The sequence below is a fragment of the Glycine max genome, chromosome 8 (genome assembly GCF_000004515.6).
Source record: "Glycine max cultivar Williams 82 chromosome 8, Glycine_max_v4.0, whole genome shotgun sequence".
In the NCBI taxonomy this organism is placed as follows: Eukaryota; Viridiplantae; Streptophyta; class Magnoliopsida; order Fabales; family Fabaceae; genus Glycine; species Glycine max.
In genome coordinates, this window is record NC_038244.2 from 45,279,316 (window position 1) to 45,387,500 (window position 108,185).

At 30.1% G+C, this 108,185-nt stretch overlaps 12 protein-coding genes across 21 annotated transcripts; 8 read left to right on the top strand and 4 right to left on the bottom strand.

Moving 5' to 3' along the window:
- Positions 1-4,963: 4,963 nt before the first annotated feature.
- LOC100804604 (probable sodium/metabolite cotransporter BASS3, chloroplastic) lies at positions 4,964-8,684 on the bottom strand. The gene is made up of 5 exons (XM_003532195.5): positions 7,931-8,684; positions 6,908-7,003; positions 6,501-6,807; positions 6,171-6,418; positions 4,964-5,542 (listed from the first exon to the last, which is right to left on the bottom strand). Exons 1-5 carry the CDS (start codon positions 8,293-8,295, stop codon positions 5,305-5,307), a joined length of 1,254 nt encoding a protein of 417 aa, XP_003532243.1. The 5' UTR covers positions 8,296-8,684; the 3' UTR covers positions 4,964-5,304.
- Positions 8,685-21,906: 13,222 nt separating this feature from the next.
- Positions 21,907-30,078, top strand: LOC100805133 (fimbrin-2). The gene is made up of 14 exons (XM_003532196.5): positions 21,907-22,304; positions 22,448-22,618; positions 23,274-23,515; positions 23,608-23,779; positions 24,288-24,326; positions 24,504-24,572; positions 24,645-24,761; positions 25,279-25,490; positions 26,438-26,593; positions 26,887-27,086; positions 27,275-27,432; positions 28,304-28,400; positions 28,892-28,983; positions 29,537-30,078. Exons 1-14 carry the CDS (start codon positions 22,218-22,220, stop codon positions 29,720-29,722), a joined length of 1,998 nt encoding a protein of 665 aa, XP_003532244.1. The 5' UTR covers positions 21,907-22,217; the 3' UTR covers positions 29,723-30,078.
- A 3,703-nt stretch (positions 30,079-33,781) lies between these two features.
- Positions 33,782-35,025, top strand: LOC100306467 (uncharacterized). Its single transcript, NM_001248544.2, has 2 exons — positions 33,782-34,148; positions 34,594-35,025. Exons 1-2 carry the CDS (start codon positions 33,871-33,873, stop codon positions 34,811-34,813), a joined length of 498 nt encoding a protein of 165 aa, NP_001235473.1. The 5' UTR covers positions 33,782-33,870; the 3' UTR covers positions 34,814-35,025.
- Positions 35,026-42,187: 7,162 nt separating this feature from the next.
- LOC100305511 (alpha-amylase inhibitor/lipid transfer/seed storage family protein) lies at positions 42,188-42,941 on the top strand. The gene has a single exon (NM_001249481.2). It carries the CDS (start codon positions 42,317-42,319, stop codon positions 42,626-42,628), a length of 312 nt encoding a protein of 103 aa, NP_001236410.1. The 5' UTR covers positions 42,188-42,316; the 3' UTR covers positions 42,629-42,941.
- A 3,590-nt stretch (positions 42,942-46,531) lies between these two features.
- Positions 46,532-49,132, top strand: LOC100805674 (uncharacterized). The gene is made up of 4 exons (XM_003532197.5): positions 46,532-46,944; positions 47,232-47,447; positions 48,440-48,610; positions 48,785-49,132. The coding sequence occupies exons 1-4, from the start codon at positions 46,939-46,941 to the stop codon at positions 48,836-48,838; spliced, it is 447 nt and encodes a 148-aa protein (XP_003532245.1). The 5' UTR covers positions 46,532-46,938; the 3' UTR covers positions 48,839-49,132.
- Positions 49,133-52,703: 3,571 nt separating this feature from the next.
- On the top strand, positions 52,704-57,599 carry LOC100812623 (transcription factor stalky). Its single transcript, XM_003530797.5, has 5 exons — positions 52,704-52,842; positions 54,060-54,131; positions 55,054-55,311; positions 55,864-56,130; positions 57,196-57,599. Coding segments are annotated over exons 1-5 (849 nt in total). The 5' UTR covers positions 52,704-52,841; the 3' UTR covers positions 57,447-57,599.
- A 3,409-nt stretch (positions 57,600-61,008) lies between these two features.
- LOC100806208 (uncharacterized) lies at positions 61,009-66,127 on the top strand. Of its 7 annotated transcripts, none has more exons than XR_415752.4 (5): positions 61,013-61,222; positions 62,031-62,432; positions 63,802-63,874; positions 64,861-65,109; positions 65,572-66,127. XR_415752.4 is itself a non-coding variant. In XM_041017695.1 (4 exons), exons 2-4 carry the CDS (start codon positions 62,041-62,043, stop codon positions 64,700-64,702), a joined length of 552 nt encoding a protein of 183 aa, XP_040873629.1. In that variant the 5' UTR covers positions 61,009-61,222; positions 62,005-62,040; the 3' UTR covers positions 64,703-64,874. The 7 variants fall into 7 exon arrangements, 5 of the variants coding, with proteins under 5 accessions (XP_040873629.1, XP_040873628.1, XP_040873627.1 ...); XR_005892445.1 differs by lacking the exon at positions 65,572-66,127 and adding an exon at positions 62,630-62,840 and having other exon boundaries at positions 64,861-65,287; XM_041017695.1 differs by lacking the exon at positions 65,572-66,127 and having other exon boundaries at positions 61,009-61,222; positions 62,005-62,432; positions 64,616-64,874.
- Positions 66,128-68,466: 2,339 nt separating this feature from the next.
- On the top strand, positions 68,467-78,807 carry LOC100806739 (abasic site processing protein YoqW). Of its 3 annotated transcripts, none has more exons than XM_003532199.5 (9): positions 68,467-68,604; positions 68,945-69,111; positions 69,570-69,726; positions 75,738-75,823; positions 76,500-76,612; positions 76,722-76,787; positions 77,211-77,317; positions 77,449-77,514; positions 78,136-78,807. In XM_003532199.5, the coding sequence occupies exons 2-9, from the start codon at positions 69,017-69,019 to the stop codon at positions 78,592-78,594; spliced, it is 1,149 nt and encodes a 382-aa protein (XP_003532247.1). In that variant the 5' UTR covers positions 68,467-68,604; positions 68,945-69,016; the 3' UTR covers positions 78,595-78,807. The 3 variants fall into 3 exon arrangements, with proteins under 3 accessions (XP_003532247.1, XP_040873615.1, XP_014634968.1); XM_041017681.1 differs by lacking the exon at positions 68,467-68,604 and adding an exon at positions 68,663-68,708; XM_014779482.3 differs by lacking the exon at positions 68,467-68,604 and having other exon boundaries at positions 68,865-69,111.
- On the top strand, positions 69,738-75,333 carry LOC102660218 (uncharacterized). The gene is made up of 2 exons (XM_006586148.3): positions 69,738-72,237; positions 72,474-75,333. Exons 1-2 carry the CDS (start codon positions 71,694-71,696, stop codon positions 72,509-72,511), a joined length of 582 nt encoding a protein of 193 aa, XP_006586211.1. The 5' UTR covers positions 69,738-71,693; the 3' UTR covers positions 72,512-75,333.
- Positions 78,808-79,659: 852 nt separating the features above from the next.
- Positions 79,660-80,411, bottom strand: LOC102660465 (uncharacterized). Its single transcript, XM_006586149.4, has one exon. The coding sequence runs from the start codon at positions 80,369-80,371 to the stop codon at positions 80,078-80,080; it is 294 nt and encodes a 97-aa protein (XP_006586212.1). The 5' UTR covers positions 80,372-80,411; the 3' UTR covers positions 79,660-80,077.
- A 5,723-nt stretch (positions 80,412-86,134) lies between these two features.
- LOC100500214 (uncharacterized) lies at positions 86,135-88,323 on the bottom strand. The gene is given in 2 exon segments (NM_001251668.2): positions 86,135-86,615; positions 88,123-88,323. Coding segments are annotated over 2 exon segments (447 nt in total). The 5' UTR covers positions 88,246-88,323; the 3' UTR covers positions 86,135-86,291.
- Positions 88,324-100,687: 12,364 nt separating this feature from the next.
- LOC100807266 (putative stomagen) lies at positions 100,688-101,960 on the bottom strand. 2 transcript variants are annotated; one of them, XM_014778365.2, is made up of 3 exons: positions 101,386-101,770; positions 101,179-101,240; positions 100,688-101,082 (listed from the first exon to the last, which is right to left on the bottom strand). In XM_014778365.2, exons 1-3 carry the CDS (start codon positions 101,447-101,449, stop codon positions 100,900-100,902), a joined length of 309 nt encoding a protein of 102 aa, XP_014633851.1. In that variant the 5' UTR covers positions 101,450-101,770; the 3' UTR covers positions 100,688-100,899. The 2 variants fall into 2 exon arrangements, with proteins under 2 accessions (XP_014633851.1, NP_001242272.2); NM_001255343.2 differs by having other exon boundaries at positions 100,719-101,082; positions 101,628-101,960.
- Positions 101,961-108,185: the final 6,225 nt, after the last annotated feature.

Sequence of the window (108,185 nt, forward strand, 5' to 3'; positions counted from 1 at the left end):
ATATTTTAAAGCTGTCTTGTTCTGTCACAGTATTCTAAATCATTATTTTCGTGACTGGTGACTTCTAAAAGACCAAAAGGGTAAAATTATAATTAAACGTTATGTTGTTGGTTTGGTTGATGTCTATTATGTTACTTCAGTGTTATTATTTTTCATATTAGTGAAAAACTGGTATTATAGGAATGTTAGTTTATATCTTTTATTCAAGTTACTTTGATTGATTAGTTCAACGGTAATTTGAAAGATAAAAATTTAATTTCCATTGTGGTTTTTATGTAATATAAAGAGGTTAATAGTTGTCATAAGAGAGTACTGTAGTTTTCTTTTATTAATAGCAGTTTTCTTCTATTTTCCTTTGTTCTAACCAAAAGATATGTCAACTTTAGCTATGTAATGTTCCATAACTTTTTGCACGTTCTTTCTTTTCTCATTTTCATGATTTACATTTTTAATAACAGGACATTTTATCCGACAATTTAGTTATTTGAGTTGAAATTAGATTTATGCAACACGTGATGCAAAAGTTCCCAAGGTCAAGCCAAATAGATTGGAGGTGGACTGCACCCCTCATTTTTTAAAATTCATTAAATTTGTAAATAAAATCTTATATTTTTATATTTTATTTATATTTATATTTATATAATTGAACTTATTAATTTTATTTTTTATAATTTACATTTATTGACTTAAGATCTTGAATTCGTCACTGAGAAGGAGGTTGACTAATTTACATAATAAAGATATGTTTGGGAATTATCTTTTTACTTCACTATGATGATTATGCTAATGCACTCATTCATGAGGATAGACATGTTGAAATCAGAGACAAGAAAACATTTTTTTTCCATTCAAATTGATTCAGCTTTACTTCTTTTTTTCTTTCAATGAAGGCCCCAATTAGTGAGTTAAGGTGTTATTCAACGCATTTCAGGATTTGGAGCACTTGACCGTTGAATTGCATGTTCCAGAAAGAAACACACATGAGAAGAAAATTATTTAAGTTTTAATTTTATGAAACCTACATGTTTTACCTTTTTCTAACAACATATGCAGTTTAACTCTTGCCAAAATATGTTGGATCAAGATCGAAAAGTTGTGAATTATCAAAATATCTATTGATCTATGCGATCGATATTTTTAAAGTGGGACAGGTGTTTTGAAAGCGATAGATTTTTTTTTATTATATATCAAAGTCGAAAAGTAATGCTACATTCGGATATATCTCATCGGCTCAACCACTCAAACCAGTTACACCAAGTGCCTTATAAAGTTTTTGTTTTTTGATAAATTAGAAAATTAAGATTGAGTTCAGTGAATGAGATTAATATCTCATAACGTGGTAAATTGGTAAATTAAGGTTTAAATTTTTGTTGAGAAATTTTTTGGTAAATTAGAAAACTAATTTAGAATAAATAAAATTAAGTCTAGTGAAAATGATTAATCTTTCATAACATGGTGAATTATGATTTAAATTTTCGTTAAGATACTCACATTTAGTATTTGGTTGTGTCTCCAATAAAATTACTTCCAAAAGAAAAAAATCAGGGGAAATAAAAACAAAAACAAAATAATTCAGAATTGTTCCAATTAAACTAGTTGTGTAATATTTTAAGGAATTATTCCCTCCATCTCTAAATAATATAAGACACTCTTTTTAAAATTTGTTTGTCTTTTTTATTAGACTGTTGTCTAATTCTATCTTTCAGGGATTATTAACGGATCAAAATACCCTTATTATTTTAGTACATATTATATATTGTCTCTTTTTGAGGATTGAAAAGTGAAGACATTATTTTTAAAATCAAAATCCCACTACTAATATTCTCTTTTCATACATTAATTATTTAGGTGAAAAATAATCAAATGAAAAAAAATAGTTAATCCCAATAACTTTAAGCATAATTTTTTTAAAAAAAATATTACAGTTTTTTAATGTTATTAACTAAATTAACAAAACTCTTAATAAATATAAATTAATTATAAGTTTCTTATATTTAGGAAGAAAGGGAGTCATTGTACAATCAAGTCTGATTAAACCACTATAGTTGTTGTAGCATCTTACTATTCTACATGAGTCTAACTAGTGTGAAATACAGAAATACAATTTTAAGTGAAATTTAAAATTGGACCTAGATGTTTTAGCAAATGACTAAAAGGTAAACCTAGACTTTGGAGCCATAAGAAAATAACTTAAACTTTAAATCAAGAAAGTAAGTAACCTTCAAGGAGCAAATGAATTAAGAAAAAATATAATGGATCTAATAACTGTCATGAAAATAATGGTCAATGCAATTAAATACCCCTTGTTTTGAAAAAGAACATATAACGCATTAAATTAATAATCTTCAACATTGAATTTAATTAGAGCATGTAGGTAATATAGGCTAGTCCATTATCATCGTGGAGTGAAATCCAATCCTAAAATTTGTTCTTGATATTGATTTCCTCCAATCTTGATAACTTTTACATTCTTGTTTTCCATTCAAATACTATCTCTTCGTTTAATTCTTAATAAATCACGATAAATTTGTAATTATAAAATACAATCAATGTGGAAGAGTGATTATTTTCATTCATAGGCACCAGTTATACACCTGCGATTTTTTCATGACACTATTTTCACACAAAAATCCCCATTGGCCTAGAAATGTAGTTTGCTCAACTAGCTTAGAAAGTTGTGAAACCTCGATCATGACAGAAGGATTAGTCACATTCTCAACTTGAGAGTTACTCATATCCTCAACCAAAATGTAAGTTAAGAATTTAGCATATATGCATATATTCGACAATTGTAGTACCCTTACTAAGACGACAGAACTTATATCTCCTAACACAATCTGGTTAGTCTATCTAGCACCCAAATATGGACCTTAGAACTATCATTCTCTCCAACGAATTATAAACTTTAACTTCAATTTAGACAACACCAAACTTAAAATTCTATCTAGGGTTCAAAAGACGTTTAAGGTCAAATTTACTAGAATTTTCATTAAGAGTGTTTACAAAATCAAAAATATTTATAAAAATTATATAAATATATTGTTTTTATGTTATTTTATATTTATCAACTAGTTCAACAATTAATAATATCAAATATTTCTAATTCAATGAATTAGTTTAACATTTTTTTAACTTTTAACTAATAATTTTAATTAACAATTAAATTTTCAACTTTGAACTGACTTTTTAAACTAACTTGTCTTCTATTTTTACTAAATATAACCTTTATTGTATCTTTTTCATTGTAATGCCGTGAGATAATTACCCCTTTCTTTAACGCTTCCTTTCATGCATGTAACGATATGTCCCACGATATTTGTCCCTCTGTGAACATTATTGCATATGATCTTCATTTTTTATTATAGACTAAGTGACGTCCCAACATTTAATGTCCATAAAAATTAAATAGGAAATAATTGTAGAATATGTAATAGAAATAATTCATTTTTATTTCTTTAAATATGTATCCAACTTCTTTCTTTCCCTTTCCCTTTATTTTTCATTTAAAAAGGAGAAGTGAAAGAAATAAATAAAAAATTATATTAGGTAGACATTCCTCCTATTTAAGATTATTTTTCGTCTTTAATTCGTGAAAAATCATAATTGTGAAATTAAACATTTGTTAAACCTTCTGCAAAATGACAAATTTAGGATTCAATCTCTTGGCACAGCAAATAGGAGTGAAAATAAGTTGGTCAAATAGGATTTAAGTTACAACAAATTACACTAACACATCTAATATTTCATGTAATTACACAAATATTTCATGTTTTGTTAATCATTACTTTTATCTTCTTTGTAGGGGATGTTAGTGTAAGGTTTAGGAGAGTGTTAGTATAATTCAAACTTAAAGGAAAATTAATTTAGAAAAAGGATAAAATTATGTATAATTTAATAAAAGATAAATGTTATTATAATATGCTCTTTTACTTAAATAGGTTTAATATGTTTAAAAAAATTAATGCCCAAATTTGATATTTTATTTGTCATAACCTTTTTTATACCTGTCCTTATTTTTTAAAGTCGAACTTGAGGACGTGTTAACCTATTTACAAGCTTATTCAATATTAAATCTTTTAGATAGACCAAACCTATCCCTAAATACACTAATAGGCTAATAGAATGACGAGGAAAAACTTCATATAAAACAAATTATAAATAATGAAAATTAAAATCACTGCTACTTAATAACTTAAGGCCTCAAAGACAAAGGAAGAAATAGGTAAGCTAAGTTTTATAAAGTAAAATCAAGTCTATTTGAGATTTAATACAACTTTCTTAATAGCTTACTTAAAAACATAATTTACAACAAAATCTCTAAATAAGTAATAAACTCATCCTTTAATAAACTTATAGGCTTGACTGTTTATATAAATCAATGTACTTAATATTTAAAAAGGTGCATAAATATATAATTTTAAAACATAACAAGAATTTTAATATAGTAATAATACCAATAAAAATATATTATTTAGATTTAATTAAATAGGATAGCCTATTAGGCTTAACAACCTTTTAGAATGATATAAACTTGATATTTTAATCAAATAGACTTTTATAAAAGCCTTACTCTAATTTATTTCCTAAAAAAGTTTAGCCAACCCTTTTTTATTTCTTAAAAAAGTATAGCATAAGTGTTATATAAACTAGACCATAAGTCCCTATTAGGTCAAGCCTATCCTGTTCCCACCCTGATTGCAAGTAAAATTCACTTATGATTACAATCCACTTCCAGATTGACCAACCACTGTTATACATCTTATTTATAAATTTGAGAAATATTCTCATAATAATGATTCAAAATATTCCCTCATTATTTTTAAATATCTGTAGTTCCTTGTAAACTGCAATATAGAAAAACTTTAAACATAAAAATGAGCATTCCCTGCAAAATGAAGAAGAGTTTGGCTACTACATTCGTTTGAAGATCACAGGTTCACACAATGGAAGAAACGCAGAGAGGGACAGAGAAAACTGTTAATTGGTAAATGATCTATGACATAGTTTGAGTCTATGTACAGAAGTGTACTGATTTGCAGCTAGGTAACAAATGATAGTATCTATGCATCTATACCCCCCGTTACTATGTAACTTTTTTCTCTGGATAATGTTACAATGTTACTAATGAAACCTGTTTCTTGCTGATTTGTATGTGACTAACCTATACACTTGAATTTTTCCTATTAATCTACCTTCCCTAGCCATTTCTAATTGTTACCATTAAAAGATCAAATTTATCAAGTTTCCACCCTCCAACTGATGCTAAAAAATAAGCCTCAATGACACGCATCAGAAACAAAAAAGTTAAGTTTTAACAGCAGAATTGGTTCTGAGAGGAGGTAATGGCAACAGGTTTCTAATTACAAAGCCACTTCCCCAAAAAGAGGCAAGACAGAGACCCATTATAGCCATAGCAATGACAGAACATGCAGGAGGAACTGCCTGACTACTATCCAAAAATTGCGTTGCAAGGAGTCCTGCAAGGGTGGAACTCTGCATTCCAGTGCATAGTGAAATCGTCCTGCTCACCTGTTCTTCCTGCCTGTGACAGAATTTATTGTATCAGTCAATTTGAAATATGGCACAAAGTAAAATATTATCTTGACAAGTGTTTTACTCAATCATCTTGAGAATAAAAGTTATTGCAAGAAAATTATGTTAGATGACACATTCCAATGATAGTTCAAAGCAATAAATCTCAGTCACAAAATATAAAAGTTTCCTTTAAGAAGAAAGATCTCTTTTTATGCATCATTAGCATTTCATTTCAGATATCTGATATAACTAAAGAGGATGCTAAAACACTCAACTTCAATATGGAACAGCTTAATGAAAACAAAACAATCCGTTCAATTTAAATACAGTTAATAGATATAATCATATAACCAAGTAGAATATGTTTTCTGAAGGAATTTAACTTTAAAGCTCTTCATTATGACATATATGTGTCAATTTCAAAATACCAATTTTAATGTATTTGCCAATTTCATTTTAAATCTTTATCAAGGCATAACTATTTGTCAATTAGAAGCTTGAATGGCCTAGTCAGTAAAAATAGCAGCTATTATCACTAACTAGTTACTAAAAGAGGCCACCAGATGAACAAATATTACTATGCATTATAATTTAGGTATTTTTCTTTGGTAATCTACTTCTAAAAGTGAACATACCTCAAGGATGGAATCTTTGAGAACCAATATCCTAAAGTGAAGGCAACAACATGAAATGTTAATACTGGAAAAACCAACCGGAGACCTTCGCCTGTCAAAATTTGACTCCTGTTTAAAGCAAGAGGGCTGCCAATGCACAGTGAAGTACAAATCATGGCAACAAAGGGCATCACAGGTTGAAGAACAGATACAACTGACTTTGCATATGTATTGAGAAGAAGACCAAGGGTCACCGGAACAAGTACAACCTGTCAAATATTTATAACTAAAGCCGTCATTAAATCAAATTCGAGTAGAATATCATAGAAGCACTCAGTAGTCACTACACACCTGCAGAATTGACTTTGACATGGCAACTGCATCAACTGGCACTACTGATCCAATCAGAAGACCAGTTAACAGAGGTGTAACAATAACTGATGCAATTGTGGTATAGCTTGTGAGAAGAATGCCCAAGGCTACATCCCCTTTGCTTAAGAAGTTTGCATAGCTGGATAGTTGAGCCCCCGAAACACAAGCTGTGAGGACAAAGCCCGCGTAAAACATCCTAGACAAACCAAAAGCCTTTGCAACCAAGATTCCAAGAACAGGCTTAAGCACGTATTGCGCAATTAACCCAATGGTAAGTGGCAAAGGTCTGCATCAAAATGAAGACAATGAACATTGGAAGAAGCTCCAAGACTTCACGTGTTCAAAAATTAAGCAGCAAATAGAGAAATTAGTAATGAAAGACGTACCTTTTAAATGCAAGAGCGAAGTCATCTACGGATAGTCTTATTCCAATAGACAACATAATCCCACCAAGTGCAGGAGCATATAACTCTTTTGATACCCTGCTCAAGTTGAAACCTCAGTCAGTTCTTGAATTTCTAAACTATTCCACTGTACATGCTCTAACTGAATAACAAAATTACAAATACTAACAGGGAAAGAGAGAAAACAAAGAACAACTACAACAAAAAATAAAATAACTTTGATTCGGTAACATATTCACAGAAAAAGGCCAGCCAGAGTACCATAACAAAGGTACCTACTGCCTAATACTATCCTACAAATCATTAATCAAATACATCATAACTTGTTCTCATGTTATTAATCAATAATCCTTAATAATCTCGATTAAATTAGTATTCAATAACTAAAACTTAGGGGCACTTTCCGATATATACAATAGATGCAGTTTCTTGGGTGGTGGTGTTGTTTCTCCAATAAGAACTAGAGTTTCACCTCATTAATTCACATAATAAAATATCAACATAGATTACTGAGGTGCAATTATAATTCTGATTTCAGAAGAGTACCAAAAACACTGTAGAATGGTATATTACTAATATGCAAGTTTTGTCCATAAACTATTAGTTCCAAAAAGACGCAAGTCAATATTTTTAGAAAATAACAACCTTTCAAGCACAATTAAAAAAACGGTCTCGCTAGATTAGACGTTAGTTAAGAAACCACTTTATTATAAAATAAAACTATCAATTTTCATTTCAATAAATAATTATTTTAATACAGACAGCGAAAAATAAGAAGAGCCACAAGCAAAAAAGAAACAAGCCGTTCAGCGCAACCTCTGACAAAGGTAATTAAGTACGATCGGCTACATGTATTACACCAATGATTAAAAACAAAACAAAAGTGACAAGGTTCATAACTAAAAAAAATAAGGTCCACTACATGAATTACACGACATCATTCTACACGATTAAAAAACAAAACAAAGTGACAAGAGTCATATAAGTCATGACTAAGAAGCCTACCAAGTAAAAGTGGAGGGTTTAGCGAGAGCGGCAACGGCGGTGGCAGCAACAACAACGGGAAGCAATGCGGAGAGAAGCTGAGACAAGTCTCTTTCTCTCGCTTCGCCGCCAACGGCGCTTCCGTCGTCGTCACCGCCGAAAGAGAGCAACGAGAACTTCCCCTGTCTCCGGTGGAACCGGAACCCGAATCCGCCGCGGAACTGAGAAGTGGAGCAGGCGAAACTCGACGCGGCACCACCACCACCCATCGAACCCCTCTGCTGAACCCTCCAGAAGGACGCGCTGCGGGAGCGCGCGTGGGATTGGAATAAGGGTGAGGCTTGGAGCCTGGGGTGTGTGGAACACGCGACTGGGATTGAGGCCATTAAGAAGGGAGGGGGGGTGTCGGCGGCGATGACCGTGAAGGCGCTGCCGGTGAGGTTAGGGAGAGAGGAATGGGAACGTGTTGTGAGAAGAGAAGATGAGGTTATGGAAAGAGTTTGGCATATTATATGAAGTGAAGGTATGCGAAAGTGAAAGTTGGAGAGAGACAGTGATGGCTGTGTTTGATTGTGTAGAATCAAATACTTATTATTTGAGTGATACACGGCTGTGAATGAGTGGCTGAGTTGGTTGGGGTTGGGGTTGGGGGATTATACATACAGGTATATTGCAAGGCCAAGGTAGGATCAATGTAAGTATATATTTTAGGGCATGTTTGGGTAAGTTTCTAGAAGTATTTCTAGAAGAAGAAAAAAATAAAATGAGTTTTTTTATTAATTAAAAGTAAGTTTTCTATTAGTTAATTTGTAGATGTTATCTCATTTTTTAGAGAAGTTATATTAATGAATTTCTAAAAATTAACTCATGAAAAATTTGTTTTTGTTTATGAAAAAGTTCATCTCATTTTTTTTTTAATTTTAGAAATACTTCTAAAAAAACTTACTCAAATAGGACTTAGTCTAGTATTTAAGGTTAAGGACTTAAGGATGCTTTTTTAGATTTGAGTAATATTAAGGTTTAATATAGATTGTAAGTTTTTTTTTTCAAAATAAAATACCTTGGATATCGTGGCCACTAACAGTGTCAAGTTCAATTTAACAAAAAAGGCATGATTAAAGCATTTTTAAAAAGCTAGAGAATCTAATCGGAGTGTTTGAAAATTTAAGGACCCAATTAAAATATTTTAAATAATTCAAAAATCAATATAAAAAAAGAAACTCAGGTGAAATCTGAAAAATATAAGTTGTGAACTTTTTTTCTTTTGGTATTAAGTTGTGAAAATTTAGATTTAAAAAAAGGTTTAGTGAATGTTAACTTAACATCTATGAATGTCAATCATTTAAGAAATGTGAAAAATTGTTAATTGTCATACTTGACCCTTAATGTTACACAAGTATGAAATCACCAGCTGCATTTACTATAAATATGACAAAACTATTATATTTAAAGTTCTTAAAAAAAACTTTAAAATACAATTACCAACAAGTTTTGTGTTGTTTTTGTTCATAATAATTGTGAAATAATGACAAAATATTTTTTTTGAATAGTAAATAATGATAAAATATGTAACGCTAACTTATAAATCTTTTATACTTAATATTGTTTGGAAAGAATTTTAATATCCCTTCTGCCTATTGGTTTTCCTTCAAAATTGATAATCAAAATTATTATCACGGTTAACAAATAGTCACACACTCTATTTTAAACTATTGAGTTCTTATTTGGAAACAAAAGTCAAGAAGGAAACAACAAGACAAGAAGAAAACTTAAATGAAGTAGGCATTTTCCGTGGGATTCACAGAACTAGAGGTTGCTTTCAAGCCTGAGAAAATCCGTGTAAGGAGGGTTTGTGTGAGTGACGAGACCTTTCAGTTTTCATAAGCATTTAAGGCCATACATGGCCTTAGCCCTTATCCTATCGCCGCATTCGCTTAATAATACACAGAGAGGGAAACTTTACGTTAGTCTGAAAAATGAGAAGAATGAAATTTAAATTACTACGTATTACTGATGAGCTTTTAATTTTAAAATGAAAAACATTTGTTTATCTATCTATCTACATATGAATTTAAGGAATTTTGGAAAACTAATTAAAGTTGCAGATTTTTTTTTAAAATTATTTGCCATTTGTTGAAATTATAGCAGTATAAAGAGTTCACTTGTTTAAACTTTTCAAACAAGTAATTTTAAAAATATATAAACGAAGTATATATATCTTTTGAAGAGAAATGGCCATTGAAATTTGTTGAATAGTTACGTGTCAAATGGCCATTGATATGGTAGTCTAAACTGGAAAAAAAATGTAAAATGACACATCATTATTTATGAAATATAATCGTAGGAAACATAATGTCAATACTTTGGCACATTCCTGTACCTTCTTGAATTGAAATGTCACACAAGCAAGAGCTATCTATAACTTCATACGCGATATGATATGCCTATAATTAACTAGTACCTCAGAGTAATAAAACTTGTGTTCACTTCTTTTGAAAACACTATACAATTTAAACAAGCGCCAACTCATGCCACTGTGGCATGTTTATTACAATAATTACAATATGAGACCTTTGGTTCTCCTGTTAAGTATGGAATTTGTCTTGACTTGATTAAAAACGTGTTAATTATGAAAATTGCATCTATTTTTCCAAAAGAAAATATTTTTAACATAGCAAAGGAATTTTTGTTAAATGATTCTATTACCAAATAAATATTTAAAGATGAGATATACAATTCATTTTTCGATTATAAGTTCTTTTTGATTAAACAAGCAAGTTCATAATTTTCAATTTATCATATAATTATCTAATATTTAATGCAAAATACGATTATGATTTGGATAAACATATTCATTTTTGTTACTATAGTATAATAGTTGATATGATTATTAATAAAGAAATTTTGATAAAAGTATTTTCGATTTAATGATTAGTTTTTAATTGATTTTGATAACAATAAGAAATAGGAATTGAAAAAGTAAAGTTTTGAAAAGAAATAGAATCGAAAAGAATAAAGGATTTAAAAATGCGCAGTAAAATAAACAAACATGAATTTATAAAAGATGAGAATTAAATACATACACCATCACATGTTGAACCTTTGGTCAATTTTTTATGATAGGTGTTGTTAGTATTTGAGAAATTAAGTGATTATGTTTCAATCCGTGAAAATTGATAATCAACCGTTTTATTTATATACTTTTAATGTTAAGGGTCGAATTATATGATTTCTACACATCTACAAACATATTCATAAATACATTACTAATAAATGTATTCGCATAACTTCTCTGTAACCATGCCAGCTACTTCGATTTGTCAAAAAATACTTAGCTCGAGCACTTTCCAATCATACATGTATGAATGAAATCATCGGAGTCAACATCTCAATCAAAATTATTCACTTCAATTACATATTCATGTTTCTCGAACTTTTATCCATATTTCAATCATTTTGAAGCAATTCTCTTACTCATCTGGAGCCAAGTATATCAAAATTTGATTTACATAACTTAATTAAATTTTACACAGCAGAGGTAACAATATGTAAAATATTTTGTAAAATAATTGCTTATGATAGGTTTCAACCATGTGTTTCGGCCCATCATAGGGTCAATGAAGGCTTCTCTTAAACAATTTTTCTGCTTCTTCAGTTCTTAGCTTGCTGTAGAGCCTTATAAAATTTATGTTAAGGTTTCCATTTTTTATCATGAATCGAACAGAAAAGCTCCTTACGACAGCTACCCTTTTTCCGTGCATGTTAAAAAAATGTATCTCTACTCTCTATTTTTATTTCTTGAATCAGCCTCTTAATTCTTAAATACTGAATTTCCACTATTATGATTTCTATTGTATTTAGGCAAAAGCTAATTACCGGAGATAATGCAGTCAGGTTATTGCTGGAGAAAATGACACAATGTGCAAACAATGTTTATCATAGCATGCTAGAAACATACCTTCTCCCTTTTCCCCCTTCAATATTAAGTCTAATTATGAATTTGTTATGTTAGTTATATCACTTTTGTCAGATGAGTTGGTTTCTATTTTCCCTTTTCTGGAGACCAATTTAATATGGCAACCAGCTTTCTTATTTGATTTGTAGTTATATCACTAAATCAATTAATATTGATATATGGAGCTGTATATAATAGCTTTTGCATCTCATTGTTAATAGTGAGAGGATTTGTCACTGCTTGTTGGATTCAGATCATGCTTATTGTGGCTATAGAGACACATCCAAGCTCCCAATTGCCTTGGCATGGGTCTAGGCATGCAGAGGCAAGGATCATGCTTCTATTATTATAAGAAAGAAACCTTTATACTATAATACTAGACTATTAATTAATCATAGAGCTAGCTAGGTCCTATATTGATATGTGAGGCCTCCAAATAAACCTGAAGAATTGTGTTTGCTCTCATTTTCCTTCAAAGCAACTCTCCACTTTCTTTTTGCTTGTACATTTGGCATTAACAATTTTGTCAGTCTTCTAAAATGATGTATTGTAATGCAGAATATTTAAACTTGCTTTGATGCAATATAGAAAAATTGATGCTTGTGAGTTGTGACCTTTAAAATTTGTCTTGTCCTGTTTCTGTTTCCTTCATCAAGTTTTGGTTAATTTTGAATAGTTTTTCATTTTTTTTTCAATTGGGAATTACACAATTAAATATGGATTTGTGTAGGAATGTAGATAATCATCATGGTGAATTTTTTTATCAGAGAACAAATCTCTTCTAAGGGTAAATTAAAAACTCTTCCACCACTTGTAAAAGTCAATGATTAATATCAGAACTTGTTTTCCGCACGGTCTAAATTTCAAATTCTCTGTAGGAGAGTCTCACCCAAGACTACAAATCTAGAAGGTTAAGTATTGTTGACAACTTTACAGCGTCAAAGATGAAATACCTAAATTTTCCTAGCAAATATTGCGGGTACAATCCTAACCATAGGAAAGTATCTGTATGTTGTAAGAGAATACTGGCACATTGTTCAGGTTTTTTTGTTCACAAAATAGATTTGACTTGTCTTAAAACCCTTTCATTGGAGGGTTCTTGAAACGCTTTTCAGGTTTTGCAAGTTGTTACTTCAAAATGTAATCAATTGCTTGTTACTTTGGATTCCTCCATCAGATAATTCAACATTAATTGAGCTTGAGTGTATGAAGGCTGCGTATAACTTTGCAAGTGGTCAACTCTTGAATCTCGTTAAGGAATAGGTGGGGTTGAGTTTAAACTGAGATGAATTCTCATCTTTTCTTACTAATGCTTCTGCAATTGTTATTGTAAGAGTCCAAGTTCTGATGTTGAATTATGTCTGCATGTTTAGTTTGATTTATTGGGAAAGTTATGATCAATATAGCACTTCTTCTTGATCAGGGGTATTATCTTACAATCTAACTTCTCTCCTAGAGACATTTTTCTTCTCTTGTTTCTACATTATTTTTTAGTGACTTAGAATATTTAGCTTTATTATAAGAAGGATCTCATGGTGAATAATATTTCTTAAGAATTTCGGTAATTTAATGATATTGTATGATCTATGCAGTGAATCTTATCTAGTAAGATAAGGTTATTGTTGTTATTTTGTATTTTTAAGTGGCATACAATATTTATACAGTTAGTCACAACATTGCAGACAGCTGTTATAATTGACAATATTAGATTCTGCTACAAGCTATTGTACTAACAGAAAGTATAGCTAAGTTAACTTTGCACATGTGCTGCAACACAATAATGTCTAGGAAAAAGATGCAAGAAGAGGTTATGAAACGGCAGATTATTACCTATGTTATATATGGATGGCGACTTGGACCCCTCCATCAAATCTTACCTCAAACACAAGTACCATGTGACAGTGTCTCCAACTGGGTCAACTAATATCTTCTACAGTAATCACTAATATCGTTGTCCCATAAGACTAGTCAATGTTCAATATGTGAAATAAATCTTTGGTGATTTCAATATTTTTTGTTTAAGAATCACTAATTTATGTATGTATAAATTAGTTTCCTGAATTTTTGTTTTGTCTAGAGGAGGCTTATATAGTCAGCCTCAAGAAAGGGAGAAGGGGTGTGAGGAAAAACGGACATAGGAATCAAACTTGCCTACTCCTATTTCCATATTTTGAAGAAAAAAAATTATAGTAATAAATTTATTTTAAAAATTTGAGCGATTTCATTCTTATTAAAAAGTAATTAAGAGAAACATAACATCCCATTTTTCGTAAAATAAATAGAAAGAGTTTTATTTAAAAATTAGTAGAGTTTTTAGAAATTAAATAAATGAGAGGAAAGGATTTTGTTGGTTAAAATCAGAGTTTCATAGTATTAGAAAATAATTAGAGTAAAATGATATTTTAAAAAATAAATAGAGTAAAATGATATTTTAGAAAATAAATAGATGTTTTAATTGGTTATTTATTTAATGAAAGAGTAAAATAGAATTTCTTTTTATAAAATAAAAAAATAGAGTGAATGATAGCCTTAGAATACCCTAGCTATAAATAAAGATATGTTATGTCAATTTTTATACTTATAATACATCTCTACTATCTTTCTTCCTTCAAAATTTGTTCTCCCTCCTCATTTCCCAAAACTCTCTCTTTTTTCGTATACATCCAAATTTGTCCTAGTAAAATTATGATCCCGAACTCGTAACTGTTTGATCATTTTGAAATTTGGACATCACCTTCAAAACTCATTTTCGCACATTTCTACCGTTTGGAATTTGCAAAATAATGCTTGTAAAGAGAGAAATGTTCCTCGCACAAAGACGGTAAAATTGAGGTTTCAATCACTTCTTATTCTCTCTAACGCTTGAAAACCCTAGCAGAGTAATCAGAGAAAAAGTTTGAGGAATCTTAGGGAACAACTAGAGACACCACTATCGTTGCCAAACTACGCACATGAGCTAGCGTAAAGGTAAAGGGTAAGTTTATCACAACTGAGATTAGAATGAACATGTTTATGAATCCTTAGAGAATCAAAATATTTTTTGGGTTGGACCTAAATCGGGAGGAAGAGACCCTAACAAGCTCTTCGGAATCTAGGCCTTGGGGGTAAATACACCTATTTTGAGTGCTCTTTTAAGTTTGTGTCGATCCCACGTGGTTAGAGCATTCTCACAAAACAACGTGATCTTGACTAGTATCCCTATGATTTTACCTAGTGAGAGTAACCTAACTTACCAGTGTGTGGTCTGTCTTATCATGCACTCTTAGGTGCTCGATGAGGTTTTTCACTTACATGGTATCACATTGCATATAGGATTGAGTCTTAATGTATTTGTTGCATAACGTATGTGTAATGATCATTGTGACTTGTTATGCGATGGTGGATAACGAATTTTATGAGTATGAGATATTAGGTTGTACTTGAGATGTGTTGTTTTGAACACATGATTAATGTGAAGGTGTGGAATGTGATTTTGTGATTAAATCCTTGGGACAGATGATGTTATGTAGTGAGTGGTAAAATGATTAGGGTATGAGTTTTTGTATTAATTGCATGAAGTTCTGGACATGTAGTTTTTATCATTTTTGTTTCACATATTGAGTCTTTAGTTCATTCTTTAGGGTTTTCGATGATCTTGTTTTGAGTCGAAAATGTTTTCATACCCTTAATTAATAAGTTTTTAATCTATTGATTAACATAAATGTGAATCTTTTATCCACGTGAACTTTATTATGTTTATTGAATAAAATCATTTTATGTAATTTTACATTTCCACGTATTTTATTATATAAATGTGTATATCGAGATAGAGGGTGTTACATTTTTTCATCACAAGATCGAGGGTTTATAATATAATGTTATATTTATATTTGTGTCTAACTAAAATTTATTTTTATTATACATAATTTACTGGAATAAAAAATAATTTAACTTTTCTTATCACTTTAAATGTTTTAATTCCCAAAGTTTAAAATGATGTAAATAATTAAAGAGTATATATAGTTGCTGAGATTTCTTTAAATTTATAGTCCAATAGTTCTATTTTTCAATATTTTTTTTGTTTTAATGATTGTAGTTTCTTTCTTTCTAATTTTTCTAAAGGTTTTTCTTTTTTTAATTTTTTTTCCTAAGTCATAGACATCTTTTAATGTATTGGATAATAGACTAATTTTGTTCATAGTGATTGTCATTGATTTAAGAAAATCTTGTAAATAATAAAAATCGAACATAATAAATTATTTTCACTTATATAAAAATAGGAAAACTCTACACCATTGCATTAACTCTCTAGGGTTTTCTTTCTTTTTAATTGAAATCGTTACCAAATTTAAAATGTTTTAGAGTAATTAATTAATCAAATTTGAAATAACTCATTCATACCTGACAATTGTGATGTGTTCGATGTCATATGGTTGGATTAGAGAACATCCAACGAAATTATATTTGATGATTGATACAAATGCCTATAAAAACTTACACAGACGGTATCACGCTTGCGTGTTTTTTTTTTCGAAGCAGTAAGCCCAAAGGTTAGTGTTTCCCTTTTGCTCAGCAGCTTCTATTCGATTTTTGCCAACCTACCAGTGTATTTAGTATTTATATTTACATAACAAACAGGTACTTTTATTGATGTCTAATTGAAGTACTAAGTACATAATAAACCAAAATCTCTTTTAAGACTGACCAAATGCACATTACAAAGATGGAAAATACAATGGACCACATAAAGAAACGAGAGAAAAAAAGAAGGAAAAAGTCTTGTCCGTCAGCTAATAACCAATAGTTGGCATGCACTGAGCAGGATACATGACAGCAAAAGCCTATTATGAGATAAAAATGAAACTTTAATTAAGTTAAGCATAAAACATGTATTTTATTCCCCCAAATAATTAAGTTTAAAATGTCAAATGTTTTTTAAAATAAGATTGGTTGAAAAAAAATCTAATTCAATTAGTTAAATAGAATAAGGAAATTATTATAAGTTTCCTATTATCTGTGATTCTTATGAGATTTTTGTTTTGTTTTGGATCATCCGTTTAAGATTAAAAACTATCAACAAGTGACACCAAAAGAAGAAATTAGCAATGAGTAGCTAAATAGTATTTATCTAAAGAATATTACTTGGAGTAAATTAAGCAAATAAACGATGATCATTATGTCGCTTAATATTTCAAATTCTTACGTTAGAGAGTAAGCAAAGCATCCAAATGTACAAGCACCGAAAAAGAAATCCACATGTACGACATATATAAAAGCTAAGAGTGAGGCAAGTTATCACAAGCCTTGAGTAAATTTTATAAGTGAATCTTTATAATTTGATATTAGGCCTTCATTTAGCCCAAATTTTTTCTGATTAAACCTTTTTTGAAATAAAATTGGGTCCACCACCAATTTTCAATTGTTTTTCTTATTTTAGATTGATTTGGTCAGCTTCTACTATTTCTTTGTTTAGCTAATTTTGAGGATTAAATAGACCAAACACTTTTTAAAAAAAAAAAGAAAATATACCAAACACTTATTCACTTCTTAAACTTTTTTTTCTTAAGTGATAGATTTCAAGTGTTCTCTAACCTATTAACTCAGAAACTAATCTCACCTACAGTATGTGATTATTATTAGTTCAAATCTTTTTTGCATACGAACAAAATTAAATACAATTTCTCTCATTAAATGAAATGTTCATCCACATGTAAATACACTAAAATCTTATACCATTGTATCAATCTTAGAGTTTATTAACTTTTTGTTTGTATTGGTCAAATATAATTTTTTTAAAAATAATGATAACTTTTGGTGGTGTTGAACTCATCTATGCAATAAAATAATCATAAAACATAGTCTGGTGTAATTTTTATTTTTTTTATAAAAAAATAGACTTCCCATCTTTTGCCAAAATGGGCCAGTTCAGTTTTTAGTGGGTATATTAAAAACCTATAGAAATTATACATTTCATTTATAATTGCCATAAATTTTGAGGTTTATATTCCAAGCAATTGCTTGCCCCCGCAAAGTTTTAGCCCATTATCTTCTGGAATATGGTCTATGGATCGGACTCTCCATTTTAGTCTTTCAGGCAAATTCCTAAACCACATTACACTTTACACCTTATGACTAAGAAGAATAGTAATGCAAAAGCCCTAACCTCATCTTTAACGATACACAGGAAACCCAATGGCCCTCAAAATCAGCATACAATGATGAAGCTTGCATTGTCCAGTTAGCAATACGGGAAAACCACGTGTGGGATGGCTCCATTCTGATACGTAGGGCAATGAAAACCTCTTTGCTACATTACATGCAATATTATCAGGGTATACTCAAGCAATGTGGACCTTAGTAATAATTCATTGTGCTGTGAGCAGTAGAAGAAAAAAAAGAAAAAAGACTTATACTATTCCTTCCATAATTTATCACTAAAATGGCTACCTTTTATTCCTCTCTCTTGTATTTATTGCCTTTTTAGGCAAAGCAAGAAAGATTTGTGAACTAACTAATGTTAATTATTTTTGAGCCATTGAGCCACACCTTCGGTGTGGTTAATAAAGTTGATTTTAATGAAATTATTTTTTAGTCGTTACTCATTAAATATGATGAAGATGTTATCTAAAATAATCTGAAAGATATATGTATATTAAAAAAATGCTTGAATTTTTTTTAAGAAAAAAAAAAACAAACAGGGAGTTAGTGTTGACTGTTGACTACTCCACATTTTGACATTGGGTTTGGCCCACCCAGTATTGGTGGTGGTGGCTCTCATGTGTTTTACAAATTTAGTTACCTCAAGGTAGTCCTTTAGAAGTTTTCTTCTATTGTGATGAGACCATCTTTGCCTTTTGCTTGTGGTGTGATTGCTACTCCAATTATAAAAAGTTGAGTAGCCCACGTGAGAAGTCTTTTCAATTTAGTGCTCCACAACTGTACCTTTGTGGTTAATGAGTTATTTTCAGTATATAAACAATTATTATGGGCACAGGTTCAATTGAAGATGACGATAAAACATGCAATCCCAAGATTTGAGAGGCAGAAAAGTTAATCTTGTTGAAAGAAGAGAACTAGAATGAATGGAAATAATGAGTAAAAATAGGATTATAAAATATAAATTAAAGGTGCTTGTTCGAAAAACAAAATAGAAAAAAAATGAGAAGAGAAATAGAAAGATAAAAATAAGTAAAACTATATAAGAAATAATAAAATAAATCTCATCTCTCTTCCTCCTTCCAATTTACCCTCCACCAAACAGAAGATTGCATGAGTATTAAGAGGGAGCCAGTGGGATTTATTTCAATCACAAAGATACCACTCACTCATTTATTCACCTTGATTATGGGAGCTAAAATCAATTATGCTTGATATAAAAAATGCACTTAGTAAAATTACAAATTCCTTCTTAAAAGCAAGTAGTGTACTGAAAACTGTTTTTTTTTTTTTTTAATGTATTACTGAAAAAACTGTTTGAATACAGGATCAGGACATATAATTTGCCAAAGAACATCAATGTAAAGTATCTATCAAATCTCTGCTTTAGAGGTAACAGGTCAATTTTTCAGGCCACATTGATATCAAATCACTGACAGCTAAAAAAGTTCATCATAATTAAATGCTAACTATGACAATAATCTAAACGTTAATCCCTCCAAAACAATTTGAAGTTACAAAGATATGTGAAAGTCATCTTTGTGGATAGCAGCTATTATTAGAAAATAACAATTTTATTTTTTGAATAGTTTTGTAAGCGGGCATAGACTATTTAATTATGGAGTGTAAATCCTCTGCAGTAGATTAGAATAATATTTGGAGTAATAAAACCTTTATTAATTAATCTTAACCTTAAATCATATATATAATCATATTAGTTTTATTTTTTATAATATCCATAAATGTACTGATGTAGTATTTTAATAATAAATTTTTATATAAAATGAATCTCATGCGATTAGGTGTTTGATTTAAGATTAAAATTGACTAATAAAGATTCTACTACTCTTAATTATGTTATAGCATAATTTTAATTTGTGTTTTGTTACATTCCCGATATTTTTCTCAAGTGTCGCTATGCTCGTGGGATACAATTATACAAAGGCTCCCTTTGCAATTATAGTTTGAGCTGGTTGGTTGGCACTCTTCTCTTCCAAGTTTAATGGACTTCATTGTTTTCATGAGGTACGATCACATGATGAGCTTAAAGTAATTAAGGTGGCATATATCAGTTGGGATAGCCCAATTACATGAATTATTACAAAAAAAATTTTATATCTATTCTTGATTTTTAAGTATAAAAAAAGGTAAGATGACAAATGTATATTCACTTGCACTTAACTTTTTTAATTTATCCTATTAATTTACTAATCTATTTAGTGATGTTACTATAAAAGGCCCCAGAAAACCAGCTAAGAAACCAAATGGAGAAAAAAAAAGTGTCTCGTATAATTGAAGCTGTATGAAATCGGTCCTAAATTCAATATCATCATGTTTCACACAGTCAAGTTTGTAGTCGTGATCTAATGGTTTTTTTTTCTATTCTCATATGTTATTAATTTTATACAAAATGATAAATAAAATTAAGGATTGAGACTTAATTTTCCTTCCCTCTCTAATTATAGAGAATCCTCACCCGAATCTTTCATTAAAAAATGTCATAACATTAATTTACCAAAAAATACTTTAAAAAAATGTTATACAAGACTGCGACTCTTCGTGAATTATAGAGTGAGGAGTACTTCATCTAAAATGTAACTTTTTTTATAGTTAGAGAAATGCAACTCGTATTTGAACTCAGAAATAAAAAAGAAAGGTCTATAACTACATAGCAACAAAATCATTAATGTATTTATGCAAGGAAAAAAATTCTCTTCTCAAAAGCAAACAGAGCATTACGGATTAACCAAGGAAAAAAAAAACAATTAGAGGATTGTAAGATTCAAATTGCACCGGAAGTAGTTAACTCCTGAGAATCTGTATTCATACAAAAAAGGAGACATTAAAAAAACATTGAAATGTCTTTCTTTATGCTTTTTTTTTTGTCAAAAAGTAACAAGGATGTTATTTTAATTTTCATCTAATGCTTAATGATATTGGGAAGAAGAAGTTTCATATTTCCTTTTGAGAAATACTTTCAGTGAGACAGTATGCATACATTAAAAATTATTATGTTAAACATTGCTTATTTTAATGAGCCTATTTATAAGGACAAAAGTTAGATTAAATTTCTTATATTATTATTATCAAGTTATTAATTAAATAATGCCATCTGAATACTTTTTAAAAAAAATAATTGTTCAGCATATTCTCAATCAAGACATTTTAATATATTTAAAAAAATAATGTTATTATTTAATCAAAAAAATTAATTATAAAAATATAAAAGTTGTATTTTATTTATAATTTTTTAAGGAATTTTATTTAAAATCTAAAACGTATTTATCCTCACTATAATTTAAGCTATAACAAAATTTAAACTCGTTAAATTTTAAAAAAAACTGCAGACATCTAAACTTTCTTTTCTTTTTTACTGCTGCAGACATCTAAAGTTAGTTACATTAAAATACCTTCACTTTTAAAACAGTTATTACCTTTACCAAGAATAGAATTTAAAACTAACACGTTCCCATCATGAAGTAAGTCCACTTTGTTTTGAAAGAAACTATTTTGAGAATCAAGATTATAATATCATAAATATTATGAAGATATAACTTGGAAGCATGTATTTAAATTGATGTTGCCGTTGCATTGTGATGAATTTTTTATTTTTTATTTTGCATTGCTGATAATTATAGAAAAATGTGACTGTAAGTATAGTCGTAATACAGTTATAAAGTGTCAAAAATTATTAACTTGCGATCACAAATGCAATTATAGATGGCTATTTAAAATCAAGCTTCTCGAAGGAAAACTTTATCTAAACTCAAATTAATTACATGTCTAATAAAATGATTCTATGGTACTAAATCCTAAAATAATATAAAGATGCTGATGAAAAGTTTTGAAAATTTTTCTTTTAACGGCAACATAGGGGCCCCATTCAAAGCTTTGAGGAACTATGGACTTCGACAATGACATTCATTTTTTTGTGTAATAATTTGAATTCTCTCTCTCTCTTTCTCTCCCACCAGAGCAACTTTGAACTGTGACAGCTCTTCCCTGTCCCAAAGTGTTGGCCTAAGGCCTTCTTCTAACTCCTTCTGTGACACTCTCCTACCCCTTTCTTTCTTTCCACTTTTTATAAACTCAAGAGAGAGAGTGTGTGAGAAAGCAACTTGTTAGAGAAAACCAGAAACACAAGCTTTGTTTCTCTCTCTTCTCACTTCTGCATTTGGTGCAAGAACCTGACTTGAACAATATTAATATCTTATAGATATGTCTGGTCACTGGGGCATTCTTGTGTCAGATCCATGGCTTCAGAACCAGTTCACTCAGGTGGAGCTTCGCAGCTTGAAATCCCAAGTAAGTTCATCATGGCTCATTTGGTCTGCAAGGATGGAACTTTTTGAATATTCAATGTTTTTTCCCTGAAAGATTGGAATTTGATGTTGTTATTGCAATTGGGGTGGTGGGTTGAGATTGCTTTTTTTTAATGGTTGGTGCAGTTTGTGAGCATGAGGAGGGAGAGTGGAAGGCTTACGGTTGGAGACTTGGCTTCCAAGATGGCAAGGTTGAAGGTTGTGGGAGAGAATCTGAGTGAAGAAGAGAGAGGCTCTTATATTCAGGATTTGTATCAGAACACAGGTGAAGAGGTCGATTTTGAATTGTTTCTCAAGGTGAGCTTTATAATCTGGTCCTTTCAAGCAATCACTTTTTTAGAATTCTGGATCCTTTTACTTGTTAGATATCACCTTTTTATTTTTCTAGTGATTTCTTTTCTTGATCTATTCTAATCTCCATATCTATTCAATTTCAATATCTATGAAATGGGAAGAAGAGAAATAGAATTAGTGTTAACTGGTGTTTTTCTTCTCTTTAGAACCAAAAGTCCAACATAGTATAATTTGAGCTGCTTGATGGAATTACACACATACACACACTCACACACACATATTAAAGTACAAGAGGAATCAAAGAAAGGAAAGTAAGGGGATGACTATATAGATTTTCCATTTTTCCTATCGTTTGAACCCTTGATCCGTATATATAATTTTTTTGGACAGAAGGAAAAAGAGGACTAATTAGAAAAGAACATTTAATCTGAATTTTGCAGAAACATGGAGAATTTATTTTCTTTCATTTTGCTGCTGCACATTTTGAACTGTAACCATTTTTCGGGAGCATTTCAGTTGCTTTAGTTACTAAACACCATAAGGGGAATTTAATTTGGAACTGATTCACCGTTTACAAGAGTGAAACAATTTCAGTAGTTGAGGCAAAGTCAAAGTTTAATTTGAGTGATAACAAATAGTGGTGCTATAATCATGACAGGTTTACTTGAAACTTCAAACTTTTGCAAGTTCTAGGACAGGGAGTAATGCAAAAAACTCCTCAGCATTCCTCAAGGCTGCCACTACCACATTGCTTCACACCATAAGTGAATCCGAGAAGGCAGCTTATGTTGCACATATAAATAACTATCTTGCAGGAGATGAATTCCTCAAGAAATGCCTTCCTATTGATCCTTCAACCAACGACTTATTTGAAATTGCAAAAGATGGTGTTCTTCTTTGGTACTATACATTTACTGTTTATCTTCTTATGTTGCTGTTTATGACCTTTTTTTTTCTTCTCATTTTTTAAATATGAATTACATTTGTTGCAGTAAGCTTATTAATGTGGCAGTTCCAAGGACCATTGATGAACGGGCGATCAATACAAAAAGATTACTTAATCCATGGGAAAGGAATGAAAACCACACACTTTGCCTCAACTCTGCTAAAGCAATTGGATGTACAGTAGTCAACATTGGAACTCAAGACTTCATTGAAGGAAGGGTATGTTTGAGTGCCTTACTAAATTTTGCACATAAAAGAGTCATTTTCAATGGCATTGGCATGTATTATATTTTCATAACATGCTATATGGTGTTTACATAAAGCCTTTCTATTCCTCAGTAAGTATGACACATGTAAACCTTTCTATTTACATTTGTTTTATTATGATAATTAAGATCAAGTCTCAAAGAAGACTGAGACCAACTGTAGATCCATGTTCTGCCTTTCTATGTCTTGCCTAGGTTCATATAAAAAACTTCTCAAAATCATGAGCACTAAGGTGGAATATAGTTTCTTTTAGAGTTAGGTCCTTTTCAATGATTTCTCTTAACATTGTTATCGGACTTGCTAGCCCATTTTTATCAGAATATCTTTCATTCCATCCACTTTTCTCATTTAGGCATACATTGATCATGTAGAAATAAACCCTCCATCTTTCTGTACTATTTAGATTTTTTTTTCTTCCATTTTATGGGTTGGTATCTCATTTGTTTTGTTTTAATTTCAGCGTCATCTGGTGCTTGGATTGATTTCACAGATTATTAAGGTAAATGATAATTGATTTGATGATGAGAATCGTTTGATTTGGATATGTAAATTTATTATCATAATGAATAAATCAGCAATTTTTTTTATCTAATTATGCATTTTTGTTTTGGTATCAATGGAATTAAATTTTACAAGGCAAAACTTTTGACATTCTTAATGGTGGTTGCTAAATTAGATACAATTATTGGCGGATCTGAACCTGAAGAAAACTCCACAGCTTTTGGAGTTGATCAATGATAGCGAGGTAAATACTTGCTTCCTTTATCTTTTCATACTTTTCATCTTTGTTGTATTTGTTACCTTTCCGAAATAACAGGGTATGGAAGAGTTGATGAGTCTGGCACCAGAAAAGATCTTGTTGAGGTGGATGAATTTCCATTTGAAGAAAACATGTTACAAGAAGATAGTCACGAACTTCTCCTCGGATGTTAGGGTAATTGAGTTTTTTAAAACATAAATGTACCTATGCTATCCTTTGCTTGGGATGATTGGAACAGTTCTTTTCCCCTTACAAGCACTGTTTGATGTTAAAGTGTGCTTTATTCATATGGCCAGCCTCTGGAATAATAGTTTGTTAATTAGATTGACAGTTGGAAGTTGGAACTTTTAGTGTTAGTATTAGTACTAATGAGCTGCATGGGGTTTGAAATCTTATTCATCTGATAGTAAATAGGAGTAAGTAACTTTAATGTTGAGGATTAATAAAGTGAATTATGTCATGTGGAATTTTTTTAGTAGGACACATTTCTTCATGATTTTGTGCAGTTTTTTACTTTTCTTTTATGCCTTATCAAGTTGGAAAATGTAGGCAACTTAAATGTTGGAAATACAGAAAATCATTAGTCAGTATTTTGAGCTATTAAATATTAATCATAATTGAAGCTTTTGCAAAACATTTCCTGTAAATAGCCTCTCTCTTTTTTTTAACATATATGGTCCTGACACTGCAGGATGCAGAGGCTTATGCTCACCTTCTAAATGTTCTTGCACCCGAATACACTAATCCATCCACATTGGCTGTCAAAAATCCTTACGAACGAGCAAAATTAGTTCTTGAGCATGCTGATAAGATGGGCTGCAAGCGATACATAACTGCAAGAGATATAGTGGAAGGTTCCCCAAATCTTAACCTTGCTTTTGTTGCACATATTTTCCAACACAGGTGATAATAATCCTTTCTATTGAGCACATGTTATTTTTTCAAAATGTTTCATTTTCGAGTTGGTGATAGATAAGCCATAAAATAGAACTTAATTTTAGGCTTTGATTAAGAGTTGATTTGTAGATCTAGTTTATTAATATCAGTGAGGTACTTTTTATTCTTGATTTTTGTTTGAGGCCCTTACTGTAGACTTCAGAAACAGTTTGTCAACCTTGAGTAAAACTAACAACCCTGTGAATATAATCTTCGTAGTTAAATATGTTCATTCTTTACCAACATGGTATGATATAACCATGCCCCTTAAGCATGTGGTCAGGGGTTGAATCCCCAGGCATGTATGTATGAAAGAGCATTTGTTAAGAGAGGTCAATTTCTTAAATAGATCTTAATACCTCAAAAGATTAGTCATTGACTTTAGACGAAGGGATACCTAGATTTACCCAAAAAATTATTTTCATTCTTTTCATCATTGAATATGTGTAGAAACCTCATCACTATTACTATATTTCTGGGGCCTACGGTATTAACCACCTTTGCATTCTTCTGATGGTTGCATTTTAATTTTATTAGATGCTCTTCCAGCTAGAAATTGCCTGATTGTTTATTCTCTAATGTATAACGGCTATTTAAGTATTCAGTTAATACTCTAAATATTAATGTGTTGATTTTAATTATTTGTGACACAATAGCCACACGTTGACATTTAATGTGTTTACTGAAGATTTTCCAATTCAAAAGTTTGTCAACTAGGTGTGCTTTTTTAAAGACCTTGTCACCACTATTCATATGGTTCTTTAGTTTCCTATATTGGTTTTAAATATGATTTTATTACCGCACGCGTGCTATTGTTTCTCCACCTTATAGGTTTATTAAAAATTTGAAATATGCTAATATATTTCTGGGGGTTTGAGAAATATATGCAAGCTAACTCAATTTCCCTCTTACAGGAATGGACTGTCAACCCAAGCAAAACAGAGTTCTCTCCTTGAAAACTTGCTAGATGACACCCAAGACTCTAGAGAAGAGAGAGCATTTCGCCTCTGGATTAATAGCCTTGGAAATTCAATATACATCAACAATGTCTTTGAGGATGTCAGAAATGGGTAGAGTATCATGCTTTCACTACATCTCTTATAGATTTTAAATATAAACTGGTCTTGTTACTGTCTATAATCTATATAATTAAAAACTATTTGATTGATTCAATTTTTTTTCTTTCAAATTTCTACCCACTTAAGAATGTTATTATTACTCAAAGAATATCAGTCTATGTTTAAACTCTAAATAATTCTGGTATTTAGGAATGGCGTGACATGATTTTTGATTTGAAGATAGTTTACTTTATTTTCCTTTTGAGATTTTTATCTTTTAAGTGGGGTGATTTACTTTTTTACAGGTGGGTACTTTTGGAGACTTTGGACAAGGTTTCACCAGGAATTGTTAATTGGAAGATTGCTAACAAGCCACCTATTAAGTTGCCATTTAAAAAAGTAGAGAATTGCAACCAAGTTGTGAAAATAGGGAAACAGCTTAAATTTTCCCTTGTAAATGTTGCTGGGAATGACATTGTGCAGGGTTATAAAAAATTAATCCTAGGTATGTTGACCTGCAAATTATGTACTGTAACTTGGTAGTGAATCAATTGATCTATTGAACATATGCCAATCAATTCATTGTTCTTGTATACCTTCTATGAAACCTTTCAGAATTTGTATTTCCTCAGATGCTAGAGGATGCTTACACCATCTAATCCTAATATGGTTGATTTTATCTTAACTCTTCAGCATATTTGTGGCAATTGATGCGATACAACATCCTTCAACTTCTAAAGAACCTGAGATTTCACTCTCATGGGAAGGAAATAATTGATGCTGATATTCTGCGATGGGCGAACAGCAAAGTCAGCAGTTTGGGAAGTCAAAGCCGAATGGATAGTTTCAAGGTATTTTGAATGTATATATAAAAAAAAAAAAATCATCTATCTGCTGCAGAGGATTGACTATCATGTTCTTTGGTTTACTTTGCCCTGATCTTGTTCATTATTAATTATTATTTATTAGAAATACTAACATTTTGTTTGTAATAATAGTAAGATTTTTATTAGTTTTATGCCTATTGCTTGCTGGATACAGAGCTACTGTACTTTTGTATGAAAAACAGTTAATTTTGTATTCTTTTCTTTTACAACAGTACAGTATACATTATACACCTGCTCTTGGTACTATGCTTGTTAACCAAGAAAACATCCCAATTTATTTTATTTTACTAGGACTATCACGTAAATTAGAAGTTAGAATGCATGTGCAATTATGCATGCTATTAAGGGGGATTATTGTAATTTGGAACATTCAAAAGTTGGTGTAAGACGAAAATTCTTATCCTGTTATGTTTTTTGGTACGAAAATCTACCCTAAATTTGTGGTTAAAAGCTCCTTTATAGCCATAAAAAAGATACCTTTTTTTCTTGTTCTTGTACAGAATGAGTTTTGGAGGGACAGTACTCTCAGGGTTCTGACCAAGAAATTTTGGTCAGGTATCCTATTCAAACTTGGGTCACAGTATCCTGTTCTTGTAACACAAATATTGAAGTTTTGGAATTTGTAGGACTGGCAAACTGTTATGTGATGCCTCACAATAATCTAGCAATGTGTTTAGAATAACTTTCCTTAACTAATTTATTTCTTTTCTCAATAATCTTTTAGGTATATATAGTTTGTGTTGCATTTTGCTCTTTGGACCGATAGTATTCAGAGATTAAACGATCCTACAGAATTAGTTAGGTTCACTAATTGTTTAATTATTTCAAAGTGCAGGATAAAAGTTTATCAGATGGAATTTTTTTCCTTGAACTTCTTAGTTCTGTGCAACCTAGAGCTGTAAATTGGGGTCTTGTAACAAAAGGGGTAACCGGTATGTTTTCTTTACTCTTTAAATGTTCCTTATACGGGTCACATGATTTGCAGACTGAAATAAAATTTTCCATCTAGAATTTTGGATTCTTTATGGGCATTAATCCCTTTTCTTGAAATCTGTAACATTACTTATATTGCATTGGAATTTTTTATTCTAATTAGATTATTAAATTAGTCATAGTTTTGCATTATTCCTGTCTTATTTTGGTTGTGGTTTGTAAGAAAACCATGTCTTGTGTCATTTATAATCAATAACCTCTGACAACTGGCAGATTCAATAAACCATCTGCTGCTTTGATTGCAGTTTGTATTTATTATGTCTTTATATATTTTATATGATCTTATTGTAAATTATCATGAAATTCTCTAAAGATGAAGTTCTCTCATTCTGCCACAAGAAGTGAGCAACAAAATTATGTTCTTCACATGCATAATGGTGTTGCTTGATATGAACACAAATGCTTCATGGTTGGTTTTTGAATTATGCAGATCAGGAGAAAATGATGAATGCCACCTACATTATCAGTATTGCAAGAAAGCTTGGATGTTCAATATTCTTGCTTCCCGAAGATATCACTGAGGTAGTTGGAATCAATACTGTATCATTTCTATCACCTATTCCCTTTTTAAGCTTCATATTGAGCTTTGTTATTGACTTAAAAAACATTTAATGAACATTCACTTTTTACTTACAATTGCTGAAACATTAGTCTTAGTGCATGTTTGGAAATACCTATTTTAAGGTAAATGATTAAGGTTTAAATAACAGTCACAATTTTACCGTGACCCTTGATATTGTAGAAAATTGTGGACAAATATAGTTAATGCGACTGCAATTGTAATCGCAATGGGTCAAAAGCCCTGAAAACTTTTATGTTGCAGTTGCAATTGTAGTTGTAATCTGTTTTTTAAAGATAATCATTTTTCTTTTTGTCAAACTATCATGTAACTGTCAAAAAAGTGTTTTTTGGCCCAAACTAAACTTTATGTTTTGCTTACTTCTTGGGGATTTCTTCTATATATATAAATAAATTATCGACTAGGTTGTAATTTTATGTGAACTTATCATTGCTTTTTTATATGTCTACTTGGTGGTTTTTATGTGAACTTATCAATGCTATTTTCATATTGCAGGTGAATCAAAAGATGATCCTTACACTAACAGCTAGTATAATGTATTGGTTCTTAAAGCACCCTCTGGAGGAAAGAACAGTAGCAAATTCAGACAGTGAGAGTGGGAGTCAATTGGAGACTACATCAAATTCAACACTGGATGACTCTGCTTCTGATTCATCAACAGAGGAGAATGGGAGCATGTAAATATGACTTGCGAACACGTTTTTGTTATGATCTATATAAATATAATAATTGAACTCACTCATTATAGATGATCAAAAGATCAATTTATGACACGAGGTAAATTAATGGTTCCAAAGCAAATTTTGGTCAAGAAACTCATGCAAATAGTCATTCTAAGGAAGCAAACATTTAAAAAGCTTTGTAAAGCAAATTCGCTGTCTGGAAATTGAACCCACGACCACATGGTTAAAAACCATGTGCTCTACCAGCTGAGCTAAGATAGCTACCTAATGCCTCAACTCTCAAGTATTCTATAAAACATTTTTAAAAAGACATAATATTCATGTAAAACATGGAATAAAATATTATTTTGATCATTTATATTTTTGTGTTTTTCTATTATTGTCGTATGTATTTCAAAAGACTAATTTTAATCTTTTATATTTTTTAAAAGTTTCACTTTTGTCTGTGCATTAGTTTTATGTTAATATTGTTAGTGTTTTAAATTTTGAAATAATCAATTTAAAATAATAACAACTAAAAATCGTTAATATGTGTAATAATATTTTAAAAATTATAAATCAACATTAAGAACAATCCCAATGGGAAAAAATAAGCTCAAGTTGGATCACAAAATGGGAAAATCAAAATCTAAATTACAATTCCAAATTTAAATCAAAATCTTAAACTAGATTTCAAATCAAAACCACAAATCAATCAAACCCCCTAAATCACAATCATAGATCAAAATCAAAATCACAAAGAAGATAGATAGATTAAAGGTTTGTGGACACATGTGACACACGTAGTGGAGGTGGAGGCTGCAAAAGTCATAGGGATGTTGAGTTGCAACTCTAGACTTGGATTTCATACTTGATTGTGTCAATGACACAAGAAAGGGAGTGCATGGTGAGGGGGCGTGATGCATAAAATGTGAACTCACAAAAGATAAGTATATCCTACACAATAGTATAGTGGACTTGAAAGTCTGGATATCTTACCCTAGTCATGTTCCTAAATAATCTAAATCACATCAATTTAATAATTTATAGTTTTTATCTTGAGTTTTGGAATTATTTGTGTTCAAGTTTAAGAAAATAAAACTAAAGACATGGAACAGTTTCACATAAGAATCATATGTATGAATAGAAATAACTTGGATTATGATTTCAAATGTACCATTTTTCCCCTAATTCCTATTTTAATTAAGAACTCTTAGTTACCAATTAATCTTGTATTGATCATTTGAGATTAAATCTAAGATTAAGGACGAATTACAAAGAGGTTTGTAAAAAAGAAGTTCATGCCACTAGTTTGATCATATCAGTTTTATGAACCCTATCATTGCAGAGGTTATGAGAAGATGATCACTAACATGTAATTAACTAATGATTAGAGTAACCAATTCCAGCGTAGAAGTTAAAGCAGTAGAAAAATACAATCAATTGAATAAAATAAAAGAAATAGAATAAAAGACACTAAAAGGAACCAATTATCTTTTAATCTTATCAATTAATTAGGATTTACATCAAGTGATGCAGGAGAACCTCGCGTACAAAATTACCAGCCATATAAAAGTATGTGGTTGTACAAAATTACCACAAATTGTGGTCTTCTAATTGACTCCAAAAATTCAAGATATTTAACTTTTTTCCACATAAAATCTCTTAAGAAGCAATACCAAACCTTGGTTTTCTAATTTTGTCTTTCACAAACTTATACTAAATCATGAGTTTTGTTATATAAAATATATCAAAATGCATGTGATTCGAAGAAAGTCGATATAACCTCTATAATAATTGTCAAGTCTGTATTGTTTTTGTTAAGTCATGTGGACTTAAAAAGTTAAAAGGAGAATGTAACTACTACTTAGTGCTTTGTTATTCTAGTGTTAGAAATTAATTGAAATGATATAATAAAATCAAACTAAGGCCTAATAAATTACTAAAACCACCAAGCAACTCATGTTTTATAAGAAGGAAATAAATAAGATTTGCTTCTTAAAAAATAAAAAATTCTTTATTTTAAGTAAAAATAATTCAAACAAATATTTCATAAAACAAAATCTGTTTATATTATTAAAAATATTTTTAAAAAAAAACTTAAATAAAATAATCCATTATTAATACTCTTCCCTTTAACAAACACACGTGACTTTTTTATGAACATCTGAGACATTTTTTTCTTTATAAATACTAATAGTAAACATTATTTTATTTTTTTGTTTGTGGACCTAAAACTTAAGTTTTAATTGCTTTATCGTTGCGTGGTCATTTAGTTACTTTAATTATGTTAGACCTTTTTATAAATAATGTGAATTTTTTATCAACATATGAAACCTTTTTTTTTCTTTATAAATACTAATAACAAAGTTTTAGTTGTTTTAACCTTTGCTGAATCTTCATGTACAATACTTTTATTGAATATTCTCAACAGCATATAAAATCAAGTTAATAGAAAGTTATAAAATACTAGTAAAAAAAGAGATAAGTAGTTATTTTAATCCTAAGGATTGGTTAAATAAAAGCATGACAATCAAGAGGTGATATAATTGCATTTTCATTATTTTTCACAACAATTTTTATTATTTTTTTAAAAAAAACTAAGGTCATTATAATCCTAAGGGTTGGTAAATTTTTATAAATATTATTGAAATTTAAAGTCTTTATATTTTCTGTTTGAATTATTGTTTCCTCTCTTTAATTTTTTTCCCCCACCAAATTCTTTGCACAAATGGGAGAATGAATTAATAGCCTTTCAGTTTAGAGTATGCTTGTTTTAAAATTGTGTAAAATTACTTATAACAAAATTAATTTTAAATTATTAAGATATGTTTGGGAGTATCATTTTATATCGTTTCGTCTGTAGCCCGAAATTTATGATACATTATGCTTTCAAGATAGTTTTATATTGTTGTCATACATTATTTGAATTAGGTGGCAAACTTATTTTTTTGGACATAATTTGGTGGTGTACTTTAACATATTCATTTGTTTCATATTCGAGTTTGAGTTAGCATCTATTTATTTTATAGCTAAAAAAAATTAATTCTCAAACTCTTTTAATAGCTTATTTTTAAAAAAATTTGCAAATTTTACTCTTAACATAATTATACCTTTTATTCTTAACTTTGTTTTTTTATACAAATTTTGTATCCAATTTTTTTATTTTTTGGCAAATTTTATCCCTATTATTTTTTGACAAATTTTACCTCTAATTATTGTGTTTATTAATGGACAAATAATGAAGAATTAAATTCACAAATTTTTAAAAAATAGGGAATAAATGCACCAAATTAATTTGTAAGGATGGAATTAGCCAAAAAAAATATTATCAATTAATAAAAAATCATTTTAAATTTGATGTTCAAAACTGGTATTATAAAAGTTAGTAGTTTTATATATTCTCATTAATTAAATTCATATAATAAAATTGAACAGAATGAAATAGAGTAAAACAAAATGCAACAAAACCATCATTCTATTATTTAAATGTTCTTACAACAATACATATGTTTCGTCTTATTTTTCAAGACAAGAAAAAGATATTCTATTTAGTTTCATCTTATTTTTTAATTTTAGTCTTTTTAAAATAATATAAACAGGGAATCCAATATTCTTTTTTTATAACTGATTTCATTCTTTGTCGTACACAAGCATAGTCAATTAGTTCTGATCGTGTGAGGTTGAATTTCTTCCGAGTTGATACTTAATTTAATTAAAAATTAAAAATTAAAAATTAAAAATCATTTAAAAATCAATCGCATTGCTGAGAATCAAAACGGCGCGTGTGCTTGCCCTTCGTTTAGTTGCGCGTGGTCTCACAAGTGACAAAGATGTCACCCGAAAAGACCGTTAGGCTCATAACATAATGGCGTGGCTTCGTAAATTAAACCCATAACCAGGGCTAATCTAAGCTTCCCCTTTATCCAAAACCCAAATCCTTCTTTTTTATTTTATATATTGCTACAAATTGGTAAAGTAACGCACTGAACTCATATTTTCCAACAATCCCCAGTTTGCCCCCAAGCGTTTCCGCTCCCCCGCCTCTATATAAACACTGTCCCACCACCTCTTCTTCCTTCACGCTCAATTCATTTTCTTCTCCTCTCTCTCTCTCCTAGGGTTAGGGTTTTCTCTCTTCATCACTCTCTGTGTCGCTCCGTTTCAATGGCTCAGCAAGACGCTCAAAACGGCGGGTCGGAGAATGCCGCTGCTGCTGCTACGGTGTCGTTTGTCGCTGTGAAGCCGCAGCTCCTCGTCGAAGCTCCCAAAGCCAACGACGCCATTCTGTTCTTCAAGGCTGCGTTTGGCGCTGAGGAAGTTGGCCGTACGCTCAACCCTAAGCGCAAAGCTGAGCACGAGCTCCCTCTCATACTCTCCGCAGAACTCAAAATCGCTGGCTCCACCATTCTCGTCGCCGACCTCGTTGATGACACTTCTTCGCCGTTAGTTTTCTCTCATATTCACGTTCATATTCTCTAGATCTTGAATATTAACACTGCTCCTATTTTGTTTCTACTATTTTTTAAGAATTTACTCATTCTCTCTGTTATTCGGTTGTTTAGGTTTTTTGTTTTTGTTTATTTTTTTTATTTAATTAGTTTATGCTATTTCATGTAATATTTTCTGTATATTTTGTTTTATATGCACCCGATCTGTGATTGATAGAAAATACAAATGATTTTTCTTCTGAGAATCGTGGTTTCCTTTTTGTCTTTATTACTCTTCCATAGTTCTTGCTCTTACTTTTCTACTCTGTCGTTTCTATTTTGTTTTAATAGCTCAAATTCCACGGTTTCGGTGTTTGTTTTCTCTGTAGCTTTCCGTTTTTTATAGACGTTTTTTCCACTTTTTTATATGTTTAGTGTGTCGTTTTGTTTTGTATGTCAGAGCGAAAACGGGGGGAAACGGTGTCGTTTTGTGCTTGGAGACGGAGGACGTGGATGGGGCAGTAGCTAAGGCGGTGAGCGCTGGTGCAGTTGCGGAGGGCGAAGTAGCGGAAGGTGAAGTCGCGTGCTGCGGCGGGCGCGTGGGGAAGGTTAAGGACCCGTATGGCTTCGTTTGGCTCTTCTGCACTCCAGGGAAGAAGTGTGCTGACGTGGAGGCTTAATGGCCTTTGATGTTGTTCTGAGTCTAATTGTTTGGATTATCAGTTTTAGTTGTAGAATTGATTAGGGAAAGGTCGTACGTGTCTAGTTAAGACATTTCTCTTCTTCAGTCTTTCAGTCTTTTATATCTAAGTGGGATTAGTATTAATCTAATGGTTACGCGTGTATTTCTATTTTGAATATTTTGAAGTGCTTCTCGTTTGTCATTAGACTCATTATGAATGACATTAGTTGTTGACACATTAAAATAGTCAAATTTATCTTCTCTTTTGAATGCTCGCTTTTATAGGGAATTCTCATTTCTCTACCTGTAGTAGCTACTAATTTCTGTTTTAATATGTGATTATTTATTCTGCATTTGTCTTGTTTCATTATCGCACGCTTTTTGTTAATTGTGGTTTTTGAACTACTAAAACTAACCATATAATAAATGGTGTTTAGGGTTGTTATCACTGAAGGCGTGCCTGAATATGGGATGTATTCATATTTTCCATGGATAATGTTTTTTAAGTTGGGATTGAATTGTTTATTTCAATGCTGGTTTTGATTACGAAGATTGACAACGAAACAATGTTATTTTCATTAATCATGTAAAATTACGAAGTTATTATAAAAAAGGATTTGACGTAAAATACTATAATTTTGATTAGTTTTTGATTAAATAAAAATCTCTTTGAAAAAATATATTAGAAAGATTAGTTAGTGTAGACTAATTTTCTAGATTTGTTGATATATGTAAACATTTTTTACTTGAAATTGGTAATGCAGATTAATGTTTAATTTCTTGGCTCTCTTTAAATTAAATATAGATATTAATATTAAATTTCTTCTGTAAAATGAAACAGTGGGTAGCGAAAAGAAGAAAAGTAGAATCTAAGGAAATTGTGAACTTGTATCATTAGTAAATTTACCAAAGTAAATTTTAATTAATGGGTTTGCAAATAATTTGATTTTAATGTGATTTTCCAATCAACGAGGATTACATAAAAGTAAATTTTATTTAATAGGGTTTAATAGCTAACTTGTTATGAAGATAAATAGTTAACTTCACTTTGTATAATATGCATGAGATATTAGATGATATTTTTGGATTTTTTTGTAAAACAAATTTTTGTTTTTATTAATGAAATTATCTGATTTAAAGTTATTGGATGGTGCATACTTATAATTTGTTCTCTCAATTTCAAAATAAAATATTGAATTCTCAAGAATATTATTACTAGAAACATTTAAAAATCATTAAAATAATTAGAAATGAAAGTTACATTTTTTTTCACACTTTCTCATGAGAATGAGCAATACTTAGAATATTTTTAGAGACTCCAAACAAATATGGGAATGCTATAGTTTTAAGTTCATATTTTTGAGAACTAGTTTTTAATTCATGAAACAGACACATTTTTAGAGTAATATCTGACAGTATCTTAAATATGATTACTTTTGAAAAACTGATTACTGTGGGAAAATGAAATCAAGATAATGGAATTATTAGCAAAATGACGTGGAAGAATTTATAATTATTGATTGTATTAACATCTAACATAGTAACGTCTCGTTTTGAATCCAATTTATATAGAGTCTTCTGCCCATGCTTTAATGTTGTGCTGTGTACTTGTCCTTCCCAGTTGTGGATATAGGGAAGCGTGAGAAGGCAATTAAGAGTATATTAAGGGTATAACTATAGTATTTTTTTTTTTCTTCAATGGAAAAAGGGTATAACTATATATTCAGGCATTTCATATTTTGTAGTACGAAGGAAATGTCTTGGTTTATACTTTAGTGTGGTCCCCCTCTCGTTTATTAGAGACTTTATGCTTAGGTCTTGTTATGGGTCTTCTTAAAAAAAAAGTTAAGAAAATAAAAAAATTAAATATTTAATACGAAAATGGGAGGAAATTACAAAAAAATAATGGATAACATGATTTGATGTATTTTAATAAAAATATTTTATTTTTATTTTTAGTTTCTTAACAGTTGGTTAGCATTTGACTTATGTTTAATTTTTGTGAGTATAGGTTGTGTACGATGGCATTTTTTGGAAAATATCAAAGGAAAATAGAATCATTGTTATGGTTGATTGTGTTAGATAAAAAAGAAAAAGAATAAAAAAAAGTTTCTTCAGTTAAAAACAAAGATAAACATCATTAGTTAAGTAGAATTATATTTAATTTCTTTAAATAAGATATTTGAACTGAGTCTTTTGTACTGAAATAAAAATAATATTTAGTTATCATTGGGGGACCTCACTTAAGGTAAAAATAACCCTATATTGTAATTTAAATATATTTATTTATTATGCATTTTAATTAGAATATAAATTATATATTTTAAATATTTATTTATTATGAATTTTAATTACAAAAACATTTATATTTTGGGATACACATTAAAATGCTAATTATAAAAAAAAGTAATGTAAAAAGAGATATTAGGCGTATTTTTGTAAAATTTCAAGGAGTATATCAATTAGACATTTTTAATTTTGATATTTTTAATTTTCAATTTAAGTTTTATTTTATTTACGCATTTTTTATATTTTATTTAAATTTGAAAACACCTTCTAAAACGTTGGTCTTTACAATAAAAAACGAATTCAAACTAAAATTATACTCTATAATTTTTATAAGCAAAAAATTAAACAAGTCACTCTCCCAATTATCTTTTTTCGATCATTAAATATTTTCATGTCTATCCATTTTCAATTCAAATCAAAGTCTAAATTGTGAGATGCAGGTTCGTACTGTGATTTTTGGGTCCCACCAAATAATTTTGTTCATTGACACTCCCATGAAATGGTGTGGGCCTGTGGGGTCGGGCCAGATCAATGCCCAGCTTTTGGCTCAAAATAAGATATTTTAAGGAGTTTAATTTTTATATATTATTATTAATGTATTTTTTTACGTATTTAAATAATTAATTCTAAGATAATTATCATAAAATTAATAAATTTCCATACTTGTATATACAAAAACTTGTACACTATAAAAACACGTAATGATAAGTAAAAATAAATAAAAACATAAACATGTAATGCAGTAAAAGAAAACACATGTAATGTTATTATCTATTTCAGGATGCTGTGTAATGATGGTACGTTTATTTTATATCTCGAGAATAGACACGAAATGGAGCTCTAAAAGTTGTCACCATAATAAATGTTTTTGTTTAACTTTCCTCATATTTGAGGACATATATTGATTTTGATTTCTAAAATCAACCTTTCTTTAAAAAAAAAGTCGATAAAATAGAATCAAGTCTGACTTACTTTTATGATATATATCGTTATAATATATTTCTTTTGCTTATATTATTTTTTTATCTAAAATTATAGACTTAAATGTAATTTTAATTCTTTTATTTTTATATTTGTATAATTTTAGTTTTTATATTTTTAATTGGAAAATTTAGTATCTAAAATTTATCAAATATTAAAATCGGACCCTTATGTTGTTATGTTAATTTGACATCCAAATTCCAAAGTTTAACCAAATTTCTTGATATTAGGAGTGTAAGAATATGTTGAGATTGATTCAAGAATTCGATAAATCTAACTCAATTTAATTATATTTTAGTAGGTTAAATTGGGTAATCAAGTTATGTTAAGTTTATTTTGACTAATCCAATTAAAATTGAATTGAGTATTAGATTAGTGAGTTTCTAACGTAATCTACACATTATATTGATAATAAAATAATTGTGAGTATCCTTTGTGACATGGATTATGACATTTGGAACGTGTATTTTCCGGTGTTAATGTTTGAATTTGACAATTGGACTTTTTTTAAAAGTAGATAATTAGACTTATATTTAGCCAAATTGTTGTTTTCTGATAATTATGGAACAGGTAATACCTGGTGTTTTTTATTTTTTGATGTCATTAGTTATCTCTTAATTGTCAGACTGGTGTCTAATCAATGATATGAAAAACATTACACATATTATATATTTTTTTTAAATAATACGGAATTCTAATATGTTAAAACACATAAATTCTTACCTAAAAAAACAAATTCTATTGTGGATTTTTTATTTTTATTTTTTAGTTACTTGCCAACCTATCAATTAAGAGGTGATTAATGTCAACAAATTTCATCAAATGTTAGATACCAAACTAACATAAGGACATAATTTTAGCATTAGATAAATTTCAGGGATTAAAAATATGAGCTCAAAATTGTAAAACTATAAAATAAAGTGATAAAATTGCATTTAAGTCAAAATTATATTACACTCTTATTATTATTTTTATTTTATTTTATTTTGTTTTATTCAAAAAGGTAATCTTTAAAATTATTTTTTCAAACTTCTTTTAAAATACAAATAATTTTAATAACTAATTCTATTGATATTAATTCTTTTAAAATTATATTAACTTTGAATCAAAATAAAATAAATGTGTGGAAAAAGTATTTTAAGTTCAAGAGTGACATATATTAGGTTATCGTTGGATTCCAAGTCAATATTAGCATAACATATATGTGACATGTGAGTTTTGATCCATAAGCGATTATTATTTATTAGAGAAAAATACAATTAATTAATGAAATAAAATAAATATGTTTTTAGTTTATGAGATGATATACTAATTTGTATTTTTTTTTTGTCATTTTTACCTTCAGGGGTTAAAAATGAGTATGGTTAGATGTTTTTTTAAAATTGTATTCCTGAGAATTATATTCTTAGGAATATTATGCTTAAGAATCTTATTTCATGAATATGTTTGATTGTCATCAGGGACTTTAGAGAAAAATTAAAAATGTTAAAAATGAAAGTGAAATAAAATATGTGAATAAAGAAGTAAGAATAAATAGTTATTATAGAAAATAATTTCAATTCCCATGAGAAAGCAAGATAACTTTCAGCATATGAATAAAAAATAATGTAAACATGTGTATTTTATATTCTAGAAAATCAATTATTTCGAGTTTTTTTACAAAACTTGTACTATTAAACATAAGAATATGATGTTTTCAAATTTATATTTCTGAAAATCTTTCTTCACACCTTGAAACAAATGCCTTTAGAAGGTGAAATTGCAGCAATAAAAAGATAAACGTCCAGATATGATTATGATGGATGCGGTGGATTCATGTGAAAATGGAGGAAATTGTATGGGCTCAGAAAATAGAAGAATGGACCTTTAGTTAATAACAAAGGCCCAATGTCGAAACCAAATTAGTTGGCGTGGGCTTGGAAGTGAAGTTGGTACTAGGGGATTTTATATATTTCCTTTTTATTTTTTTCCTAGATAGAAACATGTGCAAAAAACTGTGGTAATATTATTTTATAATAATGCTAAATAGAATTAAAAAAATTCAACTAAAATATATTAAAAAAATTAATAAAAAATAAAATTTATTTTTAAAATAATATATAATAATAATAAATTTTAGTTGATAGATTTTATATTATGACAATAGATTAAAAAAAATAAAAAACCTTCAAACCCAACTAAATCTAATCAAACTACAACAAATTATTTTGGTTTGCTTGGGATTTGATATTATATTATCATTTAATTATAAATGATTATTTGAATCACTACATAATTATTTTAAAAATCAGCAAATGTACTATACATACTAGGTGGTGATTTTGGTTCATCCATTTCTAAATAAAGACATTTAATCCTCTATTTTCATAAAAATAAAAAGTGTGTTAATAAAAATTGAACTCATAACTCTTTATTATTTATACACAAAGCAATAAACCACAAATACACTTGCCTTAATTAGTTGATTATGTTAAAATTATTCTCTATGTATCATTAATGCAACAAAGCAAGGTCAAAATGAATTTCATGCTATTCTAGCCAGATGTGTGACTATTAAATTCATCCCAAAACTCTTGTGTGAATTTAGTTAAGAGGCAAACTAATATTGTTGTTCACAAGCTTGCTAGATCATCAATATTCCTCAAAATATATTCTCTGATATCCTTAATGAAATGCCATAAATTTATTTGCCAAAAAAAATATTATCTCATGTCACGCCACGCCATTTTGTTTTGGTAAAGTGGCATTTTACATATTGGAATTTGAATTTAATTAAAAGAATTCAAATAAAAAATATATCAATTCATAATTCAATGATAAAAATTTTACAATTACGTTGTAGTAAATTAAATTTTACTAATATAAAATAATATCTATACCAAAATGCATGCATGGTCATGTACCTTGATCCATCGTTCCATGACTAACAAAGACTGGCTTCTTGTAACAAACTGGCTCGTGATGGGCAATTACTCTCGTCCACAAATATAAAGATCAAAATATTCACTTGGAATAAAAAGTCTACATCACTCAAGTCCACACAACATAATAGAAACAAGAAACAAATGCCTACGATTCTACTTCGGATCCCAAAAAATGTTTTTGCTAGTTCCCAGACATGCATGATTAGATGCCTCTTAAATCCAAAGGATGTGGATATATATAGTTCATGTCTGGAACTGCAATGGATAATTTTAAGATTTTTTTTGTTTGTTAATTAGTGTATTTAGAATATTAATTAAGAAACTAAAAAAAAAGTATTTATTATAAAAATTACATAAGAATATAAAAAAAATTATAAATAACATAATTTTACATATCTCAATAAAAATATTTTTTCTTTTAATTTTTTAACCAATATTTTAAAAATACTAGTTAACATTTTCCTAATTTTAAATGAGTAACATACGCACTTTCTTCAACTCACTCTTTATTATTGACTTATTAGAAATGACAAAGTTTATCATTTCTAATAGATTTCGATTAATAATAAAAAATTTCAATGAAATATGTTAAAATATATGTTTTTTACTAACATATATACAAAAGTTATCCAGTGTTAAGATTACTTTTATTAGTATAACTTAATTTATCTATAAAAATTAAAGTGTTATATAAACATTAGGGCCAACATTAACAGTTTGTTGTATTATATTAACAAATAATTGTATTGATATAAAATATTAATATATATTATCAAAAACATATGCTAGTGTAGACTCTAAATGTTTATACTTATAAGTATTAATACTTTTACTTTTATTAAGATAAAGTCTATAATAACGATGACAATTCTACACACGAAATTTTTTCCTTAATAAGAGAATCTTTCAAGTGTAATTTAACCTTTGAAGAAGAAATAGCAATTTGGCTTTTGATTCCCTCAATTATTGCTTCTGAATTATGACTCTATATCGAAACTTGAAATTTCATTGAAAAAAATTTTGACCCCACATAAAATTCCACAACCGATGTATGATTATAAATCCTACGTACTATAATATAGCAATAATCAAAATGGCACAAGAATTGTACCCGTGACTCCACATGCTGCCAATTCTTGTTCACGGGTCCATAACATGTGGTCAATTTTAGAGTTCCTCCCTTATTTATAATTAAGCTACAAAATCATAGATCCACAAATGGGCAACACACCCACAAGTCATCAAACTTCAATTGAGTTTCAAAGAGATCAGTGGTAGCTAGTGTGGTGCAATTGTGTTGATCAAGGATGGAACAAAAGAAGTTTGTGGCACTATTAATGGTGGTTGTGGTAATGGCTTCTTCTATGTGGAAAGGGTCCAAAGGTCTTAGTCTCTGTAACATGGATGAAGGTGGATTGGAGGCTTGCAAGCCCTCAGTGACTCAGCCAAACCCAGTTGATCCATCCCCTGATTGCTGCAAGGCTTTGGCTGGTGCTGACTTGAAATGCCTTTGCTCTTACAAGAACTCATCAGAGTTGCCTTTTCTTGGAATTGATCGAACTCTTGCTACTTCACTTCCTGCAAAGTGCAATCTCACTCCCCCAGATAATTGCTCATAATTAAGCTTCTCTGAACTATTATTTGTGCTCTCTTTGTGTGTTGTAATCTTTTTTCTGCAGATAGATGACCTATTGAGAAAAAAGGAAATAATCGTACTCTAATTTCTATATCTCTTTTTTTTGTGTGCTAATATGTTTTCTTCTTCTTGGTTGTATACATTATTATAAGTCTATGTATTTAAACGTTTGAGACTGATGGACTGTTTGAATTTGTTAGTATGAGTAGTACTTTTGGTCAAAAAGCTCAATAATCATTGGAAAATTAAGTATGACCTCCAATATATTTAATGTAAAGAACCATGACGTTAGAAGCAAATATAATCTTTCATATATAATCTGTTTTGCTTTCATATACGACAGTCTCTGTTTGTGTATAAAAGATCAGCACAACTAACTAATTAAAATGTAATATTGTTTCTTCCATATTTTTTTATATGATAGATTACATATAACATAGTTTTAGATTCGCCACTAACATACTTAGTTGTACACTACCCATGTATTTAGTTGGATGATAGAGGTCCTTGGCGTGTGTCAATTTCAAAGCATATAATACTTGCTTTTCCATTATTTCACAATTAATTTTGATGTAAATTTACTCGAAATATAGATCCCAGACGGGACATCAAACCAAAGAAACACATATGATGTAGAACAAAACACGCTAGAATCTGACATAAAGCATTGGTTTTGGGCTCAAGGCCACTTTGATCAAATTGTAATTTTCATAAACTGTAAAAATAAACTTGTTTAGTGGTAGCTAGGTTGCTACAGTAGCTTGCTATCAATCATCAATCATAAGTGGCTTCTACTGAGTATGACCTTCAAAAGTCCTGCACACTGAGAAAGCTTTTTGAGCCATGCGATTAAAATGAAGGGTAAGATATGTGAGAGTGCATCAAATGAGGGGAGATGTACACCATTGAATTATCACCAAGAAAATTTAACATCGCACTTTAACTTTAAAAGTCCTGCATATTGAAAAAGCTTTTTGAGCCATGCGATTAAAATGAAGGGTCAGATATGTGAGGGTGCACCAAATGAGAAGAGATGTATACCATTGAGTCATAAACAACTATAAGAAAATTTGACAAACACTTTAACTTAAAATTTTAAATTAAGGTTTATAGATCTTTTCTTCATATTTAATTTTTTTACTTCTCGACGTGAGATTTAACATTCTGAGCCACCCCTCTTACGAGGAAAGAGAAGAGGAGAGAGAAACCACAAAAATTTGATTCGGTATAGACAGTTCACAATAATCTTTAAAAAAACATCATATTTAACGGTCAGCCAGTGTTTGTTTCTCACGATGCAGGCAGGACCTATGAAGGTCACGCAAAATAAAAGCCACCTCAATCATATAGATCAAAACCAAACATTACTTTTAATGCTATAAATCAACGGATCTTAATGCAAAAAATACTGAAGCATTGAAGAAGTTTCCTGTGGAATCTGGGTTGTTAGTTTAGTTGTGTTGTTGACCTCTGCAATTTTTAACTTATTGTTGGACCAACGTGTCTAGCAGAGTACTAGCAAGGAGTCACGAGCATTCACACACGCACCGAATGAGCATGCATTTGCACAAAGCACCAAGTTCACTGAGGCTACGCGTGTGAGGAAATAAAGCTAAAACCATCTCTGGCAAGGGGAGCCTTTGGAGTGCCACAAAAAGACGCAATTTACACCTCCTGCTCCTTTCCTCGTGCTTTGTTTCACAAAGCAAATGACTAATATAGTGCACTAGCAGGATATTCATACTTTCCCATGTTCAAAAAGTTACATTTAAATTGTGTTTATTTATCTTTGAATTATACAAAATATCATTATCAATTATTTATTAGTTTTTTTAGCCACTAGTATCCTATTCAAACTTGTAAGATAGTTATGACTCATAAATTTTTTCATTAAATATTTAATGATTTAAATTTAAAATTTCGAATTATACTGAAATAATCTCAGATGAATTGATCCATGGATCGAAGATAACTCTTTATTAATTATAACTTATAAGTATATTAAAATGTAAACTGAATATATACAGTTATGATGGCCAGAGGCCACTCAGTAATCTTTAACTATAGGAGATCCATTTAAAAAAAAAAAATGAAGTGCAAAGGATGTGAGTTTTATAATGGTAGTGTAAAAAAGTAAATATTATAAAATTTAAAAGTCATTTTGAAGATAACATTTTAGTACGAGGCAGAAACTGACAGACTGGTTACGTCCTCTGGTCATATTCCCCATCACACATGTATATACAGACAAAAAGAAAAAAATAAAATCATAGTTTATTCTTGCAAAATTACATGTATCAGAATCTTTAAAATATTAGTATTAAATTAATCATTCTAATATTTTATCAGAAAGGTTTAAGTTGTCTTTATATTGTTTGAATGTCAGTTAGGAAAATTGGAAAGCATTTTTATTCTTAATACAAGAACATGTTTAAATATCCATTAGGTCACCTCTCATTTTCTTTCATCCTATTAAACTTAATTTGGTATTTGGTTGTCCCTCAAAGTACTCTTTTACTTAAGGTTGTTATTAAAGCGAGTTTCAACTCAAATTCATATCAAGGATTTTTTTTCTTTAAAAAAATGTTTTTCGTTAGCACTTTTGATTTGTATTTTTGCATTAACTACATAAAAGCAAAAGTACTTTTAATTAATATTATTTAAATAAATTTTATTTCATCAACATACCTTTAAACACAAAATATTCAAATATAAATCATAATATAATAAATTTATTTATTTCTTTTTATCAAATTTAAGTTTAGAACATACTTTTTGATTTAAACTTGTATTTATAAAATTTAATTTAAACATGTAGAATTAAAAAAAAATCTAAACATGCACGCATTCTTTTTTCTTCGTCCAATTTTTAATCTTGAAACTTGAGAATTTGTTTTGAAAGTTTCAAAAGCACTTTCTCAACTTTCACAACTATGTTTGGATAAATGTTTGAAATGTGATTTTAAAAATTTCAATGCATATATTTCCAAATTCTAAAGCATAAAATAAAGGAGTATATGATTAATTTAGTCTTTAAATTTATCTTTATTGTTATTTTAAACTTAAACAAATCCTTGAAATCAAAATTTTCTCTCATTTTGGTCCCCATATGAAGACTTAAGTAATAATAATAATAATAATAATAATAATAATAATAATAATAATAATAATAATAATAATAATATAAGTTTAGGGATCAAAATATAAAAAAAAGATTAATTCAGGGAATAAAATGAAATCCTAAAAACATTTAGGAATTTGTTGAAGTTTTTCTTAATTTCAGAGACTAAAATAATAACAAGATACAAATTTAAGGACTAAATGCATGTTTGAACGTTTTCAAATTAACTTATGTATGATTGCAAATTGATTTTACAAAAGCAATCCAAATTTTACTTTTATTACAAAAATGAATTTCAAGCAAAATTTTAATGTGCAAACATACTTTAGAGGATAATCAAATATGTCACAAAACTAAATTTACTCTTCAATAAGGAAAAATCAAACATTTTCTGTTTGAAGCACCCCAAACAAAAAAAGAAATCATACATAGCCTATATTGGCCGTTTAATAAGGAAAAAAAAGAATTTGTTGCTTGGGGAAGAAGAAGTACTATTAAGCTCTACTAACATCCAAACATGCGTGTCATATGTAAACATAACCTTAGGCTTTTGTAAAAATGGACACAGTGAGATTTTTATTCTCTAAGAAATTAATTTATTTATACAACTTCTAAATTACCAAAATGCTCTTGAACTAAATATTTGAAATGCTAATTATAACAACTATCACGGTGAAAAGTATATACCAACCACCTAAATAAAAAGGTTGAAGAACTTGACCTCAAAAAAGAAAGTTGAAGAACTTGTCAAAAAACATAAAAGCTGAAGATCGAATTTAAAATGAATCATAACAAAAGCAACCTACCATGCCCTCTCATTTTCACTTTCTCGACCTCTCCTCCTCACCTTGCATCTTACCTCTATGTCCCTGTGTCTGAAACTGTGAAACTTCGTTTTCTGGTTTCTTTCCAATTAAAATTACTTTATTAATTTTGCTTTAGATCCCATACCTCATACCCCATCACCCCAAACTTTTACCCTCTCTCTCTCTCTCTCTCTCTCTCTCTCTCTCTCTCTCTCTCTCTACTTCACATACTGTCACAACCCACATGCAGTATTCTCTTTTTAAAGCACAGCCAAACACACACTCACACACACAACAAAGATCATCATCCCATTTCCAAACCATTCTTTGAAACTCAGGCTTCACTACTCCCTTAGTTCAGTTGCAATGGAAGTAAGTCTTTTTCTCATGTCTTCAACTTAATTAACTCATCTTCTTAATTGCTATATGCTTTGTTATGGTTTTTTTATCGGTCAATCTTAGTTGTTAGCTTTATGTTAGAATATTAATGAGAGCTTGGAACCCACAACTTCTCCTTCCTTCTCCCATCAATCCTTAAACCCTTTTCTTCAACCACAAAATAAATCTTATAACTCTGGTTGATCATGCAAACTATATTGGTTCCTCTATGGTTTCTAATTATTTTTCTTTTTTCTTTTGTGTGTATGTTTGTGTAATAGGAATGGTACTACAAGAAGAGCCAAGTGCCAGCATTTGGGAGTTGGGATTGGAACGATAACCTACCTTTCACACAGTGCTTCGAGTCAGCGAGGCAAGCTGGTTTGCTACGATGTAGTAATTACTCTGAGTCTGAGGAACGTGACCTTTATGTTACAGGGGATTTGTACGAGAATAATGTTGTCACACCCGCCATGATCGTTGTTCCTCGCAGAAGGGTATGCATATATCTATGTGTCACTAAACCTCCTCTTCTTATATTTTAATTTTGGATAAAGAAAACAAAATGCTATGCTCGACAACAACTCCCATCCATTTCTAATTACCTAACTAATTTTGTTTATTGTGTATTTTGTTGTTGTTAAAAAGCAAAAGAAAAAGTCATTTTACAAAATTAAGAGCTAAAATATCCATAGGGTTAATATCAAGATTCAAGAATTAAGTATGAAGATGGAGGCCGGGTATGCCATGCTAATTAGACTTTAATATCTTAGTATATGATTTTTATTTAGTTATTGTAAAAATCTAAAATATTATCCTATATATATAATACTTTATGATTAGGTGTAAAGACTATAATTTAATATATATAATTTCCTCTTGATTATTTTAAGAAAAAATATAATAATTTATCCGTGTTGTTTTTTTTATCTCGTTTTAATTCTATTTTCTTTGTTCTTTTTCCTTTTCACTCCTATCCATCCTATTTTAGGATGCACAATCACTAGTGTTATTTTAATTTCATATTTTTTTAAAAAAGAAGTGAAGGGCCTGAAAAGAACATGAAATTATCAAAGTACGTGGTCAGGAAACGAAATTCAACATCATAATCATACCTGTCGTGGGGTTAGACCGTGAGTGTTAAAGCAATTTTGCCTTTATCTCTGATTCCTCCATGGATGGTTGGTCCCACTCTATAATGGGGCCTCCTGAGTTCTAATTATTAAATGACCTCCATGATCCACGCGTCACAGAGCGTGTGAAATTATTAACACGGGCGCTCGCTGGTAATAACAAGTTCTTTTTTTCATGTGCACTAAAGACTGATGCAACATTAGACAAACCAAAGTATTGAAATTTTTATTAAATGAAGTAACTTTGTTATATGAGAATTCATGGGTAGAGAGACACGTAGCCTCAAATAGGACTTTATGTAAAGCAAGAAAATAATTGTTTTGGTTCTTAAATTGATGTGTTTTTGACATTTCAGGCAAATGTGGTTGACCAGCATGAAAAAGAAACGAAATTAAAGAATTGGATCAGTGATGATGTGGATAGTGAATCACCCAGCCCAACTCCACTGCCAAGGCCAACTTCAAAACCCGTTGATGAGGACTTGTACAAGATCTCACCGGGGCTTGTTTATGCCAAAGCTAAAAAGGTCCAACCCTACACACACACCCTTTTACTTCTTTAACCTACAACTAAGATTTTAATTTGTAATTGGTCTAATTTTGCTTACTTTCCTTTTCCAAGTTTTCAACTCTTTGCATCTTTTGATAAAGTTTTGATCACTTTCTAATTTTGTGTTTTTTTCTCATTTTATTGGGTGCAGAAGAGAGGGTTGTGCTTCTTTTCTAGTTGCTTGTTACCAACTTGCATCGCTTGAAAATCAGAGAATGTGTTGATGCCAATGTACATATACCTGAAATAGAGGAATAGATACTTCAATTGGATGATGCTCAAGTAAAAGCAGCATATTTTGAGTCCAAGAAGACTATTATTATAGTCATGACATTGGAATGGTCTTCTTGCCAACTTAGAGGGTTCTTTTTTGTTTCACTTTTTCCTTTTAGTCTTTCATGTACTATGGGCTGAGTTATTGTTATGACTAGAAACTGTGTTTGAAAAGGTGTGTAAAGAATGAAAAAGAAACGGGGTAGTGAAAAAGTTTATCAGTCCATATCAGCTAATTCTTTTGCATATTCCCTATATCTTGACAGAACGATTGCTGAATGGAATGAATCCTAAAACTATCGAAAATTAGTTGCGGTTACAGTTACTTTTAAATTTAGATGAAGTTAAAAAAAATATACATAAGTTAATTGAGATAAATTAAATTAAAATTATAAAAAAATATATAATTAATTATAACGGTTTTTGAATTTAAAATAAGAAAAGCTAAGAACATGTCATTTTCAAGAAAAAAAATAATGTTGGGGGAGAAGATTCAGATCCTTGTTATACGTGAGGATACAAAGTTTTTTCACTCGTTGGTAGTTTTTCCGTAATAATGAATTTAGTTTTAGATAACAGTAATGAAAAGATAGAGTAGTAATCGTTCAAGTCATTCTCCTATGATTTTTCGAGCAGATGTATCACCTTGAGAATCCAAAAGTACAACATTAGTTGTTCGATCAAGTCATTCTCCTATGATTCCAGTTATAGTTTCATCTAGCACTACCAAAGTTAATAGGTTAATCCTATAAAGGCCCAATGAATCAACCTCTAAATCAATCAAACTCTTATGAAGGATTTCGCACATGAAGAAGATAATGTGAGATGAGTTGACCGTTTGAGATACAGTTGAAAATGACCCATTAATACCTACGTATGAGATAGATGGTGAAAGAAAAGAAAAACACTCGAGTGACTGGACTGAGGATGAAAAGAAAAAAGGCAGAATATAGTATCAAAGCTAAGACCATAATAACATTTGCATTGAGTTTTGATGAGTTCTCTAGCTAGTGTATCTCAATGCAAAATAGCTGAGATGTGGGACAATCTACTAGTAGCTCGTGAGGATACAACTAATGTTAAGAAAGCATACATTAGTGCAGGAGTATGAAACGTTGAGAATGAAGAACGGGGAAGCCATTTTGAAGGTTTGAAAGAGATTCACTCATAGTAAATCATTTCATAGGTTTGGTGGTAGGAACACAAAATTCTTTCACACCCAGACTCTCATTAATTAGGCACAAGAGAAATAAGATTCATGGTCTATTCTTGGAGGACAGGTCTTGGTGCCATGTACTGGTCCTGATACATTACGAGCTGAGACTTTGAGGTATTACGAGAACTTATTTGTTTCTCATGAGTCAGTTGCTACTAACCCATTACAGGTAGATTTTATGCCTTCTTTGAATCATTTAAAGACACTTTTAGCAATGAATCGCAACTAATCCAAGACTTTTAGAGACTCTTATTACTCTTATTCCAAAAGTGGATCATCCTACAACTTCGAAGGAATTTTGCCCCATTAGCCTATATAAGGTGATCTATTGGTGACCATAATTAAACTGCTCCTCCATGATCTTATTGGGTCTTTCCAATGTAGCTTCATTCTAGGGAGGGGGACGAAAGATAATTCTATTTGATCCATGTCTCACAACGTTGATCCATACTGTTGGTTACGGGTGTGAACTATATCTCACAGTTCTGATACTGCTCATGACATCTACAATCTCCAGTGATCCATCTCAAATTCCCCAAATGGCTCTCTAAGTTGTAAAAAGTGTCCTCCAACTCTAAAATTGGTACCTAAAAACACAACACCTAAAGCACAACCAATTCCACCAAAGATAAAAAAAAATAGAAAAAATTAACTAAAACTAATTCCTATATGCCACAATAGTGGACAAGTAAAACTAAATGAAATGCAATGCATCACTATTCTTGCCCATTAAATTTTGCATCATATTCATAGGATGAGAGGCAAAGAAGGCTAGACAGCTATTAAAGTGAACATGGAGAAAGCCTGAGACAATTAGGATTTCCTTTAGTGGACTCTACTTGATTTTGGTTTCCAAGGACAAAGTGTTAGTCGTCTTTTTTTATGTGGGGTTCGTGGTGCTAGTCAGTATCACTATATTCTTTGGAATGGGTCTAAATACCAGCTAGTATGACCACTTCTTTTGTCATACATTCTTTGTTGTTTTGTAGGGCCAATCAATCACAAATGCAAGTGGTATCCGCCACTCTTAATTGTTTTTGTGTAGTATGATGCCTTAAAGTGAATTTAGCTAAGTCACAAATTACTTGCTTTAAATAAGTCAATGGGTGAGAAGGGATAACTTGGTTGAAGTCCTAGGTATTTGACCTACTACTAATATTGACACCTATCTTGGTTATCGTCTTTTAACGGACTGTGTAACAAAGAGAGATTTTTAGCATGTGATAGTGATAATTGTTTTTTACACCTTATTTTGTGAGCAATTATCTTAATTTTTGTAGAATTTTTGTTCATAATTGTGATCTTTTGTTAATAAATTGTATAAACTAGTTTTAGAAACTTAAAAAGATAGTTTTTTTTAATGTTTTTTGTGTAAATTTTGATGTTACAAGAGGATATTTTGATCATCAAAGATTTAAGAGTTACAGAGATGATCTCGCCACAACAAGATTTGTTTTTGCCATAGCAAAATAGGACCCTTGATCAGCTGGAAATGACGAAGAAGATTTGTTATAGTGAAGTTGAATCTCACCACAACGATTATGCAAAGCTAAAGAACTTGAAGTCAACAAAAACTTGTCCCAACAAGTTAACCTTTTGCCTCGACGAACAAGATACAAAAGCATGTAGATCAAGTGTTGAGTCCTTAGTTCATTAGTATAATTTTGCTGCAGGGAAAACTCTTTAATGCATAAAAAATAATGTGATCTTAGTTTTTTTAAAGAGCTTGTAACATCATTGTAAAAGACTTTTGATTCATTTGTCATTTCTCTGAAATAGAATTTTGAACTCTCTTTCTCTTTTCTACCTTCTCTCTCATCCTCCATTGTTGCTCTTTGAGGATCTATTTGGATCATTCATAAATGAGCTAAAGTTCATAGTTGCTAAGTGATTGAAATAGAATTTAAGTATGTAATCCTTGTTTTTCTTATCAATTATGGTAGTTAATGTGACCTTATTTTAGTTCTATGCTTAAATGCATGTTAGGAGTGATCAATCTAGCTTTTAGGGATTTGGATTACGTGAAAGCAAGTTCAAATCCAATATATGAATTGAAATTGTGCAACGCTTTGATGTCAGGTTTGGATCAAATACTTGTACGTATTTGTAGAGATTCAGTGATCTTATTCTAAATTTTTTGGTTGCATTGAATTAGAAGATTGATTATGAATGAGTTTTATATGAAGAATTCTATGAATTTCATCTCAACAATAATTTTCTTTGTTTGATTTTATTTTTGCTCCAAAATTTGTGTTTGAAAACCAAAATCAATTTAGTTTCTCCATAATGAATTGACATCACGCTACAACGAAACTTTCATTTTAGAAAAATTGAAACTCATTGAAAAATAGCGTATACTATTTTCATTGAAAAAAATATAACTTTACAAAATACATAATCTCATAATAAGAAATCCATAATTATTTAACATGTTTTAAGTTTTAAAAAAATACTTTGCGTGGCGATTACTCCAACTCTTATTAATGTGGACCCGTTACTATAGCTTTTTTTTTCTTTCTAATAACTTTATTTAAATATCATTTTCCTTATGTCCGTTTCTACCCTTTGTCTTTAATGTTTTCTCACTATTAAATCTTTTCCCCTTCCCAATGTCTGACAATGTTCTTCATTTCCCTTTATTTTTCCTTTGACTGTTTGGCTCTTTTTCTTCGACAACGCTCTTCCTCTGTGACGCTAGCTATTCTTTGGCAAAGCAGCAAGTATGCCTCTCTTTCTCTCTTCCCATTCTCCATTTTCTTATTTTGTTCTTTTTGTGGTAGTTTGTTCGATACACATATTAATTATTTTACTTGCACATTTGTATTTTTACTTTTTTTATCATATTGTTATTGGCCTGAGAAAATTTGCAATTGAAGATGTGTGTATGATTGGATTTGTAGTGATCCCAAATTTCATTAAAGTTCTATTGTTTATTGCCAGAGTACCAATTTCATTTCTTATTGAAATGGGGGAATTGAATTGACATATATCATCACAATTATATGACTTAATTAATAAATATTGACAATAATTACACTTCTAAGTCAACTTTTGAATTTGCTTTTTTTGGGGTAGGGGGTCGTCATGATTAATCTTCACCAGAAACCTGACTAACCACCTTTAATTGGGTCTCTCAATCACATCTTATCTATCCAAACAACTTATACAAAAATCTTGTTTGAGATATTTGAACCCAGATCCACTCAAATCATCGATCAACACCAATGTAATTTCCCCAATGGTGGTAGCTCTGTACCTTAAGTCGGTTGGCATTGTTAGGGTTATTGCATTTAAGGTATTGTTTGCTTTGGCACTTGGTGGGTCATCACGATTTTATCCTTGAATGATACCTCGGTGGGTTAAGGGAGGAAAGTGTTTATAAACTACTTTTATCCTCAGCTCGTAAGTGATGTGAGATTTTTTGGTGTATCAAATCAAGTATTTTTTTGAGGTTGTTTATTCAAATCCATTTATGTTTGTTTTGACAATCTTAATTGACAATAATAACTTTTAATGCATCTAATTTTATAACACATATAAGGTTAGTTACCAAAATTCATATATGATATTAAAATACACTCCAAATAAGATAGCTTGTTGAAATTTGTCTCTCTCTTCTTCTTTTTTCAAAATATACATATATAGCAACATTTTAATTTTGGTACAAATAAATTAACATTTGAAAAAAAGAGAAAGAGAAAAAAAAGTTATTTTAGTACAACGATAAATCCTTACAAAAACACACAATGATATGAAAAAATTCAAAATTTTATATATTCATGTAATTATAAAATTGACTTAATTAAATATTACTTTCTCCATTCCATTATTTACTTTTTTTTTCATTCTATTCTCTCTCTATATATAATTATTTTAGTTATTTTCAATTTCTCCGTCATGAAGATGGTCCTCTACTAACATTTTTTTCTCTCATTAGTGGCTTTAGTAGGTGAACAAAAGCATTCACTCATGGTGAAGAAAGGTCCATGTTCGCATTGTGGAGTTACTCGTAAGTCCTCTCATTCTATGGTTGTTGAAAATTTTGTTAGATTTTATTTCATATTTGGTTTTAAAATATTTTCTTAATTGAAAAATGATGCATGTATGGGCACTACTATGCTATTAGACATCTAGAGAGAATACTCTAAATATGACAGGTGATATAATATAATAAAAACAGAGACATGAAGAAAAAATAAGTGTCAAAGAAGTATATATAGTATAAACTATGCAAGTGTTAATGTATCACAACTTTTCTCAATTAAATCAAGTGCATTGGCTCAATAAATTGCTCCATTTTTTTTTAAAAAAAATGAAAATTAAAGAGAGTAAAAAAAATGTTATTAAATATCAGAAGTGAGTATTCTATCCTAAAATTATATTTATAAAAAAATATTAATAAAAAAATCAGAATTTGCTCAACATAATTTTTTAGATTTTACAAAGAAAACTTAATGACATAATATCTAAAAGACTTCTAATAAATTAAATATTAAAAGTATTTAATATTTTGGCCTTAAATGTTACGATATCATTTATTGTTATTTATGACATATAATTAATTTTACTATTATTTAATAGCATGTCCAAAAGTTTCCTTTTACTTGATATAAAAAAGTTTTCTTTTGCTTTGAGATTTTTTGTGAGATTTTAAATGTTAGATTTAATTTTGTTAGTTTTACACATTAGTTTTTTTTTTTTTTTTAAAATCTCAATTTATTTATATTCTTGAATTACTTTTCATTTTCAAAATATTTCTTTTACGCTTATTTCAGTTTACTTATATACTTCTTTTTTATTTGAATTAATAATGTCCATTTTTATTTACTTTTAAATACTTTAATTAATTTATATGTTATAAAAGTTTGAAGTTACTGTGAAATTATGTGGACCTATTTCTTCCTTGTTCCTATGATATATAATTTGAACAGATACTCCACTTTGGCATGATGGACCAACTGAGAAACCAGTGTTGTGTAGCGATTGTGGATCACAATACAAGTTAAAAGGAAATTTAGACAATTATTTTCCCAAGAATCCCGTTGTTCAGTCATTCCACAATAAGTTTACAAATGTAAATGGTGGAAAACATCTCAATGTTGATGTGGACCAACTTTCAAACTATGTTCCACCAACTGATGAAGACAACAATATGTCAACCCCAAATGTCCATTGCATATCCGCGCAAGGTACCCAATCATTTTATTGATTGTTATTCCATACACATGCAATGCTACTAGAAAATAAAATTCTCTTTCATATATGCTACTTTCGTGTTTGATGTAAGCAACAAATAGTATTTTCTTTTATCCTAATTATAAATAATAATGATTAATTTTTAAATTTATTCAGAATTAAATATTTTTTAATTTTTAATTTATTACTAACTCTATTTACTAGATATTAACTCATTAGATTATATAAATATTAATACTAAATGAGACAGTCACTTACTAGATATTCTTAAAATAAAATTTAAATTTATAATAATATTAAATGTGATCATTATTTTTTTTTATGATTTGTACCGTGTTACTATGTTATTTATATATATAGGATGACTAGTATCATTTAATGCTTTTTCCTTAAATGTTATTATATCATTTATTGTTATTTATGACATATAAATAATTTTATTATTATTTAACACATTATTAATTATTTTGAGAGTTTTCTTTTGCTTTGAGATTATTTTTTAAATGTCAGATTTAATTTTTTGTTTTATATATTAAATGGAACAGCTACTCCACTTTGGCGTAACGGACTAGTTGATAAATCGGTGTTGCACAAAGCTTGTGAATTATCCCCCCAAGAAACTCCAGCTTCAGCCATTAATGCCCCCAAGAAACTCCAGCTTCAGCCATTAATCCACAAGAACTTTATAAATGTAAATGGTGGAAGCAGTCTCAATGTTGAGGATGAGGACCAACTTTCAAACCATATTACACCTGCAAGTGATGGAGACAACAATAAATCAACCCCAAATGTCCAACACATATCACCACAAGGTATGTAGCCATTAACGATGAATATTAATGATGAAAAAAATAGTCTCAAATTTTGTTGTCTTTAATTAACATTTAGAGTCAGATGTAACTTTTTTTCATCTATAACATGTTATGGATAAATAGACATTTATAAACGAAACTAGAGAATTAGGACATATGAGGCATCTTTAATTAAGACTCTCTTTATAGAACTTTCAGTAAAATCAACAATATATTACCTTGATATTGAGGTGTACTTAATTAGTTAAGGGTTTTTTATTTGTAATTTAATTATATGGGATTGGATTATGTTTTGTTCTGGTCCAAAACTTTAAACATATTTCTAAATCCAATTTTAATTGGATTCATTAAATTAAAATCAGGGCATAAAAATATAATTAGATTGAGTTGGATGGGATAAATTTGCAAATGGGGTTCAAATTACTTATATCCCTAGAAATTTATAGGGTAAAATACAATTATGGTCCCTCTATCTTTTAAAATATATGGTTTTAATTTCACTATTTTTTAATTGAGATATCGTGTCCTTTACTTTTAAAAAATCTATAATTTTAGTCATTTTATTTTTTAATTTAGACATTTTATTCTTTACTTTTTAAAAAATATGTGATTTTAGTTTTTTATTTTTATTTTCAGACTTGATTATGTATTTTTTTTAATTTTTTTTAATAAATTAAGTTTGTTAGCAATTAAATAATTTTTAAAAAAATATGTGTCATGTGGATAATAAATAGATGTGTCACACAATGTTTACAAATACATCGATGAGGTTTGGAATTGATCACAATGATCAAAATTACATATTTTTCAAAAGTAAAAAATAAAAGACTAAAGTTATAAACTTTTTAAAAGTGATAGATGAAATGTTTCTATTAAAAAAAATAAGAGATTAAAATGATAAATTTAAAAAAAAATAAAAAAATAAAATTTACATTTTAACCAAATTTATAAGCTACAACCATTATCTATGGTGAATAATAGTATTTATTAATTAATCACGTTACTGGAGGTAACTAGTTCGTTATATATCTCTAATGATAAGAAGCTTAAATTAATTTCCTTCAGATTTTGGGAGCAAAATCCCTTCAAGGAAACGGTCACGGGTGGTATACCTGACACCATTGAAGGAGTGTATGGAGGAGCTTTGGAAATTACATAGAAATTATGGAAGGCATGCAGAAGAGCGTATATTGGAGGATAATGTGAACAACTTCATACCCGAAAATGAGATAGCAGGACTTGGAGCCATTCTTCTTAAGACGGATCATGATGTTGCAGCTTCTGCAGATACATGTGAATCATCCACAGATGATTGAGGTTTTTGTATCTAACATGTGTTTTGCACACATTCGACTTAATTGCACAATTAATATTTGGATTTGATTATGAATTAGACTTAATTAGCTTGCAAAAGCTACAAACTGCAAAGTAAGATGCATGTCTTTCGGTAAATGTTATGATTATGAAATGCGAAAATAATATTTAGTACTTATTATGGACCAACAACGTACTGTTATACATATATATGTGTGTTGGTGTTAAATGCGCAGATATAAATTGTTGTGATAATTATATATATTCCCTTACAAAGTTACTACTAGTGTTTGAAAAGTTATCCGCTATATATATATATATATGGATATCATTTCTCAACTAGTATACGACATGAATATAGTATTGCATTACAGAACGTATATATATATAAGTTGTTTCTAAAATTGACAAATTTTTCTTCTTGTAATAATCACTTGATGCTTACAATGTTCTAATTGATAAACAGATTGATCAGTGACAAAAAAAAAAGAAGCATGCATAAAAAATATAAATTAACATCTTTGCATCGGTTTGAAATGATTTTTAGTTGAGTTTTAAAAACTAATATATACAAAAACATAAAACCAAAAACTAATATATGCACAAACATACATATTCTTCTATTATTTATAGAAACATATAATTTTTAAAATAAATAAAAATATGTATGCTTGTGTATATATTAATTTTTTGTTGTATGTTTGTGTAAAAATTTCTAATCCCTTCTGTCATTTTTGGGGGAGTAGACAAGCTATCCCATCAGGACTAACTTGTTTTGTCATTTCTATTGTAAATTTCTATAAATTCTTATTGTTCTACTTATATCCTAAAGTGGAAGAAAAAAGAGCTTGAATTAGTTTCTTGTTTGAGAACAGAGTTGTTGTTGGAAGATGATTAAAATATCTATGTAGACAAGAATTTATGACAGTTTTACATTTTCAGAAAATTTAAAGTCTTTCAAGTCATTTTTAACTACCACAGAAAGATTTTACATATTGGGAAATACCCAAGTTTCACATCGGCTACCTCAATCCTTGGAGTGCAGCTTATATATCTGTTGGGCAACTTCACTTAATGCTGATTGGTTTTAAGGTGAAATCTAACATGATATCAGGTTCTAACCCTGGGATCTCTCATTCGCTTCCGCTGCGACAAGCACCCACCATTTGTGGTTCACGCATCAAGCCCAACAAGTACGGGGCGTGAAGGGGGTGTATTGGGAAATACCCAAGTCCCACATCGGCTGCCTCAATTCTTGGAGTGCAGCTTATATACCTGAGCACCCACCATTTGTGGTTCACACACCAAGCCCAATAAGTGCTGGGCGTGAAGGGGGTGTATTGGAAAATACCCAAGTCTAACATTACATATGTTCTTTGTCATGGAATTCTCACACCAACCAAGTTGTACTTGTGGCAAGTGGCATAACAGCTAATTTAACAGCAGATCATCACAAATGGACTAAATCATAAATAGATTTTTTTTTAGAAATTATGACCGGTCAATTTTTTTTGAAGGGCCAAACATGGAAACTGACATAAAATGAAGGAAAAAAACTTAATTAACTGTATTATTAATATTTTCTTGGCATTCAAATTAAATAATATTTTATTGGGTGAAATTAACATGAGCAAAGGTAAAACTAGGCTTGGTATGTAATCTATATCATATACGTACGATATATTGGGTGAAATTTTAACATGTTCTACTTTTTTTTTCTCTTTGACTGCACAACATTACTTGTTTTCCAGATCTTAACATCACCAAGATACTGCCATATTTAGTCAATCGCAATATTGGAGAACCTTATATTAGCAACCAATAACTTGGAATATATACGATGATGATCGATTCTCAATAATTGAGTCCAAGAATTCTCAATTACATGTTCCTTCATTTGTCATACAACAAAACAGGCCTCTATAAGAGAAAGAGAAAGAATCCCAAAATCCCCAATTTTAGATCGAATGGATTAAAGTTTCTATCATTACGAGGCAACATAATATGTGTATATGTCTCCTTCATTAGATCAAGTGAAACAAGCAGATAGTGATTCTTGTCCCCAGAGGAATGAAATGTCAACCAATTAAGTGTATCCTCAAATATAAACCATCAAATTGGTTCTAGAGAAAGATGGGGAAAATCGGCAAATGTTGAATGTTTCTCCAACAATCGTTACCAATGTTGAATGTATCCTCAACTGCTCATGAAGTATCATTATAATCATTATTGAAAATGACTGTTACTACCTTGTAAGTGTCCGATAAGCTATCATAGTTAGGTCTGATAAAAAAATCCAATTATATAAAATTAATCCATAATCATTCACATCCAAATTACTTTAAATCCATTTCAATAGATTTGTTTTATATCCAAATCCAGCTTTTGGATTATAAGTCTATCCGTTGTCTAGTTTTTTTTTTCTCTTTTCTCATCTATCAGTTAGAACTTCTCTTTTCTATAAAAAAAGAAGAGAGAGAAACGTGAGAAAAAAGATAGAAATGATTTTTTTTAAGTTAAATGATAAATTACAATAATATCTTTAAATTAATTAAATTTTAATAATTAAACAAAAGAATTAATAAATTTCTACTCTAAATTTTTGGTGTTAAGTTCTAATGTGCACCAACTAACGTAGATATTTGTATTTTCCTATAAATTATATTATAATTAAAAATTATTATAAATAATTATTTTTTAAAAAAAAAATTGCTGAAGTACTTTCAAACTTATAAATTATATTTTACTTTTGTGATAAATAAGTGAAATTGTCATTATATTAATTATAAATAATTTTATTTTAAATATTCAAATTCAATTTAAAAATTAAGATAGATTTGAGAGGTTAAGTCGCTAAACATGTTCTGTTAAAAAACTAAAATATTTTCGTTCAAGATAATTAATGTCTATGAAGAGAATAGATACAAAAATATCAATCGTTAAATAGAAGTATGTATCATGTATCGAAGCAATTTTCATATAAGATTTAGAAAATTAAAACATCAATAATTTTAGGATAATGACATTTATTCATCTCAATTTTTTTTTATTCACGTGTATTTCATATATATATATATATATATATATATATTTATCTCTTTTTACTTTTTTTCATCATATCACATGCCATATTTATTATTTCTTTTTCACTATCTCTCAAGAGTTGCCATTATTCATAATTTTAGAGTAAAGAAATTATATTTAAATATATTTTTAATCTCTAATAATTAATAAATTTTATTTTAATTCTAACTAATAACAATGCAAATGAAATTTTTAAAAAATATATATATAATTTATTAATTTAGCAGGACTAAAAGTTAAAAAAAAATATTTATTAAAATAAAAACATATTTAAAAAAAAAACCTAACATATGAATAGTTTTAGTCTCGACTCTCGAGAGAGTATTAATTAGTTGTACATAGAATTCATAATGCTGGCACAACCCTCAATAATTTCCTCAAGTCCAAGTGTCGAGTTCCTACGTTATGTGTGAGAAAACGTGTAACCCTCTCAAGAGCTTTCAAAGATTCGTTCTGTTCATATAAATCTTTTTCTTTTTCTTTTTCACGAACACACCCATCACAGTGACGAAACCTCCTCCTTCTGTTTTCTGCAGAGTATCTCTTAATCTGAAATTGCTACACACAACTTCTATTCTTCTAAACTTTTTCTGAGTTCTTCCATTCCCACGTGCGAATTGGTGCTGTGATCAACAATGGCTGCACAAGTGAAGAGCTTTCACCTTAACTCCCACTCCAAGAAACCCTCTCTACCGTATGTTACACTTCTTAGCTCCCTTATTTGTATGTTCTTTGAATTTGATGTACTGTGTGTAGTTCTTGAATTCCCAAAATTAAGTGCTGCATTGTTGTTCTGTTTCTGATTCGTGAAGCAAGATTGAAATCAGAACTTGGTTTTCTTTTTGCTGTGTAAAATTTTAAGAATTTTTCATATTTGTTTGCTTCGAGTAATATGGTGCGCCTGTGTTGACTAATGAAAACAGAAAACTTAGTTTCAATCCTCAAATATTCACCTTTATGTAATTTCTTTGATTTTTGACATGGATCTTGAAAGTTAAGTTGTGGGGTTGGTTAATTAAATTCAAAATCACATGGATTAAGCATAAACACCTATTTTTGATGGATCCTGGGTTACCTCATTTTTACAAGAACCGGATAATCTAATGTTATGTGTAAAATCAGTGCTTCCCTTCAGATGCAGTTCCTTCCCAAGAAAATGTTTGTTTTTCTACATCATAATAGTTTGAGACTCCAACCACCCTAGTAATGGAAATAGGTAAAGATGATGGAAGCATATTCTCCCTTTGGTTACCATTGACCCATTTCTTCTCTTTCGGCTACCATCTACTGAAGTGTAGAAATCACTTTATAGTTTATGTAAATGATTTTTAAAGTAATTATTGTAAAATTTAATAATTTGTTAAAAGTAATTATTACAAAATTCAATAATTTTTTTGGTAACTTGCAACTTCTATCAACAATTCATGATCGCATGATAGGGTATATAAATAATATTTCTTTTGCCGTGATATTAAGTAACTCGCAACTTCTATCAAGACCAGAACCAGCAAAATGCAGAACATGTCAAGTGCAAGAGGAGAAGAATTGATGAAGGGGGTGTTCAGAAAGAGGGCTATTGACAAGGGGAATAATGTGATAGAAAGCAACCAAATAAATGACTCCAAGAAAAAGTCCAATGTTTCTGGTCATCACAATCAGCAGAATCAAGGTGGAAACGAGTTGATGAATGTGGTAAGGAAAGGGACAGAGAAGTTGAGCATAAAAGAAAACAAATGCAAATCAGGTCCACATTCAAAGGTGTGCTACTGTGCACCAACCACTCATGAAGGTTCATTCAGGTGCCGTCTCCACCGCAAGAAGTCAGCCACAGATGATAATAATAAGAGCAATCTGAGGTTGAATTCCCAGTATGGGATGGTGGAGTTTCAGCCTCAGATGCCAAGGTATGGTAGGGTTTCCTGTGATCAAGTTGGAACACGTGATAGCCTAATCAAACTCTCTAGGATGGATTCTGTTTAAGGACTGATCTACGTTTCATTTTCAGCTTATAGACTAAGACTATGTATTTGGGTCTATATGTGAGATATGAAAAAAATGTTAACAGCTTTAGTAGGCTTTGCTTATGATTTTTACTTTTTAGGTGTTGCGGTGTACATGTCACAAAGCTTTCCATGAAACCCCTGCAATTTTAGAAGGGATTAGGAAGAATTTCCATTTCCAATTCCACTATCAAAGATACATTTTCTTCACCGTTTATGTTTTAGTACAATGTTCCAGTACAATTAAGTAATTACTGTGAACTTGCTGCCAACTCTCACAATCAAGAAGGTTCAGGTTTTTGGTGACTGAAGGTTCAACTTCTAGAGCCTGTTCATATTAAAATATTACTTTAGGTGATTTTAGGTAAACATTCCCTCGTGGTTGATTGCATGTTTAAATATGATTAACTTTACAAAACAAGTTAATAGTAAATGAACCTGATAAATAGCATGTGGTTAACTGTGTCATGAGATTATTAAGATGTCTAAAAGTTGTTAAATTTACTTTATAAGTGACTAATAGTATTTGTAAATAGGCTTAATTACAATTTTTTTTCATCAACTTTTTAATTTTTCACAATTTTTATTCTAACAAATTAGTTTAGCGTATTTCACGCCAAACTTAATCTGGGAATTTTATCTTTAGTTATTTTACACCTAAGAAAATTAAAATTTATATTCCAATTTTATTTTTTTTGTGCAAATTTTGTATTCAATTTTACTTATTTTTTTTTAATCAAATTTACCCTTATTTTTTTGTTTTTCTTTTTGATAATTTTTCCCCAAACTTTTGTGCTTATTATTGGATATATGATGGGTTCGCAAGTTTTTTTTTAAAAAAAATGTGTCAAACTAAAAAGTTAGAGTTAAAAAATTTATCAAAAATTAAAAATTTTTAAAGGGATAAAAATATAATTAAGTCTCATAAATAAAGATGTTATCTTTTAATTCATCTTATAATTTAAACACAAATGTTGTCTAATTTTAGGTTTTAGGTTTAGTTTAAATTAGCGTAGTTTATCTAATTTTTATAATTTAAATTAAGTTAGGATATATCTTTTTTTTAGTTGTTACAGTTTAAATTAAATGAAAATAGATCTTATCTTTATTCAGTCATTCTAGCTTAGATTAGACTAGACTTATATTGTATCATTTCACCTCTTATCTATAAGTTATACATGGACTCTATAAATATATCCCTCAATAATTTCTAAACACAATTTCAATTCATTTAAATTTCTTCTGAGTTCTTTCTTTCCGATGTGCAAATTAGTGCTGTGATCATCAATGGCTGGACAAATGAAGAGCTTTCACCTGAAATCTCACTACAAGAAAACCTCTCACCTGTATGTTATACTTCTTAGCTCCCTCATTTAATTTGTATGTTCTTTCAATTTCAATTGATGTGCTGTGTGTAGTTCTTGAATTCCCAAAACTATGTGTTGCTTAATATTTGCTGTTCCGTTTCTAATGTGTGAGCAAGATTGAAAAAGAGAGTACTTCGGAACTTGATTTTCTTTTTATTGTGTTATTTTAAGAAGTTTGCATGTCTACTAACGAAGACAGAATTCTCAAATGTTAATCTTCATATATATTCTTTTTCATGACTTAAAATATGTTTTTTGAGTTGACAAAAAAAAAAGCATGTTAATTGTTTATGAAATATAGTCGTATTTTGGTTCATGTATTTTTTTTTATTATTTTGTTTTAATCCTTTTATTATAGTTATTTTTTCATTTTAATTCATACGTAAATTATTTTCTTTTAGTCTCTATCAAATATTTTTTAAATTAACTAATTGAACAAAATTTTATAAGCATTGAAACAAAACAAATATATATTGAAAGACTAAAATAAAATAATATCACCAAACATCTCAAAAAATGAGAAATTATTATATAATACTTAACTTTTTCACTTTTATATAGAGATTATCTCACACTTACTCCAACAAGCTGGTTAATTAATTCAAAATCACATATATAGATTAAACGTAAATAGTTACTTTTAACAGATCTGAGTCACCTCATTTTCACAAGAACTTGATAATCTCATGTTACATGTGTAAAATCGGTTGTTCCCTGCAGGAGCAGTGCTGGTTCCTTCCTAGAAAATGTCTTTCTTTTATATCATATATTGACCTTTTCAATCACCCGAGTACTAGTAATTGGTAATCACTTTTAATCTTTTATAATCACATGACATACTGTAAATTAGTTTTCAATTGTGCAACACTTTATGATCGCATGATAGTGCAATTAAATAAAAAATACTGTATGATCTTTTTGCCTGTTATAATGAAGTAATTTGCCACTGACTCTGTGTGTGCCAGCTCCAGCAAAAAGTGAAAAAGTACAACAGAACAAGAATTGATGAATGCAGTGGTCAGAACCAGGACTATTTACATAGAAAGCAGCAAACAGGGGAATGATGACTCCAAGAAAGCAGCAACCACTAATGAAGTTTCATGCAAGTATTCCAGCCTCTACAGCAAGTCATCAGCCACAAAAAATAAGAGCAACCTGAAGTTGAATTCCAAGTCCACACATGGGATAGTGGAGAATCAGCCTCATTTGCCAAGGTTTAGTAGGATTCGTGCTCAACTTGAAAGACATAAACATGATAGCCGAATGAAAGTGAAACTATCTAGAGTGGATTCTCTTTAAGGACTAATCAGCTTAGTTTTCATGTTTAACTTATATTTATGGACTATGTGTGTGTGTTTGAATGGGTTTTAGTAAAACTGATTTTTAATGAAATTGATTTTGGTTAAAATTGATTTTGAAGAAATGTGATTTATTTTTGAATATTTTATTATAAAATTAACTTAAGAGTAAAATTCAAAATTTACTCAAGGTTGTTTTAACCTAAAATCAATTCTAGATTCAGAATTAATTCTGAATTCTTTTTCAACGTGAAACCAAAAATATAAAAATATATTTAAAATCAATTTTGGATTCAGAATTAATTTTCTTGCCCCAAACCAAACATGCACTATGTTGATAGTTAGCAGGCTTTGCTCTTAGTTTTTACTTTTTTTCAGGTGTTGCTACGTACGTCACAAAGCTTTACATGAAACCCCTGCAATTTTAGAAGGAAGGGGTTAGCGAGAACTTCAAATTCCACTAATAAAGATACATTTTTTATACATTTTTTTTTTTTGCATATATGTAAAATAATACTGTGTGCACTTGCTGGCAACTATCCTTTAAGAGAAAGGTAACGTATTTTGGAGACCAAGAATATAATCAACTTGGATACATGTTTACAATAGCAACATTTTCTGTAATAAACTTATCGCAACTGCTCTACCTAACAAGCTAAATCCTCTACGAGCATAGTATGTACGTTTACAGTCTACTATATAACTAAGTTTATTTGTCAGAGTCAATTGTTTAATTGAAGTTAAGCAACCACTCTCAGCTTCAAATTCAACAGTTCTTAACATTCCCAAGGCTAGCAATCAGTATATAAGCAAGGTGTGCATCTAGTTCGTATCAGTACAAAAGGAATCAGATGCACCCTATTATAAAAGTAGAAAAATTTCGGTAAAGATACAACAAATCCACCAGCTGGATCAAGAAATTTCGGAAGACAAACAAAAGTTGGAAAAAAAATAGCCAGTGGGATATTCACAAGAAAAAGTAATAATTAGTTTCAAATTTAATAATTTTCAATTATATACTAATTTATAATGGCATGATAGTATAAATTAATTTTCAATTATATAATAATAATTTATGATAGCATGATAGTGTAAAATAAATAATTTTTAATTATGAGTGTATTCTAATAAATTCTATACTTGTTGCTGTGTTATAAAGTAATTTGGCACTTACTCTGTGTGCCAGAATCAGAAAAGAAAAATTCAAATGATGTCAGGTGCAAAAGGAGAAGAATTGCCAAAGTCATTGTTGAGAAAGGAGACTACTGACAAGGGAAAAAATGTGGAAGAAAGCAAAGAAGTAAAAGACTCTGAGAAGGAATTGGTGAAGCTGGTAACGAAAGGAACAGAGAATTTGAACATAAAAGAAAGCAAAGGCAAATCAGGTGCAAAGCCTAAGATGTGCGTGTGTGCACCAACCACTCATGAAGATTCATTCAAGTGTCGTCTCCACCGCAAGGAGTCAGCCACACATAAGAGCAAATGACCTTATTTTCATGTTCAACTTTTACACTATGTATTAATTAAGGAAAATGTTTGTGGACACTTCATGGAAAAAAATATGAAAAGAATAGAAAGATAAAAAGAAATGAGAAGTGTTGATGAAATGTTTACAAAAAAAATTGTGCATCGTTAGTCTTGTATTAATTTAGGATAATGATATTTGAACATTCCATTATTTTGAATATCCTTTCAACAATTCTCATCATATCACCTATTATATTTATATTTTTACTCTCTTTAGTTGTCGACTAGCATATTAAGTGTCCATATATACTTTTCTATTAATTTTGGTCTATATATATAGAGAATAAAAATATGTATTAACTTTTTGTTGGCCAATAGATGCTAAGGCCCCAAATGAAATTTATTTTAGGCGTTGATAGTAGTAATAATTTTGACTTTTTAGGATCTAAATTGAACTAGTACATGCCAAAGCTTTCCATAACCCTTGCAAAACATACATTTTTTTCGTATATATTTGATGTAATCCGAACTCAAGAATATAAGAATTCGAGGTCTGATGTGGTGGTGTGATCTCCGATATGGAGGTATGATGTGGAAGTTAGGAATAAGTTCCTGCTAGAATCACAATTGGATGGATTAGTTATCTCAAAATGAGTGAACTCTATTTTCTTAAAGTTTTTCTCTAGGGCTTTGATCTTAGCGTGAAACTCTCCATTGACTTGGTTCACTATTAGATGTGAATCAATGAAAAAATTCAGAATTTTAACTCCTAAGTGAATTGCCATGAGTAGGTCAGAGATGCATGCTTCTTACTCCGCTTGATTGTTTGACATTTTGAAATTAAATGTAATTGCTTGCTCAACTATAATTTCCTTCTCACACTTGAGGGCTAGTTCCAGTTTACGGAGGATTCTCTTGATGGGTAAGTTGGTTCTTACCACGATCTTAGGTGCCCAAAAATAATGGTTCAAGCGCCTTGATGTCCAAACAAGTGCATATGCAACTTTCTCCACTTTGGGTCATCTTAACTCAACTCCCTGCAAAGCTCTACTTGTAAAGTATACTGGCTTTTGACCCTTAGTTGTAACATCCCAAAAAAAATTCTAACTCAATAAGTAAGTACACGAGTAATTTGATTAGAATTTAACTGAAATTTATTCATTTCTTTTTAATATAAAAAAAGATGTGGGTCGAATAATTAAATATAGTTAGTAATTAATTGAGTAATTAAGAAAAATAAAAGAAAGTAAATAAAATGAATATCTCTTAATTATGGATAAATAGAAGAACTTACTAAAAGAAATCATATAGATAAAATTCTCTATAATTAAATTCTTGTACTGATGGCCTATAATTAAATTCTTTGTGATGAATTGTCAGTGGTATTTTATTTAAATATTTATTACAGTGTTCTAATTAATTAAATTGTCTGTAATGTTGTTTCTATTTATGTTTAATTCTAACTTTTGCCTATTCTGACAAAGTTTTGCCTATAAAGAGTTTCTTTACATATGAAATTTTAATTGATCAACAAGGATAAATTTAATTCATGACTCACTCACTCTAGCCTCATTTTTCTTTCATTGTTCTCTGAAATGAACACAAAAAAAGTTATTTTGTTAGCTATTGTTTTTTTTTATAATTTTATATATATTATTTTATTATATAATATTAATATTAATGGTGACCCTTTTAGTGTGATCGAACCAATAAACATAGATATATTTTTTTCTTATCATGATATTTATATGAAATAACCTCAGTTGGAAGCGATAACCAATCTTCTCTCAGGTTGTGAGCACAAATGGATATTTCTCTCACCATTATCATTTACACCAATTGTTGTTGTTGGTAATAAACATGGATATTGATATGACGATTTACTTGCCTTGATGAACCAATAAGAGCATGTTTGGTTCTCGAGTGGGGAAGGCCAAACTTATGGTAGGAATCCCAAACTCAGTTTGGGTACATGTTTAGGAACCAAAAAAAGTAGTTTCTTCACCTACATTCAGTTGAATTTGATATCCTTTTCAGTAATTATACAAGTAATTATAGTGTTTTTCATTATTATTATCCAACAAGTTTCATTTCATTAAGCAAACTTTTAAACATAAAAGCATCCAAACATAAATTCAATTGCAAAAACTCTTTTTTTTTTTTTATCAAATTTAAGTTTTAAACATATAAACATACTTTAAATTTAAATCTAAGTTCACGAACTGTAATTCAAACACGTACAAAGTCCTTTAACTTTTTGGGTTTTATTTTCCGGTTTGGTCAGGCCCGAGACACTCCTCTGTAGCATTTTCTTGAAGAAAGGAAAGGAAACGGCATCAGTTCAGAGAGATCAGAGATGTGTGGGAGAGCACGTTGTACTCTGAGAGCGGATGATGTCCCAAGGGCTTGTCACCGCAGCACTTCCCCTACTCGCACTCTTCATATCGACCGGTAAACCATCTTCATCAAAAACAAACACTTTCTGGCTTCCCAATGTTTTTCCATTTTATTTTTTCACGTTGCGTCAAAACAGTTTTTTATTTGGTAGTTCAAAGCAGAGACAGCGAGAGAAGCTTTTTTTTTTTTTTTTTTTTGCGACTTTTTAATACTTATTTTTGCATGACTGTTAATTGACTATGTGGAAGAAAAGTGAAACTTACGTGGGCCTGAAATGATTTTTTTTAGGGAACGAATAGCAATGTGGAAGAAAAATGGAACATTTTTATTTTTATTTAAACTTGTTATTTTTTGGGGTTTCTTCAAATCGGTCTAAAATGGTTGTTGTAGGAAAATATGATGGGGGCACGAACGAATTAATGAAACAAGATATTGCTTTTATTTTTCGAAAGGATATAAAAATGGCTGTTGTGGAATTTGTTTTTCACAGTTGAACTTGACTGTGTGCTTAGGTATAGGCCAGCGTATAATGTGTCACCGGGATTCGACGTGCCAGTGGTTCGTAGAGATGACGCGTCTGGCGGTGAAGGCTATGTTCTTCAATGCATGAAATGGGGTTTAATCCCCAGTTTTACAAAGAAGACAGAGAAGCCTGATCACTACAGGATGGTATAGTTTATGGATTCCAATTTCTTTTTGACTGGGTGGGTGGGGAGCTTGAAGATCAGTGATGAACTTAGCTAAATTTTTTATGGAACTTTAATTTAGATCAAGACATCAGGTAATTAAAATATGTTGTGGTATGTATTGGCAGACTTGATTGCATTAAATGATGACAACTGATGCAATTAAATTTAAATTAGTCTTTTCTATGGTGATTGGAAGAGAGTTGCTGCGCATAGCTTGGAAAAATTTAGGGGAAGGGGAGAGGGGTGGGGGAAGCTGCCCTCCTCTGCCCCTCTTATGCTTCGTTTGGTAGAGGTGAAAGGGTGGAAAATGAGTGAAATGAACAGTAAAATTCCGTGAGACCCACACTTTTATTGTCTACTTTAATTCAAAACTTTCATCTCATTTCTTTTTACTCTACTTTAAGGTCTGCCACTTCTGAAGACAGATTCTTCCCTGTATTATTGAGTTATTTTGATTCTGAGGGTTTGTTATATAATAATTGTAACTTCAGATTCAGTTGAATCACATGAATCGTTTTGATTAACTATTTTAGCAACAGTTAAGTATAGAGGGGAATTTAGAGAGAGACAGAGAGAGAATAGCGTCTTTTTGAGAGAATTTAGGGAATGAAGAGCTTTTTATTATTGTAGAATGCGTTGCCTAGGTTCTGCTTATCATCTATATATAGATTCTTGATAGACATAGTGGAGGAGACTATTTCCTATGATTGTAATAAGTGATGCAACTTAGTAGAAACTGATGAACATTAAACACATTTTAACATGTGGACGTGATACATGAACCAACACACTTTTTACAGCAACTCAAGTTTCAATTTAAATTGAACTGTTCTCTGGGCTGTTCATTTGAGGTTTTAGCTCGAGCTCTTTGCTCACATTGTATACAATCTATTTATTTTTGGTACTTGTTAGAACTAATACGTCTTTTGTATTTTGTATATTTACTTTTATATCATTTTATGCTTGTATTGTCCTTTCTAGTCTTTTCTTTTCTCTGCTGTAGCTGTTTGTGCGGAGGGGGTAGTCTGCACCCCTTTCTTCTCTTGTACTCTATGACTTTGTGTCAATATATATAAAAGTCTTTTGGCTGAGTGTTATGCACTCAAGCTTTACCAAAATAGAGTTCTAAAGTCTCAAGTTGGTATCAAAGTGGGAACGGTCCCACTATGAAATCTCATCGTCGCTCGTCGTTGTCCGCCGCTGTTGACCGCCATTGTTGAGCCCGACTCAGCCCAAGTGGTTTCTCTCATGCGCCGTTACAGCCAGCGCTCCTGTTGGGTGCATGAATCTCACATGCCGCCGTCCTGTCATCTGAATGCCGTCGCACCCAGACGATTTTCGTTGTCGGCTCCTTCTGGACCCACTACAGTCCTTGTTTGGGTCTAGTTCTCACATTCGAAAAGTGGGTCTACAATCCACCCCCTTGTTGTTTGGTTTTTGCTTGCTGGTAATTTTGCTGTGCTCGAAAAAATGACATCTACAGGGTCTTTTGCAACTACTTCCTCCACTGGTTCTATTTCTCCCTTCTATGCAACTCCCACTATCACAACTGAGAAACTCTATTGAAAAACTATCAGTCCTGGTCTGATTCAATTGAGATGTGGTTCCTTGGTCAAGGATACCATGATCATCTGGAGATGGATGTAAATGAAATTCCTATTGAGAATAGAGCTCAGTGGTGGCAGAAACTTGACTGCCAGCTATGTATTGTTCTATGGCAATCTGTAGATCCTAAGTTGCTAGAGATACTTAGGTCATTCAAGACCCGTTATTCTTTTTGGAGGAATGCCCAAGATGTTTTTGCTAATGACATTCAACGTCTGTTTGATTCAACTCAAAAGGTTGTTTCCCTCCAATAGACTAACCATGATACGGTTTCACTCATGGCTAAAGATAGAGTTGCAGTTGAAGAATTGAAAGTATTCCTTGTATGATTCTGCAGATGAAATGAAGAAGAGACTTGATAAACTGTTTATGGTTTTGATCTTGCGGAGCTTGCATTCAGATTATGATCATGTGCGTATTCAAATTTTGTCTGTTGACCAGATTCCTTCAATAAATAGCTTAGTCACTAGATTTCTCTGTGTTCCTACTTTGGTGAAAGGTGAAAATGCAGTTGTAGCTGTAGAGGCTTCAGCCATGGTTGCCTCTCATGGTAGGGGTAAAGGGAGCTGTGGTAATAGAGGAGGAGGGCGTGGTGGTGGAGGTGGTCGTGGTAAGTTGTGGTGTTCTTATTGTGGAAAAGAAAACCATACTCAAAATAAGTGTTATGACCTACATGGTTGGCCTGATAAGACAACAAATGTCTTTACATCTGAAAAGGCTGAATCTCGATTTTCTGATGAAGAATATCAGGAGTACCTAATGCTGAAATCTAGCAGCCAGACTCAATCCACTTCAGTACCAAGTGTTTCAACAGCCTGCATTTCTCAATCTGTGGAAGGTCAAGGTCCATTGATAGTTGATCCAGGTGCTTCTGATCACATTTATGGTAATTATTCTTTGTTTTCCTCTATCTCTTCACCCAAATTTCCTCACCTTATTACATTAGCCTATGGGTCCAAAATTGCATCTCAAGGAATTGGTCAAGTTCCTCTTTTTCTCTCCTTGAATTTAAATTTTGTTTTCTATATTCCAAATTGTCCTTATAACCTAATTTCTCTAGGTCAGTTGACTCGTTCCTTCAATTGCTTAGTAACATTTGATGTTGATTCCTTTGTTATCCAGGACCGTGGTATGGGTCGGCTGATTGGCGTAGGACATGAATCACGAGGCCTTTACTACTTGGAAACCAACCCTTTTGTGTCCTGTTTTGCTTCTTCTTCTTCAAAGTTTTTGCATGAACATCTAGGTCACCTAGGTCTTGCAAAATTAAAGATAATGATTCCAAGTCTTAGCAAGTTACAAATACTAGATTGTGAATCTTGTCAATTAGGAAAATATGTTAGATCATCCTTTCCAAAGCAAGTTGAAAAAAGATGTAACTAAGTTTTTTCTACCATTCATTTAGATATTTGGGGACCCAGCAGTGTAACATCTTTTGGTTTTAGATATTTTGTTACCTTTATTGATGAATATTCTCAATGTACTTGGGTTTATTTAAGGAAAGATAGATCTGATTTTTTGTCTATTTTGATGTTTTTTTCCATGAGATTAAAAATCAATTTGGGAAGATCATTGAAGTTCTTACAGGGAATCCTACACCAGTCCACATGCCCACACACACCACAACAAAATGGAATAGTAGAAAGAAAAAATAGACGTATAGTTGAGACCGCACGAACCCTGTTGCTTGATGCAAATGTCCTTGTTCACACCATTGGGGTGATGCAGTCTTCACTACCTGTTTTTTAGTAAATATGATGCCATCCTCATCTCTTGATAATAAAATTTCTCACTCAATTATCTTTCCTAATGAACCCTTGTATCATGCTTCTCCCAAAGTCTTTGGTTGTACTTCATTATGTTTCTCCAAGTCTTGATAAGCTCTCAACCAGAGCTATCAAATGTGTTCCTTGGTTATTCACGCCTTCAAAAGGGATACAAATGTTACTCTCCAACCACCAGGAGGTACTACATGTCAGTTGATGTTATCTTCTTTGAAGGAACCATGTTCTTCTCCAAACACGAGTCCAACTCTATAGAACAAGTTTTTCCTATTCCTTATCTCAGTCCAGTGGTACCTCCTACTCATACAACATCCAATCAAAGAGAAATTCAGCCCATCTCTCTAGTCAACCATCAAGCTGAATTATCTCCATCTTCTATTTCTACATTGCAGAGCATGACACAAAGAGCTAGTTCCACAATGCAAGAAGGTTCTCTTGACTCAAGCCCTTTCTCCTCAATTGATCCTACAACGGATCCTTCTCCATCATCTCCTTCTCTTGATGTAGACTCAGGTTGGCCTATAGCCCTTCGAAAAGGTATTTGGTCTACTCAAAACCCTTATCCTATTTATTTGAGTTACCATCGTTTGTCTCCTTCATACTTCTCTATTGTTTCCTCTTTGTCTTTTGTTACTGTTCCCAAAAATGTTTATGAAGCACATGCTCACCTTGGATGGCGATAAGCCATGATTGTTGAGATGCAGGCTCTTGAACATAGTGGTACATGGGAGTTAGTTCCTCTTCATCTAGGGAAGAAAGTAGTTGGTTGTCGGTGGGTATATATGTTGTCAAGGTTGATCCTAATGGTGAAATTGATCGTCTTAAGGCTCAGTTGGTAGCCAAAGGTTACACTCAGATATATGGTATTGATTTTGGTGATACTTTTTCTCCTGATGCCAAAATCACTGTCGTTCGCCTTTTTCTTGCTGTAGCTGCCATTCTCCATTGGCCTCTTCACGAGTTAGACATTAAAAATGTTTTTGTTCATGGTGAGTTGGAGGAGGAGATTTATATGGAGTAATCTCCTGAATTTGTTGCTCAGGGGGAGTCTGGTTTGGTTTGCAAACTTCATTGGTCTCTTTATGGGCTTAAACAGTCTCCAAGAGCTTGGTTTGAAAAATTTAGTCATGTTGTACAAAGTTTTGGGATGAAATAGAGTGAAGGCAGATCACTCTATTTTTTATTGTCACACTTCCCCTGGTAAATGTGTTTTACTTGGTTGTTTATGTTGATGATATAGTGATTATAGGGAATGATGATTCTAAAATCTCCCAATTGAAACAACATTTGTTTAGTCACTTTCAGACTAGGATCTTGGCCGTCTAAAGTACTTCCTTGGTATAGAGGTATCTCAATCCATGGAAGGTACTATTATCTCACAGTGGAATGATTAACTGTAGACCCATGGATCCAAATCAAAAGTTAATGGCGGATCAAGGTGAACCATATTCAAATCTGGAGAGATATAGAAGATTAGTTGGGAATTGTTAGTCAGTTTATGCAAGCTCCATATGTTGATCATTGGAATGTTGTTCTTCGTATTCTCAGGTATGTCTAGAAGACTCCAGGACAGGGACTGTTATATGATGATAAAGGAGACACTCAAATTTCAGGATATTGTGATGCTGATTGGGCAGGGTCTCCTATAGATAGGCGCTCTACTACAGGATATTGTGTATCTATTGGAGGAAATGTTGTCTCTTGGAAGAACAAGAAGCAGAATAATGTTGCTAGATCAAGTGCAAAAGCGGAATACAGGGCTATGGCTTCAGTCACTTGTGAATTAGTGTGGATCAAACAACTTATTCAAGAGCTAAATTTCTGTGAAGTTCAGCCCATGAAGTTGTATTGTGATAATCAGGCAGCCCTACATATTGTCTCTAATCCAGTGTTTCCTGAGAGAACCAAACATATAGAGATTGACTGTCATTTTGTGAGAGAGAAGTTGCTGTCCAAGGAGATTGCTACAGAGTTTGTCAGCTCAGATAATCAACTTGCAGATATTTTGACTAAATCCTTAAGGGGGCCTCCAATTGATTTGATATGTTCCAAGCTTGGAGCATACAATTTATATGCTCCAGCTTGAGGGGGTGTGTTAGAACTAATTTGTCTTCTGTATTTTGCATATGTACTTTTATATCACTTTATGCTTGTACTGCCCTTTCTAGTTTTTTGACTTTTTTCTTTTTTCAGCTGTAGCTGTTTGTGCAGAGGGTGCTTTTCTTCTCTTGTACTCTATGACTGTGTCAATATATATAAAAGTCTTTTGGCTGAGTGTTATGCACCAAGCTTTACCAAAATAGAGTTCTAAAGTCTCAAGTGTACTAACTACTGTACTAAGTAGGGCCTAGGCCCATTATATAGAATTTATGATTAAACAATGCTAAGAATTGTAGTGGGTGTGTGGTGTACCTGTGCAAACTGTTAGTTATCTACTTCTTGTATATGCATTTTAGCTAACATTAATTATGAAATTTCTTGGTGTGTTTACTGTTTTTACAATTATTATTGGAGTTTGTCGCTTACAATACTACTACTTTAAAGTATAATAATCCATTAAACAAAGTACCCAATCTGATGTGAAGTATGCTCTGTACTGCAGTTTAATGCTCGATCTGAATCTATAGATGAAAAGGCATCATTTCGCCGTCTGCTTCCTAAAAGCAGGTGCCTTGTGGCAGTAGAAGGGTATGTATTGCATTACTTGTTTAATTATATTTTAACTCATCTCTTCTTAGTTTTGGCTTTAACATGACTTGGGAGTGCTTCCTGTTGCTGGAACTTTTTATCCTCTTGTTTCCTTTAATATTGTAGTATTAGAATGCATTTCAATAATATATTATACCTCCTCTTTACTAATTACATCAAATGGATATTCGATATTGAATTCTAAGTGAAAAAATGCTTGCATGTACTGTTGAAATTTGTCTAGTTCTATTCTATTTAAGACCTGTTTTGTCATGTTTCCTAAAAATTTCTTAGCTGATTCAAAACGAATTCTGCTTGATGGGTAGACAATGCACTCCCAGTGTGTTTATCTTGCTGTTACACACAGTAATATTTGAGAGTTGGGATGGATTGTTCATTGAGGACGTGGTAAATTCCATCCGGACAACCATTATTCTAAGTATATACCCCTTTTTCCTATTATATTTTTAGTCTTTTATTCTTATGTATTTTTTGTCATATTGCTGTCATATTCTTATTTACAAAATTTTAGTTCAATATATTTCTTTTAACAAGAGATTTCCTTCTTTTATAGTTTATCTAAGTTTTACAAAGTTATGTGGATTACATCCATTCTTTTCTTATTTGTGGTTTTATGTTCAGTTCTTTCAATTTATTTTTTTATTATATGATTAAGATTTTATGAGTGGAAAAAGGATGGTTCAAAGAAACAGCCTTACTATATTCACTTCAAAGATGGACGACCACTTGTCTTTGCTGCTCTTTATGACTCATGGCAAAATTCTGAAGGTAAAAATATCTGCAGAATGATGTAAGGAAATGACTTCTTTCAATATGAAAGACCGTGTTTATTTTACTTTATACACTTATAATGTTGATTTAATATTGTTCACTGCAGGTGAAACACTATATACATTCACTATTGTTACAACCTCTTCATCTTCAGCACTTCAGTGGCTTCATGGTGAGTTGTGCACTCTCAATGTTGGCATACCAACAAAGTTTCAGGCATGCCAGCACCTTTATGTGGATTTCTCCATTACTCCATATTAGCAACCTATTGAAATTTTTGTCCTACTCCTAGTAGAATTCCTAACTAGGTATGCCTCCTTTTCCTTTCGTAAATGGAAAAGATCTTCATAGAACATAAGTTTTATCAAGTGACACACCATATGGAAAACGGAAACATAAATGGTTCTAAACCATTTGGTTTTGATGAGTTTGGGTTGCAGATGCACAAGATTCTCAGGATATATTAGACCATAAACCTTCCCCTTTTTGCCTTTTACCAGTTGAGGATGATTGCTAAAATATTTATCATATTTGAATGGCCGAAGTATTATATTGGTGAAATACTTATATCTGTACTTTAAATGTATCTCTTTAGACAGGATGCCTGTTATTTTGGGCAGCAAGGAATCAACTGATATTTGGCTAAGCAGTTCTGCTTCCAGTTTTAAGAGTGTGATGAAGCCATATGAAGAATCTGATTTGGTATGAGCTTTACAAAAGATTGAGGCTATGATTCCTATTTTCTTCATTAATACCAGTTATTTTGTTAAGATTTGCAGGCTTAGTATCATTGCATTCAACATTGTTAGTTTCCCCATTTTTTTCATCTCCAGGTGTGGTACCCAGTGACATCTGCTATGGGCAAGGCATCATTTGATGGACCTGAGTGCATAAAGGAGGTATGGCAATTAAACATTCATTGATGTTTCTCGTCATTTAGCTTTTCTCTGTTTGAACATCTTAAATATGTCTTGGTGTATTGAGTTGAACATGCAATTCAATCAACTAATTACATGACTTTTATCTGAACCTGCAATTGTATCTGCCTAGATCTTTATTCTCACTTGTTCTTTGATGCATAAATGTTCAAAAAGGCAAAATTTATGGCTGTACTTTGTTTAGTACTGCTCATTTAAAATATCTCAATGACAATGGTTTCAATTTTAGTTTTTAGTTTTTGGGTTCTAGGGAGGTCCTATTAAACCTAAAGAGGAGAGTGGGAATGTGATGTTGAGGGATCCAATCCCCATCACAGACCAGGGGATACATCAGTTGTGCAATGTTCATTCAGCTGGTGTTCAACTTGTATTCTCTTCAAATATAACAAACAAATATGCAAGAACTCTCAGTAGTCATGTTATTGTGCCCGTGTTTGTTGAAGGGGACCCACTATTTATATATCTACGTGTTTACAGTTTACACCAACATGTCTACATGATTTTAAAATGTTGTTGGGCAGACTTTTATCATATTATTGAAATTTGAAAACCTTTTAGTTAGCATCATCCCGTGTTTGGCAGATTCAAGTAAAAGCACAAGGGAACACTTCAATCTCTATGTTCTTTTCAAAAAAAGGAGATGAAAGTAAAGACACAAAGCCAGAACAGAAAGCATCATGTCCTGAAGTTGTCAAAACTGAACATACAGAAGACCTGACTGAAAGTAAAGACACAAAGCCAGAGCAGAAAACATCAAGTCATGAATTTGTCAAGACTGAACCTACAGAAGACTTGAGAGAAAGAGCTAAAACTGAGGAGGGAGGCAATGACTTAAAATTCCATGGTTCTTCCCATTCTCAAAATGTTTCTATGCTCCCAATTAAGCGTGAGTATGAGACATTTTCGGCTGCTGATTCAAAGCCAGCATTGGCAAATCATGATCAGATAAGTCCAAACCCTGCAAAGAAAAAGGAAAAAGCAAAGACTGCTAATGATAAACAACCAACCCTGTTTTCATACTTTGGAAAAAGTAACCACTAAACTAACTGGTTTTGGTTTTGCATTAACATGAGGATTGCTATGTTTGTATTGGTGTAAATTACACATGCATTTTCTTTTAGCTTGTGTATTTCCATGTAGGCCTTGTTTTATATGCACATTTTCAATCTCTACTCTTGTTGGAAGGTCTTTCTTTAGTCCATGGTTCATGTTCAAGAGGAGCTTTATAATTAAATAGCAAGGCTTTTTGTATTATTTTGGTTTTGCTGGTTACAAAATGTGGTCTCAGCTTTTGCCTGTTACAATGCTTCTTTTTTGGGTCATTATCGCTACAGTTGCATAGTATGAGTGCAAAAGCATTGGACATTCTTGCAACGAAATGCAAAATTGCCAGTCAGTCATGTCCTACGGTTCTTGTTGATCGGTTTGGACTAGATTTAACTTTTAAGAAAACTAAAGTTAAGCCTTTCAAAAATACAAATTCAACGTGATTGAGTTTCTGATTATCCAAGTAATTTGGTACAAAATGTGAATCCGATGAAATCGAATCAATTTAGTTTGTATTGGTTCTTTTATAACTTTTTAATACTACATGAACTCAATTTATTAAAACACCAAAAAATAGATACGGATTCTAGATATAAGTCTAAATTAATGGTCAATTTATGATCCAACAGAAAAGCTTAGTTTGCTAATATAAACAGGTTCCTAAAAAAACAAGCATGAATCATTGAACATTTTATTTAAAATAGTACTTTTCAACATTGTAAAATTTTGGTTTGGTTGAAATTGTATTAATTTTTTTATTTAGATTTAAAAGGTAATTCAACTTAATTAGTTTTCGTTTCTTTTTTCAGTATTTTGGTTTCTATAGTTTATGCTCAGTTTTAATTAGATCTATTCAAGTATAAGTCTCCCTAACTCTTTCTCAGGTGATAGTGTGTGGACTCTGCCAATATTTTCCCAAGTAATGCAAGATCAAAATATTTGTCGCAAATGACGTGAAAGTTTTCCATGAATACTCTTCTTTTCTTGACTTAATTAATTCAGATATGTTTGAATAATTATTTTAAAGTTATTTTTGGATCATTCAGAAACCAAGTGGTGTTAAACAACCCTCTTCTATTTAGGATTTCGATGTTTTGAACCTTAACATGGTCTTACTTATTGATGATAAAAACATCCCAAACGTGCATAATCCCAACATATAAACCAATAACTTCAGTAAAAACATTATCAAGTGCACATTCAACATGCAATAAAAAAAACACGAAAATAGATCATTACACTAAAGTAAAACGACTAATCAGTCGTTTTGACATTTTACATGAAGGTTTCCAAAATATAATGTATATACTGGATTCTTTCCCCAAGATCAGTACAACTTCTTGTGACAAGATATTTTCCCTTACGTACCAAGACTTGTAGAATCATTCTTTTTAGTTCTGCACTTTTACTTTTCACATTTTTGACGGAGAGGAGAGAGGAAAAAGAAATGAGAGGAGATGAAATCCATTACTTGTGGTTAACAAAGGGGGAATAGTTGTGGGCGTAAAAGAGGTAGAGACCAACAATAAGCCTCTAACCAATGCCCCTTTGGTGTAATTTCCATGATGATCTTCTTTAACATCCTAAGAGGAGCCATGACACCCCATTGCACCACTGGACGTGATCCAAGGCAGAACCCTCTTCTCCTGTTCCCTAGCCGGATGCTGCTGCCTCTCCGCCGCCGGAGCCGCCGCCGCTGAGGACGGCACAACCCTACCAACATTGTAGAATTTGACAACATTGAAATTGTTACACCACCTCTCTTGAGCATATTACCTAGCAATGTATTTTAATTTCTCAGCTGTTTTTTTTGTTGTGTAACATGGCATGACACTAAACTCTTATATAGTATGTGCAAAAGGTACGTCATTCATCATCATCATAGTGGTCATAATGGCAGCAATTATAACAATCCTAATGCTATAGGAATAATTCTAGTGTGCAAATAAAATAATGCTTGACATGAATTCCTTTATTCTTCTTTAGTTGTTTAGGGTTGTGGTTGCCATCATTAGGATAAGTATGATTATAAGTTAAGATCGAATAAAATGAACTTAAGGTAGCCGTAAGATCTCTTTTCCTATGAGTTATTATTGTCACTTGTCTCATGCTTTCCGTATGAGAAGGAAGAAGCATGGCTCTTTAATCTGTTTCTATTTAATTAAAACTTCAGGTAATGGAGTGAACCCCATGCACCGGAGAAAAAGTTATCACATTATTGTTTCTCCAATTCATTTTTAAATGATGACGCTCCACGATGGCCATAAAAACACTTTAATTAGATCGTAGGATAGAAAATCATTTTCAGTATATAATAATTAAATCCAATAGGTATACTTTTTGAACATATAATATTTATCACTTAATTAATTACGTGTTTCGTTCATAAGCTGAGATTTATGTACAAAGACGGATTTATTAAACTTGAGGTATTAGATTTCAAGCCTTGTTTAGGAAAAAAATCTCCTTTAGGAGAGTTAGCCTGATAATGTTATATATTTCTATAAAATAAAATTGTTTATCATAAAACATACTCGTAATCTTGAATAAAAAAAAAAAGGATTAGGAGAGAACTTGGATAAGTTTCTCAGTAAATGCTAATAGGGAAAAAAAAAAAAAAAAACTCCTGTGATGTAGAAGAAAATCCAAACCGAGCTTAAATTATCTCTGTTTTTCGATATGTATATTAGATGTAAAAGTAAATGTTCTTCCTCCCATTTCTCTTTCCATCCTAAAAAATCTTACGAACAAGCATTTTATCATTTTTCTTTCTCTTTTCTGCATCGCTTTCCCTTACTTATTCCATTCGATTAAGTACGTGGGTTGAATTTTATTTTTTTTGACAGAAAAAAAAAATAGTTTATGAGATACTTTGAGTTGAATTTGCTAAGATTGTATGATTTATTATATAAAGATAGTTTAGGTAAAAAAAAAACGGAAGGATTAATATAAAAGGACGTAAATTTGGATTAATTGTGCAAGGTTGTTTAATTTTCAGGATAATCGGTCGAATTTCCCATCTTCTCATGAATCTCATCGGCTAGCTTTGAAACTGGAGTGGCAAATAGCAATGTACTCTGAATTTGGAAAGAATTATGGCTTATAACATTCCTATCTCAAGACTCCAGTAACTAAATGGAATGGAATTAAGTCATTTGAGCTTTCTTAATTTTTTTTTCATGGTCTCGCAGGTTTTGCTTGTGTCATTAGACTTTAGCATATTTTAAATCTTCATTTGTGTAATATGTGCATATGCTAGACTATATCCTTTTCCAACTCCCAACTTTTGTTTATAACAACTTATTCGTTGTTAAATAATTTGTGCATCACAGTATGACAAAGTAATCACGAGAGAACTAATTAGGTAGGACCCATAAATTAATTTAGAATAATACAATATATACTAGTTATTAAAGATTTAACAGCTAAATATATATTTTGGATGAAATTATAGATAGATAGACTAAAAAAATGAGAAAGAAGTATTGAGTTTCACTTATTCTTACATTCTTAATAACTTTGTATAAAAAATTGTATATTAACTCAACCATTAAATTATAATTATATATTACTTAGATTATTTCTGCTATGAAATTCACCACAAGGAATAGAAAATTCGTGATTCGAAGAAAATATTGAGAGAGAATGTCTAAGAGATAGAGAGGCAGAGAAAATGAGCAATAGATAAAATAGTAATATCATGATGCAACTACTTTAATAATCCTAATTATACCCAAACGGTGCTGCAAAAGTGGTGCTAATTACATGTAGAAGTTAAATATATCACTTATCAATACACAAACAGTAGAGTTGCAAAACAGAGTAGTTGTTAAGTAAGAGGTTGCTACTATTTTTCTCAAGAGACTAAATAACAAAAGTGCTAAAAATGCCTTTTACTGAAGGTAACTAGAAAATAAGAGAATAATTGTTGCTCCAATAATGCATGCCCCCCTTCTTTTTTTGATAAGCTGGAATTAACATTAATAATGGAGAAATAGACTTGAGTTGAACCACAAGATGTGCCCAAGGGCCAAGTCAGTCCCACACAAGAGTTAGATACAAACATAAAAGCACTCATACAAGTAACACTAAACCCTTGCTACCCCTGAATATATTTCCATCTACAATTGATCTCAATGTGCTTGGCTAGAAACATTTAGGAAAGGCAACATAGTAAAACCAAAACAAAAACACTAAAGAAAAAAATAATACATTATGCTCAAAGGTGCAGCCATATCCCTCTATAAATGAAGGAAATTAGTTAGCTTCAAACCTGCTACCAATAATACAAGCTTGTAATGCAAGAGCTGTGTTATTAAAAAATGAGATTCTACAGTAATACCATTACGAGGTATAAAAATAGAAAAGACTTCTAATTGATTTCGAAATCACTGTGGAAGTGCTGGCTCATGTGCAAACAAAATATCAGATTTAAAGTTATCCATTATTTATGGCATCATTTTCATTTATTTTTAGTTATCAAAGAACAAACCAATTATACGTTTACTAATACTGGTAGCTTTGATCTACTCTATTATCTATCAAGTTATACAAAATTGCTTGCAATTCATTAGAGGGCATCAGCAGATTTAGATAATGACAATGGTAATAATAAAGAAAATGACCAATTGAGTATAACATAATTATCCAAACTAGTACAGACGAAGAAATACAATTACTTAGGTTAATTCTGCACCTATTTTAAGACATCCCAATATTTAAGACCAAATCTCTTTTTTAGTATTTAAATAAATAAATAAATAAAAAGCTTCACTAATCCACGAATTATGGTCCAACTATGGACCATTATTTGACTAGATTATTTTCAATTGAATATTTGAAAAAGAAAACAAGAATTTTACAAAATTACAACTAGATATCCATCAATCAAGCTTGAAAGTTAGTTCGTGAGTTGAGCTTGAGCCAAGGAAATGAACTAGATTTCTTATAAAGTTAAGCTTGAGCTAGGTCTAGTGTCACTTCTAGCCTTAACAGCTACTATGTTACAAATAAATCCAAAGAGAGGGGATAAGAAAACAAATAGTCATACAAGCATAGAATACTGACATAGCTCTTTTTAAGCAGGATTGAGTGCAACTGCAACAAGAATCCTAGACCCAGATGATATTTCAAGATGTACACCTAGATTAATTGCTAAGAGGTAATTCATGATATCACCATGAGTAAAGTTGCAAAACAACATAAAACACAGACATTCAAAGGATCCTATAATTTATGTAAAAACAAAGCTACAATAAGCCACCTTCTTTTTACCTACCATCACTCCACATGGCACTGAAGCTGAGATATCAGATTTATAATTTGATTAATTAAAAATCTGTTAGATTGGGGAGTTATATTGTAGCAGAAGTTACTTTTCCTAATAAAACAGTAATAGGGTTGATAAAACAATTCAGTAATCATAGATATTGGAAGGGTACAACTTTGAAGGCCAAGGCTAAAAAAATAAGTGAAATTTTATACGAGATGCCAAAGTGGAATGATGCTAATCTACACACAGCTCATATGTTTTGTTAAATGCTTTTTAATTTTTTTTGCCAACACGTAAGATTTTCCATGAGAGAAAGTGAATGAATTAAGGGGGTGTGAATAAGGTATCAACCAAGAAAAAAAATGGAGCCAAAACCAAAGCAGACACACAATAAGCAATAGCCAATAGAATCATTCAACAAAATAATCAAACTAAGGAACCACCAAAACTATGCATTCTCTCTGTTTATTCCATGTTTAATAACTTCATGTATAAAAATTTTGTTACTAACATTTATATAATAATATAATTTTTTTACATAAATATATAATAAATATATTTTAAAATTATTAAATATATTTTTACAAAATAAAATAGTTTTAAATTAATTCATTAATGATGGAGAAATAAATTAGTTTTAATTTTCTTATGATAGAAACCACAAGTTTTATTAATGAGATAAATTTGTTCAAGTAGAAATATAGACACGACTTTTTTTTAGTATTTAACACTACTACATGAAAAGAATTATTTATTTTAACTTTAAAATCTATAAATTATTTTAACTTAGAAATCACAACTACTTATTGTGTTTAAAATATGTATAATATCACATTTAATAAGAACTTATAAGCCCATTTGGGGTGGGTTTTTTTTTTATCTATTTTGTATGTTGATGTGATTTTAAAGTAATATCATTGATTTTAAACTATTTGAACGATATTTTGTATTAAACATATAAGAAATTAGGCCCTGTTGGGATGGTTTTTAATTTTGAGTATTGAATTTTTTTTAAATAACAACCCATTTTTAATTTTAGTTTTAAAAAAGATTAACCAATTTTTAAAATATGATTAGTTTCAAATAAATTCATTTTGAAAGTATCATATCATATTAAAATTAGTTTAAAAGAATTTTGTGTGTGGTGGTGACAACAATAGTGATGATGGTAATGTTGGTAGCAACGATGATAATAAAAATGCAAGTAGGAGTCGTAAGTGTAGGTGGTGGATGTGATATTGGTGGTTGTGATGACGAAGGTGGTATTAGTGGTGGTGGTATTAGTGCTACTGCTAGTGGTTATAGCATTGTTGGTGGTGTTGGGGCAATAGTGTTGTGGTGGTGGTAGCTGTGTTTGGTGACGATGTGATAAGTAGTGATGGTGATAATAATGGTGATAGAGACACTAATGGTAGTGATGTGAGTAATGATGGTGGTAATAATCATAATCATTTATGACAATGACAGTGGAATGATGATAATAATAACAAAGGTGATATTAATAGTGATGACAAAAGAGATATTAGTGACCCTGGTGGAAGTGTGATGATAACAAAAAGTGTTATTGTTAAATGTAAAAAATATGTTTTTTAAACTAAAATCAAATTCACAACTTTTTTCTTAATTTAAAAAATGGATGTAAAAATGTTTTAAAAATAGTTTTAACTTTATTTATGCCAAACACAACTATTTAAAAATTGCATTTAAAATTAACAAATATCAACCATCCCAAATAGGTCCTGGTTCTAACTAAAGGGCATCGTCCTCCTTTAGAAGAGGGATCGACAATCATCTCATTCATCTGCACAGCAATTTGGTCAATGTATCTGATTCTCGTGCCTACGCTATCTATTCAAATTTTTGGCGGTTTTGCAAGCACAATAAAGCAATCTACATAGGCACAAATAGACAAATACACTGATTTTCTTTCCTAGGAGAAAAAAAGAAGCATTTTCGCTTTCCATAGACCAAAGGCATATCAATTCGGCTCACCAATCGAGAAATTAAACACTTAAAATGGTGTTTTCTGAGACCGAAGGACCCGGAAACATGTAATAATATTAATATATAAGACGTAAGGTCACGAACATATATCATATAGCAGAGAATCCGGGATTCTAATAATGCATCCGAAATGTCCCCAACATACAAAAAGGTAAGATAACCAAAAATGGAAGAAATAGATTTTCACCATATTTCATATCTGTCACGGGATTTGATTCTACCAAAACAGTAAAAAAATCTGTGAGAATAAATCTTACCAATTACCAAACACTAAACATTAGTAGTTTCAATGCAATTGCTTAAACCATTGTACAAAACCACTAGCCAAAGTCCCTTTCACCACTTCACACCCCTAATTAAGCCATGGAAAATGATGAATTCACCACATAATATAATAATAATAATAATAATAATATCAGTCAGCATCAGATTCAGTGGCAGTGCCATTATTATTGGTGGAAGGGTTTTTTTCTTCCTCTTGGTTGCTTGAAATTGAAACCACCACCTCCTCCTCTTTGCAAACTTTTGCAGGATATTTGATGGCATTGAGTTGAACCTTTCGTAAAGCAGCTTTACCAAGATCAACGCCACAAATGTCAGAGAGCCTGACAAGGTAAAGCAACACATCAGAAAGCTCTTCCCCAAGATGAACCTTTTCCTCCTCTTTCCAATCTGGAAGACCCTTTGGAACCTCACCTTTCCACTGAAATATCTCAGACAATTCTCCTACTTCACCCACCTATCAACAAAAATAAATTATGATAATAATAATAATAAATACCCGATTCTTATTCTTATGTTAAATTGTTTTGGCAGCTTCCGCTTGTCTTTAAGCACATGATATTAAACACATGGTTATGTCCCACTTTTGTACTCTAGGTGGGAACAAAAGATAAAAGGCTAAAGCAAAATTGAAGGCCGAAAAAATTACATATCTTCTATCAATTCTATGGTAACAACGACATGGATTCTGTTTACATTGCAAAGTCGATTTTGACTAGGGTTTTGACAATGTTACAAAACGAAAATAAATACAGCGACAAATACGAATTATGAAAACTAAATGAATGTTTGAATGGGTAGTGAGTAATCTGTTCCAACTCGCCGTGTTCCCTGGCGGTTGACGTGATTCTCGGTTTAAAAAAAGATTTGTTAAAATTAATTGCATTTCCAAAACAGTTGATTTAATTTTACATACACTCTCGATAAAACATTTCAACATAAATGTCTAATAAAAATTTAGACTATAATTAATTATTACATCATATTAAATGATGATTTATAATCTATAAATATTATAATGTCTGCATTCACTTTTCGTACCACTCTATTTAATTTTTATATTCTCTTCCTATTTATTTTTATTTGTTAAAAGATGTAGAGAGAACACAAAGTACATCTCTTTTTCGTAGCATTAATAAATTAATAAAAGGAATGGTGTGGTAAAATGATCAATACAGTATGAAAAGATTTTACACAGTGGCGTACATATAAGTAAATTTAAACAAGTTCACCTAAATTGTTTATCAAAAAATACATAACAAATTTAAATTGAATAAAAATTTATACTACAATGAAGATAAATTAAATTTAAATAGTTAACCTACAAAATTTATATATATTAAAATTGAATTAGTTTTATAAAATTAAGATCATATAAAATCAAAATGTGTAAAATTTCACCCAAAGTCATATTAAAACTTGAGATTATTTTTACTTTTTATAATAAAATTTACTTCAGAATTGATCTTAAACTTCACTATAAATACATAAATCATTTCACTCTAAACTAATTTTAAATTATATTAATTTTAAAAAATTAATATCATAAATCAAATGGTTAAAAACTCACCCACAAAGACAGTTTATAGCTTCACGGGCTGCACCCCCTCCCACTCTAAAAAAATGCCAACTTGCAAGAAAAGAAAAACAAAACCTTTATGCAAACATTGAGAATCTGAGACAATCCCATTTTGTATAAAATGCGACTCAGGTGAGTCGGTCTACAAAACCCAAAAACAAAAACGGATTAACAAATTTCAATAAAGCAAAAGAGATTCTTCTTCTCTACAACCTTCTTTCTTTCATGGATCACAAGAAAACACGTTACCCACACAAGAAAAGAAAAGAAAAAACGAGTAATCTAAAAAAACTACACGACAAAACAATAAAGTTCACAAAAGGGTGCAACAAAAACCCCAAAAAAAATCTACTTTTTTTCATAAGTTGTAGGAAAGGAAGCATACCAGAGCCAAAAGAAGGTTTCTTGGGCTGTGAAAACGGTCCCAGTCTCTCTCTTTGGCGAACTGAGCCATTAATTGCTTCAGCGTGTCGAGGGTAACGGGGGCTTCATCAGCAACACCGGTCATGTTGAAGAGAAGAGAAGAAAATATGAGAGTGGAGAAAGACAAAAGGTTAAGATATGAGAGTAGAATACATTCTTTCTCGAGAATATATATATATATATATATATATATATAGAAAATAACGAATAATAAATAAATATTATTATTATTATTAATAACAGTAGCATGGAGAGAAGAAAAAGGTTGAGAAAAGGAAGGGCATATGAAGGGGCACGGCTGCGGACGGTCGTTTTCGCAAGCTGGAAATTGGAATTGAAAGGGAATGCACGACTTTTTTGTCTTTGAATTTGTGGAAATATCAAAAGTTACCCATATTTTAATATCTTTTTAGGATTTATTTGAAATACATACTCCTTTACATTTCGATTATAAGAAAACAAAAAATAAATATTTAGATGTACTTATTAAGAAAATTAATTAAATTTATTAAATTTATATCATTTTCAATTAAAAATATTTTTTTTTCTAAATTATTATTCTTTATAACTTAATATCAACCATAAACAAATCTTTATCGTAATAGATGAAAAATTTTAAAAATAATTTCAAAATATATAAAACATAATTAATTAAAATTTACTTATATTTTAAAAAAATTATATTCAAAACTGAAACAAATACATTTTACATTATTTTTTACATATTAATATTTATTACTATTTATTTTTTTATTAAAATTAATTACTTTCTTTGTTATTTTTTATTTGTCTTTTAATGTTTCTATGTAAAAATCAAGTATACAATAAACTTTTTGGATTCTAATAAAATGGTTGTAGAGTTTTTTTTATTTTTTTATTTTTTTCATTTCTGCCACAATAAATGTATAGAAAAATTAATATTTATGTTAAAAATAAAAAAGCTAGTAATGTAACTTTTCAGTTTTAATAAAAAAAAACATCTCTTTTTTATCATAAAAAAATATGTGAATTTTATAAAATGCTAAATGTGATCGATTAAATGAAATGTTAAAAATAGGGTTTTAAATAGTAATATATTGTTAATGCTTCTATTTTAAAAATATTATAAAATAATTAACTTGTGTTTTTCAAAAATAAATCAATAATATGAAATATTAGATAAAATAATATGTTGTGTATGAATCTTTCCCCTAAAAACTCTCCTTTACAATTATTTTCATTAGAATACTCACATCTCATAAAGTGATAAACTTCAGTGTGGTAATATATATATATATATATAGAGAGAGAGAGAGAATCTTCAAAATCAAATATGCTCCTACTACGTATCTAATACATCCTCTTATATTTCTAAGACAAACTGAACAGTTTTAATTTACTTTTTTTTTATCTTTTTTTAATTTAACATTAACAATATTTATAATAATGACTTAAATTTTAATATCTCTTAGAAAATAGAAAAAATTAAAAATAATAATATTTTTATTAATAAATCTAAAATTTAATTTATATATTCAATATTATTTATTTTTGTAAATTTTAATTTTAATATAATTTACATATTTTAAAATATTTATTTATTATAACTTTTTTAAAGAAAGATAGAAATAATTAAATTAACAATGTGTTTTTATTCATAAATTTAAATGTATTTTATATATTTATTTAATAAATTTTAATTATATAAAACAAACATTTATTCTAGTATATAATAAACATGCTATTGTCTAGGTAAACAAAATAAAAAATGCTATTGTCTGTTGTTTAATGAAGTAACATTACCATATGTGTCACTCAACGGCCATACTGTTATCTGGTTGGGTGAAGGACTGTTTTATTGTTGTAAATTTATCATCCCACTTTTATAATTTTATGAATTTTATTACTTAATTTTTTTTTACAAATTTTATTATTCAACTTTTAATATTTCACAATTTCTACCATTAAATTTTTCGTGTATTTTATCAAAACATTGGTAACAAAATGATAAAAGATTTACTTTTCTATTTTTTTTATATCGGTTATAGTTATAATTTATATAAAAAATTAACTTTTTTTCTATAATGATTGTGGTTATAACCGATGTCAAAAATTAAAATTTGTGAGGTTTGATAAAATGTGAAAAAATTAAAAACTTTGGTGATAAAATTTGTTGAAAATAAATTTGGTGGTAAAATTTATAATTAAACCTTGTTATTTTGTTGAGAAAATAAAGGAGAGGAAACAAAAAAAAATAGTAGGGATCAACATGATAAAAAAATTAGGGTGAATTACTTTAATATTTTTTTTTTTTCAAATTACATACAATACTCTTCATTATTATTTAATAATTACAACAACCTCTTTAACAGGTGATGTCAAATGTAATATAAAGTGTATTATTTTCAAATATTAAGAAAGTTAATATATTATATAAGAGATATCAATTTAACATTTTCAAACATTGAGAGATGCTAGTGTAAGAATAAAAAAAAAGTAGCAATGTATTTAATTTGAAAAAATCCGAGAAGGTACCAATTTAATTTCCTCTAAAAATTACTTCTATCACAATAAGACTATTTTCAATAAAACTAAATGAAAAACTGAAAAAGTTAATTAATGACAGAAAGTTGAAAACTTATTCTTGAAAATTATTAAATTAACTTATTAAATCACAAGTATCTAATATAATTACATATTAAAGTGACTGAAAAATATAAAATAATATAAATTGACATATTTATATGATATTTTATATAAATTTTAATTTTATTTAATGGATAAAAATATTTTTTAAGGTGTTATAATTTTATATTTTCAATTAAATTTAAATCCTTGTAATTTTTATTAATAGATAAACTGTTTTCATTATATTTTTAGTTTTAAATATTATATTTTTTCATATTAAAAAAAAGATTAAAATGTAATTTTCGTTTCCCTATTTTTTAAAATTTATGATTTTAGTTCTTCTATTTTTTAATTGAGATATTTCATCTCTCAATCTTTAAAAAAATTGTGATTTTAATCCCCTATTTTTTAATTGAGGCATTTTGTCTATTATTTTTAAAAAACCTATAATTTTAGTCCGTGTGACCAATTTTAAATGCTGATTTATTTACTTTGTAGACATTGTAAGAGACATGTTTTTTATTATCCACATGAATTTTTTCTTAAAAAATTATTTAATAACTAACAAATTTAATTTATTATAAAAAATACATAATCAAGTAATAAAGGGGACTAAAATCATAAATTTTTAAAAGATGAGAAACAAAATATTTCAATTAAAAAACAAAAAAGCTAAAATTGTGAATTTTTTAAAAATAAAAGACAAAATATTTCAATTAAATAATAAGAAGACTAAAATCACGAATTTGAAAAAAAACAAAAATTATATTTCAACCTAAGATAAATATATATAGAGAAGAAAAGAAATAACTAAATTAAAATTCAAAACAAAAGAAAATAGACTTTGTGTTTATAACATAGGAGTAATATTTTTTTTCCTTCTTTCAAACAAAAAAAAAATGAATTAATTTCTTCATGTATTCGAATTTATGCCAACCAAAGAATTTTGCACCAAATGGAGTGCTATTAAATTATCAACGCTCGACAGCTACTTCACTACTTGAGTGAGACACGCGGTCACTTGAGTCAAGGAGCTAGCTAATGACATTAGGGTGTCATAAGTCTAACCACCTCGTTTTCATCACTAGTCATACAAGTTTAGGTAAGGAAAATACTACTCATTAGACTCTACACTACACTACCTTTTCATAATCCCATTGCCTATTCTTTCTAAACCCAAAATTCTGCCCTTAAAGTCTTATGCTACCTTCAACTGAATGTTATTGTTCAATTAATTAGATCAACATGATGAGACTTTTGATCCAAATTGATAAATTTGATGGGACTTTCAATTACTTTTTTTCCCCTCATGGAATGATATATTTTCTTCAATTTTCCTACCAATCCTCTACTTTTTAATAATAAGTATTGAATAAAAAGTAAATACATTTAATGTTTTAGAAATATAAACTATATTTATTAGTTATCATAAAAGGGTAGTAGTAGGAAGATTTATAGGAGGATGAAAGAGGAGAATTTAGAATTAAGATGAGTTGTTAGAGTCGCTCTTTCATAATGTTTTTTTATTTTGTTTTTTTTTTCATTGTTACGTTATGTCCTATTCTATCACCGACAAACAAAAGGTCGAATTAGAAACATAAAAAAGGGAACAATGACATGAAACAAATTTACTACATTACGAAAGTAAGATGTGCTCCAAACCACTATTAGAATATTTACGGCTATGATATATTCATGTGTTGCACACTTGATGATATGAAAGTCAGTCAATCAATCAAGAAGTGAAAAGAAGATAGAAAAAGAAAGAGAAACATAAAAACGTGATCAATATGACTATAGTAAGCACATTTCCGTAATATATATAATAATATTAAAGTTTTTTTTTATTTATAGATTCTTAAAATTTTATAAAATTTTAATTTGGTTCTTAGTTTAAGTGATTTTAATTTTGATTAGATGTTTAGATTTTAAAAATTTAAATTTTTTTAAAGTTAATATTCTTAAGTTTCTGTTAAATATTACTAATGTTGTTTGAATAATACTGCATTAGTATATTAATTTGTAAGCACATTTCCGTTGTAGTGTTGTACTATATTAATTTGTATGGTGCTCAATATGGGATGTTGCTCTTTGTTTATCTTGTTCAAGTGTCTTTATTTAGGCATATCTTGTGCGTAAATAAAATGTATTTTTTTACTAACAATATTTTTACTTATAAACAAAACTATTGTTTGAGTAATATTATATTAGTAATATTCTTAATATAGTATCATTCAAACAATATTGTTTCTCGATTAATTATAAGAAAAATATTCTCAACTTTGAGTTATGATATTCCCAAATTATGTTATTGGGGACATATTAAGAGTTATCATTTAGTGAGATAATATAAAATAATTACTTAATTGACGACACTTTGATCATCAATAGTTTTTTATAATATAATATTTAATTATTATTTTTTCCTTCCATCACAATGTTTAATTATAATAAAATTTAAATATGTTTTTAGTATTTAGTAACATATGTAAATTTTATTTTAGCTCTTTTATTATTATTTTTAAAAAATACTTCCTGTAATATTTAATTTATTGTCATTAGTCCTTGTCGTTACTTAGTTGTTATTAACTATCTAGATGGCTAGAGAGTCATAAATTAAAACAAAAAATAAAGTATATTAAAAAAAATTAAAATACAAATAAAAATATTTAAAAGGACTAAACTAGAAATCATAAAATAATATGTCATTATAACGGACTAAAATCAAAATTAATGACAACTAAGTAAAAAAGTGAATTATTACATGGACTATTTTTAAAAAAAGTATTTTAAAAGATTAAAATACAAATAGTATATTATTACTAGAGAAAAAACACATATCTTATAGACATATAGTAATGTTTGATATAATGTTTTAAGAAATTTAAATTTAGTTTGGATCTGTCCCTAGCTTGATTCATTTTCAATCAAACCATTCTTAAATTTTAATTGAATCAATCTAATGGCGTGATTCAAACCATTTTTGGGTTAAAATGGTAATCATTTAAAAATAATAGTGTGGTATGCTTCAGATATGTAATATTTTTTGTTGTTGACCAGATATGATAATACCATATTACAAGAGAAAAAGACACAAAAATTAAATTAATGGACTCTACATAAATATTGATAAATTATACTATAGTTAATTTGTGTCTCTTTGTTTCATATCTTCATATTTTTCATATTATTTATTGATATATCTAAGAAGATCCAAATATTCTTTTAAATATGTTTGTTTAGCAAATGCTTCTTTGGGTAAGCATAAGATTTGATTAAAGACTTGATCTATTACCTCATCTACAATCATTTGAGCTTATCGTTTTTAAATGATTACTAGTATTAATTAATAATCCACTCTAGCTTCGTCTGGCATAGTTTATATCTTGTAACTGCCAACTTTGAGGGTTAAATAATATTCTGATATGGTGTATTAGATAATATATTTTAATATAGTGGAGAAAGCATAATATGCCAATATAATGAAATTAATATATTAATTCTTTATTCCTCTTATACAAGAACGACAATTTGTTGATTCCTGAAAGTACTTTTCAAAATATACTGTATATATTTACCAAGTTTTTCTTTGGCATTTTATGCAAGGTTGGAAATTCTGATGTCAAGGTTATAGATTTGCTCATGATGAATATTGTGAACGTGTTTCTGGCATGGATTGATAGATTCCGGGTGAGTTGATAAATTCTTAATGTATACATATTTAATGGACATTTTTAATTACGCATTATACAGATATTATAACAAGTCCATGTATAATCAAGAAATCAACATTTATTTCTTTCCCATACACCATGATTGTTAAATTCTAGAAACAAATAAAAGATGAGTAAAAATATGTAAGATGAGAAGAAAGATGAGTAAACATGATTTTGATGAAAAACACAACACTACTCTTATAATATTTGTTATTATTGTGATTGTATTGTCCATGTATCTATGGGTTTCATATTTCTACATCTTCTAAAGTCTCATAATTTTTTCCCCCTCGGAATTCTTTTAAAAAGATTGAGCAAAGTGAACGCAAAACAACTTAAAGACAATTGATATTTTTTTTCTTCTTTTTAAATTGAATTTCTGAAAGTACTTTCCAAAATATAAAAATTTTAATACATCCAAAAAGTAATTTTTGGAATAAGTTAATTTTTTAACACTTCTAAAAGGTATTTTCCGGAATGTTATCATTTTTACACTTCTGAAAAGTATTTTTCAAAATGTGTCAGGATTTTAACATTCTATAAAGTAGTTAAAAAAAGAATATTTTTGGAAAAAAAAATATAAAAGGAAATTATATTAGTAAAGTTAGGAGGTGTAAATAACAATTGCTTAAATATTTTTGTAAAAAGTTAGGCTCGTGGGTTGATCCTAACGCAAAAGGTATTATGAGCTTTTTAGCCCTATGAACTTTTTGACCCGTAAGCTTTTTTTGGCTCTATTGACAGCTCTGAAGGCATTTGCAATTACACATATCTTGATTATCTTCCATATATGAGAATCTGTCAAGCTTCACAAGAAGCTCGATCATTAACAAACGACAAAAACAAATTAGTAAATGTACTTCAAAATCATGAGAACTACCAAGGAAATGTATCCCACTTCAATAAATTCCAGAACGAGCTAAAACAACATGACACAAAAACATGTTAACGAGGAAAACTACATTTGGCTCTTTTTTGCAACCAGAATGAATTAGGATGCATTTTATTTATCATAATTAATCAGAAGTACTATAACACGTGGAAATCAAATATGAAGAGTAATAAAACAGCAAAGAAAAAGTAAGTAAAACAGTATGTAAAATTGAATATATAATAAATAACCGAAGTGGAGCCACAATACTTGACCAAAATTGTGGCCAAGTTTTCTGTTGAAATAAACATGTTTTCTGCCCTTCAAGTCACTCTGTTTTTTTTTTCTTCAGATTATTGTAGTTAGAAAAAGATAGTCTAAATAAGTATTTTAAGTGGTGTGTAATTAATGAACATGAACTTTGCATGGTATTTATACAGAGAATCTTACTTAGAAACCAAATACAATTTGTCTAAATTAAGATGCATCTAACCCATATAATTTAATTAGCTTTCTAATGATTACATTCTTCCCTGTTTCTCAAGTTTTTTGTCATGCTGTCTCGGTATGTGTTTGGATATCATCCTAAAACAACGGTGACTAATTTTAAAATCAGAAGCAATACATAGTTGCTTTGCTATTACGTGAAGAAATAATTGATGTACCGACAATTACTAAATGTACCCATCTAATTGCTAAACGTACGTATTTTTTAATAACTATTTAATTTTTCACTTGTTCAAACATTTCTTGTTTTGCACCTTTCCTTATTGATACTTTTTTCTTCATTTTTTTTTTCTTTCTTGCTCTGACCATTTGGTTGGAAACTCTTTTCTTTGGCAAAATAGCTTTATTACTTTTAATCAACATAATAACTTACAAATTTTCCACCACTACTCTCACCCAACAACATGCACCTCTTGTTTTGTTCAATATTTTCTTTGAGCTGTTTTGTCGCGTGTGATGTGCTGCAGGAGCTGATAATTTACCATTACGTGTGTATGTTTATTTTTGACCGGAAAACATATACTTTAATTTGATAGGATTTAACATATAGAGCAAGATTACAGATAAAATGCGATACTCCCTCAAATAATACATTAATTATGCATAAAAATAGGCTATCATATCATGCATCTAACATAATATACCATCGTTTAAAACGAAAATCAAAACAGAGTTTCTGACCTATGGATTCCATTGAAGTTAACTTCACCATGCAAAGCCATACAGAGACAAACAAGGCGTTCACACGCACCTGTGTTGCTCAGTGGCCTATTTCCGCCATTGGCAGTTTCTTAGAAAATTATTCCAACAAAGTTGAACTTGTCCACTTTAACTACGACACGTTCAATTTTATGATGGCTCTAACTCTAAGGACGACACGAATCCAGACCTCATTGCCACGTCAGGTGACTATCTAAGATTATGGAAAAATAATTAATAATATTTCATTAAGTGTGTCATGTAAAAATTGATTGGAACTATGAGTCATGTGATTGTCCGACTGCCTAATAATTTATCGTCAAGTAGCTATTTCTACAAAGTCTAATTAATTACTGCACCTGAAAAGATTGCATTGGTGAATAATATGTTGTAAGGAGCAAGCTTCTTAGTTCTTATAGTGTAATTTGGGGAGTACATTCAGTAATTGGAAAAGATAAATACGTTTACCAATTGTAGAGTATGTTACTTGCCATCCCTACTATCCTGTTTGTTTCCGGGGCCGGACTTAGGGCCCAAGCATCCCAAGACTTTAGGTCCCCAAAAAAATGTCCTAATTTTTTTTAGTACTAATATGCCTAAAAAAAAACTTATTGTAAAATTATATTTAGAAATAAATTTTAATTAAAATATTATAAATATCTGTTAATCTTTTTATTAGTACCATAGGTAACAACTAACGAGTAACAACTCTTCACCAATATCATAACTTTATTTAGAAAAAAGAGATTTAATAGTTAATAACTAAAGAAACTCAAAAACTTTTCTTTTATTTTTATTCTCTTTATTCTTTTCCTATTCAATCCGAATTCTATCTTCTTTTCTCACTCTCTCTCATACTTCTCTGTCTTCTCACCTGAACAATTGGCATTTATTCTTTTCTAGTGTGTCAATATCAAGTAAAAGTCAAAAACAGATTGACGTTATTGTCTATTGAAAAAGAAATGTTAAATAAAATTAATTATGATAATTTAATTGATGATTTTACATCACAAAAAGCTCGAAAAATTAATTTTCAATAAAACAATGATAATTTTCAATAAACTATTTTATGAGTAAATAAAAGATCTCATTCTTAAATTTGTTTTAGGCCTCTCAAGTCCTTGAGCCGCACCTGTTTGTTCCAGGGCCTAATTTTGACCTATTAGTTTTTTTTTTTTTTTTTTAAGAAAGGCCTATTAGTTGTTAATTTCAATGTTTTCATTGGTTTCGGCCTATGACCATTTTTAATTTATTTTTATCAAGTTAACTGAGCAATTAATCCTTCTAAATTAGTGTTACTGTCTCATGATTACTATTTAGCATAGAAAATCCAATATCATCAGCACCAAACCAATTTGATAAAACTGAGTCACTTTATTGTATTTTATCATCAAACCAAATTTATAACTCGACCAAGATACCAGCATTCCAAATCCTTGTTATACAACCAAAGATTCTAGATATAAAATTCAAGACATGCTAATATCGTCCTTCGTGGTTGTTACTTGTTGCTGCTTAAGGGGTCGTCATTGAAAATTTGAAATCTAGATGTATTTGTGAAACTTCTAAAACCACACACAACATTGCTGCAGCAATTGCAATTGTAACATGAACCGCAATTTAAAACCTTACTTGGTCTATAAGAAACTTAAGCATCTCAGCCTTTCGTTCACATATGCATCAATCATCATGCAGAGTCAATAATTCTATTCCTTTAGGATTGTGTCACTTCCACATGACACCACAACCACTCTTCATCACGATTCTCATCCTCGTGATTTAAAGAGAGACAAAGAGAAGGGCCAAAACAATTAACACCATGCATGCTTCTATCAGGTGAAAATAATAGGAGCTATCTTGTCATTGGTTGTGTCTTCCAGTGACATGAACAATCTCAGCATTATTCTACTTTTTGGTGACAAGACAGCTAGTTTTTATAACTTTAGCTGGTTTAACATTTCACCAACCATGTAGATGGAATTTTTTTTTTGACTGGTCGAAGCAATTTTTATTGTCTTACATACATTTGCATTCTGCTCCGATTGACACTTGCTGACGAGTTTCAGTTACGTGGCTATGGTTTCCACATTTCAGATGCCTGATAGTGGGTCATTAATAATATCACACTCTTTCAGCAAATTTCACTGTTCTTTTCCTTCTCATAGTTAGCATTCACATTGTGTTTTCTGATAAATTATAAGCATGAGAATTTAGGAGATGTTTTGCACTTATGGTCATGTTTGGATAAACTTCTCAATAAATACTTAGAAGTTATCTGGTTTAACTTCTCTAAAAGCTAATTTTAACTTATGCATAACCTAGTTTTAACTTATGAAAAAGACCTAGTTTATTTTACCTTTTTACTGTCTTTTCTTATAAGATTTAATAAGAAATCTATCCAAAGAGAGCCTTAATGTCCATATTCTGAATGTTATACATTTTCTTTTTGTCTTTGGTTCTATCTTTTTTATTTTGTTTGTTTGAGAATTTTGGTTCTATCTTTTTAGTGAACTCAATTTGTATTATTCTTGCAGTCTTATTTCTGTTTCTAAATAACAAAACATATAGCAAAAATTCATATATAATTTTCCGTCCAATTGTACTTATTTTAACAAATGCTACCTAAGTCTTCAGATTATTGGCTATCTTAAGCTGGAAGTACTACTTTTAAGTCTGCGATCCAAATTAGTTTTTTATTCAAATACGGCCACTGAGAAATACTGCTTATTACCATAATGAGCAAGCAAATGCTATATATCATTTGTGGTAAGTTCAAAATTTGGATAAAAAAATCAATCAGGGGCCAGAGCAATTTATTTACACAATTTGTTTAAACATATCTTGAATGAATAAAAGGCCTGTGTATCTATATCAGGAATGTGCAGTGAAATGATTAGATTGAATACACTGATTATGAAGATTGTCAAAAGTACTCTTGATTCTGTGTAACTAACTGGTAAGATGAAGCCAAGCACATGACAACATATTTACGTCTGAAGGGGCTAGCTTGCTTTTACACAGTGTATGGGACCTCCCTGCATATATGCATGTTCTGCATTTTTCAAATTTAGTTTTGCCACTTTGTGCAATTGAATGGAGTTCAAACAAATTACCCATGTGAGCTCTTGGTTTCTTATGCTTAATATTTGGGACCACTTTCATGTGCCAACTTGCAGCGATAGCTCACTCTTTTTTTCTATATTGAGAATCTGAAATTGGCTACACATACAGCTTTTCCCATTGTCACTTGTGGCCATCAATTTGCGTACAATGGTTCTTCTTAGCATAACGAATATTAAACTATGCTTGTGCTTGTTACATAGTCTCCTTGAGCATTTTAAAATTCTACGGGTAATTACATACACAGCAAGCTAGGAATAGGCTTGCTATAGTAATATATCTGACCATATTTTGTGTATAAGCTGCAGGTTGCATTATATACTAGTTAGTGGCAATGTCAAATATCAACCAAAACAATGTTTACAAGTTTAGCTTCAATCTTGACCTATAAGTTAGTGTACAATGGTTCCTACATAACAAGTACTTACCTATGTTTGTGCTTGTTACTTAGGTCATGTTTAAATAAACTTATTCATAAACACGTATAGGAGAAAGAAAATAAAAAAGATGCGTTGAGCTTCTGCATAAGCTAAATTCAGCTTGCATACCTTACCTTTCGGAGAAATTAAATGAGAAAAACTTCTATAAAAGTCACTAGTGCGTTAGTTGATTTTAGCTTATACGATAAGTTTAGTTTATTTTATCATCTTATTTTCTTCTTCTAAGAAGCATTTATGAAAAAAATTATCCAAACAGTGCCATACTCGTTTTCTTTAGCATTTTATGTTTAACTAGGTTAAACACAAGATTTCCTCCAAAACAAAAATGGTGGGGTGAGAAAGTATGTGCACGCGTGAAATTAGATGGCATTCCTTACACACACAATGAGCCAATTGAGACACGTCAAAGATTCTAATAACTTTGACAATGACTTTGGCTGCATCAGGTTAACATTATACAACAACAACAAAATTCAGTTTAACAGTATGCGGAGCAAAAATGGCACAGGGTTAATATAGAGAATCACTCAACCAGTGATAACTTAGGGAATAGTAAAAATACCAAAATGAAACACAGCAAATAGGCTTCTTCTTATTATTAATTGAATGACAACATAGCAAATGCAAAATTTTTGCACCTTTTAGCACAGGCACTCACAACTGCTAGCTAGAATAAGGAATTGAAGTTCTCTTGGCAGTGACTTACAGGAGATAAACTCATGTCTACTAGAACTCAAAAGTTACATTATGCTATAGAATTCATTATGGACTATCATATATCATCTATGACAAACACATCTGTAGTGGTATGGGCTATTAATTGGGTCATTTCCCTCTACAGGCACTTGCTCAGCTCTGCATTTATACTTACAACCTCTACATTCATTGTACGTACAAGTTGGTGCAGTGGATCCAATCATTAGTCTCCTAGAATTCCTCATTTTCCATGCCTCATTGCCATCCTGAGATTCCACATGTTCAATGCATAAAGTTAAAGTGCAAATGAAAAATCTACCCATAAATTCAAATGAAATTGTTGATTCATGTGTTCGGCTCACCTCCAAACTTGGTTCTCTTTGGGGTTGAGGGGATTGAGATACCGATTCTTCTGTTCTAATTCCTGCAACAATAGAGTGGCAAATTTAGGATACACAAAAAATGCAATCTCAAGAAACTAATGGAAATAAAATTCATCAACATAGGGAAACTGAGCCTAGATTGTTCCTCTACAAAGTTTAATAAAAAATACAAATGAATGGTAGCACCTGGCAAAATTAGAAAAGTGATTTTCTTTAAAATCCTGTGAATACTCAATATGAAGAAAACCATTAATTGAAGAAGCTCCACAATGACATAGAAGTGAAAGTAGGATTCTTTAGTATGAGAAGAAGATCCAAAATCATAAAAGGAGAGAGAGTAGAAGAAACTAGGTGAAAATAAGGTGAGAATTGAATGGAACTCATATGAAATGAAGAATTCATGTAGAAGAGTGTGACATGACGATGACCTTGCGTAAATTTAGATGCAAGAATTAAGGTGAAGAGTAGCAAGAATACTACTTCAGGTAGTTTTGTGTCTCTCATTCTTTCCACTTTTGTGTTGCAATAACAACTTTGAAGGTAAGAGTGTTGATGGTGAATGTATTTAAGGGATAAATATGAGTTTGTGGAAAGGATAAAGATGAGTGGAAGGGTTGAAGGAGAGAGAGAGAGAGAGAGATAACGGTGTTGTGGTGAATTAATGACCATAAGAGATAATAGACTGCCAAAATGTGCAGTGAGACAGAGGAGCATGATCAAGAGGTACAGAATGCTAACTCATGGTGGAATGGAATTTCTAGACCCAACTAGAATTACAAGAGTGCCCATATCCTAGTTAGCCTGGCCATAGTGAAGATAGTGATTGGTTTGACCTCTTGCCTAAAGCAAAAGTGGTGTTTCCATGCAAAAGAATCATTTGGAATGGCCATAGCAATAATGTGAAGACATGTCAACTACTACCCAACGTGCATCATCCAGGGTTCTCTCTCTTTTGGATGTCCCTTCAGATTCCATTGAAAAGATCTTCAATAAATGTACAAAATCACATGGACGACAATTCTTTCAAACTTCATAAGTGTCATTTAATGTGGTCGATAGAGGGGGTGTTGTAAGTTGAATCTTGTGTCATGTTTTAAACATTAAAAATCAATTGCCCCAATTCTCAATAAACCAACTCTCATTAAGTTTCTTGAAATACTTGCTTATGAAATGATGGTTCTGAATTTTATGTTGCTATATCTTAATTCACTTTGTACTACTGACTTTCTGAAATTTCAAGAAACTTTTAATTTTTTATCTAGGTGTTGCTGGCATTTGTATTTTTAGGATATTGATTAAAAAAATAAAAAAAATTTATTATGAAAATCACGTAAGAACATAAAAAGATATCATGAATAATACAATTTTAAATATTCAAATAAAAATATTATTTTTTCTGTTCTTATTTATAAGAATAAAGTTTAAAATGATGTTTATTTTTTAAGAATATTAGTTAATAGAATAGTTTTTAAAAAATTAAAAATTAAAGATAAATTTATTAAAATAAACTAAATTAACTATTTTTTTTTTAATTTTGATGAATTAATTAATTAAATATCATATATATATATATATATATATATATATATAAATGAAGAAAATATTTTTTAAAAATTTATTAACTAATATTTAAAGAATACTATTTAACATTTATCTTTTATTATCAAGTAATTGAGCCCTAGGGAGGCCAAGTACATTTTTAGACTCAACTTCCCCAACTAAAGGTGATCCCTTACGCTCGCAATTTAACAGGACAAAAAGTATAAACTCATCATCCTCAGTCTCTTTTCACTGTAGACCAGAGCTTCTTTTTCTAGATACCACCTTCTTCAATTTCACTAAACTACACCCCTCTTCTTCATCTCACTCTAGCTTTAGCATCAGCAGAGTCTGTGACAAATTGTTTTTTTGTTTGCTTCTGTTCCTTCATCTCGGGATTAATCACCCTCATTTTTTTTTTATAGATCTTAATAAATAAAAAAGTCTATTATTATAAGTTAAGGTTGTAATCATTATCAATTGGAGCCTTTTCCAAATTTGTGTTCTACAATATCCACACATTTTCTTTTGGTTTCTTTAACACCTTGGATTATAATGCTTAACGTTGTGTTCTTGGTTTGTTGTATTGTATCCTGGATGAGCAAGAAACCAATGAATTCTGACCAAGACTAGCGTGTCCACTTTTACAAGTGATTTGTTGTGGACCACGTTTATCGACCATAGGATTCATCTCACCCACACAACCATGTGATACACCTACTACACTATATTATTTTTTCTTCTTTCTCTATCTTACCCTCTTCATTTCTTCTTTCTCTCTCAAACCACCCTCCCCGTCTGTTCTGCCGCCACAAAATAATTCGCCGCCGGTCATTGTTGTCGGAGGCAACTTCCGGCGATAGAGCGAAAACACCTTCCCTCCCTCCTTTTTTTTTCCCCCTCCTTCTCAAACAACAAAGCGCGACTATAGAATTCAAAATCGAACGAATCAAACTACTGAAATTAAAACAACCGTAATCACAATCAACATCGGCGATAAGAATGGATCAAAATTTGAAAGCAAACAGAAATTGAAAAGCTAAAATAAATAACAACAATGATGAGATTGAGGGAAAGAGGATCATCGGGGAAGAATTTAAGAGGTGCAATGCTCTTTGACGAATCGTCCGCCGCACGGACCTTCGTCGGCGTCACCGTCAACCACCATGGGTTTGAACGGTGTTCTTCTTGGAAACAGAGCTGCGTTGGCGGTTCGCGTGGCTAGTGAAGCAGATCTGGCGGTGCGGTGTGTTCCGACAGATCTTGTGGTGGGTTCTGGTAGATCTCGTGATGGTGGTGGCGGAGCTTGGTAGTGGTGCGGTGGTTCCCGACTGATCTTTGTGGTGGCTTGGAGAGCTCGCGGGGGGTTACGTTGTCGGCGCCGAAGAGATCACCGGTGACGGCAGCGCTTGTCGGAGAGTGGTCGTGGAAGACACCGGGAGGGAGAGTACGGAGAAGAAGGAAGGAAGATCGAGATTTGATGTGAGAAGGTGCACAATAAAATTATACACCTAAATTAATCTGAAGGCTGATAATAGTGATCCACCAAAGATCACTTACCTTCATGGTCCACTGTAGACATCGTCATGAATTCTACAGTCAAAACATTTTATTTGGAAAAAAAAGTATTGAGCCCCTTAAACTTTATTTCTTTTATAAATAGATATCTTAAAATTTAATTTTATCTTAATTGATCTTTAAAATGTATCTATTTTTGCTAATAGACATTATAAACTTTCATTTCATTTCATCAATCCTAAACTTTACCTCTTTGTAGATAGACACCTAAATTTCAATTTCATGTAAATTTTTTTTAAAGAAATTTCAATTTCATCTCAATTAATTCTTAAAATTTATCCCTTCCCTAAATAATCTCTTATATTAAATTGGAGGTAAATTACTAAGAAAAAAAATCTGTTTATTTGTTTAATCTCAACTATTTATTAGTTTTGTTTCTATAAATCACTTTTCCAAATATTAAAATATAATAAAATTTAGAATTAAAAAATCAAATAAAAACTCTCTTGGTCAATGTTATTATTTCCCCTTTTTATATATATATTTTCTAAATTCATATTCCTTACTATATATTTAAATGTGAAAAAATGAGTTGTAACAGACCAAATGAATGATTAATAACATTTAAGATGATAAATAACTTTAAAAAAAGCTATCCGTAAAAATGTTAAATTTTAAAAATTAATCAAAATGAAATTAAAGTTTAAAGTGTCTATTAAAAAAAGTTAATGTTTTTAATACCAAACATAATAAATATAAAGTTCATTGTGTTTATTTGTGAAAGAGATCATGTTTAAAGATTAATGGGGCAATATTAAAAGTTTAGGGTGTCTATTTATAAAAGGAGTCAAATTTAAGGGGATTTAATGCTTTTTATCCTTTTTATTTTTCTTACCTTTTGGTTTTATAAAATTATTAATATGAAATAACATAGTTCATAAATAATCTTCATCCCTTAAGTCTTTGTTAAGAATTCAATTTTCAGGGTCCTTGTATATGAATAAGCGTTTATTGAGAGAGATTAATTAGTTCTTAAATAATTTTTCATACCTTTAAGAATTACTCCTGGCCAAAGGTGCCAGGATTGAACCAAAAACAAATATTACTAGATGAAATGAAAATTGCTTAATTTATTTATTTTTATTACTAATACTAATACACGGGTGTTTAATTCATGAGGAAGTAGTTAAAGTTGGATGCTCTGTGTTTTTTTGTTGTTGTTCTCTGTGAGGTTGAGTGGATAGTAAAATAATAGAGTTTTCCTTTTATTAATTAATTAATCTACTGGGTTTTGTGTGAATGGGGGTGTACGGTTATTGCTGGTGTTGGTGAAGACTAAAGTTAAACCTGATGAACAAAGTGCTCTGCAAAGAGAGAATTGCACTGCTGCAGCGGTGGGAGGCACCAATCTGGATTCATTTTGGAAAATAGAAGCTGACATTTTTTAATATTGCATTTTTTAATTTTGGAGGCACCAATCTGCAAAGGGTTTTTGATGTTTGGTTTGTGACGTAACTCTTGCAGGATGGAGAAGACATTGAAGAACGTATACCCGAGTTTCATAATTTAACTTACATTGAATTCATCTATTTTGATAATGTTGAGTATGGGCTTTTGATGTTTTACAAGTGCTGAGGTGTTGTCCCAAGCTTCAACATCTTTCCATTGATAAGGTAGGTTTGCTGTGTTAAAAGCCTTTTTCATTTTCTGGATTTACATTTTGCATTATTATTTTTGCCTTTTTCTTTCATTTACATTTTGCATTATTATTTTTGCCTTTTTCTTTCATTTACATTTTGCATTATTATTTTTTCTTTTTGTGCATATCATTAACAAAAGAATACATCATGCAGAATGCAAGAGTGCTACAGGACATGACAATATGAACTTACTCTACTGAAGAAGAACAGGAACAGCCTGAAATGATGAAAGAAAAGTTTGAAATGATGAAAAAACTCATTGTGCACAAGGATATCTCCAACTTGTATGCTTTCATTTAATTGGTACACAGGAACAGATTGAAATGATGAAAGGAAGGTTTGAAATGAAATGACTAAAGAACTGTCAGTGTGCACCAGGATCTCTCCAACTTGTAAGCTTTCCTTTAATTGGTATACACTTTGACTAGTTGCAGCTTGCAAGTATCTTTCATTTAATTTGTTAGGCTGACGTTTTATTATCATTAATTGGTCAGATATTACAATACAATTTTATACTTTCAATAATTATTTTGCGTTATGTTTAGATTGCAATAATGTTCAACTAGCATTATAAAGTATAAACAGTGTTAAAGTGAGGCAGAATTTGAACACAACACCTACCGGAATTTACCCTTGTACTAGCAAGAAAAGGGTTTTGTATATAGGGAAATGGTTCTTGGTTGTAATATTTACTGATGAGTAATGCTTCTATCACAATTTTTATCTGGAAAATGTTAAAATAGATAGGAAAAAAGAGAGAGAAAGTGAAAAGAATGTAATAAACTATGTGATGAAAAAAGAGAAATATAAAAAAGAAAAGGAGAGGAAAAGAGAGACGAAAGTTAAAGTATATGCACAAATATAATTAACCATTTAATCATAATAAAAAGAGACAAAGAATATAATTTTCGTGAGAATAGTGTAAGATGTTTGTGTAAGTACTGTTATTTTGTTAAAATTTTGGTTGTCTAAAAAAAGGGCTAGCATGAATAGTATCACTCTCAATCTCAAGAATAACTTTTAAATTAGTTTGGATTAAAATTAAACTAGTTTGGATAGCTCAAAAGACTTTTACGGCAAAATACTGTTACACATTTGACCATATTCATACGTTTTTACAGTGTTTATTTAGGATGATTTGGAAGGGAATTAATTGGGAAGAGTGAAAGGGAACCAAATTGGAAATTTTATGGTTTGGTTGGGTTGCAAAGATAAAAGGCAATGAAACAAGATTTGTTTCTCTCCCGAACATCCGTGAAATGTATTTAAAATCATGATTTTTTTTAATCATCTTATCTTGTAAGAGTATTTATTGTTTTTATCAATAATTAATTTTTGATAGAGATTGATCATTATTTTTTAATAAGATTCTTTTATTTCAATAATATTTTTTTCATCCATAAAATTTAAACTCAAAATCTTATTTTATTTTAAAATCATGATTTATTTAAAAAGATAATAAAAAAATTGATAAATATATTAAGAACAAAAAGAGAAGAAAATATAGAAAAGCATGAAGCTAAAAATTAGTTGTTTAAAAACCGTTATTTCAAGTGATATTAAAAAAATTGACTTACCCAACAACCAAAAAAGTTTTTTAACTAATAAAAAAAAATTAAAAACTTATCAAGATGTCTTGTCGATCATGATCTTAATATGTTATCAAATCACTTTATTATCTTTCATGATTTTATTATTTTTATATCATTTTATATTTTTTAATTATTTCAACAACTAATTTTACTAAACACTTATAATTTAATAAACTAATTCTTTTAGCTTCTAATTAGATTTTCTGCTAATTTTGCTAAATATAACCTAAATTATCATTGTTTTGCATATTTAGTGACTAAAATAATCATTTTTCTTATAAAATATGAATGTTTAAATAATAAATTATCATCATTTTAATCATTACAAAATATGTTTATTTTAACTTTTGTCCTTAAAAAGTTTTAGATAACACTTTAAACAATAAAAAATGTTATATACAATATTTTAAGTTCAAAAACCAAAACAAACACAAGGATAAAAATGAAAAAAAAAGCGTTAAATTATAGAGAAAAAAAACATTAAAACCAAATATGAATGCATGAATTATATAATAGATAATGTATAACTTGATTTATTTTCCGATCTTTTGAAGTTTTCTTCATTGGCAGAGAGTGATGTTGATATAAATATAAATTAATGGTAAATTCTGTACGTATAACAACATATTTATCATTT

Coding starts and splice junctions, on each gene's coding strand:
- LOC100812623 (XM_003530797.5), top strand. Junction 54,132..55,053: donor TTCGCATTGTGGAGTTACTC/GTAAGTCCTCTC, acceptor TAATTTGAACAG/ATACTCCACTTTGGCATGAT. Junction 56,131..57,195: donor CCAACACATATCACCACAAG/GTATGTAGCCAT, acceptor AATTTCCTTCAG/ATTTTGGGAGCAAAATCCCT.
- LOC100805674 (XM_003532197.5), top strand. Junction 47,448..48,439: donor TCGTTGTTCCTCGCAGAAGG/GTATGCATATAT, acceptor TTGACATTTCAG/GCAAATGTGGTTGACCAGCA. Junction 48,611..48,784: donor TTTATGCCAAAGCTAAAAAG/GTCCAACCCTAC, acceptor TATTGGGTGCAG/AAGAGAGGGTTGTGCTTCTT.
- LOC102660218 (XM_006586148.3), top strand. CDS start 71,694: ATGAAGAAGAGACTTGATAAACTGTTTATGGTTTTGATCTTGCGGAGC. Junction 72,238..72,473: donor TGCTTCTGATCACATTTATG/GTAATTATTCTT, acceptor TTTGTTATCCAG/GACCGTGGTATGGGTCGGCT.
- LOC100806208 (XM_006586145.4), top strand. CDS start 61,164: ATGGCTGCACAAGTGAAGAGCTTTCACCTTAACTCCCACTCCAAGAAA. Junction 62,433..63,801: donor TTTCAGCCTCAGATGCCAAG/GTATGGTAGGGT, acceptor TGTGCAAATTAG/TGCTGTGATCATCAATGGCT. Junction 63,875..64,860: donor TACAAGAAAACCTCTCACCT/GTATGTTATACT, acceptor TGTGTGTGCCAG/CTCCAGCAAAAAGTGAAAAA.
- LOC100807266 (NM_001255343.2), bottom strand. CDS start 101,913: ATGCTCCTCTGTCTCACTGCACATTTTGGCAGTCTATTATCTCTTATG. Junction 101,241..101,627: donor TGCATCTAAATTTACGCAAG/GTCATCGTCATG, acceptor CTATTGTTGCAG/GAATTAGAACAGAAGAATCG. Junction 101,083..101,178: donor AAAGAGAACCAAGTTTGGAG/GTGAGCCGAACA, acceptor GTGGAATCTCAG/GATGGCAATGAGGCATGGAA.
- LOC100305511 (NM_001249481.2), top strand. CDS start 42,317: ATGGAACAAAAGAAGTTTGTGGCACTATTAATGGTGGTTGTGGTAATG.
- LOC100806739 (XM_003532199.5), top strand. CDS start 69,017: ATGTGTGGGAGAGCACGTTGTACTCTGAGAGCGGATGATGTCCCAAGG. Junction 69,727..75,737: donor AGCCTGATCACTACAGGATG/GTATAGTTTATG, acceptor TCTGTACTGCAG/TTTAATGCTCGATCTGAATC. Junction 76,788..77,210: donor AGCACTTCAGTGGCTTCATG/GTGAGTTGTGCA, acceptor GTATCTCTTTAG/ACAGGATGCCTGTTATTTTG.
- LOC100306467 (NM_001248544.2), top strand. CDS start 33,871: ATGGCTCAGCAAGACGCTCAAAACGGCGGGTCGGAGAATGCCGCTGCT. Junction 34,149..34,593: donor GTTGATGACACTTCTTCGCC/GTTAGTTTTCTC, acceptor TTTGTATGTCAG/AGCGAAAACGGGGGGAAACG.
- LOC102660465 (XM_006586149.4), bottom strand. CDS start 80,371: ATGCTCAAGAGAGGTGGTGTAACAATTTCAATGTTGTCAAATTCTACA.
- LOC100805133 (XM_003532196.5), top strand. CDS start 22,218: ATGTCTGGTCACTGGGGCATTCTTGTGTCAGATCCATGGCTTCAGAAC. Junction 26,594..26,886: donor TTTGAGGATGTCAGAAATGG/GTAGAGTATCAT, acceptor ACTTTTTTACAG/GTGGGTACTTTTGGAGACTT. Junction 28,401..28,891: donor TGTAACAAAAGGGGTAACCG/GTATGTTTTCTT, acceptor TGAATTATGCAG/ATCAGGAGAAAATGATGAAT.
- LOC100804604 (XM_003532195.5), bottom strand. CDS start 8,295: ATGGCCTCAATCCCAGTCGCGTGTTCCACACACCCCAGGCTCCAAGCC. Junction 6,808..6,907: donor TTCGCTCTTGCATTTAAAAG/GTACGTCTTTCA, acceptor ATTTTGATGCAG/ACCTTTGCCACTTACCATTG. Junction 6,419..6,500: donor TGTCAAAGTCAATTCTGCAG/GTGTGTAGTGAC, acceptor AATATTTGACAG/GTTGTACTTGTTCCGGTGAC.